The sequence below is a fragment of the Bombina bombina genome, chromosome 7, assembly GCF_027579735.1.
Source record: "Bombina bombina isolate aBomBom1 chromosome 7, aBomBom1.pri, whole genome shotgun sequence".
NCBI lineage: Eukaryota > Metazoa > Chordata > Amphibia > Anura > Bombinatoridae > Bombina > Bombina bombina.
The window spans coordinates 102,539,042-102,683,220 of NC_069505.1; the positions used below are offsets into that span (position 1 = coordinate 102,539,042).

At 39.2% G+C, this 144,179-nt stretch overlaps 1 protein-coding gene across 1 annotated transcript; it reads right to left on the bottom strand.

Annotated features, from left to right (window-relative positions):
* Positions 1–18,692: 18,692 nt before the first annotated feature.
* On the bottom strand, positions 18,693–119,048 carry TALDO1 (transaldolase 1). The gene is made up of 8 exons (XM_053720219.1): positions 118,790–119,048; positions 95,659–95,782; positions 47,581–47,688; positions 46,301–46,432; positions 45,163–45,338; positions 28,491–28,688; positions 26,713–26,858; positions 18,693–18,933 (listed from the first exon to the last, which is right to left on the bottom strand). Exons 1-8 carry the CDS (start codon positions 118,884–118,886, stop codon positions 18,901–18,903), a joined length of 1,014 nt encoding a protein of 337 aa, XP_053576194.1. The 5' UTR covers positions 118,887–119,048; the 3' UTR covers positions 18,693–18,900.
* Positions 119,049–144,179: the final 25,131 nt, after the last annotated feature.

Below are 144,179 nucleotides of genomic sequence, written 5' to 3' on the forward strand. Positions count from 1 at the left end.
ACCAACTTGAAAATTGGTACTCTAACATAACGATTCAAAATTTTCAGATCCAAAACTGGTCTGAATAAATTTTCCTTCTTTGGGACAATGAAATAGATTTGAATAAAACCCCAAACCTTGTTCCAGAAGAGGAACTGGCATGATTACCCCTGAAGACTCCAGGTCTGAAACATACTTCAGGAAAACCTGAGCTTTTACTGGATCTACTGGGATACGTGAGAGAAAAAAACTTCTCACAGAAGGTCTTACTCTGAATCCTATTCGATAGCCTAGAGAGACAATGCTCTGAATCCATTGATTTTGAACAGAATTTATCCAAATATCCTTGAAAAACCTTAATCTGCCCCCTACCAGCTGAGCTGGAAAGAGGACCGCACCTTCATGCGGACTTAGAGGCTGACTGGTTTCCTAAAAGGCTTGGATTTATTCCAATTTGAGGAAGGCTTCCAATTGGAGGCAGATTCCTTGGGGGGAGGATTGAGTTTTTGTTCCTTATTCTGACGAAAGGAACGAAAACGGTTAGAAGCCTTAGATTTACCCTTAGGTTTTTTATCCTGAGGCAGAAAAAACTCCCTTTCCCCCAGTAACAGTTGAAATAATAGAATCCAACTGAGAACCAAATAAATTATTACCTTGGAAAGAAAGAGATAGTAATCTAGATTTAGATGTCATATCAGCATTCCAAGATTTAAGCCACAAAGCTCTTCTAGCTAATATAGCTAAAGACATGGATCTAACATCACAAATAAAATGATTAGCATGTTGCAGTAAGCGAATAATGCTAGATATGTCAGAATCCAATTCATGTTGCGCTAAATTCTCCAACCAGAAAGTTGATGCCACCGCAACATCAGCCAAAGAAATTGCAGGTCTGAGAAGATGACCTGAATATAAATAGGCCTTCCTTAGATAAGATTCAAGCTTCTTATCTAAAGGATCCTTAAAGGAAGTACTATCTTCCATAGGAATAGTGGTACGTTTAGCAAGAGTAGAAATAGCCCCATCAACTTTGGGGATCTTTTCCCAACACTCTATAGATTTTGCTGGCAAAGGATACAATTTTTGAACCTTGAAGAAGGAATAAAAAGAAGTACCTGTCTTATTCCATTCCTTAGAAATCATATCAGAAATAGCCTCAGGAATAGGAAAAACCCCTAGAGAAACCACAGGAGATTTAAAAACAGCATTAAAACGTTTATTAGACTGAACGTCAAGAGGACTGGTTACCTCAATATCCAAAGTAATTAACACTTCATTTAATAAAGAAAGCATGTACTCAATTTTAAATAAATAAGTAGCTTTGTCAATGTCAATGTCTGAGGAGGATCTACTGAATCAGATAGATCCTTATTAGAAGAGGATAAATTATCATATTGTTGGTCATTTGAAATTTCATCAACTAAATGAGAAGTTTTAAAAAGACCTATTACATTTATTTGAAGGTGAAAAATGCAGACAAAGCCTTCAGAATAGAATCAGAAATAAATTCTTTAAAATTTACAGGTATATTATGCACATTAGAAGTTGAAGGAACTGCAACTGGCAATGTACTATTACTGATGGACACATTATCTGCATGTAAAAGTTTATCAAAACAACTATTACAAATCACATTCAGCGATATAATTTCTACAATTTTATAACTAATGACTTAGCTTTGGTAGAACCGATGTCAGGCAGTAATGTTCCAGCAGAAGCTTCTGAGGCAGGATCAAAGTAAGACATCTTGCAAAATGTAAGAGAAAAAACAACATATAAAGCAAAATTATCTATTTCCTTATATGACAGTTTCAGGAATGGGAAAAAATGCAAATAGCATAGCCCTCTGATATTGAAAAAATCAAGAGGCAAACATCAATGGGGTATTGAAATAATGAAAAAGTTTGGCGCCAAGTATGACGCACAACGTAACTAAACTTTTTTGGCGCAAAAAAATAACCGGAAATGACACTCGCATCACTAATGACGCAACCGTGTGAAAGGTCTCGGCGTCAAGTATGACGCCGGAAATGACGAACTTGCGTCATAGACGTACTCTTTCGCGCCAAAAAAATCTTTGCGACAAAAATGACACAATAAAGTTTAGCATTTGTCGCACCCGCGGGCCTAATACCGCCCGCAATTTGTAAGAAGTAGTCAATTGAAAAAAAGACTAAACCCCAGGTAAGAAATAAATTTCATTTTAAAAGATGTTTATATTCCCCAAATATGAAACTGACAGTCTGCAGAAGGAAATACATGAACCTGACTCATGGCAAATATAAGTACAATACATATATTTAGAACTTTATATAAATGCATAAAGTGCCAAACCATAGCTGAGGTGTCTTAAGTAATAAAAAAAACATACTTACCAAAAGACACCCATCCACATATAGCAGATAGCCAAACCAGTACTGAAACAGTTATCAGTAGAGGTAATGGTAAATTGAGAGTATATTGTCGATCTGAAAAGGGAGGTAGGAGATGAATCTCTACGACCGATAACAGAGAACCCATGAAATAGACTCCAGTTAGGGAAATCATTGTATTCAATAAGTGATACTCCCTTCACGTCCCTCTGACATTCGCTGTACTCAGAGGAATCGGGCTTCAACAATGCTGAGAAGCGCATATCAACGTAGAAATCTTAGCACAAACTTACTTCACCACCTCCATAGGAGGCAAAGTTTGTAAAACTGAATTGTGGGTGTGGTGAGGGGTGTATTTATAGGCATTTTGAGGTTTGGGAAACTTTGCCCCTCCTGGTAGGATTGTATATCCCATATGTCACTAGCTCATGGACTCTTGCCAATTACATGAAAGAAAACATCAGTGTAAACAGGAACCTCTAAGTATTAATCCATTTTACACAATTTCTCTGGAACCACTAAAGGGTCACAATCATCTAGAGTCGCTAATACCTCCCTGAGCAATAAGCGGAGGTGTTCAAGCTTAAATTTAAAGGCCGTCATATCAGAATCTGTCTGAGGAAGCGTCTTTTTTGAATCAGAAATTTCTCCCTCAGATAACAAATCCCTCACGCCAACTTCAGAGCATTGTGAGGGCACTAAAGCGTCAGACGGCTCAGCATTTTTCCTAAACCCAGAGCTGTCCCGCTTTCCTTGTAAACCAGGCAGTTTAGATAAAACCTCTGTGAGGGTTGTATTCATAACTGTGGCCATGTCTTGTAAAGTAAAAGAATTTGACGCACTAGAGGTACTTGGCGTCACTTGTGCGGGCGTTACTGGTTGTGACATTTGGGGAGAGCTAGATGGCGAACCCTCATTTACTTCTGACTGAGAATCATCTATTGCTCTATTTTTAAGTGCTAATATATGTTCTTTATAGTTTATAGACATATCAGTACAATTGGGACACATTCTAAGAGGGGGTTCCACAATGGCTTCCAAACATATTGAACAAGGATTTTCCTTGGTGTCAGACATGTTAAACAGGCTAGTAATGTAACCAGCAAGCTTGGAAAACACTGTAATCAAAGTAAATAACACTTAGAATTAAAACTGTACTGTGCCTTTAAGAGAAAAAAAGCTGCACAAATTCTGCAAAACAGTGTAAAAAAGCAGTAAACTTAACGAAATTTTTAAGTAGCATCATAAAGCCTTAGTAACTTTGCACAGCTATGCAAATAAACAATTACAACCTTAATGGCAAAACCGGATTGAAAAAACGTCAAAACCGGTAAAAAGAAGGACTTTCAGCACCTTGCCAAAGCTCTGCTGTGGCTCCTACCTGCCCTTCAGAACGATTTGTGGGGTAAAAACTTCTTTTACAGCCCTCAAACACAGCAGGAACCTCTGGAGAAGCAGTTAGATGTCTGAGGAAAAGAAACTGCGCAACTGAGGCACGAAAATACCTCCCACCTCACTCGATGTTTTGAGGCCTATCAGAAAAACACCAGAGTGTCTCTTAATTAACCATGTGGGTTAAAAACCCCAAAAACAAGCCACAATGACCCCTTTAGTCCCTTCAAAAAAACGTTATAATTACATCATTTACTGAATAAACAAAAACGTTTTTTCCTAACAGTGTCATCAGTAACTAATGAGCCCTTCATGCAAGCTGAAATTCCTATCCAAGTGTCTGAATACAGCTTACCCTTCTCTCATGGGAATATTTCCAGCCTTTTCTAGAAATAACAGTCTGTCTAGAAAAATATAGACTGAACATACCTCATATGCAGCTTAGCATGCAAACCGTTCCCCCAAATGAAGTTTTCCTGTACTCTTCAGCCCTTGTGAGAACAGCAGTGGATCTTAGTTACAAAGTGCTAAGATCATCCTCCTTGCAGAAATCTTCATCCCTTTTCTGCCAGAGAGTAAATAGTACACACCGGTACCATTTAAAATAACAAACTTTTGCTTGAGAAATAAAAAACTAACATTTTTGTCACCACACTCGCTCTGCCCTTCCTAGTACTTAGAGTAGGCAAAGAGAATGACTGGGGGGTGGAGCTAAGGGAGGAGCTATATAGACAGCTCTGCTGTGGGTGCTCTTTGCCACTTCCTGTAGGGAAGGAGAATATCCCACAAGTAAGGATGAATCCGTGGACTCGACACATCTTACAAGAGAAATTATATTCTCTATCTGAATCATGAAAATTTATTTTGGCCTAGACTGTCCCTTTAAAAGAACTTGGCGGGGGGGCGGAGCTAGCCAGCAAGCTGAGAGGAAGCTTTCAGCTTAAGCTCTGTGCAAAAAGCATAAAAATAAGCACTTTTTAAGTTGGTTTTGGCACCAAAAGACCTAATCATCAAGACCTGTCAGCTCCTAAACACTTTTGGGAAGCAGCAGGACAAATTTTGGACGTTTTGGAGCAATTTTCGAGCGGTCCGGTTCCCAGGACCAGGCCGAAACTAGGAAAGTCCATGGATGCGGCCTACCCCGGGCCAGCCATAATGGTAGACGCATGAAGGAGTAGCTCCGGATGTAGTTATAGCAAAACCTGAGTGCTTGCTACAGAAAATGCACAGAGAACGGCACTAAGTGGCATCGTAAGCATTTCCTAATCGCTGCCCGACACTGACAGGCTGCAAAAGAAGCGGAGGAGAAGCAACGCAATGGCGCAATGAGAGGGCGGCCTAGAACTAATTAAGCGAAAAGAAGCCACTCCACAGTCAAGATTAGAGATCTCACAGACGGAGGACATATGGCTAGAGCTCCGGTAAGCTACACCATATCTGAAATTACGCCATGATATAGGGCGAAAGGCACAGAGACACTGGGGAAAAGTATATAGGCTGAAACGCCACGTGGGAAGCTACTTCTAGAAAAGGGGCCAGCAAGCAAAAGGATACTATCAAAATACTCTGGGCTATATATATATATAGATGTTTATTGAGAGATTTACTGGAGAAGAAAGAATGCCCCAATGAAGGGAAATAAGGAGAAAACACAGCAGAATGAAGGCATATTAACGTTCACAAGGCATTTAATGTAGCCCACAGGTTCCATATCTTATATAATATAACGAAGGGTGCTCCTTTTTTCTCTTTTTTTTTTTTTAGACAACAAAACACAAAAAGCAATAAAAACCCTATTATGTGCTACTGAAAGAAGAAGTGATTACAAACATTAAGAAAAAGGGACTATATATATACTATAAAGCTTTAACAGCATTCTCTACCTCTCTTGCCTTATTTTTCTAAGCAGATAAGGGGAAAGGGAAAAGACAAAATACAATCTCATTGGCATAACTTTGCAAAACACAGCATGGCAGCCAGAAGACAAAATAAACCAGCAACTCCACTCAAAACAGTAGCTGTGCAGGATTTCTTTAAACTCTCTAAAGGAGATAAAACCAAAGATAAAGGAGACATACTACCAGAAGAGGAAATGGAGTCTGATGGGGAATCAATAATAGCTGAGGAATCCCATGCCCCAGTCACTAAAGCTGACATTACCAATCTAGTCTCTAAACAGGACATCACTTCAATTTTTGATAAGATGTGGGAGAAAATGGACACACTTCAGACTACTGTAACAAACAGTTTAGCTGAGATTAAGAACGATATCACTAGTCTGGGCACAAGGGTTGAGTCCCTGGAGGAGAAGGAGGAGACCATGGAGGAAGAGATAACAGCAGTCTTGCAACAAATTTCTGAACAAAAACAAGAACTAGCAGAAGTTAATGAAAAATTAGAAGACCTAGAAAATAGGAATAGAAGATGTAATATTCGACTAAAGGGTATTCCGGAATCCATAACAACACCAGATCTAACTTCCTATTTACTACAACTCTTTCAAGCAGTCACAGGATCTTCGGAGGAAGGAAAGTTTCAGATGGACAGAGCTCATAGAGCTCTGAGAGCTAAACCGAGGGACACGGAACCTCCAAGGGATGTGATCACCAAACTACTGAGATTTCCTGAAAAAGAGGAGATCATGCTGGCGGCGAGGAAAAACCCCACCTTCAAGTTCAAAGGGACTGTTGTACAACTATATCAGGATTTATGTATCAAGACACTACAAAAAAGGTCTTCCCTTCGTCCTCTAACACAGCTATTGCGGAAGAACCAGATCATATACAGATGGGGATTCCCCTTTGCCCTCCATATACACCATGAAGGGAAAACAATTACGCTCAAAGATAAACAAGATATTCCAGGGATCTGTCAGATACTTAAACTAGAGTGCCCAGAGGATCCAGATAATCAACAGGATAACAACAGAAGACCCCCTCGACAACAGAGAGGAATCCAACAAACTGAGAGATGGACAAAAGTTCCCAAAAGAAAACAAAGACCTTGAAGGACTAACCAGAGACAAAAATGAGACGGTATTTATGTAGACTTTTGTGCTTCTAAACCTTCTCCTACAATAGGGAGGAGAGTACATAATCTGGGGGCATAATGTTTACGATTCACTGTAAGCCTATGATGGTAAATAGGTGACACAGGTGTGAGCCCCCTGATGTGGGGTAGGATCCAGTTTATGCAATGTGAATTGTTTGAAATTCTTTGACATCAGTTGATTAGGTTAATTACAATAGATAAAAGATGAATAGGTATTAAATCAAATCTGCTATATCTAATGTTATACAGTTTATAACCAGGGCTAGATAAGCCAGTTCGCTTAGTTTCTAGAGCACTCATGTTTTAATATGTATAGGGTGCAATCCAGCAGTTTTTGTTAACATAACTACATATCCAACTAAAGTGAAATGTTCGGGTGGAAGTTAAAACACCAGACAAATATTAATGTTGTATATATGATTGTGACTATGTTTAAAATTGGGTTATTTTTGTTTATTTCAAGTTCCGTTGAGCAGTATAATGAAAAATTTTCTCTCCAGAAAACTGAAAATCAGAATAACAAAAACAGAAGTGAGGATGAGGAGGACGTACTATTCAGGTATAGGGGGATGAGGAGGGGGGACACTACATATGGCAGCTAAGTTACATATCATATCCCACAATGTACGGGGTCTAAACACAGACACAAAAAGGAAAACAGCGATCACACAATACTTAAACTTGGGGGCCAAAATCATATTCCTCCAGGAGACACATTTCGTCCAACAACAAATCCCTAGACACTGGTCAAAACATTTTCAGCAACATTTTCATGCCACCGCTGATAGCAAAAAAAGGGGGGTATCTATCCTCATACACAACTCACTCCAATTCACTAAGGAAGAGATCATAAAGGACAAGGAGGGAAGGTATATTATAGTAAGGGGTAATTTACAGGGAGCACAGGTCACACTGTGCAACTTATACGCTCCTAACGAACAACAACATACCTTTTTTACAAATCTATCCCACATCCTGACCCAATGGTCGCAAACAAAAATTATTTTAGCAGGTGACTTTAATATAAACTTAAGTACAACTAGGAAGGACACTTCATCCAAAATTTCTAGCAAACAGTTAAGACTAAACTCTATCTCTAAATCCATTAGAGACACACTAGAGAGCCACAATATTTTGGATACATGGACAACACTATATGGCCAGACCTCGGACCATACATATTACTCACCTGCACACAAATTATACACTAAACTGGACTATATTTACATTAGCCAAATTCTGCTACCCAACCTAACATTTTCTAAAATTCACGCCTCAGTATGGTCTGACCATTCTATTATACAAATACAACTAGACGGCATAATAAATGTAAACAGACAGAGATCATGGACGTATGATCCAGTGCTCTTAAAACAGCCAAACATACAATCTACAATTCTCGGACACCTTAAAGAGTACTGGAGTATAAACACTAATTCTCTAAGCAGTCCGAGCATTATATGGGCAGCCCATAAGCCATTCATTAGAGGCATGTTGATCAAAGAAAAAGCAAAACACCTGAAAAAGATTAGAAGTACGGTAGACACCCTACAGCGAGACATTGAGGACTTAGAGAGAACACATAGATCCACCAAGACCCAAGCAATTTTAGAACAATTAACACAAAAAAGGAAAGACCTGAATAAAATCTTAAATGATAATTCCCTTAGAGCACTACATAAACTGAAAACATTTTATTTTCTACACGCAAATAAACCTGACAGATATCTAGCCCACAAGCTGAGGGAAAGGACAAAAACTATGTCTATCCGACAAATACAAAAAACAGACGGGACAGTAACATCAAACCCACAAGAAATTACAGATTGCTTCGCACATTATTATGAGACGCTCTATAATGGGCATACAGCACAACATACCACCCAAACAGAACTTATCAAGTCCCAACTTTTAGAGAAAGCAGATATGCCCAAATTAGATAAAGATGGGGTAGAGGCGTTGGAGGCAGAGATTACAATGCAGGAAATAAGTCTAGCAATAAAAGACCTCAAAAATGGCAAAGCGCCCGGACCAGACGGGTTTTCGGGAGAATACTACAAAACAAATCTGTTACCACATATACATAAATTTTGTAATGATATTTTGGGGGGGGCCCAGATCCCACCAGACCTACTAAGAGCTAAGATAGTAGTAATCCCGAAACCAGGAAAAAACCCTAAACTACCCCAAAATTATAGGCCAATTTCGTTAATTAACCAAGATGTGAAAATTTTCACAAAAATCTTAGCGAATAGACTAAAGCTATATCTCCCCTCACTGATTCACCCCGACCAAGTCGGTTTCATTAAGGATAGGGAAGCCCCTGACAATGTACGACGTACTATAGCCCTGGTGGAGTATTTGGAGAAAACGGAAACGCCTTCTCTGCTCCTTTCACTGGACGCGGAGAAGGCGTTTGACAGGGTGGACTGGTTATACATGCTAGACATTCTAAAACATGTGGGATTCGGAGACAAATTCATTAAGGCAATAAAGAGTCTATATTCAGCACCTACAGCCACGATAAGAGCAGCAGGGTATCAATCAAGGCCCATTAATATATTAAATGGCACACGACAGGGATGTCCGTTGTCACCCCTTTTGTTTGCCCTTTGCGTGGAGCCTTTAGCAGCTTGCATTAGGACCAACACAGATATTAAGGGAATCCAACTAGAAAAGGGGGAACACAAATTAACTTTATTTGCGGACGATATTTTACTTACGCTCACAAAACCTTTGAGGTCCCTCCCTAATCTGTATCAATTAATAGATGAATTCTCCAGGGTCTCGGGGTTCAAAATTAACTCAGACAAATGTGAGGCTCTCCCATTGTCAATACCGACACATACACAAAAATTAATAGAAGCCAATTTCGACTTTAAATGGGCTAAAAACGCAATTAAATACCTGGGGGTACAAATTACATCCTCACCGGAAACCTTATACAAAGCAAATTATCCTCCTCTCTTTAAAACTATAAGAAACGATATAAGAAAGTGGCGGAAGGGCAGTTTTTCATGGTACGGTAGACTAGTGGCAGTAAAGATGAATGTGCTTCCTAGATTACTATATCTGTTTAGAGCTCTACCTATCAAAGTCCCGCAAAAGGATTTGGAAGATTTGCAGTCAGAAATAATTAGATTTATAAGAGGCAATAAAGCGGCCAGAATTGCTGCACACATACTCAAACAGCATAAACACTTGGGAGGCATAGGTGTGCCCAATTTGGTGGACTATTATCAGGCAGCCAGATTAGCACAGACTACATTAATAGTTAAGGGCTGCAGAGGTCTTACATGGCCTGGCATCGAAGCAGACATAGGAGGCTATAGTAACCCAATAGACATTATATGGAACCTCAATACGCAAACACAGAAGTCACAGCAAAAACTGAAGATCACAGAGGAAACTAAGCAGCTATGGCATCAATTGACTAAAACACTGAAACTCATTCCACAGCAATCCACGACAATACCACTTAGAGCACTGATACACATAGATTTTCAAAGACAAGTAGCCAAATGGGAGAATAAGGGACTCTACAGAGTAGCGGACGTCTTAGATAAAGGAAAAGTGATGACATATACACAGATAAAAGAAAAAATACACCCAGTCACTTTACCATGGTTTTTATATCTCCAGGTATCCAGTGCAATCAATAAATATAGGCAAGGCCATATACCCGCTACACTCACTACCCTAGAACAGCTTACAAAATCATCAGATAGGGGAAAAAAAGTAATATCGCGGCTATATTTAGCGCTGCAGGAAGCCAAAAACAAAACAAAACCGAAGTTACATGAGAACTGGGAAATAGACTTAGAAGCTCGGTACGAGAAAGAGGAATGGCGGAATATTTATGCTAGTATCAGTAAGGGATTAATAGGAGCAGACCTCATAGAGAACGCACTTAAGACTTCATATCGATGGTATCTCACACCTTTGAAATCGTCACATTACACTCCTCAGGATAGCAGATCATGTTACAGGGGATGTTCAGAGATTGGATCCTATATCCATATGTGGTGGGATTGTCCAAAAATAAAACCTACATGGCATAAACTTGAAAACCTCCTCATAAAAATGTTAGGAGATACATTTAAGCTAACAGCATCACAGGCTTTACTACATGTTCCACAGGAATCGTTAAATTCGGCGGTTAATACACTGATCAACATTTTATGTACAGCCACAAGACTCTGTATAGCCAGGTACTGGAAGGTAGGAGCGCCTGGATGGTCAGAAGTAATAGATAAAATAGAAGGCATTTATGCAATGTCTGAGTCAGCAGCATGGATACAGAGCAAGATGGGGCACTTTCAGAATATTTGGGTACATTGGATAATGAATAAACACGGAGCTCGTAGGATCACTGATCTGGGTCAGGAGGGAACACAGAATGCTTAAGGGAATAAAAGCTTAGGGCCGTAATACTCCTCATCCATCAGAAAAACAGTTAGTGTGAGAGAATAACCAGTGGTAACAAATACCGAAATCAAAAAGGAAAAATGTAGATAATAAAGTAAGAGACATTATTGACTGCTCAACGGGAAGAATTAATGTTTTAATTTTGTTAAACATTTGGTTTGTTGTTAAAGTTAGAGGGGAGGGGGGGGGGGGGGGGCCAGGGGATAGTTATACAAAAATAAAGGATGTTTACACCGTAAAGCATAGATTGACCATTGTTAAACTCTAAAATGCTATTGTCATGATTGATATGTTGTGATACGTACCAATAAAAAATATTTCAACCTAAAAGAACTTGGCATTACCAAATGAATTCAACTCCCCATTATCACGGAACTCTGTTAGAGATATTAACCCTAAAAATATTTTATTTCACGATTCAGATTCAATTTTAAGCTAAAACTTCTAAATACCCTAATTCTCCCTTAAGGTAAATTTTTAGTTCAACACCCTGGGTAGTGTTTGTTGATTGGTGGCTACATGACAAGAATTAAATTTTTAAAATGCTTCCAATGCATTTTGAATATATGGTAGTTTAACCCTTTTGTGGCAGAATAACAGAGTTTACTTTGGAACGAAGTTCCAATGAAAACTCTATTTGTAAATATAAAATCATGTGATAGTCAACACGATTGCATGATTTCAAGGCCGGGATCGGATCATGGGCAACTGCCTATGCTGATAGCCACGTCCCCAGGCTGATCCTTGCCTACGTCAAAGGGGAAAGCTGCTGGACGCGCTATGTGGTAGGATGTTCCAAGCCATCCTAATGGCGTTGAAGCCCATCGCTGTAAAAGGGGTTAAACCACAGTAGTAGGGGGAATATCACTGCACTCACATCCCACAAGAATGACACATAGGGAAGTGATGCAGAAGACATTGAATGAAGTTGACAAATGGAATTAAGAAAAAGTCATCGCTTTCCACACGAAGAAAATCCACACAGTAGTGAAATTAGAATTCCTAATAAAGCAGCCATCTCTAAACAGAAAATTCAAAAATATATCACCTAGATTACGAGTTTTGCGCTGCGGCTCGTAACGCTAAAAATATGGCATTTTCAGCGTTTAAACAGCACCGCGGCCATTACAAGTCTTGTAGGTATAGCTGTACCGCAAACCTTTTAGCCTGTAACGCAACGTAAGTCCCGCACTCATAAAAATTACGTTTTTCAATGGGCTTCCCATAAAGCTGGTATTACGAGTTTTGTGTTCTGGCTAAAAAGTGAGCGTTACAGCCTAAAACGACAAGATATGTACCGCCATCTAAAGTCAGCAATTATGAGTTTTAGGCTACAAAGCTGTAATATAAAACTCATAACTAAAGTGTTAAAAAATACACTAACACCCATAAACTACCTATTAACCCCTAAACCAATGACCTCCCGCATTGCAAACACTATAATATACTCATTAACCCCCTAATCTGCCGCTCCCGATATCGCTGCCACTAATAAAATGTATTAACCCCAATTCCGCCGCTCCCTGACATCGTCGCCACTATAATAAACCTATTAACCCCTAAACCACCACCCTCCGGCATCGCAAATACTATTTAAATATTATTAACCCCTAATCTGCCGTCCGCCCACACCGCCGCTATAATAAACCTATTAACCCCTAAACCGCAAGCTCTCCACAACGAAATATACTAAAATAAACTATTAACCCCTAAACCCAACGCCCTCTAACTTTATATTAAAATGACGATTTCCCTAGCTTAAATTATATCTTACCTGTCAATTTAAACAATTAAACTATTATAATTATTAAACTAACTACCAATTAAATAAAACTAAACATTAAACAAATCCTAACACTACTTAAATTACAAAAAGTATCTAATTACAAAAAAATCCACTACATTTCTAAAAATAAAAAAAAACGGAAAAAAAAATTACACCTAATCTAATAGCCCTATCAAAATAAAGCCCCCCCCAAAATAAAAAAAACTTAGCCTACAATAAACTACCAATGGCCCTTAAAAGGGCCTTTTGTGTGGCATTGCCCCAAAGATATCAGTTGTTACCTGTATAAAAAAAATAAAAAATACAAAAACACCCAACAGTAAAACCCACCACCCAAATAAAAAAATTTTTTTTAAAAAAAACTATCTAAAATATCCTAAGCTAACCATTGCCCTGAAAATTTGTATGGGCATTGCCCTTAAAAGGGCATTTAAGCTCTTTTACATCCTCTTCATACGGCCACCGCCGTATACTGATTCTTCAATGCAAGTGACGCAATCCAAGATGGCGTCCCTTGCATTCCTATTGGCTGAAAAATTTGAATCAGCCAATTGTAATTAGGGCTGCTAAAATCCTATTGGCTATTCAAATCAGCCAATAGGATTTAAGCAGCTTTCATTCTTTTGGCTAATTTGAATTAGCAAATAGAATGAGAGCGGCTTAAATCCTATTGGCCGATTATGTTAGGGGTTAATATATTTAGTGGTAGTGATGTGGGAGGCGAGAGGTTTAGGGGTTAATAACTTTATTATAGTGGCGGCGACATCAGGAGCGGCAGATTAGGGGTTAATATTATTTAGGTGGCGGCGATGTTGGGGGCAGCAGATTAGTTAACTGTAGGCACACGTTAGGGTTAACTGTAGGCACACGTCTGCAATGTCGGGTGGCAGATTAGGTGTGTTTAGACGTGGTGTTTAGGTTAGGTTTAAATGTAACTTATTTTCCCCATAGACATCGATGGGGCTGCGTTAGAGCTTTTCATTCCGCGATCGCAGGTTATGGGCTTTTTTTTTTGCCGGCTCTCCCCATTGATGTCTATGGGGAAATCGTGCACGAGCACGTCAAACAGCTCTTGTTTTCGGTGCGGTATGAAGCTCAACGCAACCATATTGCCCCCCCTGCACAAGCTGGTTTTCTTTAAACTTGTAATGGCAGCGCTATAGGGAGTGAAATAACGCTGCTTTAGTTGCAGTCGTTAAAAACCCTATAGCACTCAAAACTCGTAATCTAGGTGAATGATATTTGGCAAGAAATAGAGGGTGTCTACTGATTAGTATCTTGACGTTTTAACCTTTCTCCAGGTCATGGCATATTTGTGTTACAGAATCACCATCTTCTGGTGCCGACATTAAAGGGACAGTCTAGGCCAAAATAAACTTTCATGATTCAGATAGAGCATGTAATTTTAAACAATTTTCCAATTTACTTTTATCACCAATTTTGCTTTGTTCTCTTGGTATTCTTAGTTGAAAGCTTAACCTAGGAGGTTCATATGCTAATTTCTTAGACCTTGAAGCCCACCTCTTTCAGATTGCATTTTAACAGTTTTTCACCACTAGAGGGTGTTAGTTCACGTATTTCATATAGATAACACTGTGCTCGTGCACGAGAAGTTATCTGGGAGCAGGCACTGATTGGCTAGACTGCAAGTCTGTCAAAAGAACTGAAAAAAGGGGCAGTTTGCAGAGGCTTAGATACAAGATAATCACAGAGGTTAAAAGTGTATTATAACTGTGTTTATGCAAAACTGGGAAATGGGTAATAAAGGGATTATCTATCTTTTAAAACAATAAAAATTCTGGTGTAGACTGTCCCTTTAAACATGAGACTTTATTCAGGGTAGGGAGGTTTGTTTTTAATTCTTAATATATAATTTTCCCTGATATACTCTTAAAGGGATATTAAACACTAAATACTTTTTCTAAGCATAGTATTAGTGCCACTATGTTGAATTACATCTTCCTCTGCTAACGTGCGTTTGCATATGTGCATCATCTCTCCTTCAGATACCAGTAGTGTAACAACTCCAAAATGGCGGTACCTATAATTAGAGTGAGTTTAAATTGCACTGGTCCTCTCATTCTCCGGAAATTAGAAAGTGCGCATGAGTACCATTCATCGTTTGCAGTGCTATTTTTTGTCCAATTCCTTTCTCTTGTGGATCCCATTAAAGGGACAGTCAAGTCCAAAAAAAAACAAAAAAACTTTCGTAATTCAGATAGAGCATGCGATTTTAAACAACTTTCCAATTTACTTGTATCACCAATTTTGCTTTGTTCTCTTGGTATTCTTAGTTGAAAGCTTAACCTAGGAGGTTCATATGCTAATTTCTTAGACCTTGAATGCCACCTCTAATCTAAATGCATTTTTACAGTGTTTCACCACTAGAGGGCATTACTTCATGTGTTTCATATAGATAACATTGGGCTCATGCACGTGAATTTACTGAGGTGTGAGCACTGATTGGCTAAAATGCAAGTCTGCCAAAATAACTGAAATAAGGGGGCAGTCAGCAGAGGCTTAAATACAAGATAATCACATAGGTAAAACGTGTATTATAACTGTTGGTTATGCAAAACTGGAGAATGAGTAATCAAGGGATCATCTTTTAAAACAAAAAAATTATGGTGTTGACTGTCCCTTTAAGACAGGGGAATGTGTGGTTAAGTTTGCTTTCCTTTAATAAATCGATTGATAGACAATATTATTCTGCATATTCTTGTACAATATTTGTGTTAATAAAAAATGTACGAATATCTGGTTTTTCTCCTATTTCTGCACTCCTAATGATTGTTTTGAAGATAATTGTGGGAAACTGCAAATAAACTATTGTCCATACATTTCTGTATGTGTTTAACCTTTTGCTCTAATACACAACTTTTATGTACTTTGGAAGGATGTTTTTATACTAGAGACTTTCTATTTGGTTAGTTGAATATGGTCACTTAGTGATAGAAACAATTTGTGTTTTCTTTCATGATACAGAGAGCATGCAATATTAAGCAACTTTCTAATTTACTCCTATTATAAGTGTTTCTTCGTTCTCTTGGTATCTATTTGAAAAAGTAGTAATGCAAGCTTAGGAGCCTGCCTTTTTGGTTCACCACCCTAGGTATTGTTTGCTGATTGGTGGTTACATTTAAAATTCATATTGTTTCCTACACCTCTGTTTTTAAATCACACAAACATTTTTTGTTAGACATCCATCAGCAGGTAAGGAGTATTTGGGAAGTGCCATGTGTTAACACTTTTATTCTCTTTCTACAATGCATACTCCACACGGCTGTAGAGAGACAAAAAGCACTGCCAGTTCAGTTTTACATATTACTACTCAAAGTATACAAAATTAAGGGCATCATTAAAAGGGACAGTCTACTCCAGAATGGTTATTGTTTAAAAAGATAGATAATCCCTTTATTACCCATTCCCCTTTTTTGCATTAACACGGTTCTATTAATATACTTTTTACCTCTGATTACCTTGTATCTAAGCCTTTGCAGACTGCCCCCTTCTTTCAGTTCCTTTGACAGACTTGCATATGAGAGGGCACTGATTGGTTTAAATGCAACTCCATGGGCGTGGTCACAATATTATCTATATGGCACACATGAAATAACGCCCTCTAGCTGTGAAAAACTGCCAAATGCATTGAAATAAGGGGTGGCCTTCAAGGGCTTAGAACTTAGCATACCTAGGTTTAACTTTCAACAAAGAATACCAAGAGAACAAAGCAGATTTGATGATAAAAGTGAATTGGAAAGTTGTCTAAAATTGCATGCCCTAGCTGAATTATGAAAGTTTCATTTTGACTGTCCCTTTAAAATAGTGCTGCAGAATGTTTGGAGCGAACCAATAAATTACACCAGAAGTTAGGAGAATGAGGCCATCTTGGGGAATGCTATATAAGCAGAGCTATCTGGCAAGGGTAGATATTTATAAAGTGGTTGGGATGACCGAAGGCAAAGCATACAGAAGTAAAGAGAGGGCAAGAAAAGATAAGATAAGTAATAGCATCTAACAAGACATGTTTAGGCTGATTCAAACGAAAGGAAAATTATAACAGGCTCTCTCAAAGTGCAAGCATTACATGGTACATGCAAACCAAATGTTTTCTTTTAGGATCCAGATAGAGCCTACAGTTTTTAACCAACTTTCCATTTAATTTAGATCATCAATTATGCATCACTCTCTTTGTATCCTTTGCTGAAACAGCAATTTACTACTGGGAGCTAGCTGAAGACATCTGGTGAGCCAATAACACGTGGCATTTATGTGCAGACACCAAACAGCAGTTAGCTTCCAGAAGTGCATTGCTTCTCCTGAGCCTACCTAGTCATTTTCAACAAATAATGGCAAAAGAACAAAAATTAGATTAGAAGATGGAACGTTAACCCCTTTGCTACTGGGAATTTCAGAGAAAAACCTGCCTCAAGTACTGGAGATTTTGTAGCATTTTTTGCCATCACTTCATTTAAACAGAAAGAGCCTTTTTAATTTTACCTATGATATATGTATATAAATAACTTTATTTATTAAAGTAGACAACCCAAGGTATCACTGTAAGCCCATTTTGCTGTATTTAATGCTACTATAAAGGTTAACACACTTTGGGGCTTCTCACTGAAATTCACACACAACTATTTCAGTCATAAGACAAATGGTTCTAAAGGCTTCTCTTGGATCGTTGTTCAGAAATAGACATGCATGGCTTTGCCATAAATTTTTGGTAATAAGGTTGCTAACTTCAGCAGTGCACCACATTTCTAAAATTCCCAGCATAGAAAAGGTTAATCAGTTGGCAGCTGTTAAGGGTGATAATTGCTGTAGTATAGGCATTACCCTCCCAAATAGCCATTTCGTCCCCCCCCCACACACACACACGTCACCATCATTTCAGGTACTGGCAGTGTAGGATTTTTTTTAATTTTCTTTTTTTATTATCTGTAGTATTTTCTGTAGTTTAGGGGAATCCTTCCTCAAACTGTGCACTTCGCTGAGCCCCACTAAACTCCCCCCCCCACACTTTTTTTCACCATCTTTGTTACTGGCAGCCAGTCTGCCAGTAACAACCTACAGTTTTGTTTTTGCTTTATTTTTTCTCCCCCTTTAAGTGATCTTTCTGTAGTGTAGGATGCACCTCCTCCAACCAATATTTCTGCTGTAGTATAGGGACCCATCCCGCCCTATTTTCTGACAAACCTTTTTTGCTGTAGTGTAGAACCTACAAAATACATCAAAATGTTAATTGTTGCCTGCTTCTGCCCCCTTTTTATTCTCTATATGTATATTCCTTTGTTATCTGCATCTAATATCTAAATATACATTTATATATACACACACTCTAATATTCAGATCTAAACTACCTAGTATGCCCACTATTATTGCAAAGAATTGCTGGTGCACAACTGATAATCCACCTTAACAGAGCAAATGACTATATACACAAGATAAGTATACAGAACATTGCATAGAAGTATTAACCCAAAGCCTCCCTGGAAGAAAATGCAACAAGCACAATTTTCAGAAGTACTTTACAACAAAAGGCTACAAAATAAATGAATGTATACTGCAAGAATGTATTTCCCCCCCACTTTACGGTTAGTGATATTCCTCACAATAAAATGCCAGACAGGTCAGAGTCACGGCACCAAAAAAAAAAAAAAAAAAAGCCAGACAGAAGCAGATTTTGGGGGAAGTGCCGGTTTAATCAGTGCATCAAAATACCAATACAAAAAAATATACATTTGAATGGCTATTTGGACCTTGTAATACCATTAAAACCTTTAATGTAAAAAATATGCGTAATGAAGGATGCCAGAAATTCTGTGGATTAAGCAAGGAATGATTGGAATAGTTTGATTAAGTACAAAACAAAAAATGCCTGGAAAAGCCTCATTTCCCATTCTTTTCACTGCCCAGCCGTGCCTATAAGAGAAGAAATGTATACGTTTAGCTACTGTAAGTACAGATCCTTAAAGAGCAAAGCAAGTATATACTTACACCAGTATCAATTGTACATACCCTATTAATGCAGATTTACTTATAAATACACCCTTTTAGTTTCCAATGATCATTAGCAGAAAGTAAACTATGAGTGAGTGAGCATAGGCAAGAATTACACAGTAGATTCTGCTGTATTTGTTTCAATTTAACCACTACGTTTTTTTTCAAGCAAAAATAAAATTGATGTGTAGGTGGTCTCTTATATGGATTACAGACTTTGGAGTACAGTGTCTAATTGTTCTAAACTGAGCCTTTGACACTGGCTTTCATATTACGCATGGCTGTTCAGCATATAAAATTCTGGAAGATCTTAAAGTGACACTTACATTAGATTTTTCTTTGCATAAATGTTTTGTAGATAATCCATTTATATAGCCCATCTGAGAATGTTTTTATAACAACGTATAGTTTTGCATTTTAATGTGTCCTAACCAATCCCCAAAAGTATCAGATGTTGACTGAAGTCTACAGATTTCTGCTTGCTCCTGTTTGTGTAATAGGTCTACTCATATACGGTGGGGGGGGAGGAATGCTTGCTCCTGTTTGTGTAATAGGTCTACTCATATATGGTGGGGGGGGGGGGGGGAAGAGGAATGCTTGCTCCTGTTTGTGTAATAGGTCTACTCATATACGGGGGGGAGAAGTGCCTACTATTCCAGTTTTCTCAGCCCCTTTCACTGGGTGTCCCAACCTAATGTCATCAACAGTGAGGGCAAAAGTGTTAATTTGAAAACTGGATAAAGTACACACTGTTAACCCTTGCTGCTCAGTTTAGGCAATCCATCCAGTTAATAGGAAGCTAGTAGTGTTACAGCTTTGTTAAAATGAGAAAGATTGAGTATTAACAGGATGATGTGCAAATTTTCCATCTTCAGACAATGAGCTCTCAAAAAAACATAATTTATGTAAGAACTTACCTGATAAATTCATTTCTTTCATATTAGCAAGAGTCCATGAGCTAGTGACGTATGGGATATACATTCCTACCAGGAGGGGCAAAGTTTCCCAAACCTCAAAATGCCTATAAATACACCCCTCACCACACCCACAATTCAGTTTAACGAATAGCCAAGAAGTGGGGTGATAAAAAAGTGCGAAAGCATATAAAATAAGGAATTGGAATAATTGTGCTTTATACAAAATCATAACCACCACAAAAAAAGGGCGGGCCTCATGGACTCTTGCTAATATGAAAGAAATGAATTTATCAGGTAAGTTCTTACATAAATTATGTTTTCTTTCATGTAATTAGCAAGAGTCCATGAGCTAGTGACGTATGGGATAATGACTACCCAAGATGTGGATCTTTCCACACAAGAGTCACTAGAGAGGGAGGGATAAAATAAAGACAGCCAATTCCTGCTGAAAATAATCCACACCCAAAATAAAGTTTAACGAAAAACATAAGCAGAAGATTCAAACTGAAACCGCTGCCTGAAGTACTTTTCTACCAAAAACTGCTTCAGAAGAAGAAAATACATCAAAATGGTAGAATTTAGTAAAAGTATGCAAAGAGGACCAAGTTGCTGCTTTGCAGATCTGGTCAACCGAAGCTTCATTCCTAAACGCCCAGGAAGTAGATACTGACCTAGTAGAATGAGCTGTAATTCTCTGAGGCGGAATTTTACCCGACTCAACATAGGCAAGATGAATTAAAGATTTCAACCAAGATGCCAAAGAAATGGCAGAAGCTTTCTGGCCTTTTCTAGAACCGGAAAAGATAACAAATAGACTAGAAGTCTTTCGGAAAGATTTAGTAGCTTCAACATAATATTTCAAAGCTCTAACAACATCCAAAGAATGCAACGATTTCTCCTTAGAATTCTTAGGATTAGGACATAATGAAGGAACCACAATTTCTCTACTAATGTTGTTGGAATTCACAACTTTAGGTAAAAATTCAAAAGAAGTTCGCAACACCGCCTTATCCTGATGAAAAATCAGAAAAGGAGACTCACAAGAAAGAGCAGATAATTCAGAAACTCTTCTGGCAGAAGAGATGGCCAAAAGGAACAAAACTTTCCAAGAAAGTAATTTAATGTCCAATGAATGCATAGGTTCAAACGGAGGAGCTTGAAGAGCTCCCAGAACCAAATTCAAACTCCAAGGAGGAGAAATTGACTTAATGACAGGTTTTATACGAACCAAAGCTTGTACAAAACAATGAATATCAGGAAGAATAGCAATCTTTCTGTGAAAAAGAACAGAAAGAGCAGAGATTTGTCCTTTCAAAGAACTTGCGGACAAACCCTTATCTAAACCATCCTGAAGAAACTAAAATTCTCGGTATTCTAAAAGAATGCCAAGAAAAATGATGAGAAAGACACCAAGAAATATAAGTCTTCCAGACTCTATAATATATCTCTCGAGATACAGATTTACGGGCCTGTAACATAGTATTAATCACAGAGTCAGAGAAACCTCTTTGACCAAGAATCAAGCGTTCAATCTCCATACCTTTAAATTTAAGGATTTCAGATCCTGATGGAAAAAAGGACCTTGTGACAGAAGGTCTGGTCTTAACGGAAGAGTCCACGGTTGGCAAGAGGCCATCCGGACAAGATCCGCATACCAAAACCTGTGAGGCCATGCTGGAGCTACCAGCAGAACAAACGAGCATTCCTTCAGAATCTTGGAGATCACTCTTGGAAGAAGAACTAGAGGCGGAAAGATATAGGCAGGATGATACTTCCAAGGAAGTGATAATGCATCCACTGCCTCCGCCTGAGGATCCCGGGATCTGGACAGATACCTGGGAAGTTTCTTGTTTAGATGGGACGCCATCAGATCTATTTCTGGAAGTTCCCACATTTGAACAATCTGAAGAAATACCTCTGGGTGAAGAGACCATTCGCCCGGATGCAACGTTTGGCGACTGAGATAATCCGCTTCCCAATTGTCTACACCTGGGATATGAACCGCAGAGATTAGACAGGAGCTGGATTCCGCCCAAACCAAAATTCGAGATACTTCTTTCATAGCCAGAGGACTGTGAGTCCCTCCTTGATGATTGATGTATGCCACAGTTGTGACATTGTCTGTCTGAAAACAAATGAACGATTCTCTCTTCAGAAGAGGCCAAAACTGAAGAGCTCTGAAAATTGCACGGAGTTCCAAGATATTGATAGGTAATCTCACCTCCTGAGATTCCCAAACTCCCTGTGCCGTCAGAGATCCCCACACAGCTCCCCAACCCGTGAGACTTGCATCTGTTGAAATTACAGTCCAGGTCGGAAGCACAAAAGAAGCCCCCTGAATTAAACGATGGTGATCTGTCCACCATGTTAGAGAGTGCCGAACAATCGGTTTTAAAGATATTGTTTGAGATATCTTCGTGTAATCCTTGCACCATTGCTTCAGCATACAGAGCTGAAGAGGTCGCATGTGAAAACGAGCAAAGGGGATCGCGTCCGATGCAGCAGTCATAAGACCTAGAATTTCCATGCATAAGGCTACCGAAGGGAATGATTGTGACTGAAGGTTTCGACAAGCTGCAATCAATTTTAGACGTCTCTTGTCTGTTAAAGACAGAGTCATGGACACTGAATCTATCTGAAAACCTAAAAAGGTTACCTTTGTCTGAGGAATCAATGAACTTTTTGGTAAATTGATCCTCCAACCATGATCTTGAAGAAACAACACAAGTCGATTCGTATGAGATTCTGCTAAATGTAAAGACTGAGCAAGTACCAAGATATCGTCCAAATAAGGAAATACCACAATACCCTGTTCTCTGATTACAGACAGAAGGGCACCGAGAACCTTTGTAAAAATTCTTGGAGCTGTAGCTAGGCCAAACGGCAGAGCCACAAACTGGTAATGCTTGTCCAGAAAAGAGAATCTCAGGAACTGAAAATGATCTGGATGAATCGGAATATGCAGATATGCATCCTGTAAATCTATTGTGGACATATAATTCCCTTGCTGAACAAAAGGCAAGATAGTCCTTACAGTTACCATTTTGAACGTTGGTATCCTTACATAACGATTCAATATTTTTAGATCCAGAACTGGTCTGAAGGAATTCTCCTTCTTTGGTACAATGAAGAGATTTGAATAAAACCCCATCCCCTGTTCCTGAACTGGAACTGGCATAATTACTCCAGTCAACTCTAGATCTGAAACACATTTCAGAAATGCTTGAGCTTTTACTGGATTTACTGGGACACGGGAAAGAAAAAATCTCTTTGCAGGAGGTCTTATCTTGAAACCAATTCTGTACCCTTCTGAAACAATGTTCTGAATCCAAAGATTGTGAACAGAATTGATCCAAATTTCCTTGAAAAAACGTAACCTGCCCCCTACCAGCTGAGCTGGAATGAGGGCCGCACCTTCATGTGGACTTAGAAGCAGGCTTTGCCTTTCTAGCTGGCTTGGATTTATTCCAGACTGGAGATGGTTTCCAAACTGAAACTGCTCCTGAGGATGAAGGATCAGGCTTTTGTTCTTTGTTGAAACGAAAGGAACGAAAACGATTATTAGCTCTGCTTTTACCTTTAGATTTTTTATCCTGTGGTAAAAAAGTTCCTTTCCCACCAGTAACAGTTGAAATGATGGAATCCAACTGAGAACCAAATAATTTGTTACCCTGGAAAGAAATAGAAAGTAAAGTTGATTTAGAAGCCATATCAGCATTCCAAGTTTTAAGCCATAAAGCTCTTCTAGCTAAAATAGCTAGAGACATAAACCTGACATCAACTCTGATAATATCAAATATGGCATCACAGATAAAATTATTAGCATGCTGAAGAAGAATAATGTCATGAGAATCACGATGTGTTACTTGTTGCGCTAAAGTTTCCAACCAAAAAGTTGAAGCTGCAGCAACATCAGCCAAAGATATAGCAGGTCTAAGAAGATTACCTGAACACAGATAAGCTTTTCTTAGAAAGGACTCAATTTTCCTATCTAGGGGATCCTTAAACGAAGTACCATTATCTGCTTTAACAAGTTTGTCATGACAATCAATACAAACAACAGCTGGAGAAATAGCTACCAAAAGTTTACAGCAGATACACTTAGCTTTGGTAGATTCAGCACTTGACAGCGATTTTCCTGTAGTATCTTCTGGCTCAGATGCAACGTGAGACATCTTGCAATATGTAAGAGAAAAAACAACATATAAAGCAAAATTGATCAAATTCCTTAAATGACAGTTTCAGGAATGGGAAAAAATGCCAAAGAACAAGCTTCTAGCAACCAGAAGCAATAAAAAATGAGACTTAAATAATGTGGAGACAAAAGCGACGCCCATATTTTTTCGCGCCAAATAAGACGCCCACATTATTTGGCGCCTAAATGCTTTTTGGCGCCAAAAATGACGCCACATCCGGAACGCCGACATTTTTGGCGCGAAATAACGTCAAAGAATGACGCAACTTCCGGCGACACGTATGACGCCGGAAACGGAAATAGAATTTTTGCGCCAAAAAAGTCCGCGCCAAGAATGACGCAATAAAATGAAGCATTTTCAGCCCCCGCGAGCCTAACAGCCCACAGGAAAAAAGTCAAATTTTAAGGTAAGAAAAAATGGTCAAATCAAAATGCATTATCCCAAATATGAAACTGACTGTCTGAAAATAAGGAAAGTTGAACATTCTGAGTCAAGGCAAATAAATGTTTGAATACATATATTTAGAACTTTATAAACAAAGTGCCCAACCATAGCTTGGAGTGTCACAGAAAATAAGACTTACTTACCCCAGGACACTCATCTACATATAGCAGATAGCCAAACCAGTACTGAAACTAGAATCAGCAGAGGTAATGGTATATATAAGAGTATATCGTCGATCTGAAAAGGGAGGTAAGAGATGAATCTCTACGACCGATAACAGAGAACCTATGAAATAGACCCCGTAGAAGGAGATCACTGCATTCAAATAGGCAATACTCTCTTCACATCCCTCTGACATTCACTGCACGCTGAGAGGAAAACCGGGCTCCAACTTGCTGCGGAGCGCATATCAACGTAGAATCTAGCACAAACTTACTTCACCACCTCCATCGGAGGCAAAGTTTGTAAAACTGAATTGTGGGTGTGGTGAGGGGTGTTTTTATAGGCATTTTGAGGTTTGGGAAACTTTGCCCCTCCTGGTAGGAATGTATATCCCATACGTCACTAGCTCATGGACTCTTGCTAATTACATGAAAGAAAAGTAGCTTGGCGTTTGCTACGGGGTTTTATACCATTTAGCTGGGATTACACAAGTGGAACATTTTATTAAATTACTTAAAGGGCCATAATACCCAAATGTTTAAACACTTGAAAGTGATGCAGCATAGCTGTAAAAAGCCGACTAGAAAATATCTCCTGAACATCTCTATGTAAAAAAGAATGATATTTTACCTCAAAAGTTCCTCAGTAGCCACCTCCCATTGTAAAGGATTTCTAAGCAGCATTTTAGTGTGTCTGTCCTGGGACAGCTGAAAGGATGAGCCTCGTGAACTCTCATATTATTTCACCAATCAGGTAAAGGAAGCTTACTATGAAATCTCATGAGAGTTAAGTCAAATCTCATGAGATCACAGTAAGAGTTCATGACCTCAGCACTGCTGATGCCGATTGGCTGCTGTTCATTTCCTCATTTATTTTTACCTGCAGCTGGGAGCAGGTGAAGATTAACTTTTTACACAGAACTTACTCTGCTGAGCTGAGGAAATTGTGAGGTAAAATATCTTCTTTTTTACAGAGATGCTCAGGTGATATTTTCCTGTCAGCTTTTTACAGTTATACTGCATCAGTTTCAAGTGATTTAGCATATGAGTATTATGTCCCTTTAACTATGAAAAAAAAATTGGTATGCCCTTTATTTTGTACCAATAAGTGTTGTAGATTTTGTATAGCCAATAACTATAATAAAAGCGATTTAAAGGACCATTGTTATAGTGGAAACATTACATGCTCTAATGTAAGGTTTTGTTTTTTTTTAAATTAACCCTGCTCTGTATTTAACCCCCCTGCAAAGGTGTTAAACAAAATAGATGTAAAGTTCGGGACGCTCAGTGCACTGCTGGTCCAATTAGCAGCAATAATTGCACATATGAGTCGTGAGACTAGCCCTGCTGATTGGATCAGCAGCAGGTTTAGCTAGGGACCAGCAGTGCAGGTCCCAAGCGGAATATCTGTGTGTTTAACACTTTTTACACAGTAGAGCAGGTCGGGGAAAATACACGCAGTGTTTCTAAAAACAACCATAACAGGCTATATAATCATTTTCTTAACTAGTGCACAGATTAAATAATCAGCTCATCCATCAGCTGACTTTCACCTGTGATCTAGTTAAGACATAATTAATATCTGGCCTGTTAAGGGTTCTGAGGACAGTTTAGGAAATATTGGATTAGAGCATGTAACTGTTTAACTATAATGGCCCTTTAAGCACCATTATCCCCCTACAAACACCAGCTTATGCCTGACTACTTCTGTAGAAGCAGCAAACCACATGGACAGCTTGCCTATATACATTGCAAATGGTTACAAAGCACTTGGGAACTTAAAACTTGACTACTAATTTATATGACTTTCCAAGCTTCACCATGTGGTTGTTGGAGAATTCTATCATCGGATGAGGCTGTTCCGATTACAGCACAGAGGGCAGTTAACCATAGGAGATATTGGATGTACTGCCGTCAGTTTACACAGATCAGTCTAGCTTTGCTCTATAGCTGGTACATAGTAATGATTGCAATTGCACATACCTGTAGAACTTTTTCCAACTTGATGGAATCCGCAGCAAACTTTCTTATACCATCAGAGAGTTTCTCCACAGCCATCTGGTCTTCATTATGTAGCCAGCGGAAATCCTTCTCATCCAGGTGTATCTTTTCCAGATTGCTGGCCTGGGCTGAAAGAATTATTTTACATTAAGATATGCATGTCATCACATAGTAAAGTGTATAAACCAGTGATAGCAAACCTTCCAGATGTTTCAGTACTACATTTCCCATGATGCTTTACTTAAACGTCAGTCTAAGCATCATGGGAAATGTAGTTCTGAAACATCTGGAGTGCCAAGGTTCACGATCACTGGTATATAGACTATAGATCGCCTGTTTATACAAGTAAATTTATAAAATGGAGTATATGACCGGAATGCATTAAATGGCATATGCAGATTGGAAGGCATTGCAGTGTATGTTTGCTCATGCTAGCAACAGTAAAGTCAAAATTTAAAAAAAAACCTTGATCATTCGGCTAGAGCATGCACTATTTAAACAACTTTCCAATTTACTCTTATACTTTAATTTGCGTCATTATCTTCATATTCTTTGTTGAAAAACACACTACTGGGAGTTCAGATTGGTGGCTGCACATCTATGCCTCATAGTTGGTCCACTAAATGTATTCAGCTAGCTCACAGCGGTGCACTGTTGCTCCTTCAACAAAGGATAGAGATCGACACAAACTGGAAATGTGTTAACATTTTGGCTCTCATGTCTTTCAGCAGTGGTTGAAATCACAGAATTATTTGTCAGAGGGGTGGGGGGGGGATTGGGGACAATTGTGTGTGCAATTGTTTGTACAAGGTCACGGCTTAAGAAATGTTTAATATGAACTGATTGCATTAAACTTGGGAAAGCTACAGAAATATCAGAAGTTAATGTTTTGATCTTATATTAATATAGAGAAACAAGAAGCCTGAAGATCAGAATAAAAACTATAATCAATCCCCAGCCTCACTGGTCATCCTTTATACTATAGTAATTTGCAGATGTGTTTTGTTTATTGGATAACAATGTAATTTTCTGTCTAGCGTGAATGTTTACCATTAAAGCAAGCGCATTTTCTGTCTAGCGTGAACTTTTACCATTAAAGCAAGCGCATTTTCTGTCTAGCGTGAACTTTTACCATTAAAGCAAGCGCATTTTCCCTAAATCCTCAGTTCTTTAGTATGGATTACTCACTTGTAATTTAAAGTGATGGTTAATTCACTTAACTTTCTTTAGGCCATTTAGTTATATTTAAAGTAGGTGTACACCCCTACTAATTATTGAGTTTGGGTGTTTCGGCCACACCCATTGCTAATAGGTGCATAAACTCCAGCACATGGTCATGACATATTCATAGACAAACATTAGCAGTAAACGGCTGTAGTGGAGAACAAAGTGATTTTAAATGTGCCACAAGTTTAGCAAAAATCATTTTTTCTTTGACAAAAATGGCAGAACAGCAAATAGGAAGCATACCGCCTGCACTATGTAAGTCAATAGCAGTGACTGTAGCGCTGCTGCAAGACTGAAGGAACGGCTTTCACTTTAAACTCAGCAGAACTCACAATACAGGTCTACACAGACCATCAAAAATACAACTTTGTTTTGATAAGGATGCAATGTTTAAACTTATGATGTAAAGGGCTTTGGAATATATAAGATTTCGCTGTGAAATTCCTGATTGATCAGAGCACAAACTAATTTGTTCCTTGTTCTCACAGTTAAGGAGACCTGAACATGAATTCCATTAAAAAAAACAACCATACCTGATTTAACCGTAAGTGTTGGCGTAAGTTTGCTGCTATCTTTGCTCAGCTCCCCTAGAAGTTTGGGTGAAATGGTAAGGTAATCACAGCCAGTCAGCGACGTTATTTCACCGGTATTTCTGAAAGAAGCTCCCATTACTATGGTTTTGTAGCCAAACTTCTTGTAGTAATTGTAGATTTTGGTTACGCTCTGAACACCTAAGAAAAACAAGTTGTTTAACGTATTTAAATCAGTTATCAAGTTTTAAACTGAAAAGCAGTCCTGGAATGTGAGTAAATAATTTAAATTAAGCTTACCTGAATTTTGTTTTCTTCCGTTGGAAAGATTCCAAAGCTGCATTCATTTCTTGTGGGAATACAGAACCTGGCCACCAGGAGGAGGCAAAGACACCCAGCCAAAGGCTTAAAAGTAAATTTATGCTTACCTGATAAATTAATTTCTTTTACGATATGACGAGTCCACGGATTTCATCCTTACTTGTGGGATATTAACCTCCTGCTAACAGGAAGTGGCAAAGAGCACCACAGCAGACCTGTATATATAGCCCCTCCCATCCCCTCCACCCTTAGTCATTCGACCGAAGGTATAAGAAGAGAAAAGGAAAGGCTAAAAAGGTGCAGAGGTGACTATATTTTTTGTAAACTTCAAAGAAAAACTGTCTTAAAAAGAACAGGGTGGGCTGTGGACTCTTCATATCTTAAAAGAAATTAATTTATCAGGTAAGCATAAATTTACTTTTCTTTTACAAAGATATGACGAGTCCACGGATTTCATCCTTACTTGTGGGAAATCAATACCAAAGCAATAGGACACGGATGAAAGGGACGGACAAGACAGGAACCTAAACAGAAGGCACCACTGCTTGAAGAACCTTTCTCCCAAAAATAGCCTCAGAAAAAGCAAAAGTATCAAATTTGGAAAATTTGGAAAAAGTGTGAAGGGACGACCAAGTCGCAGCCTTACAAATCTGTTCAGATGCATAGTTTTTAAAAGCCCATGTGGAAGCCACAGCCCTAGTAGAATGAGCTGTAATTCTTTCAGGCGGCTGCTGTCCAGCAATCTCATATGCCAGGCGGATGATACTTCTCAGCCAAAAAGAAAGAGGTAGCCGTAGCTTTCTGACCCCTACACTTTCCAGAACAAACAATGAAGATGATTGATGAAAATCCTTAGTTGCCTGTAAGTAAAACTTTAAGGCACAGACCACATCCAAGTTATGCAACAGACGCTCTTTCTTGGAAGGATTAGGACACAATGAAGGAACAATAATTTCCTGATTAATATTCTTATTCGAAACAACCTTAAGAAGAAATCCAGGTTTGGTACATAAAACCACCTTATCAGAATTAAAAATGAGATAAGGAGAATCACACTAATGCTGAAAGCTCAGTAACTCTTCGAGCAGAAGAAATAGCAACTAAAAACAGAACGTTCCAAGATAACAAATTGATATCCATGGAATGCATAGGTTCAAACGGAACCCCTTGAAGAACTCAAAGAACTAAATTCAAACTCCAGGGAGGAGTAATGGGTCTATATACAGGCTTAATTCTACATAGAGCCTGACAAAGACTGAACATCTGACACATTTGTGAAACAGAATTGACAAAGCTGAAATTTGTCCCTTTAAAAGGAACACGCCGATAACCCTTTCTCCAATCCTTCTTGGAGAAAAGACAGAATTCTAACTTTACTCCATGAGTAACCCTTGGATTCACACCAATAAAGATATTTACGCCATATCTTATGATAGATCTTTCTAGTGACATGCTTTCTGGCCTGTATCAAAGTATTGATGACCGAATCAGAGAATCCTTGCTTTGATCAAATCAAGCGTTCAATCTCCACGCAGTTAGCTGCAGAGAAATTAGATTTGGATGTTGGAAAGGACATTGAATGAGGTCCTGTCTCAATGGAAGTTTGCACAGTGGCAGAGAGGACATGTCAGCTAGATCCGCAAACCAGGTCCTGCGTGGCCACGCAAGCGCTATCAGGATCACTGAAGCTCTCTCCTGTTTGATTCGAGCAATCACGCATGGAAGGAGAGGAAACGGTGGAAACACATAAGCTAGGCTGAACAACCAAGGCATCTATCAATTCGGCCTGAGGATCCCTTGACCGAGATCCGTAGCTTGGCATTTTGTCGAGATGCCATGAAATCCAACTCTGGTCTGCCCCATCTGAGAATCAATGAGGCAAATACCTGGCATCCGTTGTCACTATCACCCACAAGGGTCTGCGGAAACAAGTCCCTTGGAACAGATGATCCGGCGACAACCACCAAAGAAGAGTTTCTGGTCTCTTGATCCAGATTCATCTGAGGAGATAAGTCCGCATAATCCCCATTCCACTGTCCGAGCATGCACAGCTGCAGTGGTCTGAGATGAAAGTGAGCAAACAGAACTATGTCCATTGCCGCTACCATTAATCCAAGTACCTCCATACACTGAGCCACTGATGGCAGAGGAATGGACTGAAGTGCTCGGCAAGTACTTAGAATCTTTGATTTTCTGACCTCAGTCAGAAATATTCTCATGGCTACCGAGTCTATCAGAGTTCCCAAGAAGGAAACCCTTGTCTGTGGGACAAGTGAACTCTTCTATGTTCACCTTCCAGCCGTGAGTTCTCAGAAAAGTCACTGTGTCCATGTGAGATTGTCAGATTTGTTGACGCCTGAATCAGAATATCGTCCAGATAAGGCGCCACTGCTATTCCTCGCGATCTGAGAACCACCAAAAGAGACCCTAGAACCTTTGTGAAGATTCTGGGTGCTGTGGCCAACCCGAAGGGAAGAGCCACGAACTGATAATGTTTGTCCAAGAAGGCAAACCTTAGAAACCAAATGAGGATCTTTGTGGATTGGAATATGAAGGTAAGCATCCTTTAAATCCACGGTAGTCATATATTGACCCTCCTGGATCATTGTTAAAATTGTTCGAATTGTCTCCATCTTGAATGATGGAACTCTTAGAAATTTGTTTAGACAAGGTCTAAGATGGGTCTGAATGTTCCCTCTTATTTGGGAACCACAAATAGGTTTGAGTAAAACCCCTGTCCCAATTTTGGAACTGGACAAATTACTCCCATAGTAGAAAGGTATTTTACACAGCATAAGAACGCCTCTATCTGGTTTGCAGATCATTTTGAAAGATTAAATCTCCCTTTTGGGAGAAAATCCTTGAATTTCAATTGATAACCGTGGGTCACTATTTCTAGTGCCCAGGAATCCTTAACATCTCTTGCCCAAGCCTGAGCAAAGAGAGTCTGTCCCCTACTAGATCCGGTCCCGGATTGGGGGCCACCCCTTCATGCTGTCTTGGAGCGGCTGTGGGCTTTTTGTATTGTTTACCCTTATTCCAGTTCTGATTGGGTCTCCAGACTGACTTAGATTGGGTAAAATTCCCTTCCTGCTTTGTGGAAGAAGAAGAAGCGGGGGGTCCTCCTTTAAAGTTCCGAAAGGAACAAAAATTATTCTGTTCACCCCTCATTTTAACCGACTTATCCTGAGGTAGGGCATGGCCTTTACCTCCTGTAATATCAGAAATGATTTTGTTTAATTCTGGCCTGAAAAGGGTCTTACCTTTAAAGGGAATAGCTAAAAGCTTATGTTTTGATGACACATCAGCAGACCAAGATTTGAGCCATAATGCTCTACGTGCTAAAATAGCAAAACCTACATTTTTTGCCGCTAATTTAGCAATTTGAAAAGCGGCATCAGTAATAGATAGAATTAAGGCTCTCAGGCTAGCTAATTCTTTTAAGATGTCATCTAATGGTGTCTCAACCTTAAGAGACTCTTCTAGAGCCTCAAACCAAAAAGCTGCTGCAGTAGTTACTGGAACAATGCAAGCCGTAGGTTGTAAAAGAAAACCCTGATTAATAAATATTTTCTTTAGTAGATCCTCTAATTTCTTATCCATAGCGTTCTTGAAAGCACAACTATCCTCAATGGTTATAGTAGTACGCTTAGCTAGGGTAGATATAGCTCCCTCCACTTTAGGGAGGGTTTGCCATGAGTCCCGAATGGCATCTGATATGGGAAACATTTTCTTAAAATTAGGAGGGGGAGAAAACTGTATGCCTGGTCTATCCCATTCCTTTCTAATAATTTCCGAAATTCTCTTAGGAACCGGAAAAACATCAGTGAAAGTAGGTACTTCCAAATATTTATCCATTTTACACAATTTCTCTGGAGGAATCACAATAGTGTCACAATCATCCAGAGTCGCTAAAACCTCCCTAAGTAACAGGCGGAGGTGTTCAAGCTTAAATTTAAATGATATAACATCCAAATCTGTCCGAGGTAAAACATTCCCTGAATCAGAATTTTCACCTTCAGACAATAATTCTCTAATCCCCAATTCAGAGCACTGTGAGGGAACATCGGAAATAGCTAATAAAGCATCAGAGGATTCAGTATTTACATTAATACCTGACCTACTGCGTTTACCCTGCAACACTGGTCATTTAGATAATACCTCTGTAAGGGTAGTTGACATAACTGCAGCCATCTCCTGCAGAGTAAAAGAATTAGACGCACTAGATGTACTTGGCGTCGCTTGTGTGGGCGTTAAAGGTTGTGACACTTGCAGAGGATTGGATGGCATATCCTGATTCTCTTCAGACTGAGAATCATCCTTAGGCACACTTTATTTAAAATATGCTTTTTACATTGTAAGGCCCTTTCAGTACAAGAGTTACACAATGTTCGAGGGTTGCACAAAAGCTTCTAAACACATAGAACAATGAGAATCATCAATGTCAGATATGTTGAACAGACTAGTAACACCACAAAAAGTTGTTTAAACACTTATTTATTGCAAAAAATAAACATTTGAAAAAACGTGTACTGTGCCTTTAAGAAAAGAAAAAAGTGAACAATTTTTCCAAAAAGCTCAATTAACGTTAAATTATCTGCAAATTTAACTAAAATAGTTTGTTAATCCAAAAATTACTGCACCCAAAAGCAAGGGCAGAAATAAAGCTTTAAAGTACTTATATTCAACAACTAGTAAAAATAAACAAAAATACCCTCTGCACCTCTGTGGCGCCTACCTGCCCCCAGGGTACTTCGAAATAAGTTTCCAACCCTTCAGACTAGATATACAGTCCAAGACCCACCGGAGTTACTGTTTGCTGCTGCTGAGCCTGAAGGAAGTGCGCATCTGAGAGCGTGAAAATAAGCCCCGCCCCTTAAGGTCAATGCCGGAGTAGGCCCAAATACAACCACATGGGAATGCGGTTTTGCACAACACAGAATACAACCACTCAAACCAAAAAAACAAATAAGTTTAAATGCCAAGAATAAAAAACGTAATACATCGTTTTTTAATAGTCTCCCATGTCACATAACCCAAATAAAGTCAACCAATGAAAAATGTAATATAGGGACTCCAGTAATACCCCTCTTATAAAATAGGATTACTGCTTACCCCATTCCCATACAGGGAAATAATGCCAGCCAGTTCTGATACACCAAGTCTCCTCAGAAAAAAAGTCTGCACATACCTTAATGCTGCTTGTGGCATGAAACCGGTCTCCACACTGAAGACGTCTCATGGTTACCTTCAGAAGTCTTGTGGGAACCAGCGTGAATCTTAGTTACAACTGCTAAGATCATCAACCTCTTCTTCCATATCCCCCTGAGGAAAATAGTACGCACCAGTACCATTTAAAATAAAAAAACTTCTTGAAGAAACTAAAACACCTCACTTTACCATGTCTTCCTAGTATAACCGGAAAAAAGAATGACTGGGGGTGGAGGGGATGGGAGGGGCTATATATACAGCTGGTTAATATCCAAGTAAGGATGAAATCCGTGGACTCGTCATATCTTTGTAAAAGAAATACTCCTTCCACTTCCCTCATCCCCCAGTCATTCTACCGAGGAACAAGTAACAGTAGAAGAAATGCCAGGGTGAAAAGGTGCCAGAAGAATAAAAAATAAGATGCCCCACAGAAAAATACAGGTGGAGAGCTGTGGACTCTTCTCATCAGAAGAAAAGAAAATTATCAGGTAAGCATAATTTATGTTTTTCTTCATAAATGGAAAGAGTCCACAGCTGCATTCATTACTTTTGGGAAAATACCCAAGCTATAGAGGACACTGAATGCAAAAATTGGAGGGTACAACAGGTGGCCCATTCTGAGTGCACCAGGCCTGAATAAACCACAACCCAAACAAACCCTGCTTCGTCAGAGCCGGGCAAAAGAACTAGAAGGAAAAATGCCCCAAGGACATTGGCCCACGGATAGCCTAACTAGAGACCGCAAGCAGACTCACTGAGCAAACACTCATCCAGGAGAACTGTCGCCCAGCAGTTGGTCCCATTACTAGTACAGTACCAAAATCCACAAAAGGGAGAGAACAAGGGTAAGCCAAAGGGATACCCAAAAGGTACAGCAAAATCCAACAAGAAAAAAAAAACCCTTCAAAAGGAAGGCCAAGTCCAGAGACTCGAATGGGTCCCAAGAACTCCCAAGAGAAGGGGAGACGACACCCAACCCACAAGAAGCAATCTGGCATCATCAAGGAGAATAAACTACCAAACATCTGGCAACAGCACCGAAAAAAGACAGCTGAAGACAAAGTCCTAAAAACGTCAGAACTCAGACTGAGCAAACAGAAAATTACAAGTAGCAAACTCAGAAAATAAACATCGGAGTCCAGCAACACGCTGCCATCCGTAGGAAGACAGAAAACACTACCCGTAAGGAAGCGGCCGAACAAAAACATAATTTATGTAAGAACTTACCTGATAAATTCATTTCTTTCATATTAGCAAGAGTCCATGAGCTAGTGACGTATGGGATATACATTCCTACCAGGAGGGGCAAAATTTCCCAAACCTCAAAATGCCTATAAATACACCCCTCACCACACCCACAAATCAGTTTAACGAATAGCCAAGAAGTGGGGTGATAAGAAAAAAGTGCGAAGCATAAATATAAGGAATTGGAATAATTGTGCTTTATACAAAAAAAATCATAACCACCACAAAAAAGGGTGGGCCTCATGGACTCTTGCTAATATGAAAGAAATGAATTTATCAGGTAAGTTCTTACATAAATTATGTTTTCTTTCATGTAATTAGCAAGAGTCCATGAGCTAGTGACGTATGGGATAATGACTACCCAAGATGTGGATCTTCCACGCAAGAGTCACTAGAGAGGGAGGGATAAAAGACAGCCAATTCCGCTGAAAATAATCCACACCCAAACAAAGTTTAAAACTTATAATGAAAAAAACTGAAATTATAAGCAGAAGAATCAAACTGAAACAGCTGCCTGAAGTACTTTTCTACCAAAAACTGCTTCAGAAGAAGAAAACACATCAAAATGGTAGAAATTAGTAAAAGTATGCAAAGAAGACCAAGTTGCTGCTTTGCAAATCTGAACAACCGAAGCTTCATTCCTAAACGCCCAGGAAGTAGAAACTGACCTAGTAGAATGAGCTGTAATCCTTTGAGGCGGAGTTTTACCCGACTCGACATAAGCATGATGAATTAAAGATTTCAACCAAGATGCCAAAGAAATGGCAGAAGCCTTCTGACCTTTCCTAGAACCGGAAAAGATAACAAATAGACTAGAAGTCTTTCGGAAATTCTTAGTAGCTTCAACATAATATTTCAAAGCTCTAACTACATCCAAAGAAAGCAATGATTTCTCCTTAGAATTCTTAGGATTAGGACATAATGAAGGAACCACAATTTCTCTACTAATGTGGTTAGAATTCACAACCTTAGGTAAAAATTTAAAAGAAGTTCGCAACACCGCCTTATCCTGATGAAAAATCAGAAAAAGAGACTCACAAGAAAGAGTAGATAATTCAGAAACTCTTCTGGCAGAAGAGATGGCCAAAAGGAACAAAACTTTTCAAGAAAGTAATTTAATGTCCAAAGAATGCATAGGTTCAAACGGAGGAGCTTGAAGAGCCCACAGAACACAGAATTCAAACTCCAAGGAGGAGAAATTGACTTAATGACAGGTTTTATACGAACCAAAGCTTGTACAAAACAACGAATATCAGGAAGATTAACAATCTTTCTGTGAAAAAGAACAGAAAGAGCAGAGATTTGTCTTTTCAAGGAACTTGCAGACAAACCTTCATCCAAACCATCCTGAAAAAACTAAAATTCTCGGAATTCTAAAAGAATGCCAGGAAAAATGATGAGAAAGACACCAAGAAATATAAGTCTTCCAGACTCTATAATATATCTCCCTAGATACGGATTTACGAGCCTGTAACATAGTATTAATCACAGAGTCAGAGAAACCTCTTTGACTAAGAATCAAGCGTTCAATCTCCATACCTTTAAATTTAAGGATTTGAGATCCTGATGGAAAAAAAGGACCTTGTGACAGAAGGTCTGGTCTTAACTGAAGAGTCCACGGTTGGCAAGAGGCCATCCGGACAGGATCCGCATACCAAAAACCTGAGAGGCCATGCTGGAGCCACCAGCAGAACAAATGAGCATTCCTTCAGAATCTTGGAGATTACTTTTGGAAGAACTAGAGGCGGAAAGATATAGGCAGGATGATACTTCCAAGGAAGTGACAATGCATCCACTGCTTCCGCTTGAGGATCCCTGGATCTGGACAGATACCTGGGAAGTTTCTTGTTTAGATGAGAAGCCAGATCTATTTCTGGAAGTCCCCACATTTGAACAATCTGAAGAAATACCTCTGGGAGAAGAGACCATTCGCCGGATGAAACGTGTGGCGACAGATAATCCGCTTCCCAATTGTCTATACCTGGGATATGAACCGCAGAAACTAGACAGGAGCTGGATTCTGCCCATACCGGAATTCGAGATACTTCTTTTCATAGCCAGAGGACTGTGAGTCCCTCCTTGATGATTGATGTATGCCACAGTTGTGACATTGTCTGTCTGAAAACAAATTAACGATTCTCTCTTCAGAAGAGGCCAAAACTGAAGAGCTCTGAAAATTGCACAGAGTTCCAAAATATTGATCGGTAATCTCACCTCCTGAGATTCCCAAACCCCTTGTGCTGTCAGAGACCCCCACACAGCTCCCCAACCTGTAGGACTTGCATCTGTTGAAATTACAGTCCAGGTCGGAAGAACAAAAGAAGCCCCCTGAACTAAACGATGGTGATCTGTCCACCACGTCAGAGAGTTCGTACAATCGGTTTTAAAGATATTAATTGAGATATCTTTGTGTAATCCCTGCACCACTGGTTCAGCATACAGAGCTGAAGAGGCCGCATGAAAAACGAGCAAAGGGGATCGCGTCCGATGCCGCAGTCATAAGACCTAAAATTTCCATGCATAAGGCTACCGAAGGGAAAGATTGTGAAGGTTTCGACAAGCTGATATCAACTTTAGACGTCTCATGTCTATCAAAGATAGAGTCATGGATACTGAATCTATCTGAAAACCTAAAAAGGTTACCTTTGTCTGAGGAATCAATGAACTTTTTGGTAAATTGATCCTCCAATCATGATGTTGAAGAAACACCACAAGTCGATTCGAATGAGATTCTGCTAAATGTAAAGACTGAGCAAGTACCAAGATATCGTCCAAATAAGGAACACCACAATACCCTGTTCTCTGATTACAGACAGAAGGGCACAGAGAACCTTCGTAAAAATTCTTGGAGCTGTAGCTAGGCCAAACGGCAGAGCCACAAACTGGTATTCTTGAGCTGTCGCTGGGTTTACTGGGACACGGGAAAGAAAAAATCTCTATGCAGGAGGCCTTATCTTGAAGCCAATTCTGTACCCTTCTGAAACAATGTTCTGAATCCAAAGATTGTGAACGGAATTGATCCAAATTTCTTTGAAAAAACGTAATCTGCCCCCTACCAGCTGAGCTGGAATGAGGGCCGCACCTTCATGTGGACTTAGGAGCTGGCTTTGATTTTCTAAAAGGCTTGGATTTATTCCAGACTGGAGATGGTTCCCAAACTGATACCGCTCCTGAGGATGAAGGATCAGGTTTTTGTTCCTTGTGGTGACAAAAGGAACGAAAACTATTATTACCCTGGAAAGAAAGGGAAAGCAGAGTAGACTTAGAAGACATAACAGCATTCCAAGTCTTAAGCCATAAAGCTCTTCTAGCTAAAATAGCTAGAGACATATACCTGACATCAACTCTAATGATATCAAAGATGGCATTACAAATAAAATTATTAGCATGTTGAAGAATAAAAATGCTATGAGAATTATGATCTGTTACTTGTTGCGCTAAAGCTTCTAACCAAAAGATGAAGCAACATCCGCTAAAGATATAGCAGGTCTAAGAAGATTACCTGAACACAAGTAAGCTTTTCTTAGAAAGGATTCAATTTTCCTATCTAAAGGATCCTTAAGGAAGTACCATCTGCCGTAGGAATAGTAGTACGCTTAACAAGAGTAGAGACAGCCCCATCAACTTTAGGGATTTTGTCCCAAAACTCTAATCTGTCAGATGGCACAGGATATAATTGCTTAAAACGTTTAGAAAGAGTAAATTACCCAAATTATTCCATTCCCTGGAAATTACTTCAGAAATAGCACTAGGGACAGGAAAAACTTCTGGAATAACTACAGGAGATTTAAAAACCTTATCTAAACGTTTAGATTTAGTATCAAGAGGACCAGAATCCTCAATTTCTAATGCAATTAGGACTTCTTTAAGTAAAGAAAGAATAAATTCCATTTTAAATAAATATGAAGATTTATCAGCATCAACCTCTGAGACAGAATCCTCTGAACCAGAAGAACCATTATCAGAATCAGAATGATGTTCATTTAAAAATTCATCTGAAAAATGAGAAGTTTTAAAAGACTTTTTACGTTTACTAGAAGGAGGAATAACAGACATAGCCTTCTTAATGGATTTAGAAACAAAATCTCTTATGTTATCAGGAACACTAAGTATTAGATGTTGACAGAACAGCAACAGGTAATGTAACAGTACTAAAGGAAATATTATCTGCATTAACAGTTTGTCATGACAAAACAGTACAAACAGCTGGAGGAACAGATACCATAAGTTTACAGTAGATACACTTAGCTTTGGTAGCTCCAGCCCCAGGCAGCGATTTTCCAGAAGTATCTTCTGACTCAGTTTCAACGTGGGACATCTTGCAATATGTAATAGAAAAAACAACATATAAGGCAAAATTGATCAAATTCCTTAAATGACAGTTTCAGGAATGGGAAAAAAATGCCAGTGAACAAGCTTCTAGCAACCAGAAGCAATAAAAAATGAGACTTAAATAATGTGGAGACAATAGTGACGCCCATATTTTTTTAGCGCCAAAAATGACGCCCACATTATTTGGCGCCTAAATGCTTTTGGCGCCAAAAATGACGCCACATCCGGAACGCCGACACTTTTGGCGCAAAAGAACGTCAAAAATGACGCAACTTCCGGCGACACGTATGACGCCGGAAACAGAAAAAAAAAATTTTGTGCCAAAAAAGTCCGCGCCAAGAATGACGCAATAAAATGAAGCATTTTCAGCCCCCGCGAGCCTAACAGCCCACAGGGAAAAAGTCAAATTTTTAATGTAAGAAAAAAATGATTTATTCATATGCATTATCCCAAATATGAAACTGACTGTCTGAAATAAGGAACGTTGAACATTCTGAGTCAAGGCAAATAAATGTTTGAATACATATATTTAGAACTTTATAAAAAAGTGCCCAACCATAGCTTAGAGTGTCACAGAAAATAAGACTTACCCCAGGACACTCATCTACATGTTGTAGAAAGCCAAACCAGTACTGAAACGAAAATCAGCAGAGGTAATGGTATATAAATAAGTGTATATCGTCGATCTGAAAAGGGAGGTAAGAGATGAATCTCTACGAACGATAACAGAGAACCTATGAAATAGACCCTGTAGAAGGAGATCACTGCATTCAAATAGGCAATACTCTCCTCACATCCCTCTGACATTCACTGCATGCTAAGAGGAAAACCGGGCTCCAACCTGCTGCGGAGCGCATATCAACGTAGAATCTAGCACAAACTTACTTCACCACCACCATAGGAGGAATAGTTTGTAAAACTGATTTGTGGGTGTGGTGAGGGGTGTATTTATAGGCATTTTGAGGTTTGGGAAACTTTGCCCCTCCTGGTAGGAATGTATATCCCATACGTCACTAGCTCATGGACTCTTGCTAATTACATGAAAGAAATAGACTGCCCAACCTCCAAGACAGAGGACACTCTCCAGGCAATCCAGGTCGCCAAGCCTACTCACAGATTTTAAAGGGGAGAGTCACAGAAACGCAAAAAAATTAAAAAAATATAAAATAAAAAAGGTTCACTGTCACCCCCAAGACCGGAGGATGAAAAGCAGATCTCAGATCCTACACCTAGCCGGACCAGCCCAAGCAATGGCAGATCTGAAAGCAAGGGAACCGAAACAAACTCAAAGACCGGCCCCCAAAAGCACGGAAGAATGGTCACAGCCACTTCAACTAAAGACAATCGAGCAGGCATTAGACCCAAGGAGATCCATCAAGGCCACCCGACTAAGTCTCAATGCAGAGCCAGCAGCTCCCTAGATGGAAAGGACCACCACAATGAGCAGACCAATCCCCCCAAACCAGATAAACATCTGTTCCAACCTCTGAACACAGGAGAGGCCCCTAAAAAAAGAAAAATAACCACACCTCCGTAAGGACAACTAGCCCCCTGAAGGAGAGTGTCGATAAACACCTTCCCATAAGACAGGAAGTCGTAGGAAAGACCAAGGACACAAGACCACGTCACTGAGGAACACAGAAGAACCCCTTTAAACACCATCATGCTAGCACACATACCAGGCGCAGAAGTGACAGCTGAGCAACCGCAAACCTTCCGTATGCTAGGCAGGAAAGCCCACCATCAGGTCACATTAGTTGGCTGTCCCAAGAGAACCATATCATCCGGCAGAAGACAAGCCCCAAGGAGTCCCGGCTCTCAGTAAATCGGGACAAGTTGTAAAACAGAACAGCCAGAACAAGGACTTAGCCCAAGTACCCCGGAAACTGGAACCCCCAGGCCAGACCTAGGATCATAAGATCCGCTAACATCCCACAGCAGGATCCACAAAGAGATAACAGAGTAAAACCCTAGACAACCGGAAAATCAGGACAAGAAGCCCGGGCCCCACATATGTTTAGATTAAACAATCTTCCAGGAACATAAACCCCTTGTCTGATATATAAAAAAACAAACAAAAAAACACAACAAAAAACAACCAGGGAAAAAAATCCAGAATAACGCAGATAAGAGCAAGAAGCCCTTGCAAGTCCCAATCCAAAGGGAACAGACCACCCCTTGCAGGAGCCCAACACTCCAAAGAGCCAGAACCATAAAAAGGACACTAGAGCTAACAGGCGTCCAAGCAACATTAACTTGTTTGTGCTTTAAAAGTGCAGCTAATCCTCCTAAGGGACACAAGGTGCTGCTCATTTTATCAACCTCGAAAGGAGGAAAGGTTGAGTAGACCTCGCCAGGGATCGAACTAGCAACCCTCGGCTTGCTACAGTACAGAGCATTAGAATTCTGAGCTAGCTGTCCAGCTAGCCACAAGCTCCAGACACAAGGGGAACAGTGAGGACAAGTCACCCGAACAGAGCAACATCAAGCCTCCACATCACCTCAGATTCTAAGTCAGAGGACAGTAAAACATGGGTTTGGATGCCACCTGGATGGCAATACCTGAACCATATGAGTGGAAAACCTCTAGGACCTATTCTATCCTAAGAAGGAGATGCAGAGCATTCCCAACACCAGGGAAGGACTCTTAACCGGAGCCCAAAAAGACCTCACTGTCTAATGTCTTGAAAAAGGAACAACCAACTCCCGAAGGGAATCTCAGTCCCCCAAAGGCTACCCATCCACAAGGAGAAAAAATGGACACATCCAAGAGGTCTCAAAGAGAACCACCTAAAGGAACAAGTCCAAAAAAGGACAAATTTCCTAAAGCAACACCGCCCTGACCGGCAGAAAAGAGGCACTAAACCCTCTAATTTTTCACCACGTGGGAAAGAATACTCTAGGTTCCCGAGGTTATCGGAAGCAACAGGGAGTGACAAAATTCACTGACCCAGTCAACAGAGAGATGGCTATTTATGACTGAAGCAATTCAGAGAGCCGCACGGAACCACAAGTCCTCAAGTATGTTTAGCTGAAACCTATAAACCAAACAAGAAACAATGTTAAGAGGGCTCGGCAACCCAACCTGATCAGCAAGGTATAATAGGCGCCACGTGTTTGAATAAGCTGCGAGACAGAAGATCTGAACCCAAGCAGGACCAGCCTGCACCAGGGTCATAACTGCCAAGCTGGCTAAATCCACCCTCAGAGAGGGAGGAAGAGAAAAACAGACAAACATGGGACTAACCTGTCCCCAACAACTTCCGTAGAAGCAAACAGCGAGTATCGATCCCAGAGAAAGTTCCCGCAGGAAACATAGTATGAAAAATAAAAATGTCATCCTAACCAGATAAAGTAACAGGCAACCCGAGAGTTAACACCCAAGAAGAACAGAAAGATCCTCAGGAGCAGCCTAACAGAAACCCTGTTCTTCCAAAAAAAACTGGGAAAGATCTCAATAACGACTTAAAGGAGATTACTTCATCCCCCCCATGTCTAACGAGGTGAGACATTCGGAGGAGACTGATGAGTCCCATAACCGTGAAGAATAGGGTCCCCAAACAGCTCAAAAACGTGTCTGAGCAGAACACGAAGGCAAGCCAGCCTGTAACGAAAGGAACACTCAGGAACAGTTACACCCACGGGGGGGAAACAATCCACCATCCGATGAGAAAAAAAAAACATAACTTGGGTTACCCGCATGTGTAGTAGTAGGGAGCGGTAGGGAACTCGCCTCCCGGAGGACAGGGCCCCCCGAGGCAGATGGCTCAGCAGTCCCTTGAATCCCCGAGCTACAAGGCGCTCTAAGACGACCTAAAGCACATAACTGACTGACCTGAGTTAATGGGGCGCATTCGCCACAGGACGAAGAATCTGAATCAGAAAGCTGACAAATCTTATCAGCATCCTCCATAAGTGGATAAAGGATACCAAAAGGACAAAATTTAAAACAATTTAAACGGCACCTGACACCCACAATGGCTGGGGCACTCACCACCTCCTATGAACCAGAATTCACCGTCGCCACAGTCAGGAATGCGGAAATGGGAGGCAAGAATGTAAACACGTTCAGTCACAAGGTGAACTGTACAGTCTAAAAAAAAGAGTGCAAGAAGATTAAATCACCAAACATGATTATACCCCTGTCTGTTCAATAATCCCTTGATACAATATTAACCCTTGATTCCAAGATACTAAAGGAATCTCACTGAGACCCTGTATTTTTCATGTGAGTTTGCAGGAACAAATGAGTTACAGTACAATGAAACGATCTTACCGGAATCTACGCTGTGGAACAGGAACACAGCCCTTCAAGTGTAACGATAGTAGCCTTACCTCCACCATGGACTGGAGAGAAGAAAGCAGGCAGCGAAGTGCGATAACGCCGATTGCTTGTGGAGTTGTTAAAATGAGTCAGTATGGTTTTGATAGAAAGACTCTTCCTGCATCTCTGGACTAACTTTCATCAAAGCCCTCACTGAGAAACTGACAGGAGTACTTAAAACTCCCGTCCCATGTCTAAGAGTACTACCCTCCATAAGAGACGAAAAAATTCTGACACTTACCTCCTGGGACGAAAGGCAAAGAATAACTGGGGGATGAGGGAAGTGGGAGGAGTATTTAAGCCTTTGGCTGGGGTGTCTTTGCCTCCTCCTGGTGGCCACGTTTTTATTTCCCAAAACTAATGAATGCAGCAGCATTAATGAAGAAAATCATGCTTAATGAAAAGTTGTGACATTTAAGTAAATGTGACATCTGTTCGATAAAGCATAATAAGCTCAAACCACTATCTTAATAGCTGTTAAACCGAAATAATCAGTCCAATTTGAATACTTAAAGAATACTGGCATATTTTTTTTCCAGGTTATATAAACATGAGATTTTATAAGTTTATAGATGTGATACTAACTATAAGACTGATTACATTTTATAGGTTTAAATAATAAAAATAAAAATTAAATAGATTTGAATAATTACAATACCCGTACAAGTGTAACTTCTTTTTGGATACAGCTCATGCCAGTTTCATTATACATTTGATTTAATCAGGGGAAATCAATTTTGTCCAAAACTAAAAGTAACACATTTGCTGTAATGTACTCAAACTGTGCTAGTAAATATTCTGCTTGTAAAAAAAATATTGCTCACTATTCGTATTACCGGCTCTTAATGTGAGACTTAAATAGGTTTGCTTTGTTCCAGCATCTCTTGAGTTACTTTAAAAGCTGTACATCTTTTTTTTTTTTTTAAAAAAGCTACAAATTTACACGTTAGCAGAACTCATGACTTGCATACGGAATGTGTGGTTTAAAACCAAAGTATTACAATAACTCAGTCCCAGGCCTCCCTAGAACAGGCCGGATTTTCAGAATTAATGAGCAGCTAAAACCCATGTTTACTTATCAGCTGATTATTTCTCTTGTGCTCTAGTTCAGATATCCTCAAAATCTAGCCAGTTAGGGAGACCTAAGAACAGTTTTGAAAACCAATGTACTATTACAACCACTGAATGTTTCCATGAAGTTTGACAAAACAAATTTACAATATATTATACTCTATAAAGTACCTGGGTCCTCTGAGGGCTCGTAGCTCTTTTTGTCAGAATTTGCCACATGCCAATCCAAGATTCTACCTACGAAGGGAGATATCAGGGTGACACCAGCCTCAGCACACGCAACAGCCTGGGCGAACGAAAACAGCAGGGTCATGTTGCAGTGAATGCCATAATCCTCTTCCAGAACTCTGCAACAAAAAAGGTGTCTGAATAAATAGGTGCTAAAGCCAAATCTAAAAAGATAGTTCAGGATGAAATAACTACCAAATACAAATCTAGGTCAATTATCTTCACAAATAGATTGTGTTCCAAGCACTTCAAGAGTAATGAGGCTTCCATTTAGTGTAGAGACCTGAAAGGTATATTTGAAAACCTTTCCAAATGGTATAAAACCTAATACAAAAAGGGGGTGGCTTCCTTGGATATCAACAAAATTTGTCTCAGGTAAAGAGATAGAGTTGCATTGCAGCAATTTTTGGATCATTCAAGTTTGTGTAGCGTTACCCTAACATAGCACAAGACACTTATGGGACTTGATACCCAAAATTATTCTCTCATTATGATTCAAATGGATCATTCCTTTTTTTTTTTAAAAAACTTTCCAATTTACTTCTATCATCTAATTTGCTTCATTCTCTAGGTATCCTTTACTGGTATACTGGGGATTGCTGAAAGCCATTGACATGAGGTTATATATGTACAGCCACCATTTGGAAGCCTCTGAGCATATTTATGTAAACTTTTCAACAAAGGATACAAAAAGAAAAAAATTAAACAAAATGGAAAGTCAATTAAAATTGTGTGCTCATTGAGAAGAGGAAAAAAAAAATAGTTTCATACCTCTAGGCTTCTGTTAATGGAATACCATCATTGTATTGGGAAACCATGGCTGAATATATAATGTTTTTGCTTACTTCACACTTTAACATTAAATTGAGTTATTCCTCTTCTCAAACAATTATAGTGAAAGTCATCTGATACTATGGACCTACTCTGTATTTTCTTAATTCTATTAATTATAAGCCTTTAAAAATGTGCAAATTTAAATAAAAAAAAAATGCTAGCTACAGTATCTAGAATGAAAACGGTCTTGAGGTACCGGAGAGGTTTATTTTGAAACTAGAGTCTGACGCTAGAAAGGGAAACTTACTTCCCAGCTTGAATGCCTTCCCAGGTTGAAGAGAGCTTGATCAAGATCCTTTTCTTGTCGATCCCTGCTTCCTTGTAAAGTGCAATGATGCGCTTAGCACGTTCAATCATCCCATCCTTGTCATAAGACAGCCTTCGAGGAACAAGGAAGAGCAGGACAGACATTAGACAAGTTTAAATTTTTCCTTTAAAAGGGATAGTAAAGTCAAACTAAAAAAACAAACTAAAAAAACAACAACTCAGGATTTGGATAGAGCATGGATTTCTAAACATTCCAAATTTACGTCTATCAAATTTGCTTTGTTCTTGTGGTATCTGTTGAAGAGTTGCACATTACTGTTCCTGAGCCTACCTAGGTATTTCCATAAAAAATAAAAATGATACCAAGAGAACAAAGCAAATTTAATAACAGAAATAAAATTGTCTTTTTAAAACTGCATGCTTCATCCAAATTTTTAAAGTTTGGAACTTTACTGTCTTTAAGAAACACAGAACTAAACTTTCTGGACATTCCCTTTTTGCCATTTTAAATATATAGATTCACTTTTATGTATTGCTTCAGGTCACTGGTTTTCAAACCTGTCCTCCCTAACAGGCCATGTTTTGAGGATATCTGAACTGCAGCACAGGTGAAATCAGCTGATTAATAAACTGTTTTACCTGCTCTCATACAAGGTAATCCTGAAAACCAGTGCTTTAGGTGAATGACTGCAGTGTAATCTGAATAGGTTGATAATGGGGCAGAACAACAAGGGGTCTATTTAAGAAAGTGCTAGCAGACATGATCCGATATTGTGGATCATGGCCACTGCACATCGATAAATGCAGACAGCATACACTGTCGGCATTTATCATTGCACCAGCAGTTCTTGTGAACTGCTGGTGCAACGCTGCCCCCTGCAGATTTGCGGCCAATCAGCTGCTAGCAGGGGGTGTCAATCAACCCGATCATATTGGATCAGGTTGATTTCTGGCGATGTCTGTCCGCCACCTCAGAGCAGGCAGACAGGTTATGGAGCAGTGGTCCTTAAACCTGTGTTTCTGGCGAGCCTGAAGGATCGACAGAAACAGGGGGCATCAAGCTCCATACGGAACTTGATAAATATGCCCCAAGTCTTGACTTAAGTTTCTCAAACATTTTTAGACAATGGAATGGATGTCACACTACAAATTCTTGTTTTATTTTAGAGGCAAGATAAGGAAGTTGCAGTGAACAAATGATTAAGGGACAGTGTCTGGCATAGCACATGATTATCTAATACAATATGACCAGTCACCCACCTAGCATCTACTTCTGTAGATACACGGCCAGGGATCTTTTTAAGGATTTCAATGCCAAACAAAACAAACAGCTTGTCCATGATGTTATCGATCTGTTCCTGTTCTGACCTGAAGAAATATTAAACACAAGAAAGCATGGGTTAAGAAAATGTATTTATTACAGAAATATACCCTGCAAGTTGTTTCAGATATTAAAAGGGATAGTAAAGTCAAAATTAAACTTTCAGGAATCAGAGCATGCAATTTTAAACAACTTTCCAATTTACTTGCTCCCTCTGTATCCTTTGTTAAAAAGCTAACCTAAGCAGGGGCTCAGGAGTGTGCATGTGTCTTTAGCACTCCATAGCAAAAAAAAGAAATGATGTATAACATTGCTATAAACAATGTTGCAAACACTGATACCAGATGGCTAAAAACACGTGCATGCTCCTAAACTCACCTAGGATTACTCTTTAACAAAGGATACCAAGAGAACCCAAGCAAAATTAATAGACGTAAAATTACCTGAAAATATTTTCTTTCCCAGCATGGAGAGTCCACGAATCCATTCAATTACTAGTGGGAATTAAACGCCTGGCCACTAGGAGGAGCCGATAGGCTGGAATGTATCCCACATGTTATTAAGCTATGGACTCAACAGCTAAGAAGGAAAACAGAATTTATACTTTCTGATACATTTATTTCCTTCTTAGCTTAATAACATGTGGGATACATTCCAGCCTATCAGCTCCTCCTGGTGGCCAGGCGTTGAATTCCCACTATTAATTGAATGGATTTGTGGACTCTCCATGCCATTGGAAAGACATTCAGAACAGAAACTATATGCATGCATCTTTTGTTTCCAGCTAAGAATAAAAAAGCCCTCCAATGTAAACTTGCACTAGACAAGGGAAGTGTCAAAATTGAATATGTGCATGAGTATTTCAGTAAAAAGTAATTATATTTGTATTAGAAACAATATATTCGTATACGCAAAAGTTATCTGGTACAAAAGTAATGTTTCAGTGACACAAACACTGCAAGTGGCTATTTACAGAATTACGTGCCAATGCTGGATCTCTGATCAGACTGTACATTCTCTGTGTGCCCCCATTATAGCCTCTTACACCCCTAAAGATTACTCCCCCCACTAACGCTGCTGCACTTCACTAACTGGTGTTTGGACCACCTGAAGGGTATCCTACTTTAAGATTTATTATTTTTTTTACTAATACATGCTTACCTCTGATTACCTTGTATCCAAGCCTCTGCAAACTGCCCCTTATTTCAGTTCTTTTGACAGACTTGCATTTTAGCCAATCAGTGCTGGCTCCTAGGAACTCCACGTGCATTAACAGTGTTAACTATATGACACACATGAACCAACACCCTCTAGTGGTGGAAAACCTCTCAAAATGCCCTGAGATTAAAGGCAGCCTTCAAGGGCTTAGAAATTAGCATATGAACCTCCTAGGTTTAGCTTTCAACTAATACCACCAAGAGAACAAAGCAAAATTGGTGATAGGGAATGTCATTTTAAACTATTTTCAAATTTACATCTATCTGAATAATGAAAGTTTGTTCTGGACTAGACTGTCCCTTTAACTAGATCGTTTCACCTGTGCTATAGTAATGGGACATAAACCCCCAAATTATTCTTTCATGGCTCAGATAGAGAATACAAAAAAAAAAAAAAAAAACTTTCCAATTTACTTCTATTTAATTTGCTTCATTCTCTTGGTATGCTTTGTTAAAGGAGTAGTAATGTATTTCTAGGAGTTAGACGATAGCCAATGACAGTTATGTGCAGCCACCAATAAGCCTACCTAGGTATTCTTTTCAACAAATGATACCAAGAGAACAAAAAATATTAGATATAAAATCTATTATATTTATTGTATGCCCTATCTGAAATCGGGAAATAAAAATTTGGGTTTCATGTCCCTTTAGGATATAAAAAAAATATTTGGCCTGTTAAAAGGGACAGGAAACCCAACATTTTCTCACGATTCAAACCGATAAATAAAAAAAATAAAAAAAGTTTAAAATTGACTTCTATTATCCCATTTGCTTGGTTCTCATGTGATTCTTCGTTTAGGAGATCTTGATCGGTAGCGTGCACATTTCTGGAGCACTACATGACATACATTAGCAAGAGCACTAGATGGCCACACTATTTCCTAACACTGAAGCAAAATATCTGCCAAATAGTGTTGCAGACACGTGCACACTCCTGAACTTAAAGGGCCACTGTAAGTAAATATTTTCTATGTCTGTTACTAACTAACTACCCCAAATACGCTTTTTATCAATAGCATTTCATTAACATATCTCTACCGTATATCAGAAATCTTGTCTGCAAATTTAATTGTTTTCCAAACCCAGTCCATGGGTATCCTTTGCTCTGTACCAATCCGTTTACAATACCTAGGTTTCAAAATGGCGCTTTAACCCCTTAATGACCGGACCATTTTTCAATTTTCTTACCCTTAATGACAATGGCTATTTTTACATTTCTGCAGTGTTTGTGTTTAGCTGTAATTTCCCTCTTACTCATTTACTGTACCCACACATATTATATACCGTTTTTCTCGCCATTAAATGGACTTTCTAAGGATACCATTATTTTCATCATATCTTATAATTTCCTATAAAAAAAATATAAAATATGAGGAAAAAATTGAAAAAAACACACTTTTTCTAACTTTGACCCCCAAAATCTGTTACACATCTACAATCACCAAAAAACACCTATGCTAAATAGTTTCTAAATTTTGTCCTGAGTTTAGAAATACCCAATGTTTACATGTTCTTTACTTTTTTTGCAAGTTATAGGGCCATAAATACAAGTAGCACTTTGCTATTTCCAAACAACTTTTTTTCAAAATTAGCGCTAGTTACATTGGAACCCTGATATCTGTCAGGAATACCTGAATATCCCTTGACATGTATATATTTTTTTTTAGAAGACAACCCAAAGTATTGATCTAGGCCCATTTTGGTATATTTCATGCCACCATTTCACCGCCAAATGTCATCAAATAAAAAAAAAAGTTCACTTTTTCACAAATTTTGTCACAAACTTTAGGTTTCCCACTGAAATTATTTACAAACAGCTTCTGCAATTAAGGCACAAATGGTTGTAAATGCTTCTTTGGGATCCCCTTTGTTCAGAAATAGCAGACTTATATGGCTTTGGGGTTGCTTTTTGGTAAGTAGAAGGCCGCTAAATGCTGCTGCGCACCACACGTAAATTATGCCCAGCAGTTAAGGGGTTAAATTAGGTAGCTTGTAGGGAGCTTGCAGGGTTAATTTTAGCTTTAGGGTAGAGATCAGCCTCCCACCTGACACATCCCACCCCCTGATCCCTCCCAAACAGTTCTCTTCCCTCCCCCACCCCACAATTGTCCCCGCCATCTTAAGTACTGGCAGACTTTCTGCCAGTACTAAATAAAAGGAGTTTTTCTTTTTTTTAATAAAAAAAAATAAAATGTTTTAGCTGTGATGGACTCCTGCCTTAGCCCCAACCTCCATGATCCCCCCCCCCAGCTCTCTAACCCTCTCCCCTACCTAATTGCCGCCATCTTGGGTACTGGCAGCTGTCTGCCAGTACCCAATTTGCCCCCCAAAAAAGTGTTTTTTTTATTATTTTTTATTTCCATTTTAATTTTTTCTGTAGTGTAGCAGCCCCCCACAATACCCCAACCCCCTCCCCCTCCCAGATCCTCATATATTTATTATTATATTATTACTTTCCCCCCCCCTCTTCCCACTCATTGGTGTCAGTGTGGGTAGGTAATCGCGCGCACGCGCATGCGCGCACCCGCACGCTCCCGGCACCCGGCGTGCACATTGCACTAACAGGAGCCGGATGCCGGGTAGCGATGGGCCGCCCACCCTCCTCCCTGTTGCGCTCCCACCCACCAACGAACCGGCCGCATCGCTACCGGTGCAGAGAGGGCCACAGAGTGGCTCTCTCTGCATCGGATGCTTTCTAAAGGGTATTGCAGGATGCCTCAATATCGAGGCATCACTGCAATACCCTGAGAGCTGCTGGAAGCGATTGCGATCGCTTCCAGCACTCTCTTAGACAAGTGACGTACCAGGTACGTCCATTGTCACTAACTGCAAGTTTTTGCAGGACGTACCTGGTACGTCACTTGTCATTAAGGGGTTAAACAAAGTTATTGGTTTAAGTATTTTGAACACGCAGTGCTGAAAATAGTGGGCAGGATAACGTGACATCATCGGCGAATAAAAGATATAACTTTTAGAACGTTATGAAACTTCGTTTTGGAGAAAATATAGGTCAGTAGGTTTTAATTAATGTTTATTAAAGGATTACTTTGTTATAATTTTTAAGCTAAACAACTAACATATTAAAGTTAATAAACATTAATTAAAACCTACTGACCTATATTTTCTCCAAAACAAAGTTTCATAACGTTTTAAAAAGTTATATCTTTTATTCGCTGATGATGTCACGTTATCCTGCCCACTATTTTCAGCACTGCGTGTTCAAAATAATTAAACCAATAACTGTCTTTAAAGCGCCATTTTGAAACCTAGGTATTGTAAGCGGATTGGTACAGAGCAAAGGATACCCACGGAGTGGGTTTGGAAAATTAAATTTGCAGACAAGATTTGATATACGGTAGAGATATGTTAATGAAATGCTATTGATAAAAAGCGTATTTGGGGTAGTTAGTAACAGGCATAGAAAATATTTACTTACAGTGGCCCTTTAACTTTAATATGTTAGTTTAGCTTAAAAATTATAACGGAAAGTAATACTTTAACTTTATGGTTTTCAACAAAGGATAACAAGAAAACAAAGTTTCATAATACAAGTACATTGGAAAGCGGTTTAAAATGGTATGTGTTCTCTTAATCATGAAAGAAAATGTTTGGGTTTTATGTCCCTTTAATAAGGGTCCTGAGGACGGAGTTGGGTAACCACTGCTTTATATTGTGCTTTTTATGCAGAAAAATCTTAATTCTGCCCACATTCTGTCTCAAGATAATTTAGTCTGCAATGTGCGTTACACAAGCAGCAGATTAAGAAATGTTTTTTCGCTTGCACAAGAATACTAAGCAACTGACCCGTTTATAGTTCCCTTATAATATCTCTATATTGGATGCTGGACATTTGGGTAGGAATATATATATATATATATATATATATATATATATATATATATATATATATATATATATATATATATATATATATATATATATATATATATATATATATATATATATATATATATATATATATATATATATATATATATAAAAAAAAAAATTATATATAAAGTTCAAATAAGGTTTGAATTTCCTGGATTTGTATTTAGAGAAATTACAATTTCAGGGCATGATTTTTTTTATTCCCTTATAAATGAATAGAGGACTATATGAAATAGAACCTTGCAATAGACTTTCATTATTTATTTTGTCCCCTTTTCCTGTAAGTTCATTCTGACAATTGTGTGCTTTTCAATTCCTGTTAGAAATGGAAGTGCAGAACAATGTTCTATCCCACACAGCGATTAGCTGCACACTCTAGTGACTTATTTTTAACTTTCTATAATTGGCCTCAGCATAAAGTTACAACATGGCAGCTCCCATTGTTTTAGACACTAAAACTTTACGTTTATTTACCCAATATTTAAACTAATGAAACAAAAAAAAAAATCCAGCTACATGTTATTATCAGACTAATCTTGTTTGAATGCTTCATTCTACCTAGCTTTCATTTAGTGTTAAATTTTAATGTCCCTTTAAGTACTGATTGTCCAGCTAGCAGAAGAATGTGAAGTCCTTGGTGCAGAGTCATGAGATTGTACGAGTATTGACGGCAAACCAAATATATTTGAAAACTGCCTCCTCCTAATGGGATGGTTTTGTTAAAGTCTACTGAATATGAAGTTTTGAATTTCATCACTGTAAATAGCAACACCATCTCGAACTGCTTGACAAGGCAACTGTTTAAGGTGTTCAGATATAAAACTGGACCCCTATACCCCCTTTTTCCCCTCCTTCGAAACAGTTAAGAAAAAAAAAAAACACACAGACTGGATGAAAAATTGTCACTGGCTTTAAGATTTAAAGGCACGTGAAACCCCAAATTTCTCTTGTGATTCAGAAAAGCATACTATTTTGACATTTTTTCCAATTTACCTCTCATCAAATGTGCTTTATTCTCATGTTTTTTGTTGGAGATATTTAAGTAGGTAGCGTGCACAAAGTTCTGCTATATAGTGCTCTTGCCAATGTTTGCAGCATTATTTGGCAGCTATTTTGCAATAATTTGAGACACATGCATGCTCCTGAGATTACATTTCTGCTTTCCAGCAAATTAAGAAAAAGGAAGAAAATTGAGAATAGAAGCAAATTGGAAGGTTTAAAATTATAATCTGAATCATGAAAGCTTGATGTCCCTTTAAGGAAATATCTACCACATTCTTTTATACTGGCATTGCATTTTCCAGGTTTGGGAATGAGGGGGCTCATTGGACCCTTATGTCAAAGATAGAGTGTTCAGAAATATTCGGTGTTTTGCTGTGGCTGGTCCACTTCTATTTCTAACATACATCTGCACAAAAATTACATAACGCATTAGAGCATAAGTGATGAAGAAGCAGTAGGTTTTGCATTGGGCTTGGTGCTAAAAGAATATAAACATCTGGCCAGAAACTAACAACAAAGATGGCTGGCTTTGGAATGCAACCTACATAGTATATAAAAGAAGCCACTGATGCATTCAACTCTGCAAACAACCAATTCACATTGGTCGGGACATAAGTGTCAGTCTTATGACCTAGAACAGCAGAAGACTAAGGTATAGGGGGATGAATCAAAGATTCTGTGGAGCAACCTTAGCTCTGTATGTAATGGATCCTGGCCAGAACTTAAAAGGGACAGGGTTACATGCTTAACGTGTAGGAGGACAACAATCTGTGTAGACACAAACATCCATCTGAATACTAAGCAGAGGAGCAGCCCTGAGATTTTACCACACTATCCACTTAGATGAGAAGAGTCATCTATGGGTTTTCTCATAACCCTATATTGATCTAGGACATTTATAAATTGGTACAGGCATTCCCATTGTTATTACGCTGGATATCTCGTTTGTATCCACTTAAGGTCATTGTGGCCACATACGGTCATTGACATCTATACATCCAGCTGAAATTATTTTATTTTTTTCAACTAGTAATTCATTTTTATATACATACACGTATATGGTATTAATATAATCGATACTAATTGTGCTATCACGTGTAGCATTTGATTGTATATTTGATCATTTGGCAGCTCAAATTAGGCACCCCCTAGGGACCATAGCTTTTTATTGGTATTGGTTGTTTATTATGTTCTAAGAGTCAATACAGGAAATGAAGATACAGTCTGGTGTGGGTAATGGTTGGAAATCTACGGTACAAATACCCCTGGGGTTACTTGGCACATTGGCAAGGTTTAACCAGTGACGTGCCCTTTCCTTATTTTCCCCCCTGATGCAGCTATAGAAACATTCAGTGTATCACAGAAAACCTCGTTTCATATTTCTACCCTCAAGTACCACTAAAAAGTTAAGTTGTATTAAAAGATGGTCAATAACTTCTGACGCTCCATGCAATTTTCTACAATCAAAGTGGATAGTGGCTTTATTCTTGTCCATCCTTATATACCTTGGCAACATAAGCGCCTGGTAACACTTTTGGATCAAGGCAATCTGGTCGCCGAGAAGCATTTTTAACTTAAACTTATTGTTCTATTCCAAACAGCCATTGGCTGTTTGGATTTATTTCTCTCCAATTGGCCTCAGCTGAGAACACAAAGGAAATTTATGCTTACCTGATAAATTGATTTCTGCTACGATACGACGAGTCCACGGATTTCATCCTTACTGGTGGGATATTATCCTCCTGCTAACAGGAAGTGGCAAAGAGCACCACAGCAGAGCTGTATATATAGCTCCTCCCTTCCCCTCCAGTCAATCGACCGAAGGTTATAGGAAGAGAAAGGAAAAGCTAAAAGGTGCAGAGGTGACTGAAGTTATAAATAATAAAAATATAATCTGTCTAAAATTGACAGGGAGGGCCGTGGACTCGTATCGTAGAAGAAATCAATCAGGTAAGCATAAATTTCCTTTCCTTCTACAAGATACGACGAGTCCACGGATTTCATCCTTACTTGTAGGATACAATACCGAAGCAACAGGACACTGATGAAAGGGTGGGACAAGACAGACCTAAACGGAAGGCACCACTGCTTGATGAACTTTTCTCCCAAAAACAGCCTCAGAAGAAGCAAAAGTATCAAATTTTGAAAATTTGGAAAAAGTATGAAGGGACGACCAAGTCGCAGCCTTACAAATCTGTTCAACAGAAGCATAGTTTTTGAAAGCCCATGTGGAAGCCACAGCTCTAGTAGAATGAGCCGTAATTTTTTCAGGAGGCTGCTGTCCAGCAGTCTCATATGCCAGGCGGATGATGCTTTTCAGCCAAAAAGAGAGAGGTAGCCGTAGCTTTTTGAAGACTACGCTTTCCAGAACAAACAACAAATAGAGAGTATGTTTGTCTGAAATCCTTGGTCGCTTGTAAGTAAAACTTCAAAGCACAGACCACATCCAAGTTATGTAATAGACGTTCCTTCTTAGGATTAGGACAAGGAAGGAACAACAATTTCCTGATAAAACATAATTTATGTAAGAACTTACCTGATAAATTCATTTCTTTCATATTAGCAAGAGTCCATGAGCTAGTGACGTATGGGATATACATTCCTACCAGGAGGGGCAAAGTTTCCCAAACCTCAAAATGCCTATAAATACACCCCTCACCACACCCACAATTCAGTTTAACGAATAGCCAAGAAGTGGGGTGATAAAAAAAGTGCGAAAGCATATAAAATAAGGAATTGGAATAATTGTGCTTTATACAAAAATCATAACCACCCCAAAAAAAGGGTGGGCCTCATGGACTCTTGCCAATATGAAAGAAATTAATTTATCAGGTAAGTTCTTACATAAATTATGTTTTCTTTCATGTAATTAGCAAGAGTCCATGAGCTAGTGACGTATGGGATAATGATTACCCAAGATGTGGATCTTTCCACGCAAGAGTCACTAGAGAGGGAGGGATAAAATAAAGACAGCCAATTCCTGCTGAAAATAATCCACACCCAAAAACATAATTTATGCTTACCTGATAAATTCCTTTCTTCTGTTGTGTGATCAGTCCACGGGTCATCATTACTTCTGGGATATAACTCCTCCCCAACAGGAAATGCAAGAGGATTCACCCAGCAGAGCTGCATATAGCTCCTCCCCTCTACGTCAGTCCCAGTCATTCGACCAAGAATCAACGAGAAAGGAGTAACCAAGGGTGAAGTGGTGACTGGAGTATAATTTAAAAGATATTTACCTGCCTTAAAAACAGGGCGGGCCGTGGACTGATCACACAACAGAAGAAAGGAATTTATCAGGTAAGCATAAATTATGTTTTCTTCTGTTATGTGTGATCAGTCCACGGGTCATCATTACTTCTGGGATACCAATACCAAAGCAAAAGTACACGGATGACGGGAGGGATAGGCAGGCTCATTATACAGAAGGAACCACTGCCTGAAGAACCTTTCTCCCAAAAATAGCCTCCGAAGAAGCAAAAGTGTCAAATTTGTAAAATTTGGAAAAAAGTATGAAGCGAAGACCAAGTTGCAGCCTTGCAAATCTGTTCAACAGAGGCCTCATTCTTAAAGGCCCAAGTGGAAGCCACAGCTCTAGTGGAGTGAGCTGTAATTCTTTCAGGAGGCTGCTGTCCAGCAGTCTCATAGGCTAAACGTATTATGCTACGAAGCCAAAAAGAGAGAGAGGTAGCAGAAGCTTTTTGACCTCTCCTCTGTCCAGAATAAACGACAAACAGGGAAGAAGTTTGGCGAAAATCTTTAGTTGCCTGCAAGTAGAACTTGAGGGCACGAACTACATCCAGATTGTGTAGAAGACGTTCCTTCTTTGAAGAAGGATTTGGACACAAGGATGGAACAACAATCTCTTGATTGATATTCTTGTTAGTGACTACCTTAGGTAAGAACCCAGGTTTAGTACGCAGAACTACCTTGTCTGAGTGAAAAATCAGATAAGGAGAATCACAATGTAAGGCTGATAACTCAGAGACTCTTCGAGCCGAGGAAATAGCCATTAAAAACAGAACTTTCCAAGATAACAATTTTATATCAATGGAATGAAGGGGTTCAAACGGAACACCCTGTAAAACGTTAAGAACTAAGTTTAAACTCCATGGCGGAGCAACAGTTTTAAACACAGGCTTGATCCTAGCTAAAGCCTGACAAAAGGCCTGGACGTCTGGATTTTCTGACAGACGCCTGTGTAACAAGATGGACAGAGCTGAAATCTGTCCCTTTAATGAACTAGCTGATAAACCCTTTTCTAACCCTTCTTGTAGAAAAGACAATATCCTAGGGATCCTAACCTTACTCCAGGAGTAACGTTTGGATTCGCACCAGTATAGGTATTTACGCCATATTTTATGGTAAATCTTTCTGGTAACAGGCTTCCTAGCCTGTATCAGGGTATCAATAACCGACTCAGAAAAACCACGTTTTGATAAAATCAAGCGTTCAATTTCCAAGCAGTCAGCTTCAGAGAAGTTAGATTTTGATGTTTGAATGGACCCTGTATCAGAAGGTCCTGTCTTAGAGGTAGAGACCAAGGCGGACAGGATGACATGTCCACTAGATCTGCATACCAAGTCCTGCGTGGCCATGCAGGCGCTATTAGAATCACTGATGCTCTTTCCTGTTTGATTTTGGCAATCAATCGAGGAAGCAGCGGGAAGGGTGGAAACACATAAGCCATCCCGAATTTCCAAGGTGCTGTCAAAGCATCTACCAGAACCGCTCCCGGATCCCTGGATCTGGACCCGTAGCGAGGAAGTTTGGCGTTCTGGCGAGACGCCATGAGATCTATCTCTGGTTTGCCCCAACGTCGAAGTATTTGGGCAAAGACCTCCGGATGAAGTTCCCACTCCCCCGGATGAAAAGTCTGGCGACTCAAGAAATCCGCCTCCCAGTTCTCCACTCCCGGGATGTGGATTGCTGACAGGTGGCAAGAGTGTGACTCTGCCCAGCGAATTATCTTTGATACTTCCACCATTGCTAGGGAGCTTCTTGTCCCTCCCTGATGGTTGATGTAAGCTACAGTCGTGATGTTGTCCGACTGAAACCTGATGAACCCCCGAGTTGTTAATTGGGGCCAAGCCAGAAGGGCATTGAGAACTGCTCTCAATTCCAGAATGTTTATTGGAAGGAGACTCTCCTCCTGATTCCATAGTCCCTGAGCCTTCAGAGAATTCCAGACAGCGCCCCAACCTAGTAGGCTGGCGTCTGTTGTTACAATTGTCCAGTCTGGCCTGCTGAATGGCATCCCCCTGGACAGGTGTGGCCGATGAAGCCACCATAGAAGAGAATTTCTGGTCTCTTGATTCAGATTCAGAGTAGGGGACAAATCTGAGTAATCCCCATTCCACTGACTTAGCATGCATAATTGCAGAGGTCTGAGGTGTAGGCGTGCAAAAGGTACTATGTCCATTGCCGCTACCATTAAGCCGATCACCTCCATACATTGAGCTACTGACGGGTGTTGAATGGAATGAAGGGCACGGCATGCATTTTGAAGCTTTGTTAACCTGTCCTCTGTCAGGTAAATCTTCATTTCTACAGAATCTATAAGAGTCCCCAAGAATGGAACTCTTGTGAGAGGAAAAAGAGAACTCTTCTTTTCGTTCACTTTCCATCCATGCGACCTTAGAAATGCCAGAACTAACTCTGTATGAGACTTGGCAGTTTGAAAGCTTGAAGCTTGTATTAGAATGTCGTCTAGGTATGGAGCTACCGAAATCCCTCGCGGCCTTAGTACCGCCAGAAGGGCACCCAGAACCTTTGTGAAGATTCTTGGAGCCGTAGCCAATCCGAATGGAAGAGCTACAAACTGGTAGTGCCTGTCTAAGAAGGCAAACCTTAGATACCGGTGATGATCCTTGTGGATCGGTATGTGAAGGTAAGCATCCTTTAAATCCACTGTGGTCATGTACTGACCCTCTTGGATCATGGGTAGAATTGTCCGAATAGTTTCCATTTTGAACGATGGAACTCTTAGGAATTTGTTTAGAATCTTTAAATCTAAGATTGGCCTGAAAGTTCCCTCTTTTTTGGGAACCACGAACAGGTTTGAGTAGAACCCTTGTCCTTGTTCCGACCGCGGAACCGGATGGATCACTCCCATTGTTAACAGATCTTGTACGCAGCGTAGAAACGCTTCTTTCTTTATCTGGTTTGTTGACAACCTTGACAGATGAAATCTCCCTCTTGGGGGAGATAATTTGAAGTCTAGAGGGTATCCCTGAGATATGATCTCTAATGCCCAGGGATCCTGAACATCTCTTGCCCAGGCCTGGGCGAAGAGAGAGAGTCTGCCCCCCACTAGATCCGGTCCCGGATCGGGGGCTCTCGGTTCATGCTGTCTTTGGGGCAGCAGCAGGTTTCCTGGCCTGCTTGCTCTTGTTCCAGGACTGGTTAGGCTTCCAGCCTTGCCTGTAACGGGCAACAGCTCCTTCCTGTTTTGGTGCAGTGGAGGTTGATGCTGCTCCTGTTTTGAAATTCCGAAAGGGACGAAAATTAGACTGTCTAGCCTTAGCTTTGGCCTTGTCTTGAGGTAGGGCGTGGCCCTTACCTCCTGTAATGTCAGCGATAATTTCTTTCAAACCGGGCCCGAATAAGGACTGCCCCTTGAAAGGTATATTAAGTAATTTAGACTTAGAAGTAACATCAGCTGACCAGGATTTTAGCCACAGCGCCCTGCGTGCCTGTATGGCGAATCCTGAGTTCTTAGCCGTAAGTTTGGTTAAATGTACTACGGCCTCCGAAATGAAAGAATTAGCTAGTTTAAGGACTCTAAGCCTGTCCGTAATGTCGTCTAGCGTAGAGGAACTAAGGTTCTCTTCAAGCGACTCAATCCAAAATGCTGCCGCAGCCGTAATCGGCGCGATACATGCAAGGGGTTGTAATATAAAACCTTGTTGAACAAACATTTTCTTAAGGTAACCCTCTAATTTTTTATCCATTGGATCTGAGAAAGCACAGCTATCCTCCACCGGGATAGTGGTACGCTTAGCTAAAGTAGAAACTGCTCCCTCCACCTTGGGGACCGTTTGCCATAAGTCCCGAGTGGTGGCGTCTATTGGAAACATCTTTCTAAATATTGGAGGGGGTGAGAACGGCACACCGGGTCTATCCCACTCCTTAGTAACAATTTCAGTTAGTCTCTTAGGTATAGGAAAAACGTCAGTACTCGCCGGTACCGCAAAGTATTTATCCAACCTACACAGTTTCTCTGGTATTGCAACGGTGTTACAATCGTTGAGAGCTGCTAAGACCTCCCCTAGTAGTACACGGAGGTTCTCCAATTTAAATTTAAAATTTGAAATATCTGAGTCCAATCTGTTTGGATCAGAACCGTCACCCACAGAATGAAGCTCTCCGTCCTCATGCTCTGCGAGCTGTGACGCAGTATCAGACATGGCCCTAGCATTGTCAGCGCACTCTGTTCTCACCCCAGAGTGATCACGCTTGCCTCTTAGTTCTGGTAATTTAGACAAAACTTCAGTCATAACAGTAGCCATATCTTGTAATGTTATCTGTAATGGCCGCCCAGATGTACTAGGCGCCAAAATATCACGCACCTCCCGGGCGGGAGATGCAGGTACTGCCGCGTGAGGCGAGTTAGTCGGCATAACTCTCCCCTCGCTGTTTGGTGAAATTTGTTCACATTGTACAGATTGACTTTTATTTAAAGTAGCATCAATACAGTTAGTACATAAATTTCTATTGGGCTCCACCTTGGCATTGGAACAAATGACACAGATATCTTCCTCTGAGTCAGACATGTTTAACACACTAGCAAAAAAAAACTTACAACTTGGTTATAATCTTTTTTAGCAGAAAAACGTACTGTGCCTCAAAGAGGTACTAACGATTAAATGACAGTTGAAATAATGAACTGAAAAACAGTTATAGCATCAAACTTTAAAACAACACAACTTTTAGCAAAGGTTTGTTCCCATTAGTAAAACAACACTAATTAAATTTGTACATAAGAATACAAAACAACGTTTTTATTCACAGTCACTATAAGAATTCTCACAGCTCTGCTGAGAGAATTTACCTCCCTTCAAAGAAGCTTGAGGACCCCTGAGATCTGTCAGAGATGAACCGGATCATGTAGGAAATATTAAAGTAACTGACTGGAATTTTTTGATGCGTAGCAAAGAGCGCCAAAAACGGCCCCTCCCTCTCCCACACAGCAGTGAAGAGAAAACGAAACTGTCACAATTAAAGCAAAAAACTGCCAAGTGGAAAATAATGCCCAAATATTTATTCACACAGTACCTCAGCAATGTAAACGATTCTACATTCCAGCAAAAACGTTTAACATGAGAATAGTTATTAAAAGGATTAGTGACCCTTAACAGAGTAGTTCCGGTGAAATACCATCCCCAGAATACTGAAGTGTATACATACATGTCATTTTAACGGTATGGCAGGATTTTCTCATCAATTCCATTCAGAAAATAAAAACTGCCACATACCTCAATGCAGATTCCTCTGCCCGCTGTCCCCTGATCTGAAGCCTTTACCTCCCTCAGATGGTCGAGAACAGCAATATGATCTTAACGACTCCGGTTAAAATCATAGTAAAAATCTCTGTCAGATTCTTCCTCAAACTCTGCCAGAGAAGTAATAACACGCTCCGGTGCTATTTTAAAATAACAAACTTTTGATTGAAGTCATAAAAACTAAGTATAATCACCATAGTCCTCTCACACATCCTATCTAGTCGTTGGGTGCAAGAGAATGACTGGGACTGACGTAGAGGGGAGGAGCTATATGCAGCTCTGCTGGGTGAATCCTCTTGCATTTCCTGTTGGGGAGGAGTTATATCCCAGAAGTAATGATGACCCGTGGACTGATCACACATAACAGAAGAAATAAAGTTTAATGAAAAACATAAGCAGAAGATTCTAACTGAAACCGCTGCCTGAAGTACTTTTCTACCAAAAACTGCTTCAGAAGAAGAAAATACATCAAAATGGTAGAATTTAGTAAAAGTATGCAAAGAGGACCAAGTTGCTGCTTTGCAAATCTGATCAATCGAAGCTTCATTCCTAAACGCCCAGGAAGTAGAAACTGACCTAGTAGAATGAGCTGTAATCCTTTGAGGCGGAGTTTTTCCCGACTCAACATAGGCAAGATGAATTAAAGATTTCAACCAAGATGCCAAAGAAATGGCAGAAGCTTTCTGGCCTTTTCTAGAACCAGAAAAGATAACAAATAAACTAGAAGTCTTTCGGAAAGACTTAGTAGCTTCAACATAATATTTCAAAGCTCTAACATCCAAAGAATGTAACGATTTCTCCTTAGAATTCTTAGGATTAGGACATAATGAAGGAACCACAATTTCTCTACTAATGTTGTTGGAATTCACAACTTTAGGTAAAATTTTAAAAGAAGTTCGCAACACTGCCTTATCCTGATGAAAAATCAGAAAAGGAGACTCACAAGAAAGAGCAGATAATTCAGAAACTCTTCTGGCAGAAGAGATTGCCAAAAGGAACAAAACTTTCCAAGAAAGTAATTTAATGTCCAATGAATGCATAGGTTCAAACGGAGGAGCTTGAAGAGCCCCTAGAACCAAATTCAAACTCCAAGGAGGAGAAATTGACAATGACAGGTTTTATACGAACCAAAGCTTGTACAAAACAATGAATATCAGGAAGATAAACAATCTTTCTGTGAAAAAGAACAGAAAGAGCAGAGATTTGTCCTTTCAAGGAACTTGCGGACAAACCTTTATCTAAACCATACTGAAGAAACTGTAAAATTCTTGGAATTCTAAAAGAATGCCAAGAAAAATGATGAGAAAGACACCAAGAAATATAAGTCTTCCAGACTCTATAATATATCTCTCTAGATACAGATTTACGAGCCTGTAACATAGTATTAATCACAGAGTCAGAGAAACCTCTTTGACTAAGAATCAAGCGTTCAATCTCCATACCTTTAAATTTAAGGATTTGAGATCCTGATGGAAAAAAGGACCTTGCGACAGAAGGTCTGGTCGTAGCGGAAGAGTCCACGGATGGCAAGAGGCCATCCGGACAAGATCCGCATACCAACACCTGTGAGGCCATGCCAGAGCTACCAGCAGAACAAACGAGCATTCCTTCAGAATCTTGGAGATTACTCTTGGAAGAAGAACTAGAGGCGGAAAGATATAGGCAGGATGATACTTCCAAGGAAGTGACAATGCATCCACTGCTTCCGCTTGAGGATCCCTGGATCTGGACAGATACCTGGGAAGTTTCTTGTTTAGATGAGAGGCCATCAGATCTATTTCTGGAAGTCCCCACATTTGAACAATCTGAAGAAATACCTCTGGGTGAAGAGACCATTCGCCCGGATGTAACGTTTGGCGACTGAGATAATCCGCTTCCCAATTGTCTATACCTGGGATATGAACCGCAGAGATTAGACAGGAGCTGGATTCCGCCCAAACCAGAATTCGAGATACTTCTTTCATAGCCAGAGGACTGTGAGTCCCTCCTTGATGATTGATGTATGCCACAGTTGTGACATTGTCTGTCTGAAAACAAATTAACGATTCTTTCTTCAGAAGAGGCCAAGACTGAAGAGCTCTGAAAATTGCACGGAGTTCCAAAATATTGATCGGTAATCTCACCTCCTGAGATTCCCAAACTCCTTGTGCCGTCAGAGATCCCCACACAGCTCCCCAACCTGTGAGACTTGCATCTGTTGAAATTACAGTCCAGGTCGGAAGCACAAAAGAAGCCCCCTGAATTAAACGATGGTGATCTGTCCACCACGTTAGAGAGTGTCGTACAATCGGTTTTAAAGATATTAATTGAGATATCTTTGTGTAATCCCTGCACCATTGATTCAGCATACAGAGCTGAAGAGGTCGCATGTGAAAACGAGCAAAGGGGATCGCGTCCGATGCAGCAGTCATAAGACCTAGAATTTCCATGCATAAGGCTACCGAAGGGAATGATTGTGACTGAAGGTTTCGACAAGCTGAAATCAATTTTAGACGTCTCTTGTCTGTTAAAGACAGAGTCATGGACACTGAATCTATCTGGAAACCCAGAAAAGTTACCCTTGACTGAGGAATCAATGAACGTTTTGGTAAATTGATCCTCCAACCATGATCTTGAAGAAACAACACAAGTCGATTCGTATGAGATTCTGCTAAATGTAAAGACTGAGCAAGTACCAAGATATCGTCCAAATAAGGAAATACCACAATACCCTGTTCTCTGATTACAGACAGAAGGGCACCGAGAACTTTTGTAAAAATTCTTGGAGCTGTAGCTAGGCCAAACGGCAGAGCCACAAACTGGTAATGCTTGTCCAGAAAAGAGAATCTCAGGAACTGATAATGATCTGGATGAATCGGAATATGCAGATAAGCATCCTGTAAATCTATTGTGGACATATAATGCCCTTGCTGAACAAAAGGCAAGATAGTCCTTACAGTTACCATTTTGAACGTTGGTATCCTTACATAACGATTCAATATTTTTAGATCCAGAACTGGTCTGAAGGAATTCTCCTTCTTTGGTACAATGAAGAGATTTGAATAAAACCCCATCCCCTGTTCCAGAACTGGAACTGGCATAATTACTCCAGCCAACTCTAGATCTGAAACAATTCAGAAATGCTTGAGCTTTCACTGGATTTACTGGGACACGGGAAAGAAAAAATCTCTTTGCAGGAGGTCTCATCTTGAAACCAATTCTGTACCCTTCTGAAACAATGTTCTGAATCCAAAGATTGTGAACAGAATTGAACCAAATTTCTTTGAAAAAACGTAACCTGCCCCCTACCAGCTGAGCTGGAATGAGGGCCGCACCTTCATGTGGACTTAGAAGCAGGCTTTGCCTTTCTAGAAGGCTTGGATTTATTCCAGACTGGAGATGGTTTCCAAACTGAAACTGCTCCTGAGGATGAAGGATCAGGCTTTTGTTCTTTGTTGAAACGAAAGGAACGAAAACGATTATTAGCCCTGTTTTTACCCTTAGATTTTTTATCCTGTGGTAAAAAAGTTCCTTTCCCACCAGTAACAGTTGAGATAATGGAATCCAACTGAGAACCAAATAATTTGTTACCCTGGAAAGAAATGGAAAGTAGAGTTGATTTAGAAGCCATATCAGCATTCCAAGTTTTAAGCCATAAAGCTCTTCTAGCTAAAATAGCTAGAGACATAAAACTGACATCAACTCTGATAATATCAAAAATGGCATCACAGATAAAATTATTAGCATGCTGAAGAAGAATATTATGAGAATCATGATCTGTTACTTGTTGCGCTAAAGTCTCCAACCAAAAAGTTGAAGCTGCAGCAACATCAGCCAAAGATATAGCAGGTCTAAGAAGATTACCTGAACACAGATAAGCTTTTCTTAGAAAGGATTCAATTTTCCTATCTAAAGGATCTTTAAACGAAATACCATCTGACGTAGGAATAGTAGTACGTTTAGCAAGGGTAGAAATAGCCCCATCAACTTTAGGGATCTTGTCCCAAAATTCTAATCTGTCAGACGGCACAGGATATAATTGCTTAAAACGTTTAGAAGGAGTAAATGAATTACCCAATTTATCCCATTCTCTGGAAATTACTTCAGAAATAGCATTAGGAACAGGAAAAACTTCTGGAATAACCACAGGAGATTTAAACACCTTATCTAAACGTTTAGAATTAGTATCAAGAGGACCAGAATCCTCTATTTCTAAAGCAATTAGTACTTCTTTAAGTAAAGAACGAATAAATTCCATTTTAAATAAATATGAAGATTTATCAGCATCAATCTCTGAGACAGAATCCTCTGAACCAGAAGAGTCATCAGAATCAGAATGATGTTCATTTAAAAATTCATCTGTAGAAAGAGAAGTTTTAAAAGATTTTTTATGTTTACTAGAAGGAGAAATAAGACATAGCCTTCTTGATGGATTCAGAAACAAAATCTCTTATGTTATCAGGAACATTCTGCACCTTAGATGTTGAGGGAACTGCAACAGGCAATGGTACATTACTAAAGGAAATATCTGCTTTAACAAGTTTGTCATGACAATTAATACAAACAGCCGGAGGAATAGCTACCAAAAGTTTACAGCAGATACACTTAGCTTTGGTAGTTCCAGCACTAGACAGCGATTTTCCTGAAGTATCTTCTGACTCAGATGCAACGTGAGACATCTTGCAATATGTAAGAGAAAAACATATAAAGCAAAAAAGATCAAATTCCTTAAATGACAGTTTCAGGAATGGGAAAAAATGCCAATAAACAAGCTTCTAGTAACCAGAAGCAAAGAAAAAATCAGACTGAATTAATGTGGAGACAAAAGCGACGCCCATATTTTTTGGCGCCAAATACGCCCACATTGTTTGGCGCCTAAATGCTTTTTGGCGCCAAAAATGACGCCACATCCGGAACGCCGACATTTTTGGCGCAAAAGGACGTCAAAAAATGACGCAACTTCCGCCGACACGTATGACGCCGGAAACAGAAAAGATTTTTTACGCCAAAAAAGTCCGCGCCAAGAATGACGCAATAAAATGAAGCATTTTCAGCCCCCGCGAGCCTAACAGCCCACAGGGAAAAAAAAAGTCAAATTTTTAAGGTAAGAAAAAATGATTGATTCAAACGCATTATCCCAAATATGAAACTGACTGTCTGAAAATAAGGAATGTTGAACATTCTGAGTCAAGGCAAATAAAAGTTTGAATACATATATTTAGAACTTTATAAATAAAGTGCCCAACCATAGCTTAGAGTGTCACAGAAAATAAGATTTACTTACCCCAGGACACTCATCTACACGTTTGTAGAAAGCCAAACCACTACTGAAACGAAAATCAGCAGAGGTAATGGTATATAAATAAGAGTATATCGTCGATCTGAAAAGGGAGGTAAGAGATGAATCTCTACGACCGATAACAGAGAACCTATGAAATAGACCCCGTAGAAGGAGATCACTGCATTCAAATAGGCAATACTCTCTTCACATCCCTCTGACATTCACTGCATGCTGAGAGGAAAACCGGGCTCCAACTTGCTGCGGAGCGCATATCAACGTAGAATCTAGCACAAACTTACTTCACCACCTCCATAGGAGGCAAAGTTTGTAAAAACTGAATTGTGGGTGTGGTGAGGGGTGTATTTATAGGCATTTTGAGGTTTGGGAAACTTTGCCCCTCCTGGTAGGAATGTATATCCCATACGTCACTAGCTCATGGACTCTTGCTAATTACATGAAAGAAATATTCTTATTTGAAACAACCTTAGGAAGGAATCCAGGTTTAGTACGCAAAACCACCTTATCAGAATGGAATATAAGATAAGGCGAATCAAATTATAAAGCAGAAAGCTCAGAAACTCTTTGAGCAGAAGAGATAGCAACTAAAAATAAAACCTTCCAAGATAACAGCGTAATATCTATGGAATGCATAGTTTCAAACAGAACCCCTTGAAGAACATTAAGAACTAAATTCAGACTCCCTGGTGGAGCAACAGGTTTAAACACAGGCTTGAGTCTGATTAAAGCCTGACAAAAAAGACTGAACGTCTGGGACATCCGCCAGACGCTTGTGTAATAAAATTGACAAAGCAGAAATTTGTCCTTTTAAAGAACTAGCAGATAAACCCTTCTCCAATCCTTCTTGGAGAAAGGACACGATCCTAGGAATCCTAATCTTACTCCATGAGTAACCCTTGGATTCACACCAATAAAGATATTTACGCCATATCTTATGGTAAATCTTTCTAGTGACAGGCTTGCGAGCCTGAATCAGAGTATCAATGACCGACTCAGAATCCCCGCTTAGATAAGATCAAGTGTTCAATCTCCAGGCAGTCAGCTGCAGAGAATTTAGATTTGGATGTTGGAACGGACCTTGAATGAGAAGGTCCTGTCTCAATGGCAGTTTCCACGGTGGCAGAGACGACATGTCCACTAGATCCGCATACCAAGTCCTGCGTGGCCACGCAGGCGCTATTAGAATTACTGAAGCTCTCTCCTGTTTGATTCTTGCAATCACACGAGAGGAAATGGTGGAAACACAAAGCCAGGTTGAACGACCAAGGTTCTGCTAGAGCATCTATCAGTACAGCCTGGGGATCCCTTGACCTGGACCCGTAGCGTGGAAGTTTGGCATTCTGTCGAGATGCCATCAGATCCAATTCCGGTGTGCCCCATTGATGAATCAACTATGCAAACACCTCCGGATGGAGTTCCCACTCCCCCGGATGAAAAGTCTGACGACTTAGAAAATCCGCCTCCCAGTTCTCTACTCCTGGGATGTAGATTGCTCATAGATGGCAAGAGTGAATCTCTGCCCATTGGATAATCTTTGATACCTCTATCATCGCAAGAGAACTTCTTGTTCCCCCTGATGATTGATATATGCTACAGTCGTGACATTATCGGACTGGAATCTTATGAACTTTGTCAGTGCCAACTGAGGCCACGCCTGAAGCGCTTTTAATATTGCTCTCAGTTCCAGAATATTGATTGGCAACTGAGACTCCGTCGGAGTTCAAGTTCCCTGAGCCTTCAGGGAATTCCAGACTGCACCCCAGCCCAAGAGGCTGGTGTCCATTGTCACTATAACCCATGATGGTCTGAGGAAGCACATTCCCTGGGACAGATGATCCTGTGACAACCACCAAAGAAGAGTCTCTGGTCTCTTGATCCAGATTTATCTGAGGAGATAAATTTGCATAATCCCCATTCCACTGTCTGAGCATGCACAGTTGCAGTGGCCTTAGATGAAAGCGAGCAAACGGAACAATGTCCATAGCTGCTACCATTAATCCAATGACTTCCATACACTGCGCCACTGATGGCCGAGGAATGGACTGAAGAGCTCGGCAAGTATTTAGAATCTTTGATTTTCTGACCTCCGTCAGAAATATTTTCATGTCTACCGAGTCTATCGGAGTTCCCAAGAATGGAACTCTTGCTTGTGGAACAAGTGAACTCTTCTATATTCAGTTTCCAACCATGAGTTCTTAGAAATGACAACACGATGTCCGTGTGAGATTTGGTCAGATAAGTTGACGCCTGAACCAAAATATTGTCCAGATAGGGCGCCACTGCTATGCCCTGTGGCCTGAGAACTGCTAGAAGGGACCCTAGCACCTTTGTGAAGATTCTGGGAGCTGTGGCCAACCCGAAGGGAAGGGCCACGAACTGATAACGCTTGTCCAGAAAGGCAAACCTTAGAAACTGATGATCCTTGTGGATAGGAATGTGAAGGTACGCATCCTTTAGGTCCACGGTGGTCATGTATTGACCCTCCTGGATCATTGGTAAGATTGTTCGTATAGTCGCCATCTTGAACAATGGGATCCTGAGAAATTTGTTTAGACACTTTAAATCAAAAATAGGTCTGAAAGTTCCCTCTTTTTTGGGAACCACGAAAAGGTTTGAGTAAAACCCCTGTCCCAGTTTTGGAACTGGACAAATTACTCCCAAGGAAGAGAGGTCTTTTACACAGTGTAAGAACGCCTCTTTTTGTCTGGTCTACAGACAAACGTGAAAGATGAAATCTCCCTCTTAGGGGAAAATTTTTGAATTCCAGTTGATACCCCTGGGTCACAATTTCTAATGCCCAGGGATCCTGCACATCCCTTGCCCAAGCCTGAGCAAAGAGAAAGTCTGCCCCCTACTAGATCCGGTCCCGGTTCGGGGGCTGCCCCTTCATGCTGTCTTGGTAGCAGCAGCAGGCTTTTTGGCTTGTTTACCCTTATTCCAGGTCTCCAGACAGACTTGGATTGAGCAAAATTTCCTTCCTGCTTATTGGTGGAAGGGGAAGCAGAGGGTACTCATCTGAAATTAAGAAAGGATGAGGGGTAAACAAAATAATTTTCGTTCCTAAGAGGTTTGTCTTGAGATAGGGCGTGGCCTTTACCTCCAGTAATGATTTCCTTCAATTCAGGGCCGAACAGGGTCTTACCCTTGAAAGGAATAGTTAACAGTTTAGACTTTGATGATACATCAGCAGACCACGATTTTAACCATAGCGCTCTGCACGCCAATATGGCAAAGCCTGCATTTTTTGCTGCTAATTTAGTAATCTGAAAAACAGCATCTGTGATAAAAGAATTAGCTAGTTTGAGAGCTTTAATTCTGTCCAAAATATCGTCGAGACTCCTCAAGGGCGTCAAACCAGAAAGCCGCAGTTGTAGTTACTGGAACAATGCAGGCAGCAGGTTGTAACAAGAAACCCTGGTGAATAAATAAATAATTTCTTTAGAAGACCCTCTAATTTTTTATCCATAGGGTCTTTGAAAGCACAACTGTGCTCAATAGGTATAGTTGTACGCTTAGCTAGAGTAGATATTGCTCCCTCCACCTTAGGGACCGTTTGCCAAGAGTCCTTAATGGAGTCTGATATTGGAAACATTTTCTTAAAATTAGGAGGAGAGAACGGTATGCCTGGTCTATCCCATTCCTTTCTAACAATTTCCGAAATTCTTTTGGGAACTTCTAGATATTTATCCATCTTACACAATTTTACTGGAGGAATTGTAATAGGTTCACAATCATCCAGAGTCACAGGCAAAGGGGTTCAAGTTTAAATTTAAAGGACGATAAGTCTGTATCTGTCTGAGGTAACATATTCCCTGAATCTGAAATGTCTCCCTCAGACAAGAATTCCCTAACCTCCAATTCAGAGCATTGTGAGGGTACATCGGAAATGGCTACTAAAGCATCAGAGGGTTCAGTATTTACGTTAATACCTGGCCTACTGCGTTTACCCTGCAAACCTGGCAGTTTAGATAGTGCCTCAGTGAGAGTAGTTAACATAACTGCAGCCATATCTTGTGTGGGTGTTAAAGGTTGGGACACTTGAGGGAAATTACATGGCATATCCTGATTCTCTTCAGACTGAGAATCATCCTTAGACATACTTTCATTTCCTAAAATATGTTCCTTACAGTGTAAGGCTCTATCAGTACAAGAGGTACACAATGTAAGAGGGGGTTCCACAATGGCTGCTAAACACAGAGCAATGAGTTTCCTCAACGACACATGTTAAACAAAGAAAGTATTTACCAACTGTTGTGGTTATTACTAAAAACAATTTTGCAAAAAATGAGTACTGTGCCGTTAAATAAAAACACAATTTTTTTCTCAAGCACGCTTAAAAAAAGTCTATGAACGTTTAAAAAGTAGATAGACATAAATTGCCAAAAATTATTGCATCCACATGCAAGGATTGAATTTACTCTTTACAGGAACATTACTTTCAAAAAATACAAATTTCCTAAATAATGACCCCAGCACCTCGCCACAGCTCTGCTGTGGCGCCTACCTGCCCCCAGATAACTGCCAAACGAATCAACACCAATCCAGATAGTGTAAAACACAGATAGGGCCCAACCGGAGCTAATGTCTGCTGTCTCCTTCAGAGTAAACTGCGCATCTGAGGTGCGAAAATAGGCCCCGCCCACAAAGGACGTCGCACTAAGAAATTCAACAGCCATGTGGTCCCCAAACTACTATTTATCAAATAAAACCTCTTACTATTGTCTTTTATAATAAAACTTGTGAAAATAAAAGTCCCAGTGTCAATTAATATGCTGCTTATGAAATGTGCTGCAATGATGTAAGAAATAAAACACCCAGTATGACAGTAACTCCACTCTTGGTTTAGGACTACTGCTTAACTGGTTCCCCTTATAAGGAACCAAATACAGCCAATTCTGATATACCAGGTTTCCTCAGAGAAAAATAGGCTGACACATACCTCAAATGCTGTTTACTGCATGAGACCGTCCTCACACTGAAGAGTTTCCATCATTACCTTCAGATTAGTGGGAGAAATCTTCTTGCATATCCTCCCTGATCAAAATAGTACTCACCGGTACCATTTAAAATAAAAAACATCTTGATTGAAGAAATTAAAACTATCATTTTGTCACCACTATCACTTTACCCTTCCTATTACTATCATAGGCAAAGAAAATGACTGGGGGAGGAGCAATGTCACAGCTCTGCTGTGGTGCTCTTTGCCACTTCCTGTTAGCAGGAGGATAAATCCCACAAGTAAGGATGAAACCGGTTAATTTGTTTTCTTTTACAAGATATGCCGAGTCAAGACAACTCAGTGGTCAAACAGATAAGGTTTTTGCATCTCACAACATCCTGGATTCATGGGACACGTTATATGGCAAAACAAATGACTATACATATTATTCTCATGCACATACTCAAAACTTATTTGAGTCAAATACTGATTCCAGATCTAGCCTCTACCAGTATACATGCATGCGCGTGGTCAGACCACTCTATAGTCCAGGTTGATATTAAGGGGACATTTCAAACTAGTAGCACACGTTTGTGGAACTTTGACCCGTATGTACTCAAGAACCCAGACACAAGAGACTCTATCCTGAAAGCTCTCTCCGAGTATTGGGAATCAAATGTGGGAACTACTAACCCCGTTACTATCTGGGCGGCACCATAAGCCCTACATTAGAGGGCTACTTATTAAAGCAAAAGCTGCTTTAACTAAAGCTACCAGGTCCCTGACGGACTCATTGCAGCGACAGATAGACTCTCTCACCAAACATCAGCAGATGCTATCCCCAGACATATTTTCATCATTGCAAATTAAAAGACTAGGGTTAGCTACAGTTATGAATAGAGCTTCCATTAGAGCGGCCCATAGATTAAAAACCCAATATTTTCTTTATTCTAATAAGCCGGATAAATATTTGGCCCACAAGCTCAGAGAACAGACTAAATTCTTTGCTATACCTTCCTTGCAGAGAATAGACAGGACGAGCACCTCAAATCCCCAAGAGATAGCGGACAGCTTTGCCCAATATTATGCACAACTTTATGATGGGGAAAAAACAAACCATAAACCTCAAACAAAGAAGCTGTTGACAAACTTTCTAGATAGCGCAGTGTTAAAGCCCTTAGACAAGAGAACCAGCAAATAAATAAATGCTGAGATTTCGAGCAGAGAGGTTCTGAATGCCATTAAAGAACTCAAACTGGGGAAGGCGGCGAGCCCAGATGGGTTCCCAGGGGAGTATTATCCGCTTTTTAGATCACACCTGGTGAAATTTTGGAACAATATTTTACAGGGAAAAGAAATTCCTCGAGAAATTTTACAAGCTAAAAAAAATATTGATTCCTAAAACAGGGAGAAATCCAAAATTATGATAAAGCTATAGACCCATCTCCCTGATTAATCAGGGCATTAAAATCTTTACCAAGATCCTGGCAAACAGACTCCAAAAACATTTACCGACTCTGACCCACCCAGGTGTTGGCTAGAATGGGCTTCCATGGGCAGTTTGTTCAGGCCATTAGAAGTATTTACTCTCACCCTACGGCTACTATTAGAGCAGCAGGATACCAATCTAGGTCCATATACATTAATGGAACCAGACAAGGGGGCCCCCTGTCCCCACTTATTTGCGCTTTGCATATTCATGGCATACAGATCGCACATAATGAATTTAAATTTTCCCTGTTCGCAAATTAAGTCCTCCTCGCATTAACCAAGCCACTAATATCCCTCCCTAATTTATCACATTTTGCAAGACTACTCTAACATTTCGGGGTACAAAGTAAATCTAGAAAAATGCGAGGCTCTTCCTATTGCTCTCCCACACCACATTAAAAAGATTGAAACTGATTTTTCATGGGCAAAGGAAGCGATTAAATATTTATGGATAAAATTGCCAAGTAACATTAAGGAGCTTTACAAATTTAACTATATCCCCTTATTCAAGGCCATCAGAAAAGATCTGGGGAAGTGGAAGGCTGGGGGCTTCTCCTGGTCGGCCATAAAAAAAAAAAAAAGAATATACTCCCAAAGCTACTTGAAAGACCCTGTTTACGGGTTGAAACGCGTTGCTCTTTTCTGTTCTATTCTTGTCTCTATCCGGCCTCCGTAGGTGCAGTTTTCCAGCTACCTGTGCAAAGGTGTTTGCATATTTCTTTCTGGATTGATGTTCGCTGCCCACTGCGGTTTGGAGTCTTACGCCACTGAAAGGAACATACAGGATTCAACCACCGATCCCAGGTGTAAGTAAAAGTGAAAACCATATTTTGTTGCCTTTTCTGTCGTTTATTGGTCTTCCTCATCTCGTTCCAGCTCTCATTGAAGACTTAAATTCCTCTTCAAAATCTGGGCCATTTGGAAAAATCATCACATCGAATTTCAACTGGAAACAATTAAACCTTTCACATTGATTTTTGTATCACATTGTTGCTAACATGTATACTACACTTCAATATTGCGCCTGATCAGCGCCTTTGTGTATAAATCATTTTATTTTATGTTATTTTTCACTTATGTAATTAAATATATATTTTATACACTTTTATTGTCCACACATCTTTTGTTGATTCAGTCCGCACTGGGTGTTATCATTTGCATATATAAATTGCGCTATATGCTTAAAAATCACTTTTTTTATATTTTTCTATTTTAAGCTGTTTTAGCGCCTGTGTTTTTGAATTTTTATGGTCTCCTTTCAGAGTCCATAAATATTCTTTCCAAATCACTTTAGTAAATGGGAATTAGACATTAACAGGGCATATTCAAAGGAAGAGTGGGAAGCGATTTTAACATCCAGTAAAGGTCTAGTTTGCACAGACTTCAAAGAAAAATGCATAAAGACCGCCTTTAGGTGGTATCTCACTCCTATAATTACGTCACATTAAACCCCACACGGCAGTAAAAACTGCTTTAGAGCAGAAACGGGGACTTACATCCATATGTGGTGGGACTGCCCTCAAGTCCAACGCATCTGGTCTAACCTATCTGATCTGTTGAGTTCAGTGTTGAACGAAAACATCGCCTTAACAGAATCACAAGCACAAATTACCATATACCACCATTTAAAGCAGCAATAAATAAATGTATTCGCACACTATGTACAGCCACTAGAATTTATGTTGCAAGGTATTGGAAGACGGGGATACCTTCTTGGGGGGAGGTGATGGAGAAGATCCAATCCGTATACAACATGTCGGAAACTGCTGCCTCCATCCCGGGCAACCAAGACCAGTTCCTAAAGATCTGGTACTACTGAATTATGAAAGGTTATTAAAGAAATAAAAAAATAGGTGACTGTTCCATAGGTGTTGGGGAGATCTGACGATATGGAGGATGTTTCTCCATGACAGACAAGACAAAAACAATTTATGCTTACCTGATAAATTTCTCTTACGGTGTATCCGGTCCACGGCTTCATCCTTACTTGTGGGATATTCTCAATCCCTACAGGAAGTGGCAAAGAGAGCACACAGCAGAGCTGTCCATATAGCTCCCCTCAGACTCCGCCCCCCCAGTCATTCGACTGACGGTTAGGAGAAAAAGGAGAACCATAGGGTGCAGTGGTGACTAGTTTTACAAAAATAAATTTAAACCTGACTTAATTGCCAGGGCGGGCCGTGGACCGGATACACCGTAAGAGAAAGAAATTTATCAGGTAAGCATAAATTCTATTTTCTCTTACATTGGTGTATCTGGTCCATGGCTTCATCTTTACTTGTGGGAACCAATACCAAAGATTTAGGACACGGATGAAGGGAGGGAAAAAGTCAGGTAACCTAAACGGAAGGCACCACTGCTTGCAAAACCTGTCTCCCAAAAATAGCCTCCGAAGAAGCAAAAGTATCGAATTTGTAAAATTTGGCAAATTTATGCAGTGAAGACCAAGTCGCTGCCTTACAAATCTGATCAACAGAAGCCTCATTCTTGAAAGCCCATGTGGAAGCCACAGCTCTAGTGGAATGAGCTGTAATTCGTTCAGGAGGCTGCCTTCCAGCAGTCTCAAGCCAATCGGATGATGCTTTTCAGCCAGAGAGGTAGCAGTCGCTTTTGGACCTCTCCTCTTGCCAGAATAGACAAACAAGGATGATGTTTGTCTGAAATCTTTAGTTGCTTTTAGATAGAATTTTAAAGCACGAATCACATCAAGATTGTGTAACAGACGTTCCTTTTTAGAAACTGGATTAGGACACAGAGAAGGAACAACTATTTCCTGGTTAATATTCTTATTGGAAACCTCTTTTGGAAGAAAACCAGGCTTGGTACGCAAAACAACCTTATCTGTATGGAATACCAGACAGGGTGAATTACACTGCAAAGCAGACAATTCAGAAACTCTTCGAGCAGAAGAAATAGCAACCAAAAACAAAACTTTCCAAGATAGTAACTTAATATCTATGGAATGTAGAGGTTCAAACGGAACCCCTTGAAGAACTGAAAGAACTAAATTTAGACTCCATGGAGGAGCCACAGGTCTGTAAACAGGCTTGATCCTAACTAAGGCCTGTACAAACGTCTGAACATCTGGCACAGCTGCCAGACGCTTGTGCAACAGACTAGACAGAGCAGATATCTGTCCTTTTAAGGAACTAGCTGACAACCCTTTCTCCAATCCTTCTTGGAGAAAAAATAACCTTGGAATCCTAATCTTACTCCACGAGTAACCCTTGGATTCGCACCAACAAAGATATTTCCACCATATCTTATGGTAAATCTTCCTTGTAACAGGCTTTCTAGCCTGGATCAGAGTATGTATAACTGATTCAGAGAACCTACGCTTATCTAGAATTAAGCGTTCAATCTCCAAGCAGTCAGTTGCAGAGAAACTAGGTTTGGATGCTTGAATGGACCTTGGATTAGAAGGTCCTGCCTCAAATGTAGCTTCCATGGTGGAGCCGATGACATATCCACCAGGTCTGCATACCAAGTCCTGCGTGGCCTTGCAGGAGCTATCAGAATTACCGAAGCCTTCTCCTGTTTGATTCTGGCTACTAGCCGAGGGAGAAGAGGAAACGGTGGAAAGACATAAGCCAGATTGAATGAGCAAGGCGCCACTAAAGCATCTATCAATGTCGCCTTGGGATCCCTGGACCCGTAACTGGGAACTTTGGAGTTCTGGCGGGACGCCATCAGATCCAGTTCTGGAATGCCCCATAGTTGGGTTAGTTGAGCAAAAACCTCCGGGTGGAGTTCCCACTCCCCCAGATGGAAAGTCCGACAACTCAGATAATCCGCCTCCCAGTTGTCTACACCTGGGATGTGAATTGCAGATAGATGGCAGGAGTGATCCTCCGCCCATTTGATGATCTTGGATACCTCCCTCATCTCCAGGGAACTCTTTGTTCCTCCATGATGATTGATGTACGCTACAGTCGTGATGTTGTCCGACTGAAATCTGATGAATTTGGCCTCCGCTAGCTGAGGCCAGGCCTGGAGCGCATTGAATATCGCTCTCAGTTCCAAAATGTTTATCGGGAGAAGAGATTCTTCCCAAGACCATAGACCCTGAGCTTTCAGGGAGTCCCAGACCGCGCCCCAGCCTAAGAGACTGGCGTCTGTCGTGACAATGATCCACTCCGGTCTGCGGAAACTCATTCCCTGAGACATGTGATCCTGAGACAACCACCAGAGGAGCGAGTCTCTGGTTTTCTGGTCCATTTGTATCTGGGGAGACAAATCTGCATAATCCCCATTCCACTGTTTGAGCATGCACAGTTGCAGTGGTCTTAAATTAATTCGGGCAAAAGGGAATACATCCATTGCCGCAACCATTAGACCGATTACCTCCATGCACTGAGCCACAAAAGGCTGAGGAATGGCATGAAGAACTCGACAAGTATTTGAAATTTTTGACTTCCTGACCTCCGTCAGAAAGATTTTCATTTCTACCGAGTCTATTATTGTTCCCAGGAAAGGAACCCTTGTGAACGGGGTCAGAGAACTTTTTTCTACGTTCACCTTCCACCTGTGAGACCTTAGAAAGGCCAGAACAATGTCCGTATGAGCCTTTGCTCTGTGAAAAGATGCTTGTATTAAGATATCGTCTAGGTAAGGTGCTACTGCAATGCCCCGCGGTCTTAGTACCGCTAGAAGGGACCCTAGCACCTTTGTGAAAATTCTGGGAGCAGTGGCCAACCCGAAGGGAAGAGCCACGAACTGGTAATGCTTGTCCAGAAAAGCAAACCTTAGGAACTGATGGTGATCCTTGTGAATAGGAATATGCAGGTACGCATCCTTTAAATCCACGGTAGTCATATTGACCTTCCTGGATCATCGGTAAAATTGTCCGAATGGTTTCCATCTTGAATGATGGAACTCTGAGGAATTTGTTTAGGATTTTTAAATCCAGGATTGGCCTGAAAGTTCCTTCCTTTTTGGGAACTACAAACAGGTTTGAGTAAAAACCAAGTCCTTGTTCTGCGGTTGGAACTGAGTGTATCACTCCCATCTTAAGAAGATCTACGCAGCGTAAGAACGCCTGTCTCTTTGTCTGGTCTAAAGACAAGCGAGAAATGTGGAACCTTCCCCTTGGAGGAGAGTCCTTGAATTCTAAAAAGGTACCCCTGAGCAACAATTTCTAGTGCCCAGGGATCTGGAACATCCCTTGCTCAAGCCTGAGCAAAGAGAGAAAGTCTGCCCCATACTAGATCCGGTCCCGGATCGGGGGCTACCCTTTCATGCTGTCTTGGTAGCAGAAGCAGGCTTCTTGGCCTGTTAACCCTTGTTCCCAGCCCAAGCCAACATGGAAACCTTTGCAGGGCTGGAAGCGTTACCCTCTTGCTTAGTGGCTGTAGAGGTTGAAGCAGGTCCATTCCTGAAATTGCTAAAGGAATGAAAATTGGCCTTGTTTTTAGCTTTGAAGGGTCTATCTTGTGGAAGGGTATGGCCCTTTCCCCCAGTGATATCTGAAATAATTTCTTTCAACTCTGGCCCAAATAGGGTCTTACCCTTGAAAGAACATCAGGAACCTGTGGAAGACAGATAGAAGAGGCGCCTCATGGGACAAGTATCGTCTGGAGCAACAGATAAGACAGGCAGATCCCCCCACAGAATATTACTCACAAGAGAGGCGGTACAAACGTGTACCCAAACAGGCAGGACGGAACCAAAAGTCGCCCGTCAGACAAGCGTGAGCTCAATACGCTGGAAACAGACGTCACTCGGCAGGCAGCGTCAGAGTGGACCCAACGGGGGAGCCAATGGGATCGATTGAATCTCTGCAATACGGACCTCCAAGGAGATCGTCAGGAACAGAACAAAATTGCGCCAGCGGCAATTGAAATAGAAGTCAGGCAGGTGTGTAATACTCAAGGATATATTTATTGAGTATATACAGATAAAAACATGCGTCCAGCAACGCGTTTCTCAACATATAGTCGTTTCATCAGGCTGATACTAATACACGGGTTTACCTGCTCTATTTGATACACACCTGAGCCAATCACAGAGCTCCAGCTACTAACACACCTCCATAGTAGACAAGCATTGTGATACGTTGTTACTCATAATGGGAGGTGTCCAAGGAGCCAGAGCTATGGATGGACTAAAAACAGAATAATGACATGCTGACAAATTAAAAATACATTTGTTACATTCAGGATAACAATAGTTAATCTACCAGTTAAAAAGTAAATCACAAGCATATCACACATAGTATAATATTCCTAAAACTAAGTGAGACATGCTTGTGATTTACTTTTTTTTTTACAGAGTTGAAAGAAATTATTTCAGATATCACTGGGGGAAAGGGCCATGCCCTTCCACAAGATAGACCCTTCAAAGCTAAAAACAAGGCCAATTTTCGTTCCTTTTGCAATTTCAGGAACGGACCTGCTTCAACCTCTACAGCCACTAAGCAAGAGGGTAACGCTTCCAGCCCTGCAAAGGTTTCCATGTTTCGACTTTTGGTTCCGTCCTGCCTGTTTGGGTACACGTTTGTACCGCCTCTCTTGTGAGTAATACTCTGGGGGGGATCTGCCTGTCTGCTTATCTGTTGCTCCAGACGATACTTGTCCCATGAGGCGCCTCTTCTATCTGTCTTCCACAGGTTCCCGATGTCCTTCCTACACTTCTAAGAGAGCTGCCTGGTCCGTTTGTTGTTTCTGTTGAATCCGCCATCATTCCACACGCTGTGATCATCTGCGCACTTCCATAGAGACTCCGTTGCTCTTTCCTCACTTCTTACCCTTGAAAGGAATATTAAGCAATTTTGTTTTGGACGACACGTCAGCCGACCATGATTTTAGCCAAAGCGCTCTGCGCGCCACGATGGCAAAACCAGAATTTTTCGCCGCTAATTTAGCTAATTGTAAAGCGGCATCTGTGATTAAAGAATTAGCCAGCTTCAGGGCGTGAATTCTATCCACGACTTCGTCATAAGAAGTCTCCTTCTGGAGCGAGTTTTCTAGTTCCTCAAACCAAAAAGCCGCTGCAGTGGTTACAGGAATAATGCAAGAAATTGGTTGAAGAAGGAAACCTTGTTGAACAAATATTCTCTTAAGTAAACCTTCTAATTTTTTATCCATAGGATCTTTGAAAGCGCAACTGTCTTCTATTGGTATAGTCGTGCGCTTGGCTAGTGTTGAAACTGCCTCCTCTACCTTAGGGACCGTCTGCCACGCGTCCCCGTCTAGGGTCAATTATGGGGAACATTTTCTTAAATATAGGAGGGGGAACGAAGGGTACACCTGGTCTCTCCCACTCCCTAGTCACAATATCCGCCACCCTCTTAGGGATCGGAAACGCCTCAGTGTGTACCAGGACCTCTAAGAATTTGTCCATTTTACACAATTTTTCTGGGACCACCAAGGGGTCACAATGATCCAGCGTAGCCAAGACCTCCTTAAGCAGGACGCGGAGGTGTTCTAGCTTAAATTTAAACGCTATGGTATCTGGCTCTGCCTGCTGAGAAACTTTTCCTATGTCAGAAATTTCTCCCTCAGACAGGCCATCCCTCACCGCCAAGTCAGATTGTTGTGAGGGCACTACATATAAATTATCCAGCGCTTCTGATTGCTCATTTTCTGTATTTAAAACTGAGCTATCGCGCTTCCTTGGAAATGCTGGCAGTTTGGATAAAAATGCTGCAAGAGAATTATCCATTACTGCTGCTAATTGTTGTAAGGTAACAGGGATCGATGCGCTAGAGGTACTGGGCATCGCTTGCACGGGCTTAACTTGTGTCGACACAAGAGGAGAGGAAAGAGTACTAACCTCAATACCTTCTGCTAAAGAATCATCTAGGGCTACATTTTTAAGTGTCACTGCATGGTCCTTAAAATGTTTAGACGCTATAGCACACTTTAAACATAAATGCAATGGGGGTACCGCCATGGCTTTTAAACACAAAGAACAATGTCTATCTGAAGGCTCAGGCATGTTTGACAGACAGACAGCACTACAATGCAATAAAAAACACTTTTTGAAAAAACGTTAGTGTCTTTAAATAATAAAAGCACACACTTTACCAAAACATTAAAAAAAACATCTGATCTTAATGAAATTTTCACCACATTATCCTAATGCTTTGAAATGATTGCACACAAATTTTCAAATCAATTAACCCCTTATTGCCCAAACCGGAGCTAAAAGAAGCAGGCAATCGGTTGTAAACACTAGTCTCTACTGTGGCTTTTACCTTCCTTAGGGATTATTTGAAGATGAAAATAAGCCTCTATGAAGTCCTCCCTGAAGTCTCCGGACACTACACGTGAAGCTGCATGAACTGCCTAGTAAAACAACTGCGCAACTGAGGCGCGAAAATGAGGCCCCCTCCCTCTTCATTCCGGAGTGATGGGGCCTTCTGAGATAGGTTAGGTGTTTAACAATATGCCAGGCGAAATAAAAACCCCAGAAAGTGTTTAATAAGTTTAAAAACACTAGATTCCATATAAAATCATGCTAATAAGCAAACGATTTAGCCCAAAACAGTGTCAACCAGTATTTAAGCCCTTAACCTAAGCCATCCTTCTATACTGAGTCTCAGAAAATGGCTTACCTTCCCACATGGGGATTCCTGTCAGTCTTCTAGCATTACTAGGTCTTGTTAGAAAAAATGACTGATCATACCTGAAGCAGTTAAGTCTGCAAACTGTTCCCCCCAACTGAAGTTCTCCGGTACTAAACAGTCCTGCGTAGGAACAGCAATGGATTTTAGTTACGGGTGCTAAAATCATATTCCTCTCAGCAGAAATCTTCATCTTTTTCTGCCTCAGAGTAAATAGTACAAACCGGCACTATTTTAAAATAAACTTTTGATTGAAGAAATAAAAACTACAAATCTAACACCACAAACTCTTTACCCTCCCGTGGAGATGCTACTTGTTAGAGCAGCAAAGAGAATGACTGGGAGGGCGGAGCTATATGGACACTTTGCCACTTCCTGTAGGGATTGAGAATATCCCACAAGTAAGGATGAAGCCGTGGACCGGATACACCAAAGTAAGAGAAACTAACAGTATTGATTAAAAAAGAAAAAAATGGCTGGGACTCCTCTCCCCGATCTGGTGGCAAAAATGATGAGAAAGGCAAGTTGAATTCAGTTATTTGTTTTTGTTATGAATAATATGGTTCGATTATTCACTATTGTTTTTAGAAATATAAAATAGTAAAGGAAAGGAGGAGGTGGGGGGGTTCTGATATTTTTCTCCTTCCCATCTTCCTCCTATGTTGTCTTCTGTTGTATATTCAGACACAAAGAGGTGCAGAACTTTTGGACTACCTAAAGTAGCAGCATATGTTAAATTGGAGAGCTCACTGAGCCTTGTGTTTCCCCCCCGAAAGATGAGATGCAATTGCTGGATTTGAGCTTTCAGTGACATTGGGGCTGGAGGGGTGTATCTAGTGCTAATGAACAGAATAATCTGTAACTTGTGTGTACTGCAATAAAAATGTATTTCAACTAAGATGAATAAAAAGAACAGTATTGGGGCAAACATTGCTAGGCCCCAGACCCAATTTTAAGGAGACCAAGGCAACATTGAGCCATGGAATTGTCAAGCTTGGACTTTACTGAAAAAAAAAAAATTGAACAATTGGAATTTGGGAAAATTCAGTTAATTTCACAAATTTGTTTTAAAATTGGTCTTCCGCTTTGCTTACCAGTTTCTTAAACTTTTGGGGCGACCTCACCCCTAGTACTTTCTGCTTTGCGGTACATCAAATCTAACACCATCTCATCACATGTAGGATTCTTTGTATCTTAATTTGAACCATTAGGCGTCACTGTTTACAATAGTTTCCCAAGCTTTTGCAGAAAATGCTGCAGTAATTGAATTCTTGTGACAACTGTTAATGTTTATAATTCAAATACATAAAGACTTACTGTATGAGGTCATTTATATTTCCATTCAGACCAGAAGTGTTAAAGGGACAGTCAAGTCCAAAAAAAAACCCAACTAATTTTTCAAAAAGGGCATGTAATTTTAAACTACTTTCCAATTTACTTTTATTAACAATTTTGCTTTGTTCTCTTGGTATTCTAGTTGAAAGCAAACCTAGGAAGGCTCATATGATAAATTTCTAAGCCCTTGAAGGCCGCCTCTTTTATTTGTTTTTCACAACAGGGAAGAGCTAGTTCATGTAAACCATATAGATAACATTGTGACCCTGCCTGTGGCTAGTGGCAGACACTGCACTAATTGGCTAAAATGCAAGTCAATAGATAACTAAAATTCATGTGATTAGGGGCAGTCAGAAGATGCTTAGATAGTTAGTCAAAGAGGTAAGAAGTGTATTAATATAACCGTGTTAGTTATGCAAAACTGGGGAATGGGTAATAAAGGGATTATCTATCTTTAACAACAAAAATTCTGGTGTGTACTGTTCATTTAAGTCTAATTTTAAAGGCTGATAAGTACCATTTTTCCTCTCATACTTTTGATTTCTGTATAATTGTTCTGGTTTAAGAATATAATAAATTTAAAATCACAAAAATGAAGCAGTTGACTGACTGCTGCAATATTTTTTTTTTTATTTTTTTTTTTTTTTTTAACTACCATGGTTATGAAAAGAATGCATGAAAGATTATGGATTTAATCAATTAGCATGCACCTAAAAGGCTCCAGTCATGTCACAGCCGTTCAAATCCATTGGTAATAACCTTTAACCCCTTCACACCGGTCTAACAGTGCTGGACTTTAACACTGTTTGGACGTTCCATGCTCTCCTACCATACAGTATATGACATCCTGCAGATTCCCCCTTTGACGAAGGAAAGGATCGGCCTAGGAATGTGTGTGGCAGCATAGGCAGTCCCCCCCATGATCCAATCCCAGCCTTGAAATCACGTGATCGCATCAAGAATCACATGATTTCATTTTTACTAATGTGAACACTATTGTACCGATACAAAGGGATTAAACAATCTTTGACCTTTCAGAATTAATATTTTATCTTATTAAAATTGTATCTTTTCAATAAAAAAATAAACCATCTACTTTTCAAAAACATTTGCACCAAATGCATTGTACAAGCAGGGCTGTTAAGTTGCATTACACATACATTTTTATTCTTTATAAGTGCCATCATTCATTAAAAAGGGACAGACTACTCCAAAAATGTTATTGTTTAAAAAGATAGATAACGCCTATACTACCCATTCCCCACCTTTGCATAACCAATATTGTTACATTAATATAAAATTAACTCAATCTACGCCTGTTTTTAAGCCCCTGCTTTATGTGTGCCATATAGATAATTCTGTGCTCACTTCTGTCGAGTTACAAATGAGAAAATTCAAGTCAAACAGCCCTGAGCTAAGGGGGTAGTCTGCAGAGGCTTAGATACAAAGTAATCAGGAGGTAAAAAGTATATTTATATAATTGTTGGTTATACAAAACTGGGGAAAGAGTAATAAAAGGATTATCTATATTTTTAAACAATTACAATTTTGGAGTAGACTCCCTTTAAAAGTGTTTTATTTTTAACTTTACGACACTAGATTTATACAGTGTTGCTGTAGGATTTTGTTTAGCATAGTTTTACATGTGTAATTTAAAAAAAAAAAAAATCCTAAACTGGGAGAAAACTATTTCAAACATGTAAAAAACATCTAGACAATAGACCTTATTTAGATTAAAGCAGAAAGTAATCTGGCAAGAGTAAGCCCCGTAACAAAGATTTATTTTAGCACTCATCACCAATTGTTTCATTTATAATAAAGTTTAAGGCAAAGCTTCAAATATAAAGTGCAAGCATTTAGATAACAAAAAAAAAAACACTACAAACTACAAAATGTATTGTAATCAGCTTGATAGTCGCATGTTACTAATGTACATTTTAACGGGAACACTTCAGAGGTTGTTTGCATCAGCCAAAACTAATGCATCTTCATCGCATGGCAGAATAGGAGGATCTAGGTAATCCTGGAATGCTAAAACTACAAAGTTCAATCTGCTATATAGCTTAGTGTTTCAACAACTTTGAAAAAAGAATCCGCTAATGTAGTGTATATCAGTCGATAAACAGTTTAATTATGTGTTGCATCCAGTCTCATCTCACCTAATGTTTGAGGTAAGCTACTTTGGATTTCATCTGCAGTACATTTAATTCTAATTAAATTTGGAGTACGAAATAACTTTTTATCATGGATGCTTTCATGTAAACCGTGCGTCTGGCAAAAAGTAACCAACGTACATGCTTCATGTTGATACTATCTTATTGGACAAACGTGCAGCTTTATTTCTAAAAACAGCACGATTGGATTATTGCTAAAATATATACCTGTGTTAATATATCAAGTAGTATACATTAGTCAATCATTTTCCTATGTTCCAGGAATTGTTTAAAATCAGTGAATGCACATTTTAGCCTCTAAGTTTTCACAGGCAAGGAATTTTTATATGTCTTAAATAACATTGAAACATTAAGCAATATAGGGGATTGAATAATTTAGATTGAGCATTCAGGATTTTCATACCTCACATCCAATCGCTCTCTTCATCCTGTTGCAACCACCTAGGTAATTTTTTTTTTTTTTTTTTTTTTATATTGTCAGTTTGAGTGCTGACACCACTAAGCACCTATTCCACTCTTGTTATTTCCCTACTTGACTATTGTAATAACCTACTCACTGGCCTTCCTCTCTCCCAGCCTGTTCCCCCTTCAATACTTTCTAAATGCCTCTGCCAGGCTAATCCACCTTTCCTAGCGCACCTCTGCACATTCACTGGCTCCCCATTCACAGCTAAACCAAAAATAAAAATTCTCACCCTGACCTATTAAAGCCCTTACAATGCCGTGCCCACTACCTGTCCTCACTAATCAACAAATATACTCCAGCCTACCCCCTAAGATCCAACAATGACCTGCTTCTTGCATCTTCTATCATCACCTCTTCCCATGATAGACTGCAGGACTTCTCATGTAGCACTAGCCAACTATTACGCACTTCCTCACGCTGTCAGACGTTTCTTTAACCACCTTCCTTCTTTTAAACGCACTCTAAAGACATTTTGTTCAAGGAAGCCTACAACCCAACTCAGTATCAAATTCCGCTTACCTAATAATTGCCCTCATCCAACTCTGTTTTAATTAAAAATAGTCACAGCCCTAGCAGTCCTTACCTCCATCACCCTCCTAGATTGTAAATTCCCACAGGAAGATAACCCTAAATTCCTCCTGTATTTATAAAATGCCTTGTCTCTAAAGTATTATATTATTTTACTTCTATCAATTGTACCCATGGACAGCGGAATATGTTGGCACTTTATAAACCTCTTCATCATTATGTATCAGTGTATTCATTTCAGGTACTGTTGTATACTGGGAAGCATAGAATGCTCATAGGATTACTATGGTCACCTATTTGTACACGTTACCATCCCCAATACAGAATATCTATTAGTGTGTTTTCCATTGTATTATTAAAAAGCTTGCCAGTCTTTACTGTATCAAGGTAATCAATTTTTATGGATTATGTGGGTGTTTTTTACCTAGAGGTTTGCATTTTATAATTGAGAGTATTTAAATTTATACAAAAATGTAAAGGAAAACTTTTTCTCCTGTTAAGTGTAGTCAGTCCACGGGTCATCCATTACTTATGGGATTATAACTCCTCCCTAACAGGAAGTGCAAGAGGATCACCCAAGCAGAGCTGCTATATAGCTCCTCCCCTCTACGTCATATCCAGTCATTCTCTTGCACCTAACTAAAGATAGGACGTGTGAGAGGACTGTGGTGTGTTAAACTTAGTTTTTATTTCTTCAATCAAAAGTTTGTTATTTTAAACGGCACCGGAGTGTGTTTGTTCTCAGGCAGCATTAGAAGAAGAATCTACCCGAGTTTGTCTATGATCTTAGCGGTCGTAACTAAGATCCACTTGCTGTTCTCGGCCATTCTGAGGAGTGAGGTAACTTCAGAACAGGGGATAGCATGCAGGGCCCACCTGCAAGGAGGTATGTGCAGTAAATTATTTTCTAAGGAATAGAATTGACTGAGAAAATACTGCTAATACCGATGTAATGTAAGTGCAGCCTTAAATGCAGTAGTAGCGACTGGTATCAGGCTGATATGTATGTATACTCTGAGGTATTTCTGGGGAATAGAATTTCACTAAGAAAATACTGTCAATATTAAAGTAATATTTGAGCCTGCACTGCAGTGAAAGCGACTAGCAGCAGGCTTATTAATAACACTTCATAATTTTCAATTTTTAAAACGTTTACTGGCATGTTAATCGTTTTTTCTGAGGTACTTGGTGATAAAACTTTATGGGCATGATTTTTACCACATGGCTGTCGTTTTTTTCTGCATAAAGACAGTTTACTGAGCTTCCCCACTGTTGTAATATGAGTGGGAGGGGCCTATTTTAGCGCTTTATTGCGCAGTAAAAATTTAGTCACAGTCTTCCTATTTCTTCCTCCATGATCCAGGACGTCTCTACAGAGCCCAGGGGTCTCCAAAACTAGTTTTGAGGGAGGTAATCAGTCACAGCAGACCTGTGACAGTGTGTTTGACTGTGATAACGTTTATTATTTCAACTTTTATCCGTTTTGGGTATTAAGGGGTTAATCATCCTTTTGCTGGTGGGTGCAATCCTCTGCTAACTTTATACATTTTCTGTTAAAATTTGGTTGTTTTAACATATTTCGTTCATTGTTAATTCAACTGTGTCACATTTTTATGTTTTCTTAAAAGCGCAGTAGCGTTTTTTATATAGCTTGTAAATTTATTTAAAAGTTTTTTCCAAGCTTGCTAGTGTTATTGCTAGTCTGTTTAAACATGTCTGACACAAATGAATCTGTTTGTTCACTATGTTTAAAGGCCAATGTGGAGCCCAATAGAAATTTGTGTACTCAATGTATAGATGTTACTTTGAATAAAAGTCAAACTTTGTTAAAAAAAAAAATATCACCAGACAACGAGGGGGAAGTTATGCCGACTAACTCTCCTCACGTGTCAGTACCTTCGCCTCCCGCTCATGAGGTGCGTGATATTGTGGCGCCAAGTACATCAGGGCGGCCCATACAAATCACTTTGCAAGACATGGCTAATGTTATGACTGAAGTACTATCTAAATTACCAGAATTAAGAGGTAAACACGATCACTCTGGGGTAAGAACAGAGTGCGCTGATAATAATAGAGCCATGTCTGATACTGCGTCACAATTTGCAGAACATGAGGACGGAGAGCTTCATTCTGTGGGTGACTGATCTGATCCAAGTAAACTGGATTCAGACATTTCAAATTTTAAATTTAAGCTTGAGAACCTCCGTGTATTACTAGGGGAGGTATTAGCGGCTCTGAATGATTGTAACACGGTTGCAATTCCAGAGAAAGTATGTAGGCTGGATAAATATTTTGCAGTACCGGCGTGTACTGACGTTTTTCCTATACCTAAAAGGCTTACAGAAATTGTTAACAAGGAGTGGGATAGACCCGGTGTGCCCTTTTCACCCCCTCCTATATTTAGAAAAATGTTTCCAATAGACGCCACCACACGGGACCTATGGCAGACGGTCCCTAAGGTGGAAGGAGCAGTTTCTACTCTGGCTAAGCGCACCACTATCCCGGTGGAGGATAGCTGTGCTTTTTCAGATCCAATGGATAAAAAGTTAGAGGGTTACCTTAAAATGTTTGTTCAGCAAGGTTTTATATTACAACCCCTTGCATGCATCGCGCCTGTCACTGCTGCGGCATTCTGGTTTGAGTCTCTGGAAGAGACCCTTAGCACAGCTCCATTGGATGAGATTATGAACAAGCTTAAAACCCTTAAGCTAGCTAATTCATTTATTTCTGATGCCGTAGTACACTTAACCAAACTTACGGCTAAGAACTCCGGATTCGCCATTCAAACGCGTAGAGCGCTGTGGCTTAAATCCTGGTCAGCTGATGTGACTTCTAAATCTAAATTGCTTAATATTCCTTTCAAAGGGCAGACATTATTCGGGCCCGGCTTGAAAGAAATTATCGCTGACATTACTGGAGGTAAGGGCCATGCCCTGCCTCAAGACAGGGCCAAACCAAAGGCTAAACAGTCTAATTTTCGTGCCTTTCATAACTTCAAGGCAGGAGCAGCATCAACTTCCTCCGCTCCAAGACAGGAAGGAACTGTTGCTCGCTACAGACAGGGCTGGAAACCTAACCAGTCCTGGAACAAGGGCAAGCAGGCCAGAAAACCTGCTGCTGCCCCTAAGACAGCATGAAGTGAGGGCCCCCGATCCGGAAACTGATCTAGTGGGGGGCAGACTTTCTCTCTTCGCCCAGGCTTGGGCAAGAGATGTCCAGGATCCCTGGGCGTTGGAGATCATATCTCAGGGATATCTTCTGGACTTCAAAGCTTCTCCTCCTAAAGGGAGATTTCATCTTTCAAGGTTATCATGAAACCAGATAAAGAAAGAGGCGTTTCTACGCTGTGTACAAGACCGCTTACTAATGGGAGTGATCCACCCAGTTCCGCGGTCGGAACACGGGCAAGGATTCTATTCAAATCTGTTTGTGGTTCCCAAAAAAGAGGGAACCTTCAGACCAATCTTGGACTTAAAGATCCTAAACAAATTCCTAAGAGTTCCATCGTTCAAAATGGAAACTATTCGAACCATCTTACCCATGATCCAAGAGGGTCAGTACATGACCACAGTGGATTTAAAGGATGCCTACCTTCACATACCGATTCACAAGGATCATTACCGGTATCTAAGATTTGCCTTCCTCAACAGGCATTACCAGTTTGTAGCTCTTCCCTTCGGGTTAGCTACGGCTCCAAGAATCTTTACAAAGGTTCTGGGCTCTCTTCTGGCGGTACTAAGACCGCGAGGCATATCGGTAGCTCCGTACCTAGACGACATTCTGATACAAGCGTCAAGTTTCCAAACTGCCAAGTCTCATACAGAGTTGGTTCTGGCATTTCTAAGGTCGCATGGGTGGAAGGTGAACGTAGAAAAGAGTTCTCTATTGCCACTCACAAGAGTTCCCTTTCTAGGGACTCTTATAGATTCTGTAGAAATTAAAATTTACCTGACGGAGGACAGGTTATCAAAACTTCTAAATGCTTGCCGTGTCCTTCATTCCATTCAACACCCGTCAGTGGCTCAGTGCATGGAGGTAATCGGCTTAATGGTAGCGGCAATGGACATAGTACCATTTGCGCGCCTGCATCTCAGACCGCTGCAATTGTGCATGCTAAGTCAGTGGAATGGGGATTACTCAGATTTGTCCCCTCTGCTAAATCTGGATCAAGAGACCAGAGATCCTCTTCTATGGTGGCTTTCTCGGCCACATCTGTCCAAGGGGATGCCCTTCCGCAGGCCAGATTGGACGATTGTAACAGACGCCAGCCTTCTAGGTTGGGGCGCAGTCTGGAATTCCCTGAAGGCTCAGGGATCATGGACTCAGGAGGAGAGACTCCTTCCAATAAACATTCTGGAATTAAGAGCAATTTTCAATGCTCTTCTGGCTTGGCCTCAGTTAGCAACTCTGAGGTTCATCAGGTTTCAGTCGGACAACATCACGACTGTGGCTTACATCAACCATCAAGGAGGAACAAGGAGTTCCCTAGCGATGATGGAAGTCTCAAAGATAATTCGCTGGGCAGAGTCTCACTCTTGCCACCTGTCAGCGATCCACATCCCAGGCGTGGAGAACTGGGAGGCGGATTTTCTAAATCGCCAGACCTTTTTTCCGGGGGAGTGGAAACTTCATCCGGAGGTGTTTGCCCAACTGCTTCATCACTGGGGCAAACCAGATCTGGATCTCATGGCGTCTCGCCAGAACGCCAAGCTTCCTTGTTACGGATCCAGGTCCAGGGACCCGGGAGCGGTGCTGATAGATGCTCTGACAGCACCTTGGGTCTTCAACATGGCTTATGTGTTTCCACCTTTCCCGATGCTTCCTCGATTGATTGCCAGGATCAAACAGGAGAGAGCATCGGTGATTCTAATAGCGCCTGCGTGGCCACGCAGGACCTGGTATGCAGATCTAGTGGACATGTCGTCCTGTCCACCATGGTCTCTGCCTCTGAGACAGAACCTTCTGATTCAGGGTCCTTTCAAACGTCCAAATCTAATTTCTCTGAGGCTGACTGCATGGAGATTGAACGCTTGATTCTATCAAAGCGTGGATTCTCGGAGTCAGTGATTGATACCTTAATACAGGCTAGGAAACCTGTTACCAGGAAAATTTACCATAAAATATGGCGTAAATACTTATATTGGTGCGAATCCAAGAGTTACTCATGGAGTAAGGTTAGGATCCCTAGGATATTGTCTTTTCTACAAGAAGGTTTAGAAAAGGGTTTATCTGCTAGTTCGTTAAAGGGACAGATTTCAGCTCTGTCTATCCTTTTACACAAACGTCTAGCAGAAGTTCCAGACGTTCAGGCTTTGGCTAGGATTAAGCCTGTGTTTAAGACTGTTGCTCCGCCGTGGAGCTTAAACTTAGTTCTTAACGTTCTGCAAGGTGTTCCGTTTGAACCCCTTCATTCCATCGATATCAAGCTGTTATCTTGGAAAGTTCTGTTCTTAAAGGCTATTTCCTCGGCTCGAAGAGTCTGAGTTATCGGCCTTACATTGTGATTCTCCTTATCTGATTTTTCATTCAGACAAGGTAGTTCTGCGTACTAAACCTGGGTTCTTACCTAAGGTAGTCACTAACAAGAATATCAATCAAGAGATTGTGGTTCCATCATTGTGCCCTAACCCTTCTTCAAAGAAGGAACGACTTTTGCACAATCTGGACGTCGTCCGTGCCCTGAAATTTCATTTGCAGGCAACTAAAGATTTTCGTCAAACTTCTTCCCTGTTTGTCGTTTATTCTGGACAGAGGAGAGGTCAAAAAGCTTCGGCTACCTCTCTCTCTTTTTGGCTTCGTAGCATAATACGTTTAGCCTATGAGACTGCTGAACAGCAGCCTCCTGAAAGGATTACAGCTCATTCTACTAGAGCTGTGGCTTCCACTTGGGCCTTTAAGAATGAGGCCTCTGTTGAACAGATTTGCAAGGCTGAAACTTGGTCTTCACTTCACACTTTTTCAAAATTTGACACTTTTGCTTCTTCAGAGGCTGTTTTTGGGAGAAAGGTTCTACAGGCAGTGGTTCCTTCCGTGTAAAGATCCTGCCTGTCCCTCCCGTCATCCGTGTACTTTTAGCTTTGGTATTGGTATCCCATAAGTAATGGATGACCCGTGGACTGACTACACTTAACAGGAGAAAATATAATTTATGCTTACCTGATAAATTAATTTATCCTGTAGTGTAGTCAGTCCACGGCCCGCCCTGTTTTTTACGGCAGGTCTAAATTTTAATTAAACTCCAGTCACCACTGCACCCTATAGTTTCTCCTTTCTCGTATGGTTTCGGTCGAATGACTGGATATGACGTAGAGGGGAGGAGCTATATAGCAGCTCTGCTTGGGTGATCCTCTTGCACTTCCTTTTAGGGAGGAGTTATAATCCCATAAGTAATGGATGACCCGTGGACTGACTACACTACAGGAGAAATGAATTTATCAGCTAAGCATAAATTATATATTTTTTATCATTTTAAAGGGACACTAAACCCAATATTTTTTTCTTTCATGATTCAGATAGAGCATGAGATTTTAAGGCCTTTCCAATTCACTCCTATTATCAATTTTTCTTTGTTCTCATGCTATCTTGATTTGAAAAAAGCAGTACTGTAAGCTTTAGAGCCGGACCATTTTTTGTTCAGCACCTGGGTAGCACTTGCTGATTTGTGGCTAAATGTAGCAAACCAATCAGCAAGCGCTACCAAGGTGCTGAACTAACAATGGGCCGGCTCCTAACCTTTCATTATTGCTTTTTCAAATCAAGATAGCAAGAGAACAAAGAAAAATGTATAATATGAGTAAATTAGAAAGTTGCCTAAAATTGCATGCTCTATCTGAATCATGAAAAATAATTGGGGTTAGTATCCCTTTAAGTACCAAATCCATTTAAAAGGGAGAGGAAACACTAAAACTATGTTCTATCCAAATCATGAAACTAAATTTTAAACAAATTTCCAGTTACCTCTTATCAAATTTGCTTCATTCTCTTGCTATCTTTTGCTGAAGGAACAGCATTGCACTAATGAGATCTAGCTGAGCAAATGTAGATCGCCAATCACGAGACAAATGTGTGCAGGCACCAATCAGCAGCTAGCTCTCACTAGTGTAGGATATGTGCGTATTTTTTAAACAAGGGATACCAAGAGAATAACGCACATTTGAAAATAGAAGTTAATTTAAAAGTGTTTTCAAATTACATGCTCTATCTAAACCAAGAAGTTTAATTTTTACTTTCCGATCCATTTAATTTATGCAGCAAAAATGCAAAAATTCTCTTTCATGATTCAGATAGAAGTAAATTTGAAAGTTGTTTACAATTATGCTCTATCAAAATTTCTTGATTCTTTGTTTGATGAGCAGTAATGCACAACTGGGAGCTAGCTAAACACATTGGGGGAAACCAATGACTAGAGGTGTGTAGCCACCAATCAGCAGCTAGCTCCCAGAAGTGCATTGTTGCTCCTGAGTCTACAAAAGGTAAGCTTTTCAATAAAGGATACGAAGAAAAGATAAGATATAGAAGTAAATTGGAACGTTGTTAAATAATTTCATGCTCTGAATCATGAATTTAATTTTGACATTACTGTCCCTTAAAATGTATCGTTTTGCAGGCCCAGGCCACACCCCTTGAAAAGCCTCTTGAATATTTCTTAGTTCCTATACTGTGGCCAATTAGAGAACAACAAACTAGTCTGTACATATCAACCAACCACTGTTCAGCATGTAGAATGTCAGGGTTATGCATTCTATGGAACACTAAAATTGTGAACAATTTTTAGATTTAAAGTGATGGTAAATCCTAGTGTTTGTGAAACGCTAGGATTTACCATTGGAACAAATAAAGGGGACTTTCATTCATAAAGTATAAAATACTTAAAGACTGATTTCCCGCACGGCTATTGGCTAAGAGGTGGAAACATTACCTCCCAGCCAAACAGCGTTCTGCCGGTGGGCTGCCTTAGCAGCTCAGTGCAGCGATTGCTTGGAACAAATAAAGGAGCTTTCTGCATGAAGTATTTTATACTTCATGAATGAAAGTCCCCTTTATTTGTTCCAATGGTAAATCCTTGCGTTTCAGAAACACTAGGATTTACCCTCACTTTACAGGTAAACCAGGCAAAATAATGGAAGTGTTCTGCAAAGATTTTTAAATTATACATAACTGGCAATTATTAAATGGACATTATATGAAAGATTTTGTTAAAGGGACACTAAACCCAATTTTTTTCTTTCATGATTGAGAGAGCATACAATTTTAAGCAACTTTCTAATTTACTCCTATTATCAATTTTTCTTCATTCTCTTGCTCTCTTTATTTTAAAAGCAGGAATGTAAATCTTAGGTGCCAGCCCATTTTAGGTTCAGCACCATGGATAGCGCTTGCTTTTTGGAGGATTACATTTACCCACCAATAAGCAAGCATAACCCAGGTTCTTAATTAAAAATGGGCCGGATCCAATGCCTCACATTCCTGCTTTTTAATTAAAGATAGCAAGAGAACAAAGAAAAATTGATAATAGGAGGAATAGGAAAGTTGATTAAAATTGCATGCTCTATCTGAATCATAAAAGAAAATATTTGGGCTCAGTCTCCCTTTAAACATAAAATGCTTAGACTAATTTACTTGCCCTCCAAGCTTCTTTCCATACTGAATAGCATCCTCCACCAGTTGCTGGTAGTCCGGCATCTGAGCTGCTGCAAGTATCAACGATGGGTTTGTAGTAGCATCCTGGGGCTTGTATTCTGCAATGGCTATAAATACAGACAAAAAACAGTCATACTGGGGTACAACTCTGCAAACTTTCTTTAGAGGAACATCTTGCTTTTGTATAAAAGTTTATCTTTGTCCCACATGCCCTAAAAAGCAAAGTCTGTAACCTAGGTTTACATAGTGGTGCTACAAATAGTCTAAACCAGCCAATTTAATTTGCAGCATTTGTAGGTTACAGAGTTTCCTTTTTGATATCTAAGGAGCGTGGGACATTTTTAATTTTTTTTAATTTTAAAATGTATTTCTATTATCAAATTTACTTTATACTTTGACATCCTTAGTTGAAAAGCATGTAAGTAGGCTCAGGAGCATGCATGTGCATTAAGCACCATATGATGCAGTTTTGAAAAAATACTTTTAGCAATGTTAATCATTTGTAAGATCACTATGTAGCAGCAGTGTTTGCTCCTAAGTAATACTTCAGACAAGTGCACTCTACCTACCTAGGTATGCTCTTCAACAAAGAGAAAGAGGAGTTTGATAACAGAATTGGAATGTTTTTTTAGGTTTATTTCTTTTAATTCTGTTTCATGTCCCTTTACTATAGTAAAGAGTCAGTTTCACAAAACATTATGAATTTGTTAAGCCATACATACAATGTGTCTAAGGTTCTGTAAATGTTTTTGAAATTAAAGGGACACTGGACCCAATTTTTTTCTTTTGTGATTCAGATAGAGCATGCAATTTTAAGCAACTTTCTAATTTACACCTATTAATTTTTCTTCGTTCTCTTGCTTTCTTTATTTGAAAAAGATAGCATCTAAGCTATTTTTTGGTTCAGTGTCCCTTTAAAGTTCTGCAAAAGACTTGAGCCATTCCAGTGAATATTATTCTGCAGCAACCTTACACTGCACCTTTAGTCATACAATTATAGGTGAGCCTTTATCTGTGGAAAGATACTGTCATAGTGAGAAAAACGCGATCAGAATACAAAATAATAAAGTTAGGATTTTCCATAAGACCTTTTGTATTACTTGCAAATTGTGAGAACATTTCTTTGTTTAGTCTATTATATAGAACAGCTGTCTTCCTATCTTAGCTCTGTGTTCCATTTATTTCCCAGAACAGCAAGCAAGTGTAAAGATTCATTCTGCAATTTCACAACATTGTCTCAGTCTGACAAACATTACAGCTTGTAATGTAGGTCTCTACTGCCCTAGACCTAATAAAACCGTATATTTAAATTATAGAACAGAGGAGGGAAAAAGCAAACAATCTGCATTCATGAAGTATTTGGCAGCTAACAAGCCTTTCAGCAGTGTGAGTGTGAACTGATAACTATGGGTCAGATCAATTTAAATGATTCCTAATGCTGAATAGTGGTGAGTGCCTATTTGTTTTTACCCAGCAGCACAATAGCCTAAGATAGGTGTGTATGAAGACAGACAGGCCAGTGCAAGCTCGGCTTATTCACAGTGACTATGCAGAAATAAAGTGAATCCAGTCAGTCAAACAATGAAGAGATTTCCAAAGTACAGGAAGTATCTGCTTTCTACTTTTCAGTACTACACACAAGCATGCACAACTTGTGTCACATTAAGGCCTCATGAAATGATGCACTCGAAAAAACATAATTTATGCTTACCTGATAAATTCCTTTCTTCTGTTGTGTGATCAGTCCACGGGTCATCATTACTTCTGGGATATAACTCCTCCCCAACAGGAAATGCAAGAGGATTCACCCAGCAGAGCCGCACATAGCTCCTCCCCTCTACGTCAGTCCCAGTCATTCGACCAAGAATCAACGAGAAAGGAGTAACCAAGGGTGAAGTGGTGACTGGAGTATAATTTAAAAGATATTTACCTGCCTTAAAACAGGGCGGGCCGTGGACTGATCACACAACAGAAGAAAGGAATTTATCAGGTAAGCATAAATTATGTTTTCTTCTGTTATGTGTGATCAGTCCACGGGTCATCATTACTTCTGGGATACCAATACCAAAGCAAAAGTACACGGATGACGGGAGGGATAGGCAGGCTCATTATACAGAAGGAACCACTGCCTGAAGAACCTTTCTCCCAAAAATAGCCTCCGAAGAAGCCAAAGTGTCAAATTTGTAAAATTTGGAAAAAGTATGAAGCGAAGACCAAGTTGCAGCCTTGCAAATCTGTTCAACAGAGGCCTCATTCTTAAAGGCCCAAGTGGAAGCCACAGCTCTAGTGGAGTGAGCTGTAATTCTTTCAGGAGGCTGCTGTCCAGCAGTCTCATAGGCTAAACGTATTATGCTACGAAGCCAAAAAGAGAGAGAGGTAGCAGAAGCTTTTTGACCTCTCCTCTGTCCAGAATAAACGACAAACAGGGAAGAAGTTTGGCGAAAATCTTTAGTTGCCTGCAAGTAGAACTTGAGGGCACGAACTACATCCAGATTGTGTAGAAGACGTTCCTTCTTTGAAGAAGGATTTGGACACAAGGATGGAACAACAATCTCTTGATTGATATTCCTGTTAGTGACTACCTTAGGTAAGAACCCAGGTTTAGTACGCAGAACTACCTTGTCTGAGTGAAAAATCAGATAAGGAGAATCACAATGTAAGGCTGATAACTCAGAGACTCTTCGAGCCGAGGAAATAGCCATTAAAAACAGAACTTTCCAAGATAACAATTTTATATCAATGGAATGAAGGGGTTCAAACGGAACACCCTGTAAAACGTTAAGAACTAAGTTTAAACTCCATGGCGGAGCAACAGCTTTAAACACAGGCTTGATCCTAGCTAAAGCCTGACAAAAGGCCTGGACGTCTGGATTTTCTGACAGACGCCTGTGTAACAAGATGGACAGAGCTGAAATCTGTCCCTTTAATGAACTAGCTGATAAACCCTTTTCTAAACCTTCTTGTAGAAAGGACAATATCCTAGCGATCCTAACCTTACTCCAGGAGTAACCTTTGGATTCGCACCAGTATAGGTATTTACGCCATATTTTATGGTAAATCCTTCTGGTAACAGGCTTCCTAGCCTGTATCAGGGTATCAATAACCGACTCAGAAAAACCACGTTTTGATAAAATCAATCGTTCAATTTCCAAGCAGTCAGCTTCAGAGAAGTTAGATTTTGATGTTTGAATGGACCCTGTATCAGAAGGTCCTGTCTTAGAGGTAGAGACCAAGGCGGATAGGATGACATGTCCACTAGATCTGCATACCAAGTCCTGCGTGGCCATGCAGGCGCTATTAGAATCACTGATGCTCTCTCCTGTTTGATTTTGGCAATCAATCGAGGAAGCAGCGGGAAGGGTGGAAACACATAAGCCATCCCGAAGTTCCAAGGTGCTGTCAAAGCATCTATCAGAACCGCTCCCGGATCCCTGGATCTGGACCCGTAGAGAGGAAGTTTGGCGTTCTGGCGAGACGCCATGAGATCTATCTCTGGTTTGCCCCAACGTCGAAGTATTTGGGCAAAGACCTCCGGATGAAGTTCCCACTCCCCCGGATGAAAAGTCTGGCGACTCAAGAAATCCGCCTCCCAGTTCTCCACTCCCGGGATGTGGATTGCTGACAGGTGGCAAGAGTGAGACTCTGCCCAGCGAATTATCTTTGATACTTCCATCATTGCTAGGGAGCTTCTTGTCCCTCCCTGATGGTTGATGTAAGCTACAGTCGTGATGTTGTCCGACTGAAACCTGATGAACCCCCGAGTTGTTAATTGGGGCCAAGCCAGAAGGGCATTGAGAACTGCTCTCAATTCCAGGATGTTTATTGGAAGGAGACTCTCCTCCTGATTCCATAGTCCCTGAGCCTTCAGAGAATTCCAGACAGCGCCCCAACCTAGTAGGCTGGCGTCTGTTGTTACAATTGTCCAGTCTGGCCTGCTGAATGGCATCCCCCTGGACAGGTGTGGCCGATAAAGCCACCATAGAAGAGAATTTCTGGTCTCTTGATTCAGATTCAGAGTAGGGGACAAATCTGAGTAATCCCCATTCCACTGACTTAGCATGCACAATTGCAGCGGTCTGAGGTGTAGGCGTGCAAAAGGTACTATGTCCATTGCCGCTACCATTAAGCCGATCACCTCCATGCATTGAGCTACTGACGGGTGTTGAATGGAATGAAGGACACGGCATGCATTTTGAAGCTTTGTTAACCTGTCTTCTGTCAGGTAAATCTTCATTTCTACAGAATCTATAAGAGTCCCCAAGAATGGAACTCTTGTGAGAGGAAAAAGAGAACTCTTCTTTTCGTTCACTTTCCATCCATGCGACCTTAGAAATGCCAGAACTAACTCTGTATGAGACTTGGCAGTTTGAAAGCTTGAAGCTTGTATTAGAATGTCGTCTAGGTACGGAGCTACCGAAATCCCTCGCGGTCTTAGTACCGCCAGAAGGGCACCCAGAACCTTTGTGAAGATTCTTGGAGCCGTAGCCAATCCGAATGGAAGAGCTACAAACTGGTAGTGCCTGTCTAAGAAGGCAAACCTTAGATACCGGTGATGATCTTTGTGAATCGGTATGTGAAGGTAAGCATCTTTTAAATCCACTGTGGTCATGTACTGACCCTTTTGGATCATGGGTAAGATTGTCCGAATAGTTTCCATTTTGAACGATGGAACTCTTAGGAATTTGTTTAGAATCTTTAAATCTAAGATTGGCCTGAAAGTTCCCTCTTTTTTGGGAACCACAAACAGGTTTGAGTAGAACCCTTGTCCTTGTTCCGACCGCGGAACCGGATGGATCACTCCCATTAATAACAGATCTTGTACACAGCGTAGAAACGCTTCTTTCTTTATCTGGTTTGTTGACAACCTTGACAGATGAAATCTCCCTCTTGGGGGAGATAATTTGAAGTCTAGAAGGTATCCCTGAGATATGATCTCTAGCGCCCAGGGATCCTGAACATCTCTTGCCCAGGCCTGGGCGAAGAGAGAAAGTCTGCCCCCCACTAGATCCGGTCCCGGATCGGGGGCTCTCGGTTCATGCTGTCTTTGGGGCAGCAGCAGGTTTCCTGGCCTGCTTGCTCTTGTTCCAGGACTGGTTAGGCTTCCAGCCTTGCCTGTAACGAGCAACAGCTCCCTCCTGTTTTGGTGCAGTGGAGGTTGATGCTGCTCCTGTTTTGAAATTCCGAAAGGGACGAAAATTAGACTGTCTAGCCTTGGCTTTGGCTTTGTCTTGAGGTAGGGCGTGGCCCTTACCTCCTGTAATGTCAGCGATAATTTCTTTCAAACCGGGCCCAAATAAAGACTGCCCCTTGAAAGGTATATTAAGTAATTTGGACTTAGAAGTAACATCAGCTGACCAGGATTTTAGCCACAGCGCCCTACGTGCCTGTATGGCGAATCCTGAGTTCTTAGCCGTAAGCTTGGTTAAATGTACTACGGCCTCCGAAATGAATGAATTAGCTAGTTTAAGGACTCTAAGCCTGTCCGTAATGTCGTCTAGCGTAGATGAACTAAGGTTCTCTTCCAGAGACTCAATTCAAAATGCTGCCGCAGCCGTAATCGGCGCGATACATGCAAGGGGTTGCAATATAAAACCTTGTTGAACAAACATTTTCTTAAGGTAACCCTCTAATTTTTTATCCATTGGATCTGAAAAAGCACAGCTATCCTCCACCGGGATAGTGGTACGCTTAGCTAAAGTAGAAACTGCTCCCTCCACCTTAGGGACCGTTTGCCATAAGTCCCGAGTGGTGGTGTCTATTGGAAACATCTTTCTAAATATTGGAGGGGGTGAGAACGGCACACCGGGTCTATCCCACTCCTTAGTAACAATTTCAGTTAGTCTCTTAGGTATAGGAAAAACGTCAGTACTCGCCGGTACCGCAAAGTATTTATCCAACCTACACAGTTTCTCTGGTATTGCAACGGTGTTACAATCATTGAGAGCTGCTAAGACCTCCCCTAGTAATACACGGAGGTTCTCCAATTTAAATTTAAAATTTGAAATATCTGAATCCAATCTGTTTGGATCAGAACCGTCACCTACAGAATGAAGCTCTCCGTCCTCATGCTCTGCAAGCTGTGACGCAGTATCAGACATGGCCCTAGTATTGTCAGCGCACTCTGTTCTCACCCCAGAGTGATCACGCTTGCCTCTTAGTTCTGGTAATTTAGACAAAACTTCAGTCATAACAGTAGCCATATCTTGTAATGTTATCTGTAATGGCCGCCCAGATGTACTAGGCGCCATAATATCACGCACCTCCCGGGCGGGAGATGCAGGTACTGCCGCGTGAGGCGAGTTAGTCGGCATAACTCTCCCCTCGCTGTTTGGTGAAATTTGTTCAAATTGTACAGATTGACTTTTATTTAAAGTAGCATCAATACAGTTAGTACATAAATTTCTATTGGGCTCCACCTTGGCATTGGAACAAATGACACAGATATCTTCCTCTGAGTCAGACATGTTTAACACACTAGCAATAAACTTGCAACTTGGTTATAATCTTTTTTAGCAAAAACGTACTGTGCCTCAAAGAGGTACTAAACGATTAAATGATTAAATGACAGTTGAAATAATGAACTGAAAAAAACAGTTATAGCATCAAACTTTAAAACAACACAACTTTTAGCAAAGGTTTGTTCCCATTAGAAAAATAACAATAATTAAATTTGACATAAAAATTACAGAGCAACGTTTTTATTCACAGTCAATATAAAATTCTCACAGCTCTGCTGAGAGAATCTACCTCCCTCCAAAGAAGTTTGAAGACCCCTGAGATCTGTCAGAGATGAACCGGATCATGCAGGAAATATAAGAGTAACTGACTGGAATTTTTTGATGCGTAGCAAAGAGCGCCAAAAACGGCCCCTCCCCCTCACACACAGCAGTGAAGAGAAACGAAACTGTCACAATTAAAACCAAACAACTGCCAAGTGGAAAATAATGCCCAAATATTTATTCACTCAGTACCTCAGAAATGTAAACGATTCTACATTCCAGCAAAAACGTTTAACATGATAAATACTTATTAAAAGGATTAGTGACTTTTAACAGAGTAGTTCCGGTGAAATACCATCCCCAGAATACTGAAGTGTATACATACATGTCATTATAACGGTATGGCAGGATTTTCTCATCAATTCCATTCAGAAAATAAAAACTGCTACATACCTCAATGCAGATTCATCTGCCCGCTGTCCCCTGATCTGAAGCTTTTACCTCCCTCAGATGGCCGAGAACAGCAATATGATCTTAACTACTCCGGTTAAAATCATAGTAAAAAAAAACTCTGGTAGATTCTTCCTCAAACTCTGCCAGAGAAGTAATAACACGCTCCGGTGCTATTGTAAAATAACAAACTTTTGATTGAAGTCATAAAAACTAAGTATAATCACCATAGTCCTCTCACACATCCTATCTAGTCGTTGGGTGCAAGAGAATGACTGGGACTGACGTAGAGGGGAGGAGCTATGTGCGGCTCTGCTGGGTGAATCCTCTTGCATTTCCTGTTGGGGAGGAGTTATATCCCAGAAGTAATGATGACCCGTGGACTGATCACACATAACAGAAGAAATCTTTGTTAAAGTGATTGTAAAGTTTAATGAATTACTTCCCAGTATCGAATTGTAAAAAACAGGGGCACTTTAATTCATTTAACTTTACAAAGCAGCTTCTTTTTTAAATATTTACCATTTCGTTAAAGTAAAAATACAGCTGTTCCTCCGCCCGTATCTCCTACTGTATTTAGCATATTGATGACTAATCCGGCTTCCTCCAATCATTGCATGCCCCACGAGGTGGATACCAAAGAGGGCATCCGATTGGAGGAAGCAGGATTAGTCATCAATATGCTAAATAAAAGTAGAAGATGAGGGCAGAGGAACGGCATTATGTTTACCATAACGCAATGGTAATTTTTTTTTTCTTTTTAAAAAAAGAAGCGTCTTTGTAAAGTTTAATAAATTAAGTGCCCCTGTTATTAAAAATTTAGATACTGGGCAGTAAACTTGACTATCACTTTAAAGGACTATTAAACTTGACATTTTAATAATGCATAAATGTGTCATTATAAGTGAAACATTATTGCAATATACAGGCATTATTTATTTTGCAGCCTTTTGTTGTAAAATACAAAAAAAAATATTTGTTTCACAAACTGAGACTTGGGTTAATATTTAAGGTAATTTACGTGAGCTTTTGTTTACTTTTCCCTCCCTCCCTAAGCTTCTATGGTGTCACATGTTTTTAAGAGGTTGGTTATACGTTTTGCATCAACAATCAAAATAGGCAAATCATTCTTTGCAATAGTAACCAAGTTGAGTCAGTGCTAAACCTCCTTAAAGTGAATGTAAAGTTGAAAGTGCCCGGTTTTTAAAAACAGGGGCACTTTCATTCATTAAACTTTACGTTGCAACTGTTTTGTTTTTGTTTTTTTTAAATACTTACCTTTTTCTTTAGGAAACCCAGACTGGTGATCCTCCGCCCACAGCTCTTTACTTACTTCAGCAATGACTAAACCGGCTTCCTCCAATCATTGCGTGTAGGGCTGCAACAACTAATCGGTAAGATTGATCATAAAAAGAGTTGTCAAAGAATCTCCTTATCAATTAGGTGGTCAGCGATTAGTTTGTTAATTGCACAGCACCAGCTGCTTCAATCCGATGAACTCCTGCACTTAGTATTGTTCAAACATTTTTATTTATTATTATTTCTATCCGATTAATTGGATGATTATTGTCCGATTAATTGGATAGAAAAAAAAAAAGATTAAAAATAATAAATAAAATCTATTTTTTGCACAATCTTAGTTGCAGTAGATCAGATTAAAGCAGCTGGTGCTGTGCAACTGACCAACTATTCGCTGACCACCTAATTGATAATGAGATTTGTTGACAACTACTTTTATGATCAAACTTACCGATTAGTTGTTGCAGCCCTAATTGCGTGCACCCTGGAGGGTCCCATCTCATGAGGCCACACAACGATTGGAGGAAGCCGGTTTTGTCATAGATATGCTAAGTACTGCGTGAGAAGCGGGCCAAGGATCACCTAAAGAAAAAAGTATTTAAAAAAAAAAAAAACGCTGAAATGTATAGTTTAATGAATGAAAGTGCCCCTGTTTATAATAGTATTTTTAAAAACCGGGCACTCATTCATTCAACTTTACATTCATTTTAAGGGAATAAAAGATTGCAGGCTACACCAGTATGCACATGTAGAGAGAGTTTGTGCTATAGCTGAATATAAGTTTGTGATTGGTTAGCAATGGTTCTTTTGTTCTGGGGACAGAGATAAGTGAAAAAGAATAAACCATAGAACATACTCATTTAACAAAATAAAGCTGCAGTTTTCATTGCAAAATTATATATAATCATGTAGTTTACAATTTGTGTTTAGTGTCTCTTTAAAGAGCAGTGTTTAAAAATGCTAAATTTTTTCTACCTGACAATGTACAGTAAAAGATTGTTGCAATAAATGGGTTTGTCGAGCTCTGACTTAATCACAGCTCGGCTCCTTACTTTTGGCGCTTCAGGAGCTTAGTCAATTCGCAATGTTTACTGCCTCTTAACCCCAATCACAGGCAGTTTTAGATAGAATCGAGGAGAGATGAAAAAGATGCAAACATGGTTTTGCAGCAACAAAATATGAGTGATATGAAGCAAAAGGCTCAATGGGGAAACCCGCCAAGGGGTTAAACACAGTTTAAGTAATGCTCCAGAGCCTCAGAGAACTGCTGGTCCTGAGCAATGAACTGCAACTGAAAATCAGCAGCACTAGTTGCAGCTCCTGAGTTGAAATTCTCTGCAGCTCCTAAGTTGTACTTTTATCTATGTCAAAAATCCCCTTTGCAAGGATAGCATTGCAGAGCCAACTAAATTTGAGCAAGTAATTTTTTATTTTTTTTACCACGTATTACTAAAATAACCCTTTAATACACTGGAACGATGTTCAGCAACCATTAATGACATCCAACACAAACGTCTGAAAGCAGTTTGATAACTACATTTGGAATCTAAACTTTAAATATTTACACAGTTTGATTAGAGACTGCAGGATAGTTCATTTAAAAACAGCCAACAAATCAGTTGTGAGATTCTAGAACTGAGAATTCCTTTGTGAAATGACTTGCACGTGTAATCAGCAACTAATGGAATGGTTTAGAATATTGTGTGCTGTCTCCAACAATAAACTTAACATGTGCAGTGAAAGGGCACTAAAGTCTACATTAAACTTTCATGATTCAGATAGATTGTGCAGTTTGAGACTTTCCTATTAAAGGGACAGTACACTGTAAAATTGTTTTTCCATTAATGTATTTGAAATGACTTGTTATACCAACTGCAGAGTATAATATATTTGAGAAATTCCGTTTTCATGCTTATTTGTGTATATGAAGTAGCCGATTTTGTGCTTTTAAACCACAGCCTATTACAATGGGTTGAACTTAAAGGTGATATCAGATCTCATTATGTTCTAAGTTTGTGTACACAGACTTGCTTCCTTATCTTTTATTTGGCTGGAACACCAAAGCTCAATACATAGAGAGAACAATGGAAAATGATCATTTTATTACTTAACCTATCCTGCATCCCACTGAGAGTGTAATCTCTTCTGCTGGCTGTGTATACTTAGGCTATTCAATAGCCTATACTCCAGTATTAATTTGTTCAATATAGGAGGCAATACCACAGGCTAAATCAGCCATTTCAAATGCTGAAATAGGAGTAAAGGAGCTACTTGTAACCAATTTAATACACTCTAGCAGGTTAAAAGGATCATTGGGAATAATTTAAAAGGGGAGAACATTTTTGGGTGAACTGTCCCTTTAACTTCCAGTATCAAATTGTGAACAGAGATAATATCCCTCAAAAATTTTCCTTAACGACCGCAACCTACCCTGTATGTAGCCATTTGATAAAGGGATAGTAAAGTCCAAATTAAACTTCATGATTCAGATAAGGCATGTAATTTAAAAAAAAAAAAAAAAAAAAAAAAAAGTCCAATTTACTTTTATCATCAAATCTGCTTTGTTTCCTTGGTATTCTTAGTTGAAAGCTAAACCTAGGTAGGCTCATATGCTAATTTCCTTGAAGGCCATCTCTTATCTGAATGCATTTGACAGGGCGTAAGTTCATGTGTTTCATATAAACATGGGGCTAAAATAAACTCGGCTGGTAGCCCCTGGATAAAAATGAGCTTGATACCCCTGCTCTAAATTAAAGCAAAATATTGGGTTTCATGTCTAAGAAAAAAAGAACTAGAGGAAAGAGGTGGGAGAAAGAATGAATATGAAAACAGCAGATGAAACATCAAATGGAAAGGGTTTTTTAATTGAGTAAAATTACATTAAAGCTCATGATAGCCTAATGTTAAAGCACAAAAGTGATGCAGCATAGCTGTAAAACGCTGACTAGAAAATATAACCTGAACATCTATGTAGAAAAGGAAGATATTTACCTAAAAATCTTCTAAGTATTCACACTTCACTGTAAAGAGACCAAGCAGCCAATCAGAATGCTAGTCCTGGAACTTGCAAGGAAGTGTGCACCCCTTCCTGCTAGTACTTATTTGTCTAAATCAGAACAAAGTTCCAATGTAATCAAATAAGTAAAAATTGAAATCATGTGATCGTTCATAGAAAGCGGCTATGGCTTCAGGACAGCCAAACAGCTAGAACGTTCCATGCTGTCCTAATGGTGCTAAAGCTCAGTGCAATTAGGATGGCAAGGAACGTCCTAACAGCAGAAAGGGATTAAGGCAGTTTACTATGAAATCCCAGCAAAGCAATGCATAACCTCAGCACTGCCAATTGGCTATATTTTTTTTATTTTTCAACTTGCAGCTGCTGAATAACTTAGAGTACTTATTCTGGTGAGCTGAAGAAAGTCTGAGGTAAAATATCTTCCCTTTTTTTTCAAAGATGTTAAGGTGATATTTCTTGTCAGCTTTTTACAGTTATGCTGCATCACTTCTGTATGATTTAGCATATGAGTATTATGTCCCTTTAAGAAGTTACAAACTTCAAATGAAATAAAACCTGTGGATAAGGGAGGTGGACTGGTTAATTTTGATACAAATGATTATATTAAAATAAAAAGATTAGGGGAAGAAGTTGCATTTGAATAAAGCTAAAAATCTAGGGATTATTAAAGTGATGGTAAATCCTAGGATTTACCATTGGAACAAATAAAGGGGACTAGCCATGTGGGCTATCTGACTTGGCATCAGCTGGGCTGCAGCGCTATTTACTAAAAGGTGGAAACGTCACCTCTTAGCAAAATAGCGTTCTGCCGTGGGCTGCCTGCAGCGCTCAACGCTGGGAATGTTTCAAACAAATAAAGGAACTTTCAGCATAAAAGTATTTTATACTTCATGACTGAAAGTCCCCTTTATTTGTTCCAATGGTAAATCCTAGAATTTCACAAACACTAAGATTTACCATCACTTTAATGAGGAATATAAATATCTGCTAGTAGAACATTCAAGAATTCCAGTATTCCAAGATTTGCCTAAAATACATTTGTTTGGAAAATCCTCCAGGTAGACAGATTTCTGGAATCAATGCAACAATGAGTAACTTATCACAGTATGTGGATAGGTTTTTGCAAAAATATGTTCAAACTTTACCTTCATACTTAAAATATACAACTTAATGGGACATTTTAACCTTAATTTAAATCTACATGGATGCATTTCAGTTTTGAATAGAAGAATTTATATATATATATATATATATATATATATATATATATATATATATATATATATATATATATATATATATATATATATATATATATACATAATATATATATACATATATATATATACATACATATATATATATATATACATACATATATATATACATACATACATATATATATACATACATACATATATATATACATACATACATATACATACATACATATATATACATACATACATATATACATACATACATACATATATATACATACATACATATATATATACATACATACATACATATATATATATATATATATACATACATATATATATATATATATATATATATATATATATATACATATACACACACACACACACACACACATTAGCAAAACTTCTTATAATAAAAAGGTATTGGGGTTTCAAAAGTATTTTTTTAAGCATTTTAAACATCACTTGCTCAAAGAGCTCAGGGTGCTTGTACCATCTGGTTAGGACTCAATTTGTTAATTGCGGACATGATTTAAGCCCTAATGGCGCTCTGCGCAGCTGCAGTATTTAAAATGCTGGCCCACTAAGAATATCTAGTTATGCTTCGCATGCACATGCAGAGAAAAACGCTAACACAGCAATAACTTATTACAAGTATTTTTGCCAATACAAGTATATTGTAAATATGTTTCTATTTAAATAAATAATTCATCTATGTGCATTTAAAATGGAAACCGGAATGTCCTATGTGTGAGTTTTCCTCACTATACACAATTATCAAACATGAGTGACTTCTATTCTGTGAATCATTTCTTAACAGGGGAGAGGATTCTATGAAACCAGGCCAGCACTTATTTTAGAAAGCATTAACTTTATTTTGGAGAATAATTTTGAATTTAAAAAAAGGGACACTAAAACCAATTATTTTCTTTAATGATTCAGATAGAGCGTGCAATTTTAAGCAACTTTCTAATTTACTCCTATTAATTTCTTTATTCTCTTATTTAAAAAGCAGTAATTTAAAGCTTAGGAGCCAGCCCATTTTAGGTTCAGCACCCTGGATAGCACTTGCTTATTGGTGGCTACATTTAGCAAGCACAACCCAGGTTCTCAACCAAAAATGGTCCGGCTCTTAAGCTTTACATTACTGCTTTTTAAAAAAAGATAGCAAGAGAACAAAGAAAAATTTATAGGAGTAGTAAATTAGAAAGTTGCATGCTCTATCTGAATCATTAAAGAAAAAAATTGAGTTTAGTGTCCCTTTAAGGATGTGTTATATACACAGATGAAGGGAACCGTGATGGATACAAGGTTTGCTGCGACATATGCAAACTTGTGGGCAAATGGGAGGAAGAATTTGTCTAATTAGCTTGGAGCAAACCTTGTATTATATTGTATATGTATATGTATATATATATATATATATATATATATATATATATATATATATATATATATATATATATATATATATATATATATATATATATATATATATATATATATATATACATACATATACACTATTATTAAATGGAACAGAACTGGAATTAAGTACTTTTATACAGGGTATGAAACAGAATATGATTACATTTACATAAAAATGTAGCAGTCAGAAAAGTACATTCTTAGACTTAGAGAAATTTTAGATAAATATGTGACTAGTACACATTTTAAGAAGCTAGATGCCATTTATATACATTCAAAGAGTTGCCTTTTGAAACGATGGTTAAGAAATATTCTAAAGGGACAATGCCTTAGAGTTCAATCATTTTATGAAAAAGGGTTTGATTTGAATAAATATAAAAAGAATATTGAAAAATTAGAGAACATTGAATTACGATAGAGCTGGAAAAAAAAAAAAAAAAATTATAAAGTAACATTGGCACATTCTAAAGTTAGATAATATCTTGGATTCAAGCTCCAAATTTGTTTATAGGAGACAAAATTTGAAAGGATATACTAGTACCAAATGTCCTGCAACAATCTAAAGTCTGGAAAGAAATGCATTTATATGGGGAATAGGGCCGAGTGATTAATTGCGATTTTTTGGCATGCGATTTTCAAATCGCAGCAGTATGCAAATTTAAAAAAAAACTAACAAAAAAACACACACTTATTACTGACTATGTGCACATTTGTGTCAGAATATTTTATTTGCATTAATATCACCACCTCCAAAGAAACTTTATCATCCATCGACTCTTAATCTAGGAAGGGGTGGGGAGAAAAGTTTGCTTGGTAGGTAAAGTTGGCAACAGAAAGTCCTTGGCAGTGGGTTAGCATGGAAGCACTAAAGTCTACTAGGAGAGCAAACATCAGGAGTCTGGGTATTTCCAAGCAGACCTGGGGAGGAGGCAAGCACGAGAGGAGCAGCCATGGCAAGAATCTGAGTGCCGGAATGACGATCTCAACAATTTAAGCGAGTGTTGGCATTGGAAATGCACCGGGCACAGATCAGCTCTCCTGTAGTGTCATGTGTGTTATGTAAAGCTTGTCATTTGCTCATTGTGTATATAAAGTGCAAACACTCATCAATACCACCTGTACAGGCTTGTCTAAAACACAGAGGCAGGGTGAATCTTTATATAAAGTTGTCACACAGCTTTTATTACTAACTGGTAAGATAGTTCTAATTCACTAGTAAAGCTCTATTGCCCAGGTGCATTCACGCTATATTTGGAGTTGACAAGATTTTGCTTGTTGCTGCATACTATAACTAGCCTGTGTAGCTTTTTAATTGTAGGAGCAGTTACTGCGGTGAACCTCTAACATTAAGGTTTTCAGGTGTGTGCCAATGTGTACCGTGGGCATAACATAGGAGTTTATCATTAACCTGTGCCTAAGGGCACTAATGTTTGAAATCCAGCCCTGTCCTTTATAATAAGCTGTAGTTTTCATTGTTAAAATTGTATTTATGGATGATGGCTAAACAAAATATTATATTGAGTAGTTTTGGTCACGTGCCTTTCTATTTGCAGCAAAGGTTAACTTAAAAATAATAAAGATTTAATTTAAAATGTTTTTTTAGGGCAAATATGTAGATTTTCACTGCAGGTTATTCTGTTTTGTAAATTGTGGATTTACACATTTACATTGGATTTTCTGTGTTTTTGCTCTTGCAGGGGCACACCCTACAGTTGCCTAAATTGTTACATAATTTATACCATCTCAATTAATTGGTATAAGGTTGCACAATACTTTAAGCTTCTGTACAGTTTAAAGTGAATGTAACGTTTCATCAAGTAGTGCCTGGTTTTTAAAAATAAAAACAGGGGCACTTTCATTGATGAGACTTTACATTGCACCATATTTGTAGAAATACTTACCTCTTCGTCTTGAAAGCCGCTCCAGCGCTTTGCCAGCCCATCGCAAGCCTCTTTCTACGTCAGAAATTATGATTCCGGCCTTCCTCCAATCACGCCGTTGCTTTAGGCAATGCTTCCCCCAATTGGAGAATGCGGGAATCGTCATTGCTGACATAGGAAGAGGCTTGCGACGGGCTGGCAAAGCACTGGAGCGGCTTTCAAGACTAAGAGGTAAGTATTTCTACAAATATGGTGCAATGCAAAGTTTCATCAATGAAAGTGCCCCTGTTTTTAATAGTAGTTTTAAAAACCAGGCACTACTTGAAACTTTACATTCACTTTAATGCATTTTTTTATTGTGAAATGTATGTTAGTTATTTTCTAAAAGAAAAATCATGATTAAAAATAAAATTGCGATATTTCATAGCCAAAATTGCAATATTCATTTTTTCCCTGTATCGCACAGACCTAATGGGGAACAATGCCCCCCCCCCCCCCAATGTAATTGCTGTTAAGTTTATAGACAGTTAGAAGGAAAAGACAATAACAGTGACTGTTACAGGAGAAGACTACCAGGTCAAGGATAAGATTTAGATGTATTAAAGGCATTCTATACATTTTAGAATGTAAAAAAAAATAGTACATACCACTAGGCCATTGAGAGAAAAAGGAAAAAAAAAAAAAGTGTGAAATATTTAAAAGGAAATACTGACAAGAATTTATAAACAATTTAGGAAGATTCACGTTGAAATACATTTTTGGAATAGTAGGTTTATGTAAAGTGAAGGACTGGAAAGGGGAAGATTAAGAAAAACAACATGAAAACAAATTTTTTATTGTTGATAAAGCATGCAATTTTAAACAACTTTCCAATTTACTTCTATTATCTAATTTGCTTCATTCTCGTCATATCCTTTGTTGAACAGCATATAAAAATAGGCTCAGCAGCTGCTGATTGGTGGCTGCACATAGATGCCTCGTGTGATTGGCTCACCCATGTGCAATGCTATTTCTTCAATATAGGATACCTAAAGTATGAAGCAAATTAGATAACAGAAGTAAATTAGAATATTTGATGTAAAATTGAACACAAGGTGACAGACCCCAGAGTTGTGCACATCTAACATATCACTCTTCTCTTGGCTTTGTTAGTATCCTTATCAGGCATATGCTAAGGGATGAGGCTAGTCCAAAAGCAAACCTTTTTTAAGTTAAGTTTTTAAGTTAAAAGCAAAATGTAGCACAGAAATTTTATTTAAAGGGACAGTCAACACCAGAATTTTTGTTGTTTTAAAAGATAGACAATCCCTTAATTACCAATTCCCCAGTTTTGCATACCCAAAACCTCTAATTACCTTGTATCTAAGCCTCAGCAGACTGCCCCCTTATCTCAGTTCTTTTGACAGACTTGCATTTCAGCCAATCAGAGCTGACTCCATGGTCAATTCACATGTATGAGCTCAATGTTATCTATATGAAACATGTGAACTAATGCCATCTAGTGGTGAAAAACCTATCAAAATGCATTTAGATTAGCAGTGGCCTTCAATATCTAAGAAATTAGCATATGAACCTCCTAGGTTTAGCTTTCAACTAAGAATACTAAGTGAACAAAGCAAAATTGGTGATAAAAGTAAATTGTTAAGTTGTCTAAAATGACATGCCCTATTTGAATCATGAACAAAAAAATTTGGACTTGACTGTCCCTTTAAGAAGTGTAAGTACAAATATAGTCTTGTAAAATCCAAGAGCCAGCCACAACTCAGACAGTGCAACCAAATTGAGGGAGACTGATCATCATCATTCAACCATGGAACAGTACTGTAAAATGTTTGATGAGATATATATATATAAAAATATACACCATATGTACACACAAAAGTTACCATCATGTAGATGGTACCAACTTGATATTCTGCAATTTCCCATAAGGCTGCATGCTGCAATCCTAGTATTGCCACATCTTGTGTGCTTAAACTGTGGGCAAGAAATTTCTAACATTTCCGCCTCAACAAGGAACTTGGGAAATTGTTCCAACTAACTAGGCTTGGTCACAACTTGTTTATCTGCTCACTCATTTATTCAAAGCCTATCAAAATACTGAAACTATTTTTTTTCTCTTTCAACATAAGCATTGAAGTACAGCTATTCAAACTACCCTGTCCAAGTCAAATATAAGTTCCTAACTTCAGTAAACCAAGGGCTTATCTGTAGGTACTAATCTAATGGTACCACACCCAGTGCTAGGACTGAAGTCAATTCAGGTAAACTGAAGTAATGATACATTTTATATCTCCTAAAGTGCCAAGATTATATTGGCAAAACAATAACTTAATACTTCTTATAATGACTGAAGAGATATATCTTAAAGTGATAGTAAATCCTAGAGTTTGTGAAACGCTAGGTTTTACCAGTGGAACAAATAAAGGGGACTTTCAGTCATGAAGCATAAAATACTTAAAGTTGAAAGTTCCTTTGTCTGAAGCATTTGGCGCACTGAGCTCCTCAGGCAGCCCACAGCAGAACGCTATTTTGCTGTGAGGTGCCGTTTCCACGTCTTAGCCAATAGCTGTACAGGCCAGCTGGCTCCATGCCAGATAGCTAGCATGCTATTGGCTAAAATCAACTTGTAATAAAAGTGTTCTGACGTGGGCTTCCTGACTGAAAGTCCCCTTTATTTGTTCCACTGGTAAATCCTAGCGTTTCACAAACGATAGGATTTAGTAACATGATTCAGCCACCAATCAGCAAGCACTAGCCAGGTGCTGAACCAAAAATGGGCCGGCTCCTAAGCTTACATTTCTGCTTTTTCAAATAAAGATAGCAAGGAAATTAGGAAAACAATTATAATAGAAGTAAATTAGAAAGTTGATTAATATTACATGCTGTGTCTGATCATTAAAGAAAAAAAAAATGGGTCCAGTATCTCTAACATCTGGTATTAGTACAGTTTGAGACAGTGTTTCTCCATAGCTAGTAGAGGAAGTTAGTGTTTTTAGAGTCAAGGGAGACATTTCTATATAAACCAACATTACACAAATACATTGGCCAACACCAATGTCATGGGGAAATTTTTAAGTGCGTAGGGATCTAATTTGAAATAAATTAGTATTGCTATATAATGTATGCTAACATTCTAATTAGCATTACGGATATAGAAATTAAACTCATGATTGCAGCAATAAAAACAAATTACTTCTATCAAAGCTTGGTATCCTTTTTATGCTTAGCTCCCTTACATGAGAGCGCATACCAAGAGAGGCTCTCATGCATCTTGAGCACTATACGTATATTCAAGGCTATTTATCTGCTTCCCTGTCCCTGAAACGCTGTCTAGTCAAAGCGTGGGGTTAACAAAGTGAAGTAAAACTTGTGCCCCCTGTATGCATGTGCGCACGCATGCATGCACACACACAGTATTTACACATACAAATTATAAATATATATATACACACACACAGTATACACACACATATATATATATATATATATATATATATATATATACACACACACACACAGTATACACACACATATATATATATATATATATATATATATATATATATATATATATATATATATATATATATATATATATATATATATATATACACACACACACACACACACAGTATACACACATATATATACATATACACATATATATATATATATATATATATATATATATATATATACATACATATATATACACATATATATACATACATACATACATACATATATCCATTTTTTTAATGTGCCCCCCCTGATTAAACACTGGCCCCACCTTGCCCCCCCCCCCCCCCCCAGTAAAATTTGTCTAGAACCGCCACTGATTCACACCAGTAAAGTTATAACTCATACAAGCTTTACCCGCAAAAAAAAAAAACATCAAAAGGTTATTCGAAGAACACCAGAAAAGTCAAATCCCCACCACCAAAAAACAAAAAATTGTATATTGTATTCATTTTAGAGATGTGCAGCTGCGAAAAATGTGGCTGCTCTATTTAGTATTAATTTTGTTTAAAATGAAACAAATATTCTTAAAACAGTTACATTTGTTTACAAATAACTTTCAGAAGGAAGAAGGCATATAAATAAAGTTAGAACACTTCCAAGTTATAGGTGCAGATTTGTAGAACACTACAAATTTACTATTGCGTAAGTACAATATCTATGAATTGCTATTCCTTGACTAATAAAATAATCCAAGAACAACAAGGATAATGCAGAACATCCAATATACAGAAGGGTCGATGACAATCTGTTAGAAAAACGTATCTAATGATTTCAAACAGAAGAATCACAAGTCTATTAGAATGTGTGTAGATAAATAATTTGATAGGTTTTGCTAAAGGATTGTGATAAACACTAAAGTGACAAATCATAGCAGTATAGACCTATGGAGCATACTTAACCCCTTAATGACAACTGACGTACCAGGTACGTCATGCATTAACAAGCAGTTAATGACAATGGGCGTACCTGGTACGTCAGTTGTCTAACAGAGTGCTGGAAGTGATCACAATCGCTTCCAGCAGCTCTGAGGGTATTACAGTGATGCCTCGATATGGAGGCATCCTGCAATACCCCTTTACAAGCCTCCGATGCAGAGAGAGCCACTCGGTGGCCCTCTCTGCACCGGTAGTGATGGTGCCGATGGTGCCTTTGTCCGGTGGGAGGAGGGAGCGTGTGCGTGCACGATGCGCGCGTGCACGGGTGTGCGTGTGTGCACGTGCACATGCGCGCATTAGCCACACTGACACCAATGAAAAAGGAAGGGGAAATTTTTTTTTTATTTTTTTTTACATTTAAAAGGATCTGGGAGGGGGAGGGGTGGGGGTATTGTGGGGGGGGGCTGCTACACTACAGAAATAATTAAACATACAAATAAAAGTTAAAAATAAAATTAAAATAGTTTGGTTTGTGGGGCCAAACTGGGTACTGGCAGACAGCTGCCAGTACCCAAGATGGCGGTAATTAGGTAGGGGAGAGGGTTAGAGAGCTGGAGGGGGGGGGGGATCAGGGAGGTTGGTGCTAAGGCAGGGGTCCATCACAACTAAAATATTTTATAATTTTTATTTAAAAAAAAACAAACTTTTATTTAGTACTGGCAGACTTTCTGCCAGTACTTAAGATGGCGGCAACAATTGTGGGGTGGGGGAGGGAAGAGAGCTGTTTGGGAGGGATCAGGGGGTGGGATGTGTCAGGTGGGAGGCTGATCTCTAAAATTAACCCTGCAAGCTCCCTACAAGATACCTAATTTAACCCCTTCACTGCTGGGCATAATTCACGTGTGCTGCGCAGCAGCATTTAGCGGCCTTCTAATTACCAAAAAGCAACGCCAAAGCCATATAAATCTGCTATTTCTGAACAAAGGGGATCCCAGAGAAGCTTTTACAACAATTTCTGCCATAATAGCACAAGCTGTTTGTAAATAATTTCAGTGAGAAACCTAAAATTGTGAAAAATGTAAAGTTTTTTTTTTTTTTTTTTTAATTTGCTCGCATTTGGCGGTGAAATGGTGGCATAAAATATACCAAAATGGGCCTAGATCAATACTTGGGGTTGTCTACTACACTACACTAAAGCTAAAATTAACCCTACAAGCTCCCTAATTAACCCCTTCACTCCTGGGCATAAAACATGTGTGGTGCGCAGCGGCTTTTAGCGGCCTTCTAATTACCAAAAAGCAACCACAAAGCCATATAAGTCTGTTATTTCTGAAAAAGGGAATCCCAGAGAAGCATTTACAACCATTTGTGCCATAATTGCAGAAGCTGTTTGTAAATAATTTCAGTGGGAAACCTAAAGTTTGTGACAAAATTTGTGAAAAAGTGAACTTTTTTTTTTTTTTATCGCATTTGGCGGTGAAATGGTGGCATGAAATATACCAAAATGGTCCTAGATCAATACTTTGGGATGTCTTCTAAAACAAAATATATACATGTCAAGGGATATTCAGGTATTCCTGACAGATATCAGGGTTCCAAAGTAACTAGCGCTAATTTTGAAAAAAAGTGGTTTGGAAATAGCAAAGTGCTACTTGTATTTATTGCCCCATAAATTGCAAAAAAAGCAAAGAACATGTAAACATTGGGTATTTCTAAACTCAGGACAAAATTTATAAACTATTTAGCATGGGTGTTTTTTGGTGATTGTAGATGTGTAACAGATTTTGGGGGTCAAAGTTAGAAAAAGTGTGTTTTTTTTCAATTTTTTCCTCATATTTTATCATTTTTTTTAGTAAATTATAAGATATGATGAAAATAATGGTATCTTTAGAAAGTCCATTTAATGACGAGAAAAACGGTATATAATATGTGTGGGTACAGTAAATGAGTAAGAGGAAAATTACAGCTAAACGCAAACACTGCAGAAATGTAAAAATAGCCATTGTCATTAAGGGTAAGAAAATTGAAAAATGGTCCGGTCATTAAGGGGTTAAAGGAACATTGTACACTAGATTTTTCTTTGCATAAATGTTTTCAAGATAATCTATTTATAAAGCCCATCAGGGTGTGTATTTAATATATACATATAGTTTTGCTTATTTATTTTTAAAAACACTGTGCTGATTTTCAGACTCCTAACCAAGCCCCAAAGTTTTAGCTGTATACATACTTCAGACTGCTTCTATTTGTATAATGAGTATTTTAATAAGCAGGGGAGGTTATGCTCTCAGTCCCTTTCAGTTGGTATCCCAGGCTAATCTCATCAACAGCACATCAAAGAGCTTTCTAAGTTTTAAAAAGTTTTTATGCAGGATTTTTTTTATCAGTATCTGTGCATGTTATTCTTTATAGTAATTACATGCAGTTAAATGACAATTGGTGTATAATGCCCCTTTAAATACATAGGTCTAATTTTCATGGGTGATAACCAAGTCTGCAAATGCAAGAAATCTATTCAGTATAACACCCCTGTAGGTGGCAATAACACTCCTCTAACACACGTGCCCGCACAATACAGGCCCACTCAGTGCCCATTCTACCACCTGCATTCCCTCACCCCAGCCAGTCGGTAGCTGGACTGTGACACCTCCTGTATACTCTTCTCCTGACATTGTGTGTTAATCCAGAAAGCTCACCATTGAAGTCTCCGGTGTCAGCTACCACCACCGTGTGCTGCTTGAGCTGTTCCAGCGCGGACTCCATCTTCTGCTTCTTAACAGGAGAGTTGGACATGACAAGGGTCTGTAAAGGTCTGAAGGGTCCTATTTATACCTGCGGCCGGCAAAGGGGCGCGAGCTTAGCGACCAATTAGAAACAAGAGAACCCGAGTGGAGGGGTTTGCAGCAGGAGACACCAAACGAGATGGTACAACGTGCACGAGGAAGCAGCCCTCCAATGGCAGAGAAAATGACAGCAACTCGCGCTGGATCACGCCCATTCACATGTCAGATCGGGCGAGGCGGTACACAAAAGAGCATCTGAGTGTCGGATACTAAAGCCAATGAGAAAAAGAGGCGTCTGGACGGTAGCCAAACAGAACAGGGTGTAGGCGGGACATGAGGAATAAGATGCCGCGCCCCGGCCATGACGTAATCATTTTGTTGGATAGTTGCCGAAGAACGTACGAGTTTGAAATACTGTGTACTTGGGCTCTCTGTTGTTAGCAGCAATTCGTTATTGATAATCTACTTAGTCTGATTACATATATTGCATTTTTTAATTATATATTTTTTATGGCATACAGTCCTGGATCTGTCAAATCATACTATGAATTGGTGTGACACACCATTTGAACTCTCCTTTATATTAAAAATATTAATAAGTAATATCACACTATGATAAAAATATATTGTGCAGATCACCCAGCTTCATAAATAGTAACAAATATTTGTTATATGTCAACTACGAAAAATGTTTCATAGTGTGCATTTATTTGCATATCTGGTGATGTTACAGGAAGTGACATTAAACAAATAATTTATAAAATGGTACTTTCATTACATTTTTGAGTGGCCAACGTTGCAAAATAATTTGTAGTGTGCATTCATTTACATATTTGGTGATGCCACAGTACTTGCCTTAACAAGAAGAAATAAGCCATAATTACTGTTGCCAGCTGTGCTCCATAAAAATATTGGACGACCTATTGGCAACTGTACATGGGACGTAGCTGGTTTCACACAATTATATATACAAGAGTTGTTGTGCACTCTACTATTGTTGCAAATACTTAAAGAGACAGGTGCTTGCAGTCATAACCAATTTAACCTTAAACTTAAAAAAGAGAAGTCATAACTAAATAAAAAGTTATGAAAAAGAATGACAAGGCAGCACTCAGATATCTTCATAACAAGTGGTTTATTATTGCTCTTCCCAACATGTCAAAAGACATGAAAAAAACCCTAAACAATAGTGTGATTAAGAAGGAGATACATACATAACCAGGCCTGGTGAACAGAACAATTCCTTACATCAAAAAGTTATAATAACCAAATACAGAGAAGCGCAATTATGTAACTAAACCGCTTCCATATATAACATTTTGTTAAGGATATAAAAGGCAACAAACCGACATTAGACACAAAGTTGCAAATATCCAGAAACAACAGAGCACTTAGTGTGAATCACACGCTCTTTGTAGCAAAAGGAATGATGCCAATTCAGCATTACTGAATTTGGACCAAACAGCATAACAAGAAAAGAGCAGCCTCACCACCATACGCGGTAGAAGTTCCTAATACACCTGTGTCGTTTCCTCTGTATGCAAGCTTCACAGAAAGCGTGACAATTTCTCAGAAAAGCAACTGTGTATAATCCTCTTTTCCATTCAGAGATAGTCGCCTCCTTATAGATTTAAGACACGGAACTCCCCAAACAAGGCTGCTGACTTCAATGCTGGTAACTGCAAATGCTCCTCAGTAATGCGGTAGTTCAAGACCGCTGCCAGGTAAATATACTCCAATTCAAAAGTTTGCCGCTTCTCAGACGTCAGTCATGACGCGTTTCGCCCCTCCCCTTAGTGGGCTGACTTCAGGGCCCCACAAAAGCTCAACCTTAGGCCACACCCTAGACCCCACCACATATATTTTTCACTACTTGGTTGCTAGTAACACATGTACAGAGTAGTGATGTGACCCCCTTGGCTGCCAGAAGTAAACAGCAAAGATTGAACACCCCATGGTTGCCTGTAACACATATAATAGAAAATGCACAGTGTAACTTTTTTAGTCATATTTCTATTATTATAATTATTATACTTTATTTATGAAGCACCATCATATTCTGCAGCGCTGTCCATGGATACAATTAATTTAAATAAAACAATATAAAACTTGTAAGAGACAGGACAAAATATACAAACACATACAGGGAGTGCAGAATTATTAGGCAAGTTGTATTTTTGAGGATTAATTTTATTATTGAACAACAACCATGTTCTCAATGAACCCAAAAAACTCATTAATATCAAAGCTGAATAGTTTTGGAAGTAGTTTTTAGTTTGTTTTTAGTTATAGCTATTTTAGGGGGATATCTGTGTGTGCAGGTGACTATTACTGTGCATAATTATTAGGCAACTTAACAAAAAACAAATATATACCCATTTCAATTATTTATTTTTACCAGTGAAACCAATATAACATCTCAACATTCACAAATATACATTTCTGACATTCAAAAACAAAACAAAAACAAATCAGTGACCAATATAGCCACCTTTCTTTGCAAGGACACTCAAAAGCCTGCCATCCATGGATTCTGTCAGTGTTTTGATCTGTTCACCATCAACATTGCGTGCAGCAGCAACCACAGCCTCCCAGACACTGTTCAGAGAGGTGTACTGTTTTCCCTCCTTGTAAATCTCACATTTGATGATGGACCACAGGTTCTCAATGGGGTTCAGATCAGGTGAACAAGGAGGCCATGTCATTAGATTTTCTTCTTTTATACCCTTTCTTGCCAGCCACGCTGTGGAGTACTTGGACGCGTGTGATGGAGCATTGTCCTGCATGAAAATCATGTTTTTCTTGAAGGATGCAGACTTCTTCCTGTACCACTGCTTGAAGAAGGTGTCTTCCAGAAACTGGCAGTAGGACTGGGAGTTGAGCTTGACTCCATCCTCAACCCGAAAAGGCCCCACAAGCTCATCTTTGATGATACCAGCCCAAACCAGTACTCCACCTCCACCTTGCTGGCGTCTGAGTCGGACTGGAGCTCTCTGCCCTTTACCAATCCAGCCACGGGCCCATCCATCTGGCCCATCAAGACTCACTCTCATTTCATCAGTCCATAAAACCTTAGAAAAATCAGTCTTGAGATATTTCTTGGCCCAGTCTTGACGTTTCAGCTTGTGTGTCTTGTTCAGTGGTGGTCGTCTTTCAGCCTTTCTTACCTTGGCCATGTCTCCGAGTATTGCACACCTTGTGCTTTTGGGCACTCCAGTGATGTTGCAGCTCTGAAATATGGCCAAACTGGTGGCAAGTGGCATCTTGGCAGCTGCACGCTTTACTTTTCTCAGTTCATGGGCAGTTATTTTGCGCCTTGGTTTTTCCACACGCTTCTTGCGACCCTGTTGACTATTTTGAATGAAACGCTTGATTGTTCGATGATCACGCTTCAGAAGCTTTGCAATTTTAAGAGTGCTGCATCCCTCTGCAAGATATCTCACTATTTTTGACTTTTCTGAGCCTGTCAAGTCCTTCTTTTGACCCATTTTGCCAAAGGAAAGGAAGTTGCCTAATAATTATGCACACCTGATATATGGTGTTGATGTCATTAGACCACACCCCTTCTCATTACAGAGATGCACATCACCTAATATGCTTAATTGGTAGTAGGCTTTCGAGCCTATACAGCTTGGAGTAAGACAACATGCATAAAGAGGATGATGTGGTCAAAATACTAATTTGCCTAATAATTCTGCACTCACTGTACAGGAGGATTTGAGGGCCCTATTCCCATGGGAACTTACAATCTAGAAGGGTAGGAGGTTGAGAAACAGGAGGTGAGGACTGCAAGATTGAGAAAGATGCTAATGCAGAGTTAGATGAGGGAAATGTTAGGTAAGAGCAATATTATTGAGTTGGGTGGTAGGCTTCCCTGAACAGAAAAGTCTGCAGAGAGCATTTAAAGGACGAAAGATTAGGGCAAACCCTGACAGCACGAGGGATAAAGGCCTAATGTATAAAGGCATAGAATGCCCTTTTACATTTAGCTGACAGGGGTTTTTAAAGGGACATAAAACAAGTTGGGATAGAGTCAAAATATAATAATATGTATTTTACCTGCAAATTTATACTGCAGTGCCTCGCCATTAACCCCTTCTTTTAAGTTTCTGAATTGTACAGCTCTAACTCCCCCACACAATTCCTTTTATGGCTGTATCTATATCCACCTTAGCTTTAGTATAATACAAGACTTTAACACTCATCTGCTGAAGCATGCATACAAGCAAATAAGCTGCTGTGAACTCAGTTGAAATGCAATGCCTGTATTTTCTGATGCTAAACACTGATAAGGGGGGGGGGGGGGGTAGATCAGTCTCCTCCAGACAGCTTAGCTATGTAACTAATTTTGCTTATTTTTGAAAATGATTTAAAAATACTTGCCAGCAATTTTTAAACATTTTTTTATGCATAATATTTTTACTTAAAGGGACACTGAACCCAAATTTTTTATTGTGTGATTCAGATAGAGCATGCAATTTAAAGCAACTTCTAAGCTTTTTTTGGTTCAGTACTATGGACAGCAATTTTTTTATTGGTGGATGAATTTATCCACCAATCAGCAAGGACAACCCAGGTTGTTCACCAAAAAGGGTCCGGCATCTAAACTTACATTCATGCATTTCAAATAAAGATACCAAGAGAATGAAGAAAATTTGATAATAGGAGTAAATGAGAAAGTTGCTAAAAATTTCATGCTCAATCTGAATCACGAAACAAAAAATTTGGGTTCAGTGTCCCTTTAATTTTAGGATATACACAGATCTCAAAATGTTTTATGGCACTTTAAGTGTCCGGTATTTTTGTACAGATTGTACTGGACAGCCTGCTAAAATACTGGACACCCTATTTGTATGGTTCAGATCAACTATAATTAATATAAAATGTATACAGACATAAAGGCTTCTAAATGTAGGGGCATTACTATTAAATAATGACAGACCTAGAACCTGTAGTTTCTTTGCTACACTGCAAAATTACATATGCTAATTAGTATGGTTGGTAACCCCAGAGGTAATCACATGAAATGATCCTGAGGCTCAGCCATAACTCTGTAGATATTACCAGAACAAAGCAGTTCATGTCATTTTAATAATCTGTTCCCAACATATAAGCACTGGAAACTCAGGATTTATAATGGGACTTGTGTTAGAACTTAAAGGGACAGTAAACACCTTGTAATTACAAGACATTTCTGTTACCATCCTACAGAATAACATATCAGCCAAGTGTAAACATTTGTTTAACAAAATAAAATCCTGTTTACTGCACCCAACACTCGCCTTATTTGAAGGAGCCAAAAAAGTTTGAGTCGGCAGACAAGGCTAATCATTGCCATTAAGTTAGTATAAAGTGAATTGTTTTGCAGTTGTTATCTATTAAAGCCAATTAGGAAATTATTTGATGCAGAGTTCGCTCTGAAAAGTCAGCAGGATGCGGTTCTAACTCAATATACAATTTTCAGAGCTAAATTATATGAAAAAGGGCAAAATAAATAATGAGTATATTACAAAGTTGTTTTATTATACATAATTAAACATCTTATGTTAAAGCTACACTAATAACATAACTAAAGGCTAAACTGACAGTCATGGTAAAATGTGATGCCTGGTTGTCATGGTGACAGCCTTAGAGGAGTGGCTAATGTGATGCAGCAGTTATGTCACAAAACCAACGGACAACACAAAGCCACCACCCTCATAACTGCTGCTCACTTTACTAGAGTTGCCACACTGACCCTGGTGAGCTTCAGTAATCACTGACATGTAGATATTAGCTATCTAATATCTTTATTTCACAGCTAGCACATTACAGTAGAGCTAGTGCTTTACACCCACAGCTCTGATTATGTGATAGTATGAAGAACAGTGATTACTTTCAACACAATGCAAAATGGCATCCGGTGGGAGCTGCAGGTATGAACACCAATTACTACAGGTAGTGTTACCATGATCACCCCAACTCAGTAATTGAATAATACTAAATCACATTTATATACATTGTAAAATAATACTGATAAATGGCAGAAGCAATAGCTTAAAGGGACATAAAAACCATTTTTTTTATTTCATTATTTAGAAAGAGCGTGTAATTTTAAACAACTTTCTAATTGACTTCTATTATCTAATTTGTTTAATTCTCGTGATATCCTTTGCTGAAAAGCATATCTAGATAGGCTCAGTAGCTGCTGATTGGTGGCTGCACAAATATGCCTCATGTGATAGGCTCACCCATGTGCATTGCTATTTCTTCAACAAAGGATAGTTCAAGATTGAAGCAAATTAGATAGTAGAAGTAAATTGGAATGTTGTTTAAAATTGTATTTCTATCCTATGGCATGAAGAGTCCACGACGTCATTGCAATTACTAGTGGGATATTCAACTCCTGGCCAGCAGGAGTAGGCAAAGAGCACCCCGGCAAAGCTGTTAAGTGTAACTTCCCTTAACCATAATCCCCAGTCATACTCTTTGCCTTTGTCAATGGAGGATGTGCGAAGTCGGTGTCTGAAGAATGTAATCCTTTTAATGGGTAGTTTTCCCTGCAAGCAAGGATTGGGGTCTATCTGTGTCCACGTCAATCTCTTTAGTAAGAGTAGTGGTGGCTTTTAGCAGTTAGAAGGCGGCAAGGTAGTCTTTTCTTTATTTCTAACATTTATGCTACCCCTATATTGAAAGCCAGGGTTGGTTACTCTGTTTTTTCTTTTCTCTCCATGTACCTGCCAGCGGTCGATTGAGGCTGACAGACTGGGAAGTGCTGTGTCTGCTCCACAGCAGAAGACCCTGGAGGGTAAGTCTGTTTATATCCTTATTTAAAGGGACAGTCTACCATATAATTGTTATTGTTTTAAAAGATAGATAATCCCTTTATTACCCATTCCCCAGTTTTGCATAACCAACACTATTATATTAATACACTTTTTACCTCTGTGATTACCTTGTATCTAGGAGTCTTCTTCCAGCCCCCTGATAACATGACTGTGACTGTTTATTATCTATTGTCTTAAAGGGACAGTTCACCCAAAAACTTTCTCCCCTTTAAATTATGCCCAATTATCCTTTTTACCTGCTAGAGTGTATTAAATTGGTTGCAAGTAGCTACTTTACTCATATTTCAGCATTTGAACTAGCTGATTTAACTTGTGGTTTCCCAACCTATACTGAAAGTTTTGATACTGGCGTATATGCTATTGACAAGCCTAAGTAAACACAGCCAGCAGAAGAGATTACACCCTCAGTGGGGGCATGATAGTTAAGTAATAAAATGATAATTTTCCATTGTTCTCTCTATGTATTGAGCTTTGGTGTTCCAGACAAATATAAGATAAGGAAGCAAGTCTGTGTACATGAAAGTGATAACGTAATGAGATCTGATATTACCTGAAGCTCAACCCATTGTAATAGGCTGTGGTTTCAAAGCACAAAACCAGCTACTTCAGATACACAAATAAACCCGAAAATGCAATTTCTCAAATATTTTATACTCTGCAGTTGGTAAATCATTTAAAATACATTTATGGAAAAACAACTTTACAGTGTACTGTCCCTTTAAATTTAGCATTGTTTTGTGCTAAATCTTAAATAACTTTCTGTGCCTGAACACAGTTATCTATATGGCCCACGTGTACTTTCTGTCTCTCTGTGTTGAAAAGAGATTTAAAAAGCATGTGATAAGAGGCAGCCCTCAAAGGCTTAGAAATTAGCATATGAGCCTAGCTATGTTTAGTTTAAACTAAGAATACCAAGAGAAAAAAGCAAATTTGATGATAAAAGTCAGGACCGTCTTTAACACAGGGCAAAAGGGGCAGCTGCCCTGGGCCCAGTCTCTGTTGAGGGGCCCAAGAGTTCTACCAGACTGCTGATGTGACATGGGGAACACACACATTCAGTCCTAATACTGTCACAGTCAAAAGTACTCTGCTTATATTTTTTTTAAAAAACTGTGCCAGACCGTGCCGGTGTCATGTGACATGCCAAGCTAGTGCCATGTGCTGTTTTAGATGTGCACTGTGCAGCACTGAATGCAAAGCCCTAACTCGGCATCCAGCCATTTCCCACTGCATCAGAAAAGGTCCTATTGGGGTTACCACTGTTACCAGGTAACTGCTCTGGTTGTGGGGATTGTTTCTGGGTAGGGCTGACTGTAGGCGCATGCAGCAGAAATCTGGAGCGGCAGGCACATGAGGATTTGAGCATCTGTGCAGCTGCATACACTGCTCTCTTCAGTCTTGAGGCTGTGTGACTCATCTCACACTGTATCCATGCAGCCTTGGACAGACAGCATCCAGTCTACTGGTCCCCTTAGCCCTGCTCTTTCTGCTGTGGCCCTAAGATCAACTAAGTGAAGTTTGTTAGGAGAATAGTGCTTTGTAGAAAGGTGTCAGTGGGAAGAATAAGTGAGTGCACACACGCCCCTCCCCATGCAGCATTGTCTAGTTCAGGGTGAGAGGGAACTTGTTCCTAGCAAAGAAGCGACATGTGCTGGTGTGGCTGATGTATAGCGTCATGCTGATACTTCACACATTAATGTAAGGTTTATTTTTATAGCTTTTATTTTCTCTCTGTCTCAGATTTTACAGCTTCCCATAGTAGTTCTGCTGTTCCAGTCAGTAAACTTATATTTGTCTGCACCTCCATGCTTCCTCCTTTACCTTGCTTTGCTCCTGTTGGCTGCCCTAAATCTCTTTAACCAGCTAACCTCACACCAGAATCACATTCAAAAGAATATTAAATGAATCCACAGTGGAGGAATTTATATATTTATTTACTTATTAGTACTGCTTAGGTCCAGTTTCACATATTGCATTTTTTTTTTTAAATGATTAGCCCAGCAGTGGATGATCCACCACTGGGCTAATAATAAATTATTTTTTTTTATTTAGTTGTTTTTTGGGATGTTGGGGTGGAGATCAAAATTGCATGGGGTGGGGGGGGCAAGAAAATTTTTGCCCAGGGTCCAATCAATATTAAAGACGGCCCTGATAAAAGTAAATTGGAAAGTTGATTAAAATTAAAAGTCCTATCTGAATAATGAAAGTTTAATTTATACTAGACTGTCCCTTCCCTTGGCAGGTATAACTGTTACTGTCATCAAGGAAAAGGGAGGACTTTGAAGTGTGACCAACTGGCACCTCCATTGTGCTCTTAGATGGGTTTTGAAACCTTAATTATATCCCAGGTTGGGGATATCAGTTATTTGAGCAGCTTTGATCTACCAGCATCTCTTTAGGCTCCGGTTCACTCATTATTGGGTGTTTCCCTCTGACATAACTCAGCTACCCTGATATCTTACAGTTAAAAATGACACACGGGGTTGAGGCTTTTATTTATTTGTGCGGACCTTTATAATGGAGCATCTACACTCTAGCTCCTTTAGCTGGCATGTTCCTCATTTACAGCAGCGGCACCTCCAGCTTCAGTAGAGGAGGCTACCGCTGACTGTGTTATGCTTATATTTTTATAACATTGATGCACGCCATTAACTGATGCTGCAACGTGAGAGGAGACTACCGGCAGCCTTTTTTAGAAAATATTATCTGGCAAGCGCCAGTACTCTGACTGAAAGGTTTTCCCAATGAACCTGCAAGTCCCATATTATGCTCCTGACGCAGCACTCAGTTATGGTGCTTGCATAATACGGCGCTGACTAATGCATGCTTCTTTATCAGTAAAAGGAGTAGAACAGAAGAGGGTGCCACAATAGTGCACAATCAGTGATACTTGGTCTCCAAACACGCAGTACAAGTTATACTTACAAAGTATAAAGCACTTGAGAAGTGCCACAAACGCCTGCTGGAACTTAAAGGGCCACTAAACCCAAAATCTTTCTTTCATAATTCAGATAGCGAATAGAAATTTAAACAACATTACAATTTACTTCCATTATTTATTTTGCTTCATTTTTTAAATATCCTTAGTTGAAGAAAAATCAATGCACATGGTGAGCCAATCACACGATGCTTCTATGTGCAGCAACCAATCAGCAGCTAGTGAGCATATCTAGATATGCTTTTCATCAAAGAATATCAAGAGAATAAAACAAATTAGATAATATAAGTAAATTAGAAAGATGTTTAAAATTGCAACTCTTTCTAAATCATAAAAGAAAAAATGTGGGTGGCATGTCCCTTTAAGTAGCTGTCCAGATAGCTATCCCGTCGGCAGCGCACTAGGAAATGTCAGTCATTGGAAATCGCTAGTAACGATGGACCTCAGTTAGTGCCAGCCCAATGTAAATTCCAAACAAAGGCTATGTAAGCTTGTGGATATAGCCAGACCAAATGTGATGTTCACACTGTTAATAAACAGAGCTTAAACGTGTATATTAAATCAATATAGTAGTGATACAAAAGTCTAAAACAAATACAGACTTTTATTTGATTTGTATAATATCACACAATGCGTTTCTCGGTCTTAGTGACCGTTTCATCAGGTGTGTACAACTTTCACAAAATCACGACTTATAAACGCTGTTCAGCGTCTCATGCTGTTCAGAGCGCATGCAATTGAGTTCACCTACAACCAATAAGATGTCATTGCTCAAAATATTCGTTAGTGATTGGGTTAACGGCAACCAGTGTCATTTCGATATCCTACACTCCCCACTTTTATATTTAAAGAAAATAAATGTTACAATATGTATAACAAAGTATAAATATTTATCGTTGCTAGGGGCCGTATGATTGACATTGCCGATATCAAATGCTAGAGCTAAACAACCCACAAGTTTAGGTGAACTCGCGCACAAACTATTAAAAAATAACTAAAATATAAAACATCATATATAACGTATCCACACCGATCGTCTATACACATATCATTATGAACTTGATAGAATGTGGGGCATTGTCTCATCCAAACAAAAATCATTGCGATCAACGTGATATACTTTATATAGGAACAAAATCAGGTAAATAGTATACACCAAGTATATCTATATCTATTAAAGCAAAATACAAAGAAATTAAAAATTAAAAAACACTTGTAAATGTGTCAATTTCAACAGATGTTATCTATAAAAAACTATCATGACAAATACACGTTAGCAAATATAGACCTACGTTACCTAAATAGTGTTGATATCTGGTGTGTGTTTGGGTTAGATTAATAACAACCAATCACATTACGCTGGAGCCCACACAGGGGTCAATTTGATATATTAAAACAACATAACATTGCTATGGACAAAACCATTAAAGCAGTTTACAGTATTGCCACTAAGATATAAAATATAAAGCCCCCGCATCGTCTTATGAATTACTAGGTATTGTTATGCCGAATTTGTGCTCTACCTCTATGGAAATAGCTATGTGGACATATAGGGGGGTAGTTATCAAGCCGTCTACTTTTCTGGCTTCGCCGGCCCAATACGCCCGCCTAAGCTCGCCTACCTTCGCCGCCGCGGACCTGAAAAAATACGCCTAAGTTATCAAATAAAGCTGTCAAAAAGCCGCGGGGCGATGAGCAGCGGACTGTGACAGTTATCACTCATCCGATCTCGCTGCTCTTCGGCTTTTTCCCAGCTTTATTGCTAGCCTGTCACTAAGCACCCACACTAAACTGCACTGTTCTACCCCCTATACCGGCGCCCCCGGAGCCTCCCGCAACTCAATAAAGTTACTAACCCCTAAACGCCGCTCCTAGACCCTGCCGCAACTCTTATAAATGTATTAACCCCTAAACCGCCGCTCCCGGAGCCCACCGCCACCTACATTATACCTAGTAACCCCTATCCTGCCCCCCCTATACCGTCGCCCTCTATAATAAAATTATTAACCCCTATCCTGCTGATCCCGCACCTCGCCGCAACTAAATAAATAGTTTAATCCCTAAACCGCTGCTCCCTGAACCCGCCGCAACCTATAATAAATTTATTAACCCCTATCCTGCCCCTCCTACACCGTCGCCACCTATAATAAATTTATTAACCCCTATCCTGCCCCCCCACTACGCCGCCGCCACTGTAATAAATTTATTAACCCCTAAACCTAAGTCTAACACTAACCCTAACGCCCCCCTAACTTAAATATTAATTAAATAAATCTAAATAATATTTATATTATGAACTAAATTAATCCTATTTAAAACTAAATACTTACCTTTAAAATAAACCCTAATATAGCTACAATATAAATAATAATTATATTGTAGCTATCTTAGGATTTATTTTTATTTTACAGGCAACTTTCAATTTATTTTAACTAGGTACAATAGCTATTAAATAGTTATTAACTATTTAATAGCTTACCTAGCTAAAATAAAGAGAAATTTACCTGTAAAATAAATCCTAACCTAAGTTACAATTACACCTAACACTACACTATACTTTAATAAATTAATCCTATTTAAAACTAAATACTTACCTGTAAAATAAACCCTAATATAGCTACAATATAAATAATAATTATATTGTAGCTATCTTAGGATTTATATTTATTTTACAGGTAACTTTGTATTTATTTTAGCTAGTTAGAATAGTTATTAAATAGTTATTAACTATTTAATAACTACCTAGCTAAAAGAAATACAAAATTACCTGTAAAATAAATCCTAACCTAAGTTACAATTAAACCTAATACTACACTATCATTAAATTAATTAAATAAACTACCTACAAATAACTACAATTAAATACAATTACATAAACTAACTAAAGTACAAAAAATAAAAAAAGCTAAGTTACAGTAAATAAAAAAATAAGTTACAAACATTTTACAAATATTACAACAATTTTAAGCTACTTACACCTAATCTAAGCCCCCTAATAAAATAACAAACCCCCCCAAAATAAAAAAATGCCCTACCCTATTCTAAATTAAATAAAGTTCAACGCTCTTTTACCTTACCAGCCCTTAAAAGGGCCATTTGTGGGGGCATGCCCCCAAAAGTTCAGCTCTTTTGCCTGTAAATGAAAAATACAAACCCCCCCAACATTAAAACCCACCACCCACATACCCCTAATCTAACCCAAACCCCCCTTACAAAAACCTAACACTAATCCCCTGAAGATCATCCTACCTTGAGTCGTCTTCACTCAGCCGAGCAGCGATGGAACCCAAGTGGACATCCGGACCGGCAGAAGTGATCATCCAAGGGGCGCTGAAGAAATCTTCCATCCGATGAAGTCATCATCCAGGCGGCGCTGAAGAAGTCTTCGATCCGGGCGATGTCATCTTCCAAGCCGGGTCTTGAATCTTCCTTCCGCCGCCGCAGAACATCCTTCTTCACCGACGGACTACGTCGAATGAAGGCTCCTTTAAGGGACGTCATCCAAGATGGCGTCCCCTCAATTCCGATTGGCTGATAGGATTCTATCAGCCAATCGGAATTAAGGTAGGAAAAATTGAACTTGAATTCCATCAAGATTTTTCCTACCTTAATTCCGATTGGCTGATAGAATCCTATCAGCCAATCGGAATTGAGGGGACGCCATCTTGGATGACGTCCCTTAAAGGAGCCTTCATTCGTCGTAGTCCGTCGGTGAAGAAGGATGTTCCGCGGCGGCGGAAGGAAGATTCAAGACCCGGCTTGGAAGATGACATCGCCCGGATCGAAGACTTCTTCAGCGCCGCCTGGATGATGACTTCATCGGATGGAAGATTTCTTCAGCGCCCCTTGGATGATCACTTCTGCCGGTCCGGATGTCCACTTGGGTTCCATCGCTGCTCGGCTGAGTGAAGACGACTCAAGGTAGGATGATCTTCAGGGGATTAGTGTTAGGTTTTTGTAAGGGGGGTTTGGGTTAGATTAGGGGTATGTGGGTGGTGGTTTTTTTTTTTAAAAATATTTCTTTATTGAATGAGACACATTTATAATAATACAATCATAACTCAGAAACTTGGTCATTTTAAGGCAAACATTGCCTATTGTTTTCCATTAGGACAAAACATATATAAACATCCAAAAAAATTAAACATCCTTTTGTTTTCAAATTTGTCTCACATTTTTCCTGTGTTATTTTTTCTGTTAACCCAAATGTGTTCCTCAAATTTTCCAATTATATACAACAAAATAGACATAAATAAAAAATAAAAAAAAAGAAAGAGAAAAAAAAAAAAAAAAAAAGAGAGAGAGAGAGGGAGAGAAAAAAAAAAAAAAAAGAAAAAAAAAGAAAAGGGGGGCAAACCCCCCCCTTCATCCCCTCGTCCTAATCTATCCTCTTGACCCTATCTTACTAGTACTTCGTGACTTGGAGAGCTAAATTTCTCTACTTGAAGAATACCAATTCGCTGGAAATATGTCTAACATAGCTAGTTCTGCGAACGTCTCAGAACTTAAAAAGGGGTACAAAATTTGTTTCTGAATCTGTAATGTATATGTTTTAATTATAGGTAACCATCCTAATATAAATCTTTTTACTTTATGCTCCTTAACATTCTTCATATGAAATGATTCAAATACAATATGGTTTTGAATTTCCTTTATTATCCTGGCCAATGAGGGTGCAGCTATAGATTTCCAGTTTTTTACGATCAAATGTCTTACCAGTAGTATAAATATATTTAAAGTTTTAACTTGTATTCCTAGATCCGGATTATACCTTTTTAAAAACATAACTGTTTCCATGTCTATAAATATATTTGAATTATAAAGTTTATTTATCCAATAAACTAACTTCTCCCACACTTGCTTCATTTTAGGACAGAGGTAAAACATATGACATATGCCCGCTTTCGCAAAATTACAACGCGGGCAGCTAATAATTTGTGCTGGATACATTTTCGTCAATCGGGCTGGGGTTAGATAAAAATTATTAATAAGTTTATAATGGGATTCTTTCCAGCTCATAGGTATAGCTAACTTCCTTGTAGTCAAAAGACTTGTATTCATTCTTGATAGCTCTAGATTAGGAAAATTATATTTCCAGTTATCATGTATTTTATTCAAGGAAATAAGGCTTTGTTTAGCAAGTAAGATATCATATAACAAAGAGATAGATGTAGAGCCCACCATATATTGATGTATATAACCTTTAATTTCCGTCCATTCCTTAAATTGATTCCTATCCCTTCTCATATCTTCTATAAAATGTCTAACTTGCAAATAACCAAAAAAACTAGTTCTAGGTAATTCAAATTGTGATACTAGGGTTTCGGAGACAACACACCAGTCATTCGTTAGTACCTGATTAATATACTTCACTCCTTTGTCTGCCCATTTTCTAAATATATCTTGATTGATTCCTGGTGTAAAACTAGGATTGCCCCTTATAGGAAGAAAATCTGAATAATATGGATCCATATCTAGTATGCCACACACTTTATACCAAGCTATGATGATATTCTTAATGGATATTAAGCAATCTATATTCCTCGGGAGTACTTTCAAAGGACAATGTAAAATCGCTTTCAAAGAAAAAGGATATACAAAAAAACTCTCGATATCATTTGATGAGACCTTCTTTATATCTATCAACCACTCAATTGCTATTTTAGCTAAAAAGGCAATATTATAAAGGTGGATATCTGGTAAGGCAAGACCTGCCATTTTATATGGTTGCATCATCTTTTTTAACGCTATTCTTGGTTTCTTATCTTTCCATATAAAATTAGAAAAAGCAGAGTTAATTCTCTGTCGATCATAAGTCTTAATCAAAAGCGGTAAATTTTGGAGTGAATATACTAGTCTAGGGAAGACAATAGTCTTAATTAGATTTACTCGGGCTGAAATTGACAGGGGCAAAGATACCCATAACTTTAAATCCGCAATAATTTTTTGAATCAAAGGACAAAAGTTCTCTGTGTACCACTTATTAGGATTGGCACTAAGTTTAATGCCTAAGTAATTAAGGGTTTCAGTGGTTCTAAACGGGATTTGTTGCAGACTAGTATTAGTTTTATTTAACCACATAATTTCACTCTTATTACAGTTAATATTATACCCGGAAAATGATGCAAAAAACTGTAAAGTGTCTACTATTAATGGAATTGACTGTGTAGTGTTCTGCAGAAAAATCAATAAATCATCAGCGTACAGTAATATTTTTAATTTACTCGTACCTAGCTTTACTCCTACTATTATATCCCTAAGCCATATTGCAAGAGGCTCCACAGCTAAATTAAACAAGAGTGGCGATAGCGGGCAACCCTGTCTCGTGCCTCTACCCATTATAATTTTAGATGAAAGGGAGCCGTTCACCAGCAGATAGGAAATAGGGTTCTTATACAGATTACGAATAAAACCCAGAAATTGATTTTGAAGTCCAAATTTTGATACTGAGCTAAATAAATATTCCCAATTAATCGAATCAAACGCCTTTTCGGCATCAAGTGTAAGAATTGCTAGATCCTGCATTAGTTGGGAATTCGCTGTACCTTTTATAGACCATATATAATCCACATATGTAACAAGCTTTCGAATATTTTTCGAAGAATTCCTATTAATCATGAAGCCAGTTTGATCTGGATGAATAAGATCGGTGAGACAATGAGCCAGTCTACTAGCGATTATAGAGGTTAATATTTTATAATCGGAATTTAATACTGATATGGGCCTATATGAGGCGGGATCTTCCGGATCTTTCCCTTTTTTATAAATTAAAGATATATTTGCAGCAGAAAAAAAATTTGAGATGGGCTTATTTGAGATAAAATAATTATTGTAAAGTTTTTGTAAAGTAGGTGCGATATCCTCCATTAAAATTTTCAAATATTCTGCTGGGAAGCCATCTGGCCCTGCTGCTTTATTAAGTTTCGCGTTTCTTATTGCCTCAATCACTTCTTCCAATGATATAGGGGCATTTAATAGATTTAAATTTTCCTGATTTATTTTCGGGGTTTGAATTTTAGCCCAAAACTCTTCATGATTTACTGCATCACTTTTTTTCTCACAATATAAATTCTGATAATAGTCATGAAAAACCCTCATAATCTCTGTGTTATCCGTACATCTCGTCTCTCTCTCCTTAACTGCCAATATATAATTTTTTTTTTCCTATTCCGAACTACCATGGATAAATATTTAGCTGAGCATCCATGAAAAGCCCTGAAATGCATATTGAGTCTGGTGTCTTCCTCCTGCGCTCTTTGTTTTAGTAGTATGTCCCTTTCCTGTCTAGCCTTGATATATTTTCCCCAGTTTTCATCACTATGATTATTAAAAAATCTCCTGTATGCATTCCTAACACTATTCATCATTTGCTTTTCAATCAAACTTGCTTTTTTCTTTCTGGCGTAAACATAAGCACCAATCTCTCCTCTCAGAACAGCCTTAGAGGCTTCCCAAAAATTTTCAATCGAATTATATTGCGCTATATTTAATGTACAATAGTCTTTCCACTTCTGTCTTAACCAGTTATTAAACCTAAGATTATTATATAGATATCTAGGGAAATAGAAGGTATTTACTTTGTCTTTAGCTTTCACCAATGTGTCAAAATGCAGCGATATAATAGCATGGTCGGAGATCATTATATCATTTATAAACGTCTGAGCTTTAACAATAGAGAGGGATTCCGAAATTAGAATATAATCTATTCGTGAAAACGTTTTAAAGGACTTGGATTCACACGTAAATTTAATTTTATCTGGATTCTTAGCCCTCCAAATATCAATTAATTTCAGGTGGGTACACAGCTTTTTAAAATATTTAGCCTGTCTATTATATCGGGCTTGATGATCTACATTCATTCTTTCTAGGTCCGGATATAAACACATATTAAAATCTCCAGCTACAATGAGGTTATATTTAATATATGGGAATAATTTGACCTTCATCTTATCCCAGTAAGAGGGAGAGAATCCATTAGGGCCATATATATTACATAAAATTAATTTTGTATTTTTCATTTGGACTTGTACAATAATATATCTAGCCTCCACATCTATCTCAATGCATGAAACACTATATGTCAGGTCTTTATTGAATAAAATCGCCACTCCACTTTTTCTACCTATACAGGACGCTCCTATAACTTCCCCCACCCATTTTGATTTCAATTTAACTATTTCCTTGTCTTTTAAGTGGGTTTCTTGGAGAAAGACAATGCTTGGTGATGATTTACCTAGCGTTTTTATAATCAATTTACGTTTGGCCGGGGAAGAAATACCCCCCACGTTCCAGGACAATATCTTAAAATCTTTACAAAACTCTGTCATAACCTCCAATTAGAATCCTAATTTACCTAGTAGAAGGGGGGGGGGGGGGGAAGGGCAGAAAGAAGAAAAAAAAAAAAAAAAAAAAAGGTAGAGACATACAATAAAATCCATATAACCTTACAAATCATATTACCCTAGTTTTATTACAATTGAGATCTCTCTCTAGTTCTGTAGGGAATCAAGATTAGCTATAAACTCTTTAGCTTCCGTTATAGAGTTTAGGTTTTTCTTTGTACCATCCTTTTCTACAATAATTCTGGCCGGATAAACCATATGTGCTTTTACACCTCTGTCTATCAATTGGGAACAGTAGGGGGCCATGTTTCTCCTCTTTGAGGAAGTCTCATTCGAAAAATCTTGAAATATAAAGACTCTTTTATTAGCAATAGTGAATGTATCAGTTTTCCTATATAACTTAAGCAGCTCGACTTTGTCTTGAAACCTCAAAACCTTGAATATGCAGACTCTAATTCTTGGAGAACCGTCTTCGTTATATTTCCTTGGACCTACCCTATGTGCTCTTTCTATCTGTAAAGGTAATTTAGAGGGGGGAAATCCCAGTAGCTGGGGTAAAGTATTAGAGGCAAAATTCAGCATATTTTCGAACTCTGCTGTCTCAGGGAGACCTACTATTCTTAAATTATTCCGCCTGGAGCGATCCTCAATATCTTCCAGGCGGGCTTGTAAATTTTTTATCTTTGTTTCTTGTTTAGCTAAAATACTGTCGTGATTATTTACCAAGTCTTCCACATCTGAAATTCTATTCTCCGCTTCTGTAAGCCTTGCAGAGAATTGCTTTACTTCAGTAGTAAGCATATCTAGATTTATCGAGATATTAGAAAGGTCTTTTTTAATTGCCTCAAATTGAGGTGTAAAGAGCAAATTTATTTGGGCAATCAATATTTGTGGATCATTTAAAGGTTCATTAGTAGTCTCGAGGCTAGCCTCTGGCATTTTAATACCTTTCTTTTCTCTTGTTTTGGTAGGCATTATTGGAGAACTTTGTCTGCCTTGTGCAATAAACCTTTCCATGGAAAGGTGTAAGGTGATAACAAATAATTGAGTGTTAGTGAGGTGATTATTAGATTACTGGGCAGTAGTGGATGGCCTTGAATATACGTGACTAGGTGTGTATTGAGTGAGTCTTCCTGAATGATTAAATAAGTGAGGGAAAAAAAAAAAAAAAAAAAAAAAAGGTGACCAGTGAAGTGAGTGTGGAAAAGGGGAAAAAAAAAAAAAAAAAAAATGACGTGTGGGTGTGTGTAATAAATGCAGACCAAATGAATTTCCTTACACAAGAAGAAAATCAATGCTTACAACCTTTAAATGTCAGCGACTAAGCCTGAGACTCAGAATTTTCCAAATTCAAAGTTGCTATTCTTCCCTCTTCTTTAGAATAAAATTTAAAACCATTACAAAGACTATCTTGTGTTATTTTCTTTCACACAGATTCAACTAAAGTTAATATTATTTGTCAGAGCAGATTCAGAACTTATTATACAATGGCTAATGTTATTTGTTGATACAAATTCAACTCTTATGATGCAAAGGCTAATTTATTAACCCAGATTCAACTCTTATTATGCAAGGGCTAGTGTTATTTATTCACACCTATTCCACTCTTATTAAACAAAAGCTAGTATTATTTATCAATGCAGCGTCAAGACTTATTATGCAAGAGCTAATGTTATTTTTCTTACAGATATTCAACTCTTATGATGTCAAAGCAACTGTTGTTTGTTAACACAGATTCCACTCTTGTTAAACAGTGACTAGTATTATTTATCAATACAGATTCAACTCTTATTAAGCAAAGGCTAGTGTTACTTGTTGACAAAAATTCAATTCTTATAATTCTTATAATACAAAGGCTAGACTTATTTGTTGACAAAAATTCAATTCTTATAATACAAGCCTAGAGTTATTCGTTAACACAGTTTTAGCTCTTATTATGCAGAGGCTGGTGTTGTTAGTGAACACAAATTCAACTCTTATTATGCAAAGGCTAGAGCTTTTTTTTTTCCCCCAGCCGGCAGACAACAACCCGCCCCACCATCAACAAGCGAGAAAAAAAGAAAGAAGAAGAGAAAAAAAAGAAAAAAAAAAACAACAGCCAAAAAGAAAGACAAAAACAATTTCTAGCAAAATTCAGATATCTACTCGGACAAATTTATCCACTTTAAATGTTCAACTGATATACATCACTGCTACCAGGCACCTTGCCTATATATTGCTTAATTTAGCGGAATTAAGTCCTCCTCTTTAGACATATATAATACCCGTGTCAAAGTCACTGTACCACATTTTTTTTTTTTTTTTTTTTTTTAGCGTTTATATCCCCGGGCAGTCATAAAAGGCAATAGTAGAATATCCCGTTTATGGAAAGGGAAAAAAATAAGTACAGTGTTAATACTTGCACTCCAACCAAGCTCGGCAGGTTATCTTCAGCGGGCAGTCGTTTTCCCTTATTTCTCCAACAGGTTACCTTTTGCTCAGGCGTACCTCGGCATGACACTATGGGATCGATTTGGCATGGGACGACTCAATTATCACCTGTGCCTGGATGCTCCCAGTTCCAGCTATAGCACTGTTGTTCCTGAAACTGAGTATTTTCTGTCAGGTTAGATCATGAGGCTCGGATCCCTCCGGGCGTCAGCGGCTCCTTCCCTCCATACAAACGACTCAGTATTAATGTGCTCACAGCCTCTAAGCGTCAACAGCTCTTTGCTTCCACGGACCAGCCTCACTGTTATCGATAGGCCCCGTCTTGCACCTTTAGCCGGGTGATGGATCTGGGGCGGGCACTTTATCCGTCTCAGGTCACCTGGCGCTCCGTCCACGACTCGCCCCACCTGGGGGATGTGTATTCAGTGAATACGTCCTCTATAGTTCTTGCGGCAAGTTTTCCACCAGGGGAACAACTGTTACTGGGTAGTCTTGAAAACAAAGATTTTTGGCAGGCAATGTTCGTTCTCACTGATTATTGCCCCCTCTCTCTGGCCATCTTTCTTCCGATCCTAGGCCATTTGTTACGATGCGGTATAGCCGCTGGCCATAAACGGCCGTGTGGGTTTCTCCAGCTCCGGTGCAAATGGAAGCACCCTGTATCGCCACTGTATTTAGAACCCGGACAAGCAGCAAACTTCTGCGGGCTATGCGGCTATGAGCTAAGGGGTAGTTTTTTCCCTCATGCGTTCACCTGAACGCCGACCTGGAGCGGGTGTATCAGAGCTCCACCCCTTCCGGAAACCTCCCCTGTAATCTGGGTGGTGGGTTTTAATGTTGGGGGGTTTGTATTTTTCATTTACAGGCAAAAGAGCTGAACTTTTGTGGGCATGCCCCCACAAATGGCCCTTTTAAGGGCTGGTAAGGTAAAAGAGCGTTGAACTTTATTTAATTTAGAATAGGGTAGGGCATTTTTTTATTTTGGGGGGTTTGTTATTTTATTAGGGGGCTTAGATTAGGTGTAAGTAGCTTAAAATTGTTGTAATATTTGTAAAATGTTTGTAACTTATTTTTTTATTTTCTGTAACTTAGCTTTTTTTATTTTTTGTACTTTAGTTAGTTTATGTAATTGTATTTAATTGTAGTTATTTGTAGGTAGTTTATTTAATTAATTTAATAATAGTGTAGTATTAGGTTTAATTGTAACTTAGGTTAGCATTTATTTTACAGGTAATTTTGTATTTCTTTTAGCTAGGTAGTTATTAAATAGTTAATAACTATTTAATAACTATTCTAACTAGCTAAAATAAATACAAAGTTACCTGTAAAATAAATATAAATCCTAAGATAGCTACAATATAATTATTATTTATATTGTAGCTATATTAGGGTTTATTTTACAGGTAAGTATTTAGTTTTAAATAGGAATAATTTATTAAAGTATAGTGTAGTGTTAGGTGTAATTGTAACTTAGGTTAGTTTTTATTTTACAGGTAAATTTCTCTTTATTTTAGCTAGGTAAGCTATTAAATAGTTAATAACTATTTAATAGCTATTGTACCTAGTTAAAATAAATTGAAAGTTGCCTGTAAAATAAAAATAAATCCTAAGATAGCTACAATATAATTATTATTTATATTGTAGCTATATTAGGGTTTATTTTACAGGTAAGCATTTAGTTTTAAATAGGATTAATTTAGTTAATAATATAAATATTATTTAGATTTATTTAATTAATATTTAAGTTAGGGGGGCGTTAGGGTTAGTGTTAGACTTAGGTTTAGGGGTTAATAACGTTATTATAGAGGGCGGCGGTATAGGGGGGCAGGATAGGGGTTAATAGGTATAATGTAGGTAGCGGTGGGCTCTGGGAGCGGCGGTTTAGGGGGTAATAACTTTATTTACTTGCGGCGGTGTAGGGGGGACAGATTAGGGGTGTTTAGACTCGGGGTACATGTTAGGGTGTTAGGTGCAGACATCTCCCATAGGAATCAATGGGATGTCTGTCAGCAGCGAACTTGTACTTTCGCTATGGTCAGACTCCCATTGATTCCTATGGGATCCGCCGCCTCCAGGCTGGCGCTTTGAAAACCAGGTACGCTGGGCCGTAAAAGTGCCGAGCGTACCTGCTAGTTTTTTGATAACTAGCAAAAGTAGTGAGATTGTGCCGCACTTGTGTGCGGAACATCTGGAGTGACGTAAGAATCGATCTGTGTCGGACTGAGTCCGGCGGATCGAAGCTTACGTCACAAAATTCTACTTTTGCCGGTCTCGAGCCTTTGATAACTAAGGCGAATCAGCCTCGCCACAAATACGCTGCGGAATTCCAGCGTATTTGAGGTTGACGGCTTGATAACTAGGCCCCATAGTCTAAGTGTCCCCTATTAGGTGACTAAGGGAGACCCATGTCTAGATAGATGTGGACCGATATGTATCGAAAATGCTCTATAGTATCAGAGAATATGTACATAATAACTAAAATACACATCATAGCTTACAACATCAGCAGCATTCTTCAAAAATAAGAATTAGTGAATTTATGAAGTGTTGGGATTATAAAAAAATGTATATATATATATATATATATATATATATTGAGAAAAAAAAGGAAAAATATGAATATTAGGTATAGCACCTATGATGGTGATAACTGATGACAAAGATTACATACATATACAATGCCTTGCAAAAGTATTCACCCCCCCTTGGCATTTTTCTTGTTTTGTTGCCTCACAACCTGGAGCGCGATCCAATGTAGATCGTAGTTTGCAGCACAAGCGAGGGAACCCCCGCCGCCCGTAGTTTCAGCTCGCAACTCGAGCTATCCTATATACGGCGCCGTCAGATGCTAAAGTGCCATAAGTCTGATAAACCAGCGATGTCCAGAAATCTGCGTAAGTACAAATTTCTGGAGTCGCCAGTGACTTACGGCACTTTAGAAACTGCCGGCGCCTACAAAACCTGACTAAATTATTAAATCTCCCGTACTGTCTAACACGCCTCCCAAACATAGCCCGACACGTCTAACCCTCTATCCGCTATCCCCCCTCACTATCCTAACAATAAAAAATGTATTAACCCCTAAACCGCCACACTGCCGCCAGCTATATTAACTATATTAACCCTAATTATATTAGGGTTAATATAGTTATTATATTATATATATATTAACTATATTAACCCAAATTATATTAGGGTTAATATAGTTAATATCGTTATTATATTATATATATATTAAGTATAATAACCCTATCTAACTCTAACATCTCTAACTAAATTCTTATTAAAATTAATCTAATTAATATTAATATTATTAATAAAAATATTCCTATTTAAATCTAAATACTTACCTATAAAATAAACCATAAGATAGCTACAATGTAATTAATAATTACATTGTAGCTATTTTAGGGTTTATATTTATTTTACAGGTAACTTCGTATTTATTTTAACTAGGTACAATAGCTATTAAATAGTTAATAACTATTTAATAGCTACCTAGTTAAAATAATTACCAATTTACCTGTAAAATAAATCCTAACCTAAGTTACAAATACACCTACGCTATCAATAAATTAAATAAACTACAAATAACTAAACTAAAATACAATTAAATAAACTAAACTAAATTACAAAAAAAACAAACACTAAATTACAAAAAATATTAAAATTAAATGAAAAAAAAGATTACAAGATTTTTAAGCTAATTACACCTATTCTAAGCCCCCTAATAAAATAATAAAGCCCCCCAAAATAAAAAAATGTCCCTACCCTATTCTAAAATACAAAAGTTAACAGCTCTATTACCTTACCAGCCCTTAAAAGGGCCTTTTGTGGGGCATGCCCCAAAGAAATCAGCTCTTTTGCCTGTAAAAAAAAAAAACACAATACCACCCCCCAACATTACAACCCACCACCCACATACCCCTACTTTAACCCAAACCCCCCTTAAATAAACCTAACACTACCCCCCTGAAGATCTCCCTACCTTGTATTCACCCAGCCGGGCAGAACTCTTCATCCGATCCGGGCTATGTCTTCAATCAAGCGGCAAAGAAGAAGTCTTCCATCCGGCGATGTCTTCAATCAAGCGGCAAAGAAGAAGTCTTCCATCCGGCGATGTCTTCAATCAAGCGGTAGAGAAGAGGTCCTCCATCGGGGCGAAGTTTTCTTCCAAGCGGCATCTTCAATCTTCTTTCTTCGCTCCTCCGACGCGGAACATCCATCCGGCACGACGACTTCCCGACGAATGAGGTTCCATTAAATGATGTCATCCATGATGGCATCCGTTGAATTCCGATTGGCTGATAGGATTCTATCAGCCAATCGGAATTAAGGTAGAAAAATCTAATTGGCTGATTGAATCAGCCAATCAGATTCAAGTTCAATCCGATTGACTCAGCCAACTTGAATCTGATTGGCTGATTCAATCAGCCAATCAGATTTTTCTACCTTAATTCCGATTGGCTAATAGAATCCTATCAGCCAATCGGAATTAGACGGACGCCATCTTGGATGACATAATTTAAAGGAACCTCATTCGTCGGGAAGTCGTCGTGCCGGATGGATGTTCCGCGTCGGAGGAGCGAAGAAAGAAGATTGAAGATGCCGCTTGTAAGAAAACTTCGCCCAGATGGAGGACCTCTTCTCTGCCGCTTGATTGAAGACATCGCCGGATGGAAGACTTCTTCTTTGCCGCTTGATTGAAGACATCGCCGGATGGAAGACTTCTTCTTTGCCGCTTGATTGAAGACATCGCCCGGATC

Coding starts and splice junctions, on each gene's coding strand:
- TALDO1 (XM_053720219.1), bottom strand. CDS start 118,886: ATGTCCAACTCTCCTGTTAAGAAGCAGAAGATGGAGTCCGCGCTGGAA. Junction 95,783..118,789: donor TGACACCGGAGACTTCAATG/GTGAGCTTTCTG, acceptor CTGTATTTATAG/CCATTGCAGAATACAAGCCC. Junction 28,689..45,162: donor CGAGCCCTCAGAGGACCCAG/GTACTTTATAGA, acceptor TGTTTTTCTTAG/GTGTTCAGAGCGTAACCAAA.